This window comes from Peromyscus maniculatus, chromosome 7, assembly GCF_049852395.1.
Source record: "Peromyscus maniculatus bairdii isolate BWxNUB_F1_BW_parent chromosome 7, HU_Pman_BW_mat_3.1, whole genome shotgun sequence".
NCBI lineage: Eukaryota > Metazoa > Chordata > Mammalia > Rodentia > Cricetidae > Peromyscus > Peromyscus maniculatus.
Window position 1 is genome coordinate 88,760,751 of NC_134858.1, and position 128,400 is coordinate 88,889,150.

Here is a 128,400-nt window from a genome sequence, read left to right on the forward strand (position 1 = left end):
TACATCTGAGCAAATATTTAACAAATAGTACATTAGTCATGAACCACATGAAGTTATATTCTTACATATTTTTATGTGATCCTCCTTTTGTGAAGCCAACCATGTTTTATAACTTAAAAATAACAGAATAGAAAGCTGTAGCTCAAACTAAAATACAGACAAACTGTATTAAAGATCTACTTGCATGAGAGTTTCTTTTGCTGTGTTTCATCATAATTTCACCAATGTAGAATTCTTGATAAAGTTGGCAAATTCTCCAGGAACAAATATAGAAATATGCACACTAATATCATTCTACCAAACACTTATAAAACAACATTATTTTTTAATGTCACAGTACTAGCTTTTCAGAAAATATCACATAGCCAATAAAACAATTCCAAAGTAAGTTTAAACCTAGCATCATCCCAATTAGTTACTATTGAAATTGTAAGCTTTTACACTCTATTCAAACCTCATCAATCTATGATTCAACTATCCTAGCTCCAGACATATGGCTGTGAAAGACAGTGATATTTTTCCAAGCAGAAATTTCTTATCAACATCAAGATTTAAAAAAAAAATCAAACCTCCAACTATGTGCAACTAACATTAACAAAAAATCATACTAATATACTTAAGAGCATATTTAAGTCTCTTTTGAGAATACTCATCAAATCAGGTGTTTAAATTTTGAAGTTTAAAAATAACCTAGTCCTTTCCTCTTAAAGTTAATGCAGGTTCAGCACAATAAACTCTACTTTTACATGCCTGTAATTATAACCAAATATATCAGAAAGTCATAGCCTTAGTTTCAAGTAATTGCAGTTAGCTCAACTGTGTGGAAGAATTTCTGAAATTAACTCCCAACTGTAAAAAGCAAAATTTCAAATATTCCTTGTCTGCAATTTGCAGAGCTTGTAGTTAAAGTGGGAAAAGGACCCATAAATTCTCTGCTTTCTGGGTTTCCCAAGACATAGTGAACATTATAATGGTAAGTCAACACAGAATATTGTATTTTTCATGTTAACTGATTAAAGTCTGTTCAAAGGAAACTACAGCCATCAGCTTCACTTCTGTGTCACAGAATTTTAACATGTATGAGAAACGTGTTCAAGTAATCAGTAAAACTACATCCATGCACCAGTATATCTAATAGAACAAAAATGATATTCTCTTACTATGATGAGAAATAATTTAAGTAACTTTGGGCTTTATTTATGACAAACAAAACTGCTTACACAGTGGGGGGCATTACTTCTGCATTTTTGATATACACAAGTCATGGTCTGCGTTCAATTTCCAATTCAAAAAGAAAAGTTGCAGATTTAGTAGGCAGGTTTTTGTGTGAGCACACAATTCTAAAGTGAAAAATAATAAGCCTGTAGAGAACTTCTGCCTCTTAGTAGTGTAAAGAAAAAGATTGTAGGCCGAACTCCAAGCAAAATAAAACAAACCAATCATCCCAATAAACTATTAGCAAAACGTTTGCAATCGCTGCACTGTCCCACTAAGGCAGCAGGGATATAAAAGTGACACAGAAGAAAAATGCCACAAGAAATACATTAAAATTGCCCCTTTGCTTGGTATGGGAAAAACCTACATCCTCGGCAGACTCTCCCTTCCCACCTTTTTATCTACATGATAAAATGGCAATTATCCAAGTCATGAAAAGTAATTAACTATCTGGTGATGTTGCTGCCAAACTTAACAAAAACGAATCATGATTAAAAACAGGAATGTATTAGAAAACTTATTTTCAAAACGTTCTTTCAAATTTTAATAAATTAAATCAGAGAGGTTTACTTAACAAATAGTACTTAAATACTTTTGTACTTCATTTAGTCTCCTTAACTCACCTTGGGAAACACATTTTGTATAAAGTATAGATGTATAAAGAAATTCATTAAATAAGTAAAAATAGTTTGGCATTGCCATGCACTTTTACATGGAGACAAATGCATTTAACTCATTAAAAAAAACATCAGGATTTTATATATATATTTAAAGGGCAAATTTAAATATTCAGTTAATATCTGACATTATTTTTAAACAACTACTCAGCAGAAATATGTATCTGCTAAAATGTTCAGTCTTTCAATATAAATGAGCTTTGTAATTAATGCCCTGGAAATCATTCCAGGGATAAATTAAGAAAATTAATAGTTTTTATTTTAAACAAACAAACAAACAAACAAAAAAACACTTTTAACTTTAGTGCTTTTTAAGACACTCTTGTTAGCAACAGCAAAGGTGTCAAAAATAGAATTCATTTTAGCATAAATAAAAGGTGAGAGCACTACTGTTTAATCATATTCATAAAGAAATCTATTTTTCATTTGTTCTTTTTTTTTAACTTGCAGCAAATCTCAACCAGTGAAATTTTTTCTTCAACTTTACTTGGCTCTGTTTTTAATCATAGCTTTAAAACAACTGGACAATGAACCTGGGCATCCTAGTGAACTTTATTAGTCCTGCAAAGCCTAGTAAATACACAATAGCTCTGCTCCCCTTGACAGTGTGGAACAGAGGTGTTACTGTTACTATCTTAAATGTTTCTTCCTTTAGGCTGAAGTGGGGAATCTACTTGTGATTTAGACAGTTACCAAATTACCAAAACTAGCGCAGCAACTCTTAATGAGCAAAACCATTAATGATCTTCCAACTGGAGCCCCTGTTCAAATACCCCACCTTGTTAGCACAGAATGAGGTGTTCAATCAAGAGACTGGGAACTGGAAGTACCAGGGCACAGTTTTGAGTGGTGATTACAAGGGGAGAGGGTGAGTGCCAACGTAACAGTCTTCTACCCTGCAGGAAGCTGAGAAACCTTCAAGTCTACATTTGTAAATCAGGGCTGATGATTACAGCAGTCACCAGCAAAGAACATAGGAAACAATTATTTGCACCATTCTTCCACTGTTTTAATTTGCTCTTAAAATGAACAAGATGATCCCAAGAGTCATTGGCATTTTGTTCTTTAGAAATTTAGTGCCTACTCTAGGAGTTTTCTGGCATTGAAAGGCAAGCAAAAACCTCAGTGGATAATTTTAAGCGATCATTATTTTCTTTTCACAAATGACTTGATTATTCAGATTTACTGACTTAAAATATATAAACTGTTCTCTGGGAGTTTATTTGAAATATTTAAGTTGTGGAGTTTTAAAGCATAAAACATACTTGTTGGTTTTCAATATTTTGTGTTATTGTTTTTCATTTAAAATACTGTGACTTGGGAATTGAAGCGACACTAACTTTTAAGAAACAAGCTATTTTAATCTGCTCTTTGGCCACTGGAAGTTTACAAATAATTTTCTAAAATACTTTTGCTATGGCTACCCTGTTTAAGTTCCTTCAAAGAATAACAGTGGCATAGTATCAAACTTATGTTTAAGAGAATATATTTAAGCAAAAATTTTATTTTTTTAAATATGCATCATTCATACTAAAGGGAAAACTTGCACCAGAAATAGAAAACTAAACCTTTCAAAGCCAGTATTCTGGATTGGTTTTATTACTATTAAGCATGTATTTTAACTGAATAGATAGCTTAAATTAATTGAAAGTTATGAGTAATAAAGTATTTTTAGTTATAAAAATGAGACACAAATATATTTTAAATTTTTCATCTATGTTATAAAAGTCGACTATACTTTATAGATATGCTTATGTTTTTTCCTCTTGATTGTTTAAGGGTAATGTACAAATATGTTAAGGGGTAGTATGCAAATTAATAGCAAGCAGTAGCGTCAGCATGTAAAATGACTAATTATATTTTTATGTCTATATAATTTCTTAAACTGTTTTATTATTATTTAATCTGAGAATAGATTTTCAAAAACATAATGACCAGCTAATTTTATTTCAAGCAAATACATTAAGCACAGTATCTGTAAGTCTATATTTTCTTCACTAGATGCTGAAACTAGAAAGTAGCTTTTTTTTTTTTAAAGATTTTGATCTGTTCCTGAACTTGAAAACATTATAGGGTACTGTTTATCTAAGCCAGAAAGGATAATAATATAACTGTAGTTACTTGAAATGGACTTCTGAAAATCCACTTGGATAATATGGTTAAATTTACCTTGGAACAAACTTACTAGAGTACCTTGTTTTTTGTTTTTGTTTGTTTTGTTTTTGTTTTTTCTTGATTGTTGCTCCTATGAGTTTATTTTCTGAATGGTGTGCTATTGGCTTCCTGTGCTCAATTAACAGTTTAAAATACAGCAAATCCATATGAGAAATCATCTGCAATGTTATATATTACAATTGCATCCTTACCCTAAACCTACAGTGATCACTGCCAACTTCTTTCAAGCAGGAAAACCTGCTTCATCATAACCTATTCAAATGTAGAGGGCGCTGCTGTTCATGGATTTTTGAAAGTTTTTCAGAAGCAAACACATTCACCTATTAATTTAGTTTTTGTTTTTCAAAACCTGCCTGTAAATTCCAAAGGTATTATTAATGTGTAAAGTCTGGGTTTAAATGTAAAGTAACTGAAAAATACTTACGTAGTACAGTATTAAAGTTGTACATGTCACTGTCCAAATAAGTATTTTTAATTATCCTTGATTTCTAATTGCCTATAGATTATTTTAGATATTCCAATAATTAGACTTTATATATTTTAATTTTCTGACATTATAGTTATGCAAAAGAATAACATGGTGCACTGCGATGCAGATTAAAAATTTAAGAATGTCATTATTTTCACATGAGATGAAGGAAAGTATGAAGTAAATGTAAGGGTGATTAGTTCTGGGTAGAAATTGTGTATTTTCAGTACTCTGTTACAATGTTTTGGGTGTTTGAAATTTTACAAAGGAAAGATTGAGGAAAATGTTCCAACCATTGGTTGCTCGCCTGTGTTAGCTATTTTTCTAAGGAAGCATACATTTTTAAAAGTTATTTCACTAAACATGCTAGCTATTCTGCATAGTTTTTAATGCACTCCTAAAATATAGACGTTTTCTCTTATGTAATAAATATATCATTTTTCATTTGAGACTTGAAGCTAAACAGAAGAAAATAATTCTAATGATACACACACACACACACACACACACACACACACACACACATATATTTCTGCCTTAACAAATGTTATAAAATAATTTCCTTTATTTTCAAGAGTATCAAAATCATATGAATTTACTTTAAGTTTTTCTATGGTATGATTGATGTAAATAATTTTCAAGTAATAAAACCTGAAACAAATTACAGCCAATCTTATGAATACAAATTTTGATAAGATATTGGTAGAAAATCAAACTTGAAAATGCATTAGGTGGAGTGCTATACATCCAAACTGAATTTATGTTATGAAAACTAACCAGCACCTTGTCAGTAAAGGCCTAAAATAAGCAACATCTCCAGATTTGAAATGTATTTGCTGAGAAAGCAGATCAAACTAAAATTGATTGTGTCTTAATGTAGTTTTCACTGTTAGCTCTTAACACTTAATTTTATACACGCAAGCCATTTAATTTTTCTTTTCTTGCTACATGCACATTTGGTACAACTAAATAAGGATGTACTGGTGAAATACAGGCCAGAGTTTGCATGACAGTATCCTAACAGTTAAAGCCGCACAATCAGACGGATTTCTTACATGTTTTTAATTTCCATTCTTAAACACCATCGGACTAACTGCAGCCCTGCTCCTTCCCTGTCTGAGTGTGCATAAAGAGGCGACGACTGTGAGTGACTGGGGTCTGTAAATATGTATTCTATGCAGAGCCGTGAAACTAAGAACAAGAAAAACATAAATATCGCTTCAGGAAAAGTTTTGAATGTAGCTCGGGCATAACTTTTCAACTCTTCCAGTTATTTTAACATCAAAATAAGCGTGGCAGAAAACACAGGAGGAAGAACCGCAGAGTAAACGGCTCCTAATGTGCTCTTTTGAATAAGGGATCCCACAAACTGCCTGTTTAGGCTGCATCTAATCTCGAACAAGAAGGCATTGTCCGCTTTTTGTGCAATCCACCCACATTTAAGAAGTTTTCCACCTTAAAACAAGGAAAAAGAGTCGAGGAGGGAAAACAGCCAATCCACAACTGGTTAACAGCTAACTGCCTTTTATGATTGGCAAGTTCTTTGGGACCCAGATACCCCGCGGACTGACCAACTAGGACACAGGATGAAGCTTGGCCCTGTCTTTATGTCAGTTCACTGCCATCAAAACAAAGGCTCATATTACGTGAAAATCTTGTGCAAATGAGCCATAATAGAGTGAATGACAATCTCCTAAGACCATGCAGCAGGGCCCTTCTTTGATCTGAAACACTGTTAATCTTTCTCACACATAGCACACTAGCGCACTTGGGAAATCCTCCATGAGAACCGCCCTATAGCCAGAGCAAGATATGGTGAGACATCAGGCAAAGGTTTTATATTGACCATTGCTTCATTTGATTCATTTTCACTTTGTTTTAGGTGGATTTGATTGTTGTTTTTGCTTTTTGTTTTTTGTTTTTTGATGTCCACAAAAAATTTACACCTCATCTTTCTTTACTTCAAAATCTTAGCTTAAAAAATCCTTCTTCTGGTGTTAAAATTATGTTTTAAAAGGCTTCCAAAGGCTATAACAATTGGAGAATATTTGAAATGTCCTATTTATGTAGGTTTTTTCATTAGTCATTATGGACTCAGACAAACAATAGCGTCATATTATACTGCACCAAAACATGTAAGAAAGGAGAAAGGCATGAGGTGGGGGTGGGGGAGGATTATAGATGGGGGAGGAGGGAAAAAGGAAGGGTGAAGGAGAGGGAGAGAGAGATTTACTACTATAAGAAAACAATGATTTGGGTGTCTCCATTTCAAAGGTGGTTTAACCCATCAAAATACCTCACAAAAAAATTACAGGTCAATTTTAGATCACAGAAGGCCTTTTTGTATGCTTTTTAATATTAAAATAAACTTGTTGGAGAGCCAAATATGTAAGGCACATGCTTTAACGCAAGCTGAGTAAATCATGCCAACTCAAAGATGGTAGGAAATATGCCTCCTTAGCTGTGCTCTGCTTTTGAAGTGTTGCCTAAAAATCAGGCCCGGGCTTCAAAGAGAAGGGGATTACAGTCTCTATCCAGCAATTAATATGGTTGGGACTCAGGACATCAGCATCTAACCACAACCCTGGCTGGACAGAAGCATAGCAGGAATTCATTCTCTTTCAAGACTTGAAATAAATCATAAAAATGAATAAATAAGCCACAGTATCTTGCTAATGCTTAGCAGGAAAGAAAGAGGTAGACCTAACCTTCCACATCTAATAACCAGCCTGTTTTTGACATCCAGACAGACACTTCCAAAAAGTCCTGGACTTTTATCATATTCCCAGAACTTTAACAAGCTTTCTACATCTGGATTATTTTACTCTCCCACCAGCTTTTAAAAAAGCAAAGCTACTAGTGAGGAATCTCTTCCTTTTGCCTTCTAGAATAGAACAGATGATAATGTGGAGGTGGAAAGGTTCCTCTTTCTGTCAAGGTTCAAAGGTTCAAAAATGGTCGACATATAAAGGCAACCAAAAACTGCAGGATTTGCAGGTACAGCTAAGCACATTAGATTATGCAGAGCAGTCATTAGGTATGATGGAGTTGGGCTTCATTTTTCTTTCTCAATTTCATCATAAGAATCTTCTGACATGGAGTGAGTGCCAGGGGTGCTGCCGATTAGCATTACAGTCCTTACACAGAATCATTTGGCAAAAACCTGGAACAATGATTCTGTCCTGCTACTGGGTGATTGCAGAATTGAAGCCCATAAAACATAGCTCACTTCTACTCAGCACTTTGCAATGTTAGCTCTTGACTTTTTTTTTAATTTTAATTTTGTGTTTTATTGAGATTGTTCTCAGGTTTCTTAGGTTGGCCTCAAACTTGCCGTTTGCTATGTAATCAGGGCTAACATTGAACTTCTAGGCCGTCTGATCCCTCTGCCTCAGCCTCCCAAGGCTGAGATTACAGATAGGTAGAGTTTGAATATTAAAGAATATAATATCAAGGAACAAATTTTCAGAGCAAGGGCCTAGTTGTAATTGATATGTCTATATAATAAGTGTGTTTGGGCTTGAAGACAAAGATGTGTCTATTCTAGGAATGGGAACTCTCTCACTGTAAGAACTGATCTCCTCGGAATAGGTAGGGCATCTTTGCTCCCACACAACGAAACAGGCTACCCTCTTAAATCACGCACAGTTGCTGCTCTGCTTTGTTTTTCTACCATTCTTTTTTTTCTGTTTTGAAGGAAAGCACCATGTGTACAGTATTTACAGAAAAATATCAGGGCACCCTGACAGCCTAAGCGATGTATTTCATTAATAAACAATGTTTATTGCTCGGTGCAGTGTTATGGGGAAGATGCTTGAGGAGCAATCTCTGTAAACTCTAAATAGTTTTAAAAATTAATATGTAATAGCCTCTTTGCTATCAGATACATATTTACCCCTAGAAATTATGCATAAATATATAAGTGAGATCACAAAGATGCTTCATTTTCTATATTCTTCTTGCGTGTATTTTCTTTTCGTATTGCCTTGCTTTTGGTACCCATTGTCAAGATCCTGATATGTTTTAGCTACACAGAAAGCTGGATTGGAGGAAAAAAGAATAGTTGATGGGTTAAATATCTAAAAGTAGGCAAAGACATATTGGTAATGAGGTTTTGGGAAATGGGGGTGGAGTTTACACAAACTTAAGAAGAATTCATCATCCCTTTTCATTTTTTGTCATCGTTCTGCTGAAGCATCATGATTCCTAGACCCTTGTTCAAAAGCCAAGGAGGCTGCCAAGGCTATTTTGCCACTTAACAGCAGAGTCCTCAGTGTTAAAGGCATTTGTACAAGGAGGAATAAAGATTTCAAGAAGTAAAGAAACAAAATTTTTCAACCTTTAAGAAAAGAATAAAGAAGGAACACTTGCTTTTTAATATTGCATCTGATTTTTTAAAATAAAATTCTCTGATAGTACACTATCATTACCCACCAAGCATGGGGTTTGGCACTGTCTACTGAGGCACATCTACCATGGTCTACCCTCCTATGTATTTAGTTGTCAGCAGGCGTATTTGTTAGGTACAAATTATTCAAAACCGGTTTCAAAAGATCCATAACCTATTTAGAGTTTAATGTTACTAGATCCACCCACAACCACTAGCCTGTTCCCAACCCACTTATATAAATACATATATTTGTACTTACAGGGTCATTGAGGGGCACTAATGAATATGTTATTTATATAAAAGTACAGGTTCATTAAATAGAATCTATTTAACTGCACTTTTTTCAAAATGCGTTGTCAGGTAAAGCTTTTCTTTTTTTGTAGGAAATCAGCAATTTCTATAGCAGTATGTACTAAGAACACTATTTTTAAGGCGATAACAACAGAAATGCATGGTTACTGATTTTTGTAAATCTAAAATATCTGTAATGCTTTCAACACTTACTGGCCAATGTGCTGTTTTTATCTAGTAAATTTATTTATCAGTCTTTTCATCTGGTATTTTTAAATTTATTTTTAATGAATAATACATTTCCATAGCCTTACCAAACAAAACAAAGAATAAAATATAAATAAGTAAAACTGTTTCTATTTTTGCTCGCTGTTTAGTGTCCCGAGCTCTCCAAGTGAGTTAGCCTTTTTCATGTGGATGGATTCTTTCATTGTGTTTTTATGCAAAAAGAAGAAACACAATCGGCAACTACGGTCTCTTGTTTCTATCTGAAATGTTCTGTGATAGTGGTACTCAACCTTCCTAATGCTGTGACCTTTCAATATACTTCCTCAGGTGACCCCCCAACCATAAAATTATTTCATTGCTACTTCTTAAGTGTAATTATGCTACTTATATAAATCATAATGTAAATGTCTGATATACAGAATATCTGATACGCGACCTCCAAAGGGGTTGCAACCCACAGATTGAGAATATTTATTCTATGAAGACCATGTTGCTAAAGGTTTGGCTTTAGGGTCAAGAAGATGGAAAGCAAAATGGATTGAGTTTTAGTTTTAGTATTCCCAGAGGAGGTATGAAAAAGAAGTCTAATTTCCTCCTTACCTGGCTTGTAGCTATCTATAAGAAAGTCATATGACAAAACTAAACAATGTATAAATTTAACTGTAGGATAGGCTAAATACATTTTTTCCTGGTTGACTGAGGAATGGGGTAGAAGAAGACAAAGGCAGACCCCAGGTTGTCTTCAGACAGTCTTTTATTTTATTATTTCAATTCCAGCATAGAAAACTGGGTTCTGAAAAAGTCTGTATTTTGAAAGTAAAAATAATTGGATTTGTGCAATTAAGATCCCAAACCAGTCTCAGCCTGGCAACATACTTTATTTATTCAGTTAGTTACTTAGTTACTTATTTTTTTAAGGTTTATAGAAATATAAAACATTTTTTTATTTTTAAGTCTTTACTAGGGCTGGAGAGATGACTCAGTGGTTAAGCACAATGGTTGCTCTTCCATAGGACTCTGGTTCCATTCCCAGCACCCACAATGCAGCTCACAACCGTCTGTCTGTAACTCTAGTCCCAGGGTATCTGATGCCTTCTTCTGGATTTTGCAGGCACTGTGTGCACATGCTGTACAAACATACCTGAAGGCAAAACACCCATACACATAAAAATAAATACATAAATCTTTAAAAATTCTTATGAGTACTATATTTAAATCATTTCCCCTCCAGCATCTTCCATACTCATCCTCTCAAATTCACAGCTTTGTTTTCTATAACTATTAATATTAGGTGTCTCTCTCTCTCTCTCTCTCTCTCTCTCTCTCTCTCTCTCTCTCTCTCTCTCTGTGTGTGTGTGTGTGTGTGTGTGTGTGAATAAATACATAATACAATTTCCTGAATCCATTTAGAAGATTAGTCCATTTAGATGGATTGTGGGATCCAAACTCTGGTCTTCTGATAGAGCAATAATGGCCTGTAGCTGCTGAGTCATGCATGTCTCCTGCCCCTTGAATGACACCTTTTAATGATCACATTATATTTACAATTAAACTGGGCTGTCACATATGTGAGGCACACCTATACGCCTGGCAGTAAGTCTAATTTGGGTCACTCACTCTATTTTCAAAAACGGTGTATAAGTTGCTTCAAAATATAAATTAATCTAAAGGGTTTTAGAGTAAAATTTAAAATATTTAATATACACAAGGGTTTTTTTTTTATACGCTATCACATCTGGACTATCAACAGATAAAATGAGTTTTTTCCTTGAAAATTATATGATTTTTTTTTAAAGGGTAACTTTCAGGTGAAAAACTTTGCCATTTGGGCAATCCTGCTAATTAAGATTTACTACATATTTATTTCATTTGATTAAATAATAACTCTATCATAATATATGCTACATGTACTTGCATATTGGGGCAAGAGTTCATTTGTAGCCACTGCAAAGTCCCAAATTTGAAAGATGTACAAAATTTCTTTTTTTTAATCAAAAAATTTAACTTTGTTTCAGAAGTAAATTAATATATAAACGACTTTTGTTTGCTTGTTATCCTAATTGAGCAGGCTTCTTTATATGTTAAATGTATCTATATACTTCAAAAATATAGTCTTTTAGAACGGCTTTTATTGGATTAAAAGGAGTAGGAGCTGTGTTCTTGTTGGAGTAGGTGTGGCCTTATTGGAGGAAGTGAGTCACAGGAATGGGATTTGAAGTTTCAAAATCCCATGCCAGGCCCAGGCTTTCTTTCTCTGCTTACAGATCAGGATATAAAGGTCTCACCTACTTCTCCAGCACCACTCACGCCTGCTGCTGTGATTCCTGACATGATGATAATGGACTCAGCCTCTGAAACTGCAAGCAAGCCCTAGTTAATGATTCCTTCTATAAGAGTTTTAAAAAAATGTCTTTTCCTTTTTGACACAGGCCTCAAATTCAATCAGAAAGTCATTGGCTATCTCTCTAACAGCAATACTTCTATTGCACAAGTGTTCATCTCTGTCCTGGCAGGTAGGTCTTGTAATTAGTTTACAGAGGTCACAGCCAGGTATGACTATTGGCAAACAACATGTATGGCAGCTTCCAGGTTCATTTATTAACATTTTTTGTTAATGGAATTACATATAAGTCTTTTCCTATAAGATTCATTATGGGGCTAGGTTGGCATATACGGTGGTGAGCGACAAAAGTTCTTGCCTCAAACTATGTGTAAAGTTTGGACTAAGCACATGTGAGGTTGACACAAAACTTGCAGGTAAATAGATGTGCCTAGAAAAGATTATACTGAGGTAGCCCAGACCCAGAAAGAAAATTTTGCATATTCTCTTTCATGTGTGGTTCCTAGGTCCAAATCCTCAAATGTGAATGTACAACATGGAGTAACTGCAGAACCCAGGAAAGTAAAGAGGACCGTGGAAAAGGGAAGTGCTGGAGTGCTCAGGCTGTGAGTGATTTAAAGGGAGGAAAAATAGGGGGGGGGGGGTCTTTAACTGAAGAGGGAGGAGGGGGCTCAAAAAAGGATAGAGGGAGAAAAATAACAAAAATGATGCCTGAAAAGCCATAAAGAAGCAGGCTGAGCAAGCCATGAAGAGCAAGCCAACAGTCAACATCAAGTTAAATGGAGAGAAACTCAAAGCGATTCCACTAAAATCAGGAACGAGGCAAGGCTGTCCTCTCTCCCCATACTTATTCAATATAGTACTTGAAGTTCTATCCAGAGCAATAAGACAACATAAGGAGATTAATTCTGTCCTTTATGAACACATCTTTATTCTCTGCTTCTCTCATTTCATTTTAATTAAAGTAGATCAAAATTAAGTAATTTTATTTATTTATTTGTCTTTTTATTTATTTATTTACTGCCAGTATGGGGGCCTCAGGCATGCCACATTTCAAATGCTCTGCAGTCACATATACTAGTGGTTATCAAATTGAACTGCTCAACCATGAAGCCTTTCTCTCATTACACAAAGCTATTGACACCATTGTCTAGAGAAGAGAAAGATAATAAAATACTCTAAGTATGTTACTCTGCATATATCATGTGATCTTGTCAATTATTTTTCTACCATATTTCAGTTTCTGTATCTTTTACAGTGAGAAAAGTAATAGCATCAACTTCACAAGTTATTGACTATAAAGAGCATGTTTATATAAATTGACTTAAATGAATATAAATACAGGTAAGAAAAATAGGTCTAAGAATAGACACATAACAATAAGATTATAATCATTTTCTCCTTTTCATAATAATCATTGTAATCTATATTAATTAACATTTTTAAATTTTAGCTTGGCCAATTCTCATAGTGCCTATTTGCTCCCTGAGACTTCTTCAGTATTGATTCACATGTGTACTCCTGTTTCACCATAGACCTACTTTAAAACAAGATATTTGTAGCTAATGTTTATAAATGCAAAGACCACACCTTCAGACTTCAAGCACCCAGCAAAGGTCTTGGGCACAAAATAAATAATCCATCAAGTTGTCAAACCATATTAAATTTGGTTATAAACATTGATGATGTATGTTTTTGTGTGGGTGTGTGTACATATGTGTATAAGAGAATCCTCACACGCTTCAAGTTATATTTACATTTATAGCTTCAAGTATGTTTTACTCTCACCATCTGTTCTGGAGTTTGGAAACATAAGTTTCACTGTTACCTAAATGTTCAGATCATCTGAGCTGCTTAAACTCTCCTAGTTTAATGACTTTTCCTAAATAAACTACTTAAAGTCATAAGTTATAATTTCCTTTTTGCCAGAAACCAAGAAAATTATATTTTAAAAGTCACTGGATAGATAAAAGAGAGGAATGAGGGATACGTATGATCCAAACATTATCAATGAGTGAATAGGAAAATATTTTTAAAGTCATTGTGGACAGGATTCTGGCTACAAAATAAGCTCTGGGAAGATATCCAGCCTTGGAAAGAGAAATAAAATATTATGCAGTATACATCATATAAAAATAAAAATAGAAATAAAATGTGATGCAGTAACATGATGCAGTACACTTGTAATCCTAACATTTAGGCAGAATAATTGTAAATTTGAAACCAGCCATACATAGTGAGATACTGTATCAAAACAACAAAATTCTTTGGTTTTCCTTTTGACTCCACTATCCAAAACAAAGCAATTCAAAAGATAAGAGACAAAAAATAGTAATCATTATATTTTTGGTGGAATTGATGAAACCAGAACATACTATGCTGAGTGAGAGAACACATACCCAGAAAGACAAATGCTGAATGTTTTCTCTTATTTGTCCATTCTGATTCTGAATCTTTAGATTTAAGTACATAACCTGGAATAATCACAGAAAACCAGGTAAGTCAAAAGGGACCATGGTAGGAGGTGGATAAGAAGATACTCTAGAGAGGGGGATTGTAGGACACAGGCAGTATGAAGGGAAAATACGGGGATGCTCCATCTGGAGAGGGAGAGGGAATGAAACATGGAGAGGAGAGGGGAAGAGGAAGGATATAGAATGCCAAAGATGGCTGAAAATGCCATTGGAAAACTTATTATCTAATGTTTACTTAAAAACATATATAATAAATGTATAAGTGAATATATACACATATATAAATCATTTAAATAATTTCTATTTAGAGTGGCAATGTTCCATGAAGAATCATTGACCATCTAGCAAAAACCCAAACCTAGGCATGGAAAACCTCCCCTCAAGTTCTTAAGCAGGGAAATTCAAGAGACCCCCTAAAATTATACCAGATACTGCCATTGCTGTTGACTACCTCCTAAAATTTGGTATAAGACAGGACTTCTGAAGACACCACACAATTCAAACACAGAACTTGGAGGAATAAAATTGATCCAGAACCTCCTCCCTGAGGAATGGCCCTCATATAATCAGAAGGTGTAGTGGAAGCTGCCGAAGGAGATGAGCAATCAAGTCCTACCCAGCTGTAAATCCCATGAACCACAGCCATGACTAGACCAGCAATATACCCATAATGGTGTAATAGTGGCATTTTTGTCTTGGGGGTAACCAACATCTGTTAATTGGACTTAAGACCCTCTCAACAGGAAGGAATTCATGCCTGGTACTGTAAACCTAGCCAATATTCACAAGTAGGGAGATAAAAGATGCAGGAGGAGGATCTAGACCATTTTCCTCAATATATTTTCTAACTGTATTCTAAATACTTGTCGTTACATCCACAGATAATTGTAGCCCTCACCTCTCATCAAAGATTATTTTGGCAACAGTGGAAGACTATTGCAGACATCTACAATTGGTCAAAATACAGAAAATAAATGTCTGTAGCGTGCACAACCACAACTAATACATATGCAACACAACCCCTACACCCAAATCTCAGGGAACACCACAGAAGAAGGAACAGGATGGCCAGGGTACCTGCTGTGAGGTTTGTCTTCTATATATGACAGGATGCTGCATCCTTGAACTCTCCTACCTGCGGACTTCATGGTACCAGAAGGCACCATTCAGCCTTCCGGGGAAGAAAAGCAATCAACAGACCTATCCATTTTTGCCATCTATAAACCACAACATTTACCAGCATGCTCTTTAATTGGACTTAGAATCTGCTCAACAAGAAGGAAATCATGGCTGGTCCTACAATCACAGCCAACTACCTATGTATCTTGGAGCATCTACACCACTTTGCTAAGACAATATAATCTGCTGTGGAATAATACTTTTGTACACTGTGAAGATTTGTCATTCAGATTGTTTTAATAAAAAAAAAAAACGGATTGGCGGGTAGCAGCCAAACTAAGAGAATGATGGGAAGAAGGGTGGAGTCAGAGGAGTCACCAGCCAGATGGAGAATGAGTCAAACACACAAAATGGGGTAGAGATAGAAGCCACTAGTCTTATGGCAGCACATAGATGAATAGAAATCGGTTAAGTTGTTAGAGCTAGTTCGTAACAAGTCTGAGTTATTGGGCAAGCATCTATAATTTACATTGTCTGTGAGTCATTTATTTGGGAAGCAACTGTCAGTTATTTGGAAGCAGGTGTTGAGGACAGGAAAACTCCATCTCCAATAATCCCCAGCTTTATTCTAAGTATTTGTCCTTGTATCCACAGAAAAGTGCAGTCCTCACCCCTCATCAAGGAAATTTCTCTTTGCCACAGTCAGACATCACTACAGAAAACCACTACCAATCAAAATGTAGAGTTGTGGAGCCCAGTCCCAATGGACACATCTACAAAACAGCTCCCACACCTAAGGCTCAGGTAATGTTGCAGAAGAGGGGGTGGAAGAGTTGTAAGAACCAAAGGATCAGGGAGTTTGCTGGGGGATTGTATCTCCTAGGAATGTCAGAAGCTGCACCTATAAAGTTACACCTCACAACTGCCTAAACATGAGCTGAACAAGTTCAACAACAATAGACATACTAAAGTGGATGCTGGTGGAGCCCAGGAGACCTCAACCCCATACAAAGAACTACAGGGAACTAAGGAATGCTGAGCACAGGAAAAATACTTTCTCATAAAGAACACACTGGTTGTCCAGAATCAGATAATCGGCCTTGAAAACATAAATGCAAGTAACATTATAGAGACTGAGCAAGTTGTTTTTATACACTTAGAAATATATATGTACATACATATATGTAAATAATAGCAACTTGAAAAAAAAGGCCATGAATTGAAAGAGCAGAGAGGTGTACATGGGAGTATTTGAAAGAGGAAAGGTAAGTTGGAAATGTTGCAATTATAATCTCAAAAAAATTCTCAATTAAATGATAACATTTTTTAGCGTGCTGTACTTATTTTAATCGGCTTGTATTACTTTTAATAAGTATATAAGAGTCATTAAACTTTCCTCACCTGAAAATATTGAAGTATATAAATCTCACAATCTGCAGATTATTCCTGGGAGCCTTCGGCACACATGCCATTAGACGTAGGAATCTAAGCTGTGCCTGCTTCTTCGGGAGCACATTTTCTCCTGAAGTCTCCTGAAGAGAGAAAAGCCATTTGGTTCTGCATTCTCTTGAAGGAACATAAATCAGCCTGACATTTCCACAGAGAAACTTGGAAGTGCATCTGAAGAATTGTATTTCAGTGTTACCTTTAAAGGGTTTTTTTATAGATTGTTCGATAAAACCAATTATATTTCAAAAGGGAAACTGCTGTTCAATTATGAATACATTTTTGCAAAAACACCTTGTCATTTCCTCTTTCTCAAAGTAAGTCATAAATCCAGAATTCCATGTGCTATTTCTGGATTTTGAAATGTTGACAATTTTCAGAAATTTTAAAAACACTGTGTTGGCCAAAAAGTCCAAAGTTGCTCCTAGAATCAGGTTTGCAAGAAGGTGATTCATGAGCCTGTCCACAAGTACTTACACAACTGTGCACAAACAAATATGGATTTTAACTGTTTTTGACCTATGTCAAAGCCAAAGAATCAGGAATGATGAGTTAGCCTCATCGAATGTTAAAATAAAGAGTAATATTGGAGTTTAGTTTTAATTCCATTAACAATAAAGACCTATCTAAAATGTTTAGAAAATTTATACATAGAAATTATTTTGATATATGTTTTTTTTCTTTGCTATATCTTAAATTCTAAGACACAATTTCTAGCTAGGTGTCACATCTCCATAAATATTGTAGGTCATTGTTATTTTAGTTAAAACCATAATTTATCAAAAAAAGCTTCAGTTAAATAACTTTCACAAAATGAACCAAAGTCATTGAATGTGCCATGGAGAAAGTTTTATATAACTAAAGCACATAATAATAGTGTGATTATTCTGGATGAAATAATATTGCCTTTAGTGTTTATGAACTATTGGCAAGGCCCTTTGAGCACTCACTCTACTTTATTCATAGAACTACTAAAATGCAGTAATTATTTCAGGGTATATTTGTCCAAAGGATTTTCAGACTCCAACCATGGTTCTTGTGCCCAGATATTTTTAAGCTCTTTTGACTTCACACATTGAAATTTATGGCGCATTTTCCAGTACTCCCTGCTGTGTCCCTCATCAGGTCCTGGCTGCCAAGTCACTAGGAAACAAGAAATGAATGCTGGAAAACCCTGTGGCTGTTCTGAACTAAAGAACTGCAAACATGACCAGAGTTCTCCACAAACCCTCCTAGACTGTCAAAAGAAAAATGGCAACAAGCTGCAGCCACTCAATGAAACAATATTTTCCTTATTACTTGCTAAGTCTTTTATTTAGCCTCATCAGTATCATGTTTGAAACAATTTGAAGACTGGGGCAATACTTGGGGTAGCCATCTGTTCTCTAGGATTAGCAGTCAGATGAGTAGAATGTTTGTAGTCAATATTTTCACATTGATCTAAAATATCAACAAATTCAATATTAGTTCATGACATTAGTAGGAAATATTTTCATATTTTTACATCAAACAAAATGTTGAGGTTTTTTTTTCAATAACTTGTATCTCTGAAGTCACTGGTATATGCAAATAGATTCTAATTGAATAGAGAAGACAAAGGCGGCCAGTGTCAAATGAATTTAGTGTATCAGAGTTCCCTCTGTACTTCGACTTTTAAGAACACATCTTAAGTTGGGAGATTCCTGACCATCCACCATTACAAGTCCCTTCTGGGCAATGATCTATCAAGCTCTGACTGTCTCAAACTGTGTGCACCAGCATCTACATCAATCACACTCACACTTGCTGCACTTTTAACGAGAAAGCCAAGAAACAATAATTTTCAATTAAGAAACTAGAAGAGTTGGGGTTTGATTTATGATTCAAGACTAATTATCAAATAGCTGGCCTAATGAAAATTAAGCTGCTGGTTACTGAAAAGATTTAACTTCATTTTCTTGAAGAGACACTGATATGATCCAGAATGTAATTTATTGAAGTAGTATGATGTATTTTAAAAGTCATAGACATGTAAATGAGGTAATTATCATTTTAAATGACAGGGATAATTATTTATATTATGATGAATTTTATATTCTGAGTGCATATACACCTGAAATAAAAGCTTATCTTTGCTCCTGATAATGATTTTCACTTCCTTCTTCTGCTACTGGAAGATCTAAAAATATTTCACATAGTTTAAGAAGCAGATAATCCTTACATAAAAGAGAATTATTTAACAGCTTTAATTGTTGAGAATTATTTGATGTAATTCATTCAGAATAAATAAATGAAAACTTTAAAACCACCTAAAATATTATCAAGTGAACGTAACAGACCATATGTGTATGTTATATCAAGTATGTCATTTTCTGGAGTTGTTAAATATGGAGTTGTGAATTGCTAATGTCTAGGGTCATAAAAGTACAAGGATGCAGATTAATTTTACCTTTCTCTATAAAAAAATGATTTGCTGTTGTGGTGTGTGTGGCTCTTTCTGCCAATTTACACCTTAGATTGCTCTGCTCCAACTCTCTCATCCTCCAGCTACCCTGATCTACTCCTCAGTTCCCTAACACTGCATTATTCCTTGGTTATTTTTTTTTTTTTTGCTGCTCTACTCTGCTAACTTCCAGAAAACCACAGCCCAGAGTTCTACTCCATTTTCTTCTATTTCAACACTAGATGTTACATCCTCCAAAGGATCAGCAGAAACTTCCCTTTTTACTTTCACCACATTTGGAAAGGAAGACTGCTTTCTGAGGTCATGAGTTGTCTGCTCAATGCTTCTCAACCTTGCATATTACAATGAGGTTTATGATTTTCAATTGTTTAGTTTCATGAATACTTGTATTTTCAGTTCACATATACTGACATGTACCTTTCTAAATGCAATTATACTTTAAGAAAAAGTACTCAAAATTTCAATTTACTTCATAAAGTATATAAATCAGAAATACATAGGGATAGAACTTGGAACACTCACTAGAAATTTTGAATGGTCCCAAGCTGACTCTAACATTCAACTACTGTTCAGGAATACTGACTTGATGTCTTGAGAAGTTCTTCTTTTTTTGCAGAAAGACAATTACCATCTGAATAAAGTACATATGAACTGAGAAACCAAAAAAGCAGAGTTAATAGACATGTGAACACTTCCAAGAAGTGTTATGCCTGCCTCTTATAAGTGACATGCTTGTGATTTAGAATCATTGCCTGTTTGAGCTGACCACATATTCATAAGAATTCTACTTTCTAAGACATGATCATCCCTTTGGTGTGAGCATTGTTGTAGTATTTGTTTGATAATTCTGAGTGTAGCTTTATAAATGCAATTTTATTTTCTCCTGTGTGCTTCTTGAGGCCCCAAAGCTGGTTCAGTTTTTCAACATATGTTCATCAAAGCATGATTATGATGTTACTTGGTCAACTGAGGCTGCTGTTAAAAAGAATAGGAGAAAGAAAATTCAGAATAGGATAGCAATAATAATTCTGTGATACACCAGCAAAAAAATTGCAAAATCTGATGTTTTAATCATGACATATCAATAATCTAAAAACAGTTCTACAAACAACTTGCCTTTGGTAAAATTAACTTTCATCTGTCCTCTATGCTGCTTCCAAATTTGTTTGTACAGACACTAATTAACAAGTTCCCACTCGCACGAAACAGCTTACTTACACCTTTCAATTCTACTTGCACTCTACCCTCTGCCTGTCTGTCAGAAGTGCAAACCTGTTTGAATCCCTACCTTATTTTGGAATCTTTACCACATGCATACTTCCTAAATTATTTCTATTCAAATCAATGCTTGCAGATGTGCTTGTCAGCTTTCCATCACTATAATGAAACACCTGAGGGAATTAACTTATAAACACATATTTTTAAGTAGTAGGACACTCAGTCAATAAAAATTTTTCCTCATTTTTTTCCTTTTATTACACTAGTGAGGAGCATTACAAGACAAGTTTTATTGTTGTTATTTCAGTTTTAATAACATAGGAAACTTTTTGTAGGATAATATTTTTTAAAAATCCATATGAGTTAAAAAGAAAACAAGAATTAGGCTTTTGGTCCATCTATGCATCAAAATTTAGCTTGATGGAACTTGGGTCATGCTCTTGCACAACTATTTGAGTCCTATAAGAGAAGAGATAACAGGAGTGATACTTCAGTAGCAAGCTAGATAGGATCATTTACCAAAGCTATCCTACCAAAATCACAGAGGCATTCTAGAGCATCAAGTCCACCGAGGTAGACAAGAATTTCAACAACTATCCACTGCATCCATAATTTAATAAAAACTATTATACTGTGTTCCTTAGCTAGATTTCCAAATGGTTTGTAAAGAGTGTTGGTGTTGGTATTCATCCATTTGCCTTGTGTCCTAAGTCAATTTTTTTCTCTTTGTTAATCATTTACTTGAAATTGTTGATATGGATACTACTGAATAAAACACAAATTTGGGACACATGCACATCTGTTCGTGGTATGAGTGTATTTGTCTATGTTAATTAAGGTTCTCACTCTATAAATTGATTAGGAAAAAAAATCCATGCAATACTAGAACAGTGTTTGGAAACCCACTCACTATGGCTTTCTAGTGTAACAGCCACTTCTGGATTTGCACTCGTTTGTTTCCTAACTTGCTTATTGTCTGGGGTAGCTGTCCTTGGCCTACAATGGTAGCAATCTAGCCAGCTGCACAAACAATCTGTTAACTTCCTTCCTATATACACATCCTGTTCTTCATCAACTACAGCATCAATGTTACTTCTTATGATCCCTAAATTCTTTCATCTCTTTACCTAGCTTCCTTCTCTTCTCTTCATCAGAACTATAAAAAAATAGCCAATTGACCTACCCACAGCTAGAATAACTTGTAACAGAAAATATCATGATGCTACCCATGCTTAGACTACTTTAGTGGCTTTTTGTTGATCTCTGAATAAAATTCAAATCTAGAATACCAGAGAAATCAATTATCACCTACAGTTTTATCTTTTAGTGACTGTATTTTGACCAGGTTTGTGTCACATCTTCAAATGACACTGATTTTCCAAAAACCCTTAATACTCTCCCCAAATGAAAATGCTCTATCTAACCCTAATCTGACCTTTAAGTTTGCTGATATTAATTCATTCTTTCTTGCTCCCATATAACTTCAGGCCATCTAATTCTTCACAGTTGTAGAATAATACACAATTTCATTAGCACTTAGATGAGTATATTTATTATTATATTTATTCACATATACTGTTTGTCTTTTGTGTGTATCATAGAAAGTTAATTGACACACCATAGATACACAACAGAAATTGCTCAATCATTATCTCTTTGAAAGAATTACTGTGATATATATATATAATAATAAACAATATCATATTTATTACTCATGTGGTTAGATATTAGTATCTAACTTAACAAGAGACTGTAAGATCATACTATAAAGATCTGTTTCTCATTCACATTTTACATCATGAATCCAGTACAGATGTTTGATAATAATCCTCAGTAGATGATGAATTGGACTTAATAGAGGGTAGCCCTGACACTGACCATAGCAATTCTTGAGCTACTATGATGACATATGAATTTACATTTGCTATCAGTTTTATCAGATTCATGTAAATAATTAGTTTCTGCATCATGTTAATAGATTAATAATATTTACTTTTTAGTGTATTTGTTTCTTCTCTCTGATCCTTTCTTCATCTGTGTCTTCTTCCCTCTTCATGCTCCATTGAATCTTTCATTCCTACCCCTTACATTAACACTCAAGATATCTTTTAGAATCTGGAGAACCACAGTAATTCTCTCAAAGAGATAAAAATGATTTAGCAATTTCTGTTGTATATCTACCATGTGCCAATAATCTTTCTATGATACACACAAAAGACAAACAGTACACATGAAGCATAGCACTTACCAGTGAGGTGAGTTAGCAACACCCAGCCTGTTTGAACCTTTGTTTCCCTCCATTTCCTACTGATAACTTCAACTGGTGATTATCTCACTCAGAAAAAGAGTCAGTGAAACAGAAATTTCTTTAAAACCGTTTGTGACTCAGACCACAGTCTCGGCTCTGTCGGGACATTTACTTAGAAAAATGTTCAGAGAAGCAGCCTGGCGGTACTTTTCAGGCAAATGCTTAGTGTAATTCTCCGGAGGATTGCAGAATCTCATGCAGTGTGTTCCTACTTCACACAGAAGCTTGTATAAGATGAAAACAACTAATAAACTGAAAGAGAAGTCAAAGTAGGAAGACTACTGGATCTCAGTTCTTCAGTGGCTCGGCTGTGCCTTTGCTGTGCTTGGTCCACCCAAGCTGTAGCAGAGGCAGCAGTGAAATTTCAGAGAGGAGCCTCATTCTAGTACCAGAATTCCTCCAGTGATTGCTACAACTCTGAGTGGTAAATACTTGCCTCATTCATTATAGATGAAGAAAGTCTCCAAAGTCATCCATAAAATCTAAGAGAATTCAGACTTTGATCCTTGTCTTCAAATAAGGAGTTGTAGTTTCACAGTAAGAGACCATACTGGTTTTGTTTTGTTTTACTCTTTGGCTCTTTGGGGGCCTGCCACCCAGCTCCCAAATACACACACACACACACACACACACACACACACACACACACACACACGAAGACTTGTTATTACTTATGAATGTCAGACCTTAGCTTGGCTTATTTCTAGCCAGCTTTCCTTGACCTAAATTATCCTATCTAATTTTATGCCTCTGGGCTTTTACCTTTCTCTATTTCTGTATGTATTTTCACTCCATTGCTGGTTGTGTAGCTGGGTGGCTGGCCTCTGATATATTCCTCTCCTTCTTTTCTTGTCCCCCAATCTTTTCTTCCCAAATTTCTCTTTCTATTTATTCTCTCTGCCTGCCAGTCCCACCTATCCTTTCTCCTGCCTACCTGTTGGCCTTTCAGGTCTTTATCAATGAGCTGTTTTAGACAGACAAAGTAACAGCTTCACAGAGTTAAACAAATGCACATGAAAGAAAGCAATATATCTTTGCATCATTGAACAAATATTCCATATGATAAACATATGTAACACGTCTTAAATCAATATTCTACAACACAATACCACAGGGGATACAATTCACAGGTGCAGGATGTAGAATCTAGATAAGCCAGACTTCTAATACAATTGCTTGGAAAGGCAGCATGGATCACTGTGGGACAAGTGTTGTTAAGGAGAGATGCCAACATCAAAACAAAAACATAACAAATTGCACAGCTACGAAGAGCTGCTTGCTTTTGCAAGAGAAAGGTGCTGAGAAGTTATTCTGGAAATCCATATAATTCCAAAAGTAGAATCAGAGTTTACTTCATTATCAAAGGCTTTGTCTACTTAAGTTTGAATTGGATTTGTTTAATTAGTCCATATACACTAAACTTGGAATGTTTTGGTTATTCCTAACTCTCACAAACCTCCCCTATATTGAAAGGGAGTTAAAATGTCTATTCTATTTTAAAAGTTATAGTATAACATTGATTTGTAAGTAAGGATCTTAATTTTATTCAGCACTGGACAATTAATGTGAATTTGTGAAAATTATAGAGATAACTAGGAGAGTACTTGAGATTCCAACAAAATCTAAAGTATTTAAATGCAAACTTTAAAAAATATTTACTTTATTTCTAATGATATGTACGTGTATGAGTATGTGCATGTATGTATAGGAATGCACAGAGATCAGAGGCTTCAGATCTCCTAGATGTGGAGTTACAGGCAGTTATGAATTCCCTGGTATGGGTACTAGGTACTGAACTCAGATCCACTAGATGAGCCAAACTGCTCTTAACTGATGACCCATCTCTCTAGCCCCTAAATACAAATGTTTGATAAACCTGACATTTACAATAAAATAAAGGTTTCTTAGCTATTCTACACCTTTATTTTAGCCATATTTCACACCTAGACCCTCTGGCTCTGGTGTGCATGTCTTTTAACTAGCCCACTTGGTATTTGGCTCTTGCAGAGTTCTATTCATGCTAAATGATTTGTTGCTCACATTATAAAAAGTTCAAGAACAATGATCAGCAAAAAACTGTATTGAGTCTAGTTCTACAAACAAAACTGTGATCAGTTCAACAAATATTTATTGTGTACCTACTAATCTCACTGATCACATCTATGTAGCATTTCAGGACTAAGTTACATAACTAAATCTATTGAATATTATGCAACACTACAAAACAAAATGAATCAAATTACCAGTGCACAAACAAAAACTAAAAATGGAAATTCCACCCCAATATAATACAAAGAATATTTTTTTAATATCTTGGGAAAACACACTATTTTATGTGCACTTTAAAATACATGTATAAGAACTAGGCAAGAAGGGACTCCCAGAGTCCCCCCCCCATCAACCACTGGGTTCCTGGGACTGTGACAATTTGGAACCAGAACCTAAATCCTATTTAAGAGAACGTCCTCTGCCTACTCCCATACCAGCCGCACACTCACATTGCTGATTTGGGAGTGCTTGGAGTCTAAACACGGAGCTCCAACAAGAACATCAGACAGGGAATCCTAGAACCAGTTCCTTTACCCCATGCTGTACTTTCAGACACCCCATTAACCACTAGGCACCTACACCAAAACCATGTGGAGCTGGACACTGAAGCCTACTTAGACATTTCCACAATCCCCTGCTTCCCCCTGTTTAGTTAACAGCCACCCCCACAAGCCACTTTAATCTGATAATGTCTGGATTCTAAAGCCAGAATTCCAATGAGAACATCAGCTTGTATTCCAAACCCAGAGTCTAAACCTGAAACTCAGGAATGAAGTCCTAGAGTCAGCCCACTAGCTGACCTTATTTTCAGCCACTTCCCATTGCTAGTCCCTAAGGTGTAGTGAAGTCCAACCCAGAACCCTAGTTAGAGACATCCAAAACAAGTCCCCTCCCTCCCTCCCTCTCTGCTTGCCTATCACCAGCCTGCCTATTGTGACAATCTTTAAACAGCCAGAGAGTGAAGCTAAAATAATTATTTCTAACTGCATTCTAAATACTTATCTTTACATATTACAGATCAGTGTAGACCTCATCCCTCATCAAAAAGGTTTTTGCAACAGAGACTATTACAGAAAACAAAAATGTAGAGAATAAGTGACTTTGGGGTATCCAGCCCCTATTGATACATCTACCACACAGCGGCCATATCTAAACTTCAGGGAACATCACAGAAAAGAGGTCAGAAAGACTGTAAAAGCCAGAGAACCAAGATGTCTGCGTTGAGGTAGTTTCTTCTGTAACTGATAGGAAAAGCCTCCCATGAAATCTCACCAATATCATTACCAGAACAAGACCTGAAAATGACACCAGCTCACATACCAATGTGAACAGGGGAAATCTCAAAAGGCTTCACCCCCTAGTTAAAGAGCTACAAGCCATCATTGGCTCTGAGCGAGGAAGAAACAACCTGCTCCATGGAAGAGCACTTTGATAAGTTATTCGATTCCATGTTATCAGCCCTGGAAACATACAGATATGAGCAGCACCAGCTCTTTGTGGACACACATGTAGCAATAATTGAACAAGTGGTCGTCAATTTTAGGGAGTATGAAGAATGTGAGAAGATTTGGTAGGGCGGATATAAGGATGAAAATGATTAAAATACATTACTCATATATGAAATTCTCAAACATTTTAAAATTATTTTTAAAAGGTTGTATTGTGTTACAAAGAGATTGATCAATGGTTAAGAACATGTTCTCAGTTCATGTTCGGTTCTCAGAACTCACTTGTTGGTATACAACTATCTGTAATTTTAGTTCTAGGAGACCCAATACTCTCTGTGACTTCTGTGGGAACTGAAAGCATGTTGTGAATCAACATACATACAGGCAAAACACTCCTACACATAAAAATATATATTTAATCAGTATTATAGGGAATATCATTGATTGTGATGAGAAGTAGGATAATATGGTAGAAATTATCTCTTTCTACAGATTTATTTATAAAAAATGCCACTGCTAGCTGTAATTGCCCAATCCAGTTAGTTTATAATTTAGGACAGTGTTTGACAAGGCCACCATGTTCATTTAGAGAGATTACAGCGAAATAGATCAGAAACTTTTGCAATGGGGCTCAAGGTTTTGAAAGTTTAACAAGATCTCAGTATCTTTCATGCATCCTAGGTTTCACTCATCTTGATAGCACCAGAAAACATACCAGAGGTTTTAAAAATCCTAAGAAACACTGTAGTCATAGTAGGTTTCAATCAGCAGTCAGTAAGAGATATTTAACAGGCTAAATGCTCCCTGGTGTTTGTTTTAACAAATAAATTTTTATTCAAAACAGACATACAAAGCTTTGTTCTTTTTTTATTTTTTAATTAAGAATTTTTTATTCATTTTACATACCAATCACAGATCCCCCTCTTCCCTGCCCCTCCAGCCTCCCTTGCCCCAACATACCCCTCATTCCCTCCTACAAGAAGATAAGGCCTCCCATGGGGAGTCAGCAGAGCCTAGTGTATTCAGTAGAGGCAGGTCCAAGCCCCTCACCTTGCCTCAAGGCTGTGCAAGGGGTCCCACCATAGGTAGTGGGCTCCAAAAAGCCAGCTCATGCACCAGGGATGGATCCTGATCCTACTTCCAGAGGGCCCCTTAATCAGATCAAACTACACAACTGTCTCACTTATGCAGAGGACCTAGTCCAGGCCTTTGCGGGCTCCACAGGTGTTGGTCGAAATTTCATGAGTTACCACTAGCTTGGTTTGGTTGTCTCTGTAGGTTTCCCCATCATGATCTTGATGCCCCTTGCTCATAGAATCCCTCTTCTCTCTCTTCAACTCTTGGAACTCAGCCTAGTGTTTGGCTGTGGATCTCTGCATCTGCTTCTATCAGGTATTGGAGAAAGGCTCTATAATGACAGTTAGGGTATTCACTAATTTGATTACTAGAGTAGGCCAGTTCAGGCACTCTCTCCACTATTGCCAGTAGTCTAAGCTGGGGTCATCCTTGTGGATTCCTGGGAACTTCCCCAGCACACTGCTTCTCCCTTACCCCAAGAAGTCTCCCTCTATCATGGTATCTTTTTCATTGCTTTCCCACTCCATCCCTGTTCCAGCTCGTCCATCCTGTTCCTTTATGTTCTTATCCCCCATCCCCTATCCTCCAAGAAGAGGAGAATTCTTCCACAAAGCTGAATTCATCACATAGAACTACATGTGAAATACTTTGCAGTACCCACCCACATAACAAAGGCTGATGAAGACCAGATAGCAATATTTGTGTTTACAGAGGGCTTCCACATTAGCCTCAACTCATTTGCCTTTAACAGCTATTGATCACTTAGGAGTGGGTCCAACAGTAACAGGAACTTGAAAGCAAATCCAGATGTGGATATAGCAGTTAATTAAACTTGCAACACGCAGAATCAGTTTAGACATATTTATCAAATATTATCTCCCATCAAGTACAAAGGATTCCCATACACATCACATGCTATGATTTGCACATAGCTGGAGACTTTCTTGAAAGAAAGGTGGTGCTTTGGTAAGACTTCCTCCTGGCGTGATGATATTTTCCAACACAATTTCCATCAGACCTCAGATGAATATATCAGCAAGTCACTCATAGCTTTAAAAAGCACTGGTTCTCAAGGATGACTGGACTGCTACTCACATCACCAGTGAGGCTACTTGGAGAACAGGACCCCAAGAAAGACACGAGGATCGCCCAATAATGGAGAAATGGCTGAGATCTACATGAACAACCTGAACATGAGTGGGAGCAATGAAGGGCAAGGGTCGAGGGAAAGAGAGCCTGTGGGAGCAGGAGATCCCAGCTGGATCAAGAACAGAGAGGGAGAACAAGGAATAGGAGACCATGGTAAATGAAGACCACATGAGAAAAGGAAGAAACAAAGTGCTAAAGAGGCCCACAGAAATCCACAAAGACACCCCCACAAAAGACTGCTGGCAATGGCCATGGCCGAGAGACAGCCGGGACTGACCTACTCTGGTGATGGGATAGCCAAACACCCTAATAGTCGTGCCAGAAACCCCATCCAAGGACTGAGGAATCTGGACGCAGACATCCACAGCTAGGCCCCAGGTGGAGCGCCGGGAGTCTAATTAGCGAGAAAGAGGAGGGTTTATATGAGCGAGAATTGTTGAAACCAAGGTTGGATAAAGCACAGGGACAAATAGACAAACAAATGGAAACACATGAGCTATGAACCAAAGGCTGAGGGTCCCCCAACTGGATCAGGCCCTCTGAATAGGTGAGACAGTTGATTGGCTTGATCTGTTTGGGAGACATCTAGGCAGTGGTACCATGTCCTGGGCTCGTTGCATGAGTTAGCTGTTTGAAACCTGGGACTTATGCAGAGACGCTTGGCTCAATCTGGGAGGAGGGGACTGGACCTGCCTGGACTGAGTCTATCAGGTCGATCTCAGTCCTTGGGGGAGGCCTTGCTCTGGAGGAGATGGGAATGGGGGGTTGGCTGGGGGGAAGGGGAGGGGGGCAGGAAGGGGGAGAACAAGGGAATCTGTGGCTGTTATGTAGAACTGAATAGTATTGTAAAACAAAATAAAATATATAAAAAAAAGTACTGGTTGTCAACCTTACTAATGCTATAACATTTTAATACAGTTCCTTGTGCTGTGGTGACCCCCAACCATAAAATTATTTTATTGCTACTTCATAACTATAAATTTGCTACTGTTATGAGTTATAATTTAGATATCTAATCTGCATTGTAACCTATAGGTTGGGACCACTGCTTTAGAGTCATCACATGGTTCATAAGACCAAGAGGGCTGCTACGTGATTTCTCTTCATTTGCATGTATTTCTCATTCCTCACAGTCAATGAGCACATGTTATTGAAATGTTACTTTTCTTATAAAATAAATGAAACACAGGGAAAATTTTTATCAGTAAGTATAATCACCAAAATGCTGGACCTTTCTAATGTATTTCTCTCTATGAAATATTGTTTATTATTTAAAATACAGAGGTCTACTTTTGCACTTAATTTCAAACATATAAAAATGACATGCTGAGCAATGAAATCAAAGTTACTTTTAACTCTTGAAGGAGACCTAACAATTTCATTCAGGTCTTCCATGTTTTTAGCTTTAAAAAATAGAAATATGGAAGTATTTTGGTAAAAAAAAAAAACTCTATGGGAATCCAGAGGATAGAAAGGATAACTATATATACATCTTTCTGACATTCAATGAGTAACTCCTTGACTGCTCCTCATCCCCACTTATATCCAGTGAAATAGTAATAGGGAGGTTGATATGAAAATGATCTTCAGCCACAGCAATCTCTCAAGCTTGTTTTAGAATCATTAATCAAACTTCAGAGGTACTGAACATAAAATAAGTGGCTTTACTTTGGCTGCCATTGTGCTATCGGCAAATACCCTTGTGACCAGGGAGGTAACAAGAAGCAATCAGACTCATCAGTTGTTGACCACTAACTTGAACCTTAAAACTATAAACAGCATGGTCAGAAAGAATTTAAAATGCTGGCATTAGAAATTTAATTCACTACACAGTTGCTAAAGTTACCTTACGGGAATATTTTTCCCATTCTCCATCAAAAGAAATCCTTTGAAATTCAAATATGTAAATAAAACTTAAAATTGTACCATGATAGCTCCTTACATTGCAACTGTCTGTACTCTTCACCTAAAAAGAGTACAGACAAGAGCTCATTATTTACAACGCTACACTAAGCAGATGGATTGTCTTAGCTGGGTGAATCTTACTGTTACCACAAGACTCGCAGAGTCTATTGTTTGATTATGAAGTGTAATCTTTTGGTGAGTGCATATATAAGCAATGTAATCCTTATGCATTTAATCAATATACCTTTGCAAGGGCTTAAAGCATAACATTTATTGCCAACATTCTTAAATCTTCCCTCCACACAACTCAAGCATCTTCCCCAAGATTTCCAGTGTCTTTCTCCTCTCCCAGAGGCCTCTCAAGGTACCCAGTCTCCACCTCCCTTCCTGGAAGTCCCCTGCTTCTGACCTTTATTCTGTCCCTTTCATGTACTGTCCATCTCCATCCTCTACAATACCCCTTGAACCTTGTCTAAGTCAATGCTCTTAAATTTTCATTTACAAAGTATTAGCTTCTGTCTTCTACCACAAAACACTTAGCATTTGTGCACTATGCCTTTCAAGGGTATTTTCTTTTCGGTTTGATCAAGCTCATAGTCTACTAAGGGTGTAGTATTAGATGTCACTAAAGTATTGAGCAATACATGACTTTTGTAAGAAAACCTTCTTGGCATCTCACCTATGGTCACCTAGCTGGATTTAAAACTATACTTTTAAAAAACTCATTGCTATTCACATACCATTAAATTTATTTAGCTTAAGTGTATAGTTCCATGGTTTTACCCATTACTGGCCAAGGTACAGAGAACAAGAGACTGAGAAATGCTGATCCTTAAAAAGAACTGGTATACAGCATTCCAAGGTTCAAGTTGCATTGCAGAAGAGGAGACACTAAAAGTAAGAGCTAGAGATGTTGGATGAGTACGAGGAAACAATATCTTCTGGACAAAGAGGGAACTCACAGCAGTTAGGATAGCACGCACAAGACCTGTGTAAGGCCAAACCCTACCAAGACTCAGCACAGAGAAAAGGAATCTCACCCATAGCTCAGGAGCTTTTGGCAATCCACAGCTCCTGGGGAAGGGGCGGGGGTCAGTTTTCTTTTAGAGAGCAGTTCCCTAGTAGGTCAGTCACACTCCAGAGTGGAAGGCCACACATTCAAGAATATATGGGCAGCACAAATTGGACTTGATAAGTTTAAGAGAGAGAGAGAGAGAGAGAGAGAGAGAGAGAGAGAGAGAGAGAGAGAGAACAAGCTTGTGTGGGTAAGGAAGGTGGCATTGATATGGGGAAAGTTATGGAAGGACAGTGACTATGAACAAAACACATTGTATGAAAGTCTCAAAACCTAATAAAAATTATAAAAACTATACAACAAATAGAAAAATATATCAAATAAGTATAAATCAATCTCTTGATATGTATAAAATTAGCAATAATATACATAACAGTTCAGCTGACTAGCTGAGTACAATTTTTAACTTTTATTAACACGGTAATAAGGTTAAAAGGCATGTGCAATGTTCATTTTAATCACTGTATGACATAGGAATTAGACAGGAGAGCTATCACAAATTCTCAATGTTCTGGCCAATTCAAATGGTTTCCTTGGAATTTCAGTCTATGTGAGAAGAAAGAGAAAGCTTAGGTGTGCTTTTTTTTTTATCACTCTTTCAATTAGAAACTAAACACATAAATTACAGACAACAGAAAGTATTTAACAGAAACAAACTAAGAACACATACTATTAACTTCTTTGATTATTTCTATAATTAAATTTATTTACTTTACATCTAAACCAAAGTTTCCTCCCTCCTCTCTTCCAATTTCCTCCCCTCATCGCCCCCCCCCAATCCACTCTTCCTCTATTCTGTTCAAAAAGGGGCCGGCCTCCCAAGTATCAACAAAGCATAGCATATCAAGTTTGGGTAGAACTTAGCACCTGCTATTGTTTAAGGATGGGCAAGATAACCCAGTATGAGGGATAGGTTCCCCAAAGCAAACAAAGCATTAGGAACAGCCCTGCTCCCACTGTTAGGAGTCCCACAAGTAGACCACAAGCTACACAACTGTCACATATATGTCGAGGCCCTAGGTCAGTCCCATACAGGCTCCCTGGTTGTCAGTTCAGACTCTGTGAGCTCCTATGAGTCCAGGTTGTTTCTGTGGATTTTCTTGTGATGTCCTTGACCTCTCTGACTCCTACAATCTTTCCTCCTCTCTTCAGCAGGATTCCCCAAGCTTGGCCTAATGTTTGGCTGTAGGTCTCTGCATCTGTTTCCACCAGTTGCTAAATGAAGCATCTCTGATGACTACTGGACTAGGCAGTATAGTATATGAGTATAGTTGAATATTGTTAGGCATCATTATGTTGACATTTATTTTTCTCTAATTGTGTTTGGTTCTATTCTAAGCCATCCAGCCTTGGCACTCCAGACAGTGTCAGGGATGGACCAGATAAATTAATGGAATTGAATTGAATACCAAAATGTAAACCCACATATCTATGGATACCTGATTTTTGACAAAGAAGCCAAAGCTATACAATGGGGGAAAAAAGAAAGCATCTTCAACAAATAGTGCTGGCATAACTGAATATTGGCATGTAGATAAGTACATGGCATGTAGATAAGTGCAAATAGATTCATATCTGCCACCCTGCACAAAAATCAAGTCCAAATGGATCAAAGACCTCAACATAAACCTAGTTACACTAAACCTGATAGAAGAAAAAGTGGGAAATAGCCTTGAATGCACTGACACAGGAGTCAACTTCCTAAGTAGAACCCCAGTAACACAGACTAAGATTGATAATTCATAACTGGGACCTCATAAAACTGAAAAGCTTCTGTAAGGCAAAGGACACTGTCAGTAGTACTGTTAATTTCTTAAGCTAGGTTGTTTTTTCTTCAAGGTAGGGTTGAAGAGAATAGAGTCATGACAACTGAGCACTCTGTGATCCAGGGGCTTATAACCCAATGCCATTGAAAGAAACAAGTGGGATACTAGTACTACAATAGATAGGTTGTAAATCTGTTACTTTTACTGTTGTCCCCTGGAAGCCAAGTGACTAGCTGTCAATCATTGCTTATGTTGAATCTATGAAACTATAAATCCCTGTAAGCCAATACATAAAAATATAATTTGGCAATAAATAAATATATCTAGCATTTTTTCCAGGAAAAATATGCACATAAATCCAATATAACAAATTTTTTTATAACCACACAGACTTTAAAAATTGAATGTTTCAGCTAGGTAGTGGTGGTGGCGCATGCCTTTGATACCAGCACTCAGGAGGCAGAGGCAGGTGGATCTCTATGAGTTGGAAGCCAACATGGTCTACAGAGTTCCAGGACAGCCACAGCTACACACAGAGAAACTCTGTCTCGAAAAACAACAACAATTGGATGTTTTTTCAACCTTACAACAATTTTATGTTTATAAATAGACTAATTTTTGGCAATCGGACCAGGACTCATCCATAATACATGAACTGGCTCTTTTAGAGTCCACTCCCTATGGTGCCATGCATTACTTAGTCTTGATGCAGGGGGGAGGGGCTTAGGCCTGTCCCAACTTGGTATGCCAGCCTATGTTGAATACCCAAGAGAGGTCTTACCCCCTGTGTGGAGTGGGTGGGCATGGGATGGGGAGATGTGGAGGAAGTAGGAGAAGGGGAAGGAGGGGGAACAGTGGGCAGTATGTAAAATGAATAAAAAAGAACTTTCAATAAACTTTAAATAAACAAATAAATAAACCTTTAAAAAATAGATTTTTTCATAGAATATATTCTGATTACTATTTCCCTTCCCCCAATTTCTCCCACTTCCTTTCCTCTTCCCCTCTCATCTGGATCCACACACTTTCTCTTTCTTAGTAGAAAACAAACAGGCATCTAAGGAAAGGTAATAAAATAAAATAAAAACAAATCAGGATAGGACAAAACAAAACAAACAAACAAAAACAGAAAAAATCCAAAGAAAAAGAATAATAAACACCTATAGATGCAAAGATATATATTCACATACACAGAAATCCAATTAAAACACAAATCCAGAAACTATAATATACATGCAAAGAACATGCTTGGTTTAAAAAAAATGCCATGACATAGCATTATGAGACAATGAACCTCAAAAAATGCCATTGAGTTCTTTTTCTGTTGGCCATCTACTGCTGGGCATTAGGACTACCCATAAGAGTGGTTTGTTTCCCCAGTGAAGCTCCCTTGGAGACAACTACTTTTTCAATTACAATTGGTTATCAATTGGGGATTGCCTCTGAGCTAGGGACGGGGACATGTGCCCACTTCTTTCAGTGATGGGACCCCATTTGGTGCAGACCTGTGCAGGCCCTGTGTAGCCACTTCAGTCTCTGAGTTCATATGAGAATCAATCCTGTTGATTAAGAGGGGCTTGTTTCCCTGGTGTCATCAATTCCCTCAGGTTCTTGTCCTCTTTCCATCTCTTCTTCCACAGAGTTCCCTGAACTCTGAGGGGTTGGATTTGATGGAGACATCCCATTTAGAGTTGAGTTTTCCAAGATCTCTCACTCTCTGCACATTGTCTGACTGTGAGTCTCTGTATTTGTTCCTGTCTACTATAGGAGTAAGTGTCTCTGATGGTGGCTGATCTATGAGTATAGCAGAATATCATTAAAAGTCATTTTATTGCTGCATTCCTTTAGCAGATCAAGTACCCAAGCAGAGCAAGTACCCTTGCTCCCTGGTCTACCCCTAGTCTCAGGCTCTTGGAAACCCAATCAGCATCAGGTATGGATTTCCCTTCATGCTGTGGGTCTTAAATCAAATCTTATATTTGTTGGTTACTCCCACAAGCTTGGTGCCATTGTTACAGCAGCTTGACCTGCAGGCAAGTCACCATTGTAGATTGAAGGGTTTATAGCTCAGTTGGTGTGTAACTTCCTCCTTTCGTATTGTAAAGAGTACCTTCCAGTACCATGAACATTAATTAGTCTGTAAGGATAAGGATTGTATGTAGGCACCATCTCAACTTCTCTGTATTCTGTGAGTTGTATAGATGTTGTCTTCAGCAATGGAACCTTACTAGCAGTTTGTAGAGAGCAATCAATACCCTTGGCAATAGCCTGGGTTGACTGGGGCTTCCAATGGGACCCTTTTGTCCAACTACTCCATTAGATATAACCCATTCCCTGTACAAGAAACTTCATTTGGTGGTGAAGGTATCTAGCTGGGGCTCTGTTTCTATGGTTATTTGGCAACTTCATGTAGATCACCTTCATATATGAATATATTTTAGGAAGCTTCCACATCATTAGGTTTCTATATGACCCTTCAAATGGTCCTTACTCTTAGTTGATCCTTACTTTACTACCTGCATCACCCTTTCTTCTCTCCTCCCTCCCCATTTTGTCCTCCATTCTAGTCCTCCTCATCCATCCTAACTATCTCTTCTATTTCCCCTTCCTAGGAAGATTCATACCTCCTCCCCAATCCCTCATTCTATATCCAACCTCTATGATTTATGGATTTAGCTTGCTTATCAATGACTTAACAGCTAACATCCACATATAAGTGAGTACATCTCATATTTGTCTTTCTGGGTCTGGGTTACCTCATTCAGTATGTTTTTTTCTAATTCCATATATTTACCTGTGAATTTCATAATTTCACTTTTAACAGATATATAATATCCTATTGTACCACTTTATTTATCCCTTTATATGTTGACAGACTTCTAAGTTGTCTCCAATTTCTGTCTATTATGAATAGAGCAGGAATGACCATGGTTAGGCAAGGGTCTCTGTAGTATGAAGAAGCCTCCTTTGGCTATCTGCCCAGGATCAGATATTCCTATCTTCCTGAGAAACTACCACAATGATTACCATAGTGGCTGTTCATGTTTTAGGTCCCACTAGCAATAACTGAGTGCCCCCCTTACTTTACATGCTCACCAGCTTGAGCTGTCACTTATGTTGTTGATCTTGGCCATTCTGACTGGTGTAAGATGAAATCTCAAAGTAGTTTTGATTTACCTGATGTCTAATAGTATTGATCATTTCTTAAAGTGTTTCTCAGCCATTTGACTTTCCCTTTTTGAGAATTCTCTGTACATCATTGTTTTGCTTGCTGTCCAGTTTTTGAGTTCTTAAGTCTTATGGATCTAGCATGTTCAAGGAAAGATTAATTTTTAAACTGAGGCTGTTTTTGAAGTAGTACAAGGAAATTGTTATGTAGCAAAACTTCCAACGAACACTGATACTTCAAAAATTGCAGCAATTTCAGAAGCACAATATGGGGAAACATTTTCAGATTCTTACACCATTGATACAGCTTCAAAATGAAAAAAAGCATTGATAGTGTAAAACAATATTGCAATGTGGCTGTACAAGCAAGCTCCATTGATATCAATCAGCTTGATTTTGAGAGAGGTGAGTCCAGACCTCATAATGAGTATAATGTCTGATAATTCTACAATTTAAGAAAATACAATTTTGAAACATATCATTATCAAATAAGAAATTTTATCATCTTTTTCACTCATTTATATGTAATTAAAGAATTTTTAGTTTCTTGACATCAGAGTAAATTAAATTCTACTAAAACATTTAAACATTTAAATAAACAATAAGCATTTAAAACTTAATTTGTAATTTGGAAAAAGTGTTTTGATCAAGCAAGCATGACTGCTATAATAAAATTTTTTTCTCACCCTTCAAAACAATATATCAAACATTGAGTTGCCATCTAAACTTCACGATATCGTCAGACCACTTAAAACAGTCCATCACCCTTTCTTACCCCTTAGCATCCAGTTGGCAAAGTGATGTTTTATACAACCCGCAGAGAGCACGTGCATTGAAAACATAAATTTTCTGCAGGACATTTGGAATACTTTCCACTAAAAATAACTTTTAATAAGTAGTAAAGTGTTACCTCTCCACATAACAGGAATTTTTGGACTAGTACACACTGTGAACTAAAAGAATTAGTATAACATACAGATAGCATGCTTTCTATAAAACATTCTTTCTGTTCTTTGCATCCCTTGTGATGCTGAGATTGCTATAGTAACTGTGTATTTGTTCAGCAGGAAAATACTAATATACAGAATGCTTGCATTTATTCTCTAGATTTTCAGTGAGATTGATACCAAACAGAAGTGATAAACTTAATTTTTCAGTGAATAAACTATATCCCTTAATTTAAAACTACTATAAAGAAATTCTATCCAGAATATTTTCAGCCCACAATTTCATCATAAATCTCATCTTCTTATTAGTAAAAATGCCTGAGCTTAAAGAATTAACTTCTCATGATTTAGCCCTTTGTATGAAGTACAACATGTGAAAGAGAATAGTTACTTTAAAAAACAGTGAACAAATAACTGGAAATTATGCAAACATTTTAAAATTTGTTATAACAATTAATGGCCTGCTTTCTACCCTCCTCCATAACAAGTAGTACAAAACCTCCTCAGGGCTACATAAGCTGAACAAATGCCTCAACACATCCTATTTACCAACAAAGTTCTAAAAATCAACTTTGTAAATGCCACAATCCTTAATGCTATTGTGGGATAAATGGAGATCTTTCCTTGAGAGCATTTGGCCAAGATTGTGGGCATACTTTGTTTCCTCAAGAGAAGGAAAAAAGAGTAGTGAACCATTTTTTTGCACGATGTCATTCACCCACAAGAGTTTATGAAAGAAACATCTGTGACAAGGCTCTCTAGCTCTTCTCAAAGCCACAGCTGACAGTGAGAGAGCATTGCTGGAAGTGGCGAGTCACTCTCATCCCATCTGCCTCAGAATGAAGCACATAATTTGCTGTGTACCACATGCATTTTCCTCACATGTCCTGAGACACTGTGACATTGATGTGGCTTCCATCCAAACCTCAGCTGAATAAATACTTTGGCCATTCAGTGGGTAAACTGGCATCCTCTTAAAAGGTCTTCTGTCACAATAAAGTTAACTTGATCTTAAGGAAGCATTTTTCTTAGCTTGAGTTTGAAATTTGCCCACACAATCTGGAATCTCCAAACACTGGGAAATCTCCAGTCATCTACCACAGAGCACATTCTGCGCTTTTAAAACAAGTTTCCTTGATGTAATATAATTTTCATTAGACTTCCTGAGAATGTGTGCAAATCCAACTGATGAAAATTAACAATAGTGTGCAGGATCTCTAATCAAATTACTCAACTGCAGAATTCTTTTCCAGACAATCACAATACAAGCATAATGCAAATCGGAAACCTGTACCATTGATTTTTAAGCAAACATTTAATTGACTTATAAAAGATATAGCTATATCACCATCTGTTTTGAAAGAATAGTGTGATGAATTTTATAAATTGAATGAATATATTTTGATCAAATATTTGAATGTTATTGCATCACAAAAGTCTTGATTAGACCTCTCTGAACTTATGCAATGTGTGTGTGTGTATGCATACATAGATACAACCAGTTGAGTTCATTTAGTGTTGAATAAGTATATTTAAGTCATAATGATGACTACTTGGTATTATACAACCCAAGACCAATTGTTCCTGTCACCAATCATTAATTACCTGCAGCTCTTCCTGTGGGGGTAGAAACCATAATACTTTCTGCTTCCACATTAGAATATCTATTAATGTTGTACTTATCCATGTCTTGTTTAGGCAGCCATATTGTTGAAGTAACATGGGTGAAGCTTCTTTGTCATTTCTAGAAGACACAATTTCCCAGTAGGTTTTTGATTACTTTAACTCTTGTCATCTTTCCACCTCCTCTTCCATGATGTTCTCAAGACTTAGGTGTAGGGATTATGTTTTTAGATTTATCATTAGGGATTTAACATCTCCTGGTCAGTTGTTATCTGCATTTTAACCAATTAAAATTGGTTAAATTTCTCTACCTACTGCAAATTGAAAATATTTTAATGAGGGATAAGAGTTACACTTCCTTGGTTATAGGAATTTGGTAAATTTGCTTGAGAAAAAAAAACAGAAATAAAGCCAATAGGGTTTGTCATGATGGATGTAATAAGAAAGCAGTTCAGAGTGATGCTGTTTAGGGAGTTCAGATCATTTAATTGGGGCCTTGTTTACAGTTTTATGGGGTTATTCCTTAGTTATCATTGGTGAAAGCAGACAGGCATGGTGCTGGAGTACGGCCAACATCTTTATATCCTGATTTAAAAGCAGTAGGCAGAGACAGAGACACTGGGCTTGGCATGGGCTTTTGAAGCCTCAAAGTCCACCACCAATGATACATCTTTTCCAACAAGGCCACACCCTCTATAACAAAGAAACATTTCCTAATCTTCCCCAACAGTTTCCCTAACTGTGGACCAAGCATTCAAACATATGAACCTATGGAGGCCATGCTTATTCAAACCACCACAATGTGTATATATTCATATATTTTAATGATGGAGAAAACATCATCAAAATACTATATTTTCTTGAGAATTTTTCTCAAGGGAAAGGAAAATCTAACCATTTCCCATTCATTGTCACACTTATCTGTGAAATGACCTTTTCATAAGTTTTTTTCTTTCCTAAATTAAGTATGCAGTAGATGTTTAATAGGTGTATATGGTTAATATTGTATCAGCTCTCTACTCTTTTAGAGATGTATAAGGCAGAGTTGAGTTGTCCATCTTCTTTTTAAACAGAAACAAATATTCATGGAACAAGCCACAGATGCAAATGAATATTCCAAACAAGTAATTACATATGCATTCAGACAAATGGCATGTCCCCTTAATAATAGGAGAAATCTTAGTTTCTATTATTGGTTTTGAATATTTTATAGCTAAATATTACATTATCTTAACAATTCCCAAAATATGGATCCCCTGGGTCCTTCAGAGCCTTGCAAAGGTTCAATGAGTTTCGTCTTTTCAAGTGTGCATTGTAGTGGGTAGCCATTCCAGCTTGGATCTGGAAGTTCCAACTCCCATTGAGACTCTGGCAACTGTCACACCTACGAGGCCGGGCCAGGGGAGGTGCCTGGAGACCCAAGAGCGCTCTCGCAGTTCCGGGACCATGAATAGTGGAGGTGGACCAAGCAGAGCTCCAGAGAACACCACTGGACTGCAATACACCTTCCCCAGACCCTGCGACCTACCCTTTCCTTTTTGTAAGTTACCCATTAAATAAATCTTCCTTTTTAACTAAGTGGAGTGGCCTTAATAATTTCACCAATAGTGCATCAATGCAAGATCAGACTTCTTTTTTAGTGCTCAGTGTAATATACCCCAAAAGACTGAAGGCAGATATAAGTATGTGAGCTTAGCTCTTCAAAATGATATTAATAAATTGCAATGTTATCCTTCTCATTAGTGTTATCCTTCTCATTAATTTTGGAAAACATAGATAAAGATATTAACTTCAATATATAGTATGTTGCAGATGTTTTTTGAGTGAGTTAATATATAAATATACTTCAAACTTTTCATTTAAATACAGATATAAGACTAACATAAACAAAAGATCGTTGGATGTACCATTGATTTTTAAGCAAACATTTAATTGACTTATAAAAGATATAGCTATATTACCATCTGTTTTGAAAGAATAGTGTGATTAATTTTATAAACTGAATGAATATATTTTGATCAAATATTTGAATGTTATTGCATCACAAAAGAAAATAGTGGATTTTGGTGGTATACAAATGTATATATCATTTTTATTTTCTATATTTGTACAGCTTTATAATAATCACATTAGAAAAAAGTGAGCATTGGTAGACTAAGAAAAGCTGAAAGTGTTTTATTCATAGAGCTCGGACGATCTGGAAGGAGTTGGAAGGAGAGAAAAGTGTGGTCAAAATATATCATCATTTTATTTTTGTTCAATAAAAATATAACTTATGGGTTTAATTGAAGAAAGTAAGCTATTCAGTGCATGAATAAAAACATGAACTAAACCTTTTAAGTGTGAGAGATCTGATATGAAACACACACACACACACACACACACACACACACACACACAAGTTGTATTAGAAGAAGCAAAAATCAAAGCAGACCTCAATTGATGAGAGATTGTGATGGGGGTAGGGAGGATTGTATGGTTTCCCATTTATCTCTTTGAGGAAAACATTCTGTGTGGAAGGGCCATTGCTCTGCGTAGAATGCCAAATAATCAATCACATTTTAGAACATCTAATTTATCTTATTTTGCATAGTTCTTTGTCATATCCACTTATTCATCTCGGAAGAAATGAGACAGTGTCACAAAATTCAAATCAAATTAACAAATAATTTTTAAATACATTATTCTGCACTAGAAATCAAAGTTACTATAACCTCTTTCAAAACAATTTTATTAATTCTCTAAGACTTTCATAGAATGTATTTTGATTTGAGAATGTCATAGAATTAATGTTATACTCATCCCAACTCCTCCCTTTTTTCCTCCCAGATGCAGCCCGAATTCCCATCACCCTCCCCAACTTCTTGTCCTATTTTTAGTAACCCATAAACTCCAATTGTGTTGTCCATATACTTTTGGGCATATAGACAACTTACCAGGGTCACACCACTAAAGAAAACTGACTTTTCCTACCTCAGAAGCCATCAACTGTCTGTAGTTCCTCAATTAGGGAGGGGTGAGGGCTCATAAGCCTGTTTCCTTCTCCACGCTAAAATGAGGGTCGAGGGAAGGAGAGCGGGAGATCCTAGCTGGATCAAGAAAAGATAGGGAGAACAAGGAATAGGAGACCATGGTAAATGAAGACCACATGAGAAAAGGAAGAAACAAAGAGCTAAAGAGGCCCACAGAAATCCACAAAGATACCTCCACAAAAGACTGCTGGCAATGGTCGAGAGACAGCCGGGACTGACCTACTCTGGTGATGGGATGGCTAAACACCCTAATAATTGGGCCAGAAACCCCATCCAAGGACTGAGGAATCTGGATGCAGACATCCACGGCTAGGCCCCGGGTGGAGCGCTGGGAGTCTACTTAATGAGAAAGAGGAGGGTTTATATGAGCGAGAATTGTTGAAACCAAGGTTGGATAAAGCACAGGGACAAATAACCAAACGAATGGAAACACATGAACTATGAACCAAAGGCTGAGGGTCCCCCAACTGGATCAGGCCCTCTGAATAGGTGAGACAGTCGATTGGCTTGATCTGTTTGGGAGGCATCTAGGCAGTGGTACCAGGTCCTGGGCTCATTGCATGAGTTAGCTGTTTGAAACCTGGGACTTATGCAGGGACGCTTGGCTCAATCTGGGAGGAGGGGACTGGACCTGCCTGGACTGAGTCTATCAGGTCGATCCCAGTCCTCGGGGGAGACCTTGATCTGGAGGAGGTGGGAATGGGGGGTTGGCTGGGGGGAAGGGGAGGTGGGCAGGAAGGGAGAGAACAAGGGAATCTGTGGCTATTATGTAGAACTGAATAGTATTGTAAAATAAAAAAATAATATAAAATAAAATGTTGACTGGCTTGATTTGGGGCAGGTCTTATTGGGCAACTAAAGCTGCTGTGAATTCATGAATTTGATGGTCTTGTCATGTACAGAAGATACTGTTTTAGTCTGTTCCTCCCCAACCTCTGGAGGTTTTACGATCACACTACTTCCTCTTCCAAGATGGTGCTGGGGCCTTGGAGAGGAGTGTGATATAGATGTTGTATTTGTGATTGACTATCCCACAATCTCTTAATCTCTGATTTTGACCAGTTGTGAGTTTCTGCATTTACCACCTTCCACTCCAAAAACAAAAATCTTCTCTGGGCAGACCTGAGAGCTGCACTAGTCTATGGATAGTGATTAATAATACTTAATTTATTCTTAATGCTTATGATCTAGTCCTGGTCCACATTGTCTTCTTGTTTTCCAGTACAGCCTCTTTTATTCCAACCAGTACTTCTTCTCACCTCCTTAACATTTTCCTTTTAAACATGTGTAGTCTGTGGCCCTCTTTCAGAAGATTAACATCTAGTAAGAGAAATAACCAGCAGGAAACAATAATAATGAATGTCTTACAAAATATGCAAAGGAGTGCTGTGTTGGAGGCTGACAGCTACCCACACCTTGCCTGTGCTTCTTTTCTTCTTAATAACATCCGCCTGTTTTATTGGTTCAGTGTTCTCAACCAAACTTAGCATTAGAAATGGCTTTGCAGCTAGTATGCTTATGCGATGCTGTTGCTGATGAAACGGGAGTTAAAGCTGTTAGGATGAATTCTTAGGAAAGCTCATCTTCCCTTTTGTCCTTCCTCTTAACTTCTGGAACTTGAGCAAGATGGTCAGGATACACACTACTGTATCAGAAGATGAATCAATCAAAACTGAGTGCTTAAAAACACCAATAAAATAAAATAAGAAGCCTGATTGACTTAAGGCCATATTGTTTGAAAAAAAAAATAAACAGTGACATTGCATAACTAGATTATTAGCACAGGGTAACAAGGAGATGTGATTCTGTCATAGGACTCTGACCTGACCCTAAAGGATATGCTACTATTAAAATTCAGAGAGAAGAAATAAACACTTTTATAGGGTAATTTAGTAGCATCTGGGCTAAATCGAAAAGATTAAATAGTATTTTATAATAGGGCAAATGCTACAGAACTCCATGAGAAGATTTTAAAGATCAAGTTGTATTTGCAGTATATCAAATTTAATGGAAACTGCATAGCAGCTTCCTGCTGAGTTTGGCACACATAGCCTCCATTAAAAGGCCTTGAGCCCTCATGCATAAATCTTCCTATCAGAGACACAGGACAAAACCAGTATCTTCATTATGGCCTTGCCTACATTTGGTACACTTTAATAACTTTAGTAGCGTCAAATATCCAATCATTCACAGGCAATCCTACATCACGTGCTATTCAAAGATTTTGGTTTTAGATGTCTTATATCTCACTGTAGATGATAAACTTCCTGAGATCAGAGGCAATCTTTAAACCCCTAGAGATCTTTATGGCTTTTGACAGCATACAGGCTTACTCATGAAAATTTCTGAAGAAGATGGATAAACGTACTTACTTCTAAGTCTGAGGATATAAATTTGGTCCCTGGGACCCACATGGTGGAAGGACAGAATGGATTCCTGTAAGGTGTCCTCTGACCTCCATACACACACCATAGCAACACAGACACACACACACAAATGTAATAATTTTTGAAAAATAGATAATTTATTGTATTCCTCAAAAATGATTTTATAAAAAGGTCTAACCTAGCTTGCTTACTGGGTCAATATTAGAATAAAAAATAGATTAGTGAGTTGTTAGCAATTTTAAAGTGTCTATAAGTTTATAATAGGCTTCATATCCATGACCTTAAATACTTTTGAAATAACTTAATGTTTTTTATCACTGTGCTGTTTTTACTAAATCCAAGTCCCACTGAAGAAGTATACTAAGCATGCAAATAATGTTAATACAAGTGAGAACTGCTAGTGCAGGAGACAGATGAGGTTCCAGGAGCCCTAGTGACGCCAAAATATGGCCACATTTTACTGGGATATGTCTGCTGAAAGCACCAAAGAGGGAATGATAGTTGAGTAGAGTTGGAGAGGATGAAAGTTGCTGGAAGTCAGGAATAAAAGGCATTACAGACAGACCAAGCAGTATGTGTAAGGCATATAGAGCTGGTGTAGGTACGGGGCATGGGAAGTATGGAGCTGGGAAAACATGAAACTGGAGAATTTCCTAGAGGCCCAAAACAACATCTTCCTAGTAGCCCCAGCATTTCTATATGTTCTGTTCTGAGGGTGAAGAAAAGTTACTAAATGATTTTAAGCAAAGGATTTCCACATTCAGGTCTACAAATTGGAAATAATTTCAAGTGCAGTGTCACAAATTTTTCAGGGAAAAAAATAAGTTATAAGAGCAGAGTTGAACTGCTAACTGCAGAGGTCTATGATTCTGCAGTTTATTATTTCCCTTTTATTAAACATAGAATCTGAGTACAGTTTCCCCTCCCTCTATTCCTCCCAGGTCCTCCCCACTTCCTCTCCCATCAAGATCTACTCCTTATTGTCTCTCATTATAAAAAATAAAAAAAATAAAAAAAACAGGCTTCTAGGAGCAAAACATAACAAAATAATATATAATACAAAACAAAAGTACTTAGGTGTTTAGAGTGCAGTTAGGAATTACGCCAGTTGAGAAAGGTGGAAGTCGCAGGTTATCCTCTGGGTTCCATGACCTTACCCGGCATGGGTAGTTAAATTTACAATATCATGAGTGAATTCCTTCCTGTCTTAAGTCCAATTATGTGTCTGTTGGTCACCTCAAGGGTGTAAATGTCACCACTGCACCTGTCAGAAGAGCTTGGCCTACTAGCCATCATGGTGGCATTACAGCAACATAGAACTATTGACTGGTTTACTCCATTGGTGCTGTGCATGGTACCTCCCAAGACTATGAGAGCAAGTTGTCAGTGAGGAGGCTTCCAAGTCAAATCCAGATCAATTCTTCCAGATCCTGTGTCCAACATGTGTGGTATCCTCTTCCAAATGGTATTACATGGTTTTTCTGGATGTCACCAAGGGCAATAACAGTAGCCTATATTATTTAGGGGTTTCTTGGACTGCCCTCATCAAAAATTTGAAAGGAGGTTTTCCATGCCTGCACTGGGGTTTTTTGTTAGATCATTTATAGCTTGAGGAAGGGAGCATTGTCACTGTAAGTGCAATAACTTCAAGTGTGTGTGTGTGTGTGTGTGTGTGTGTGTGTGTGTGTGTGTGTGTGTGTAAGAGAGAGAGAGAGAGAGAGAGAGTTATTTATTCTTTCTCCTTCTCTGTCCATCTTTGCTGCCATCCCCCTTCCCTCCATAGGTAAGTCTCTCCAACCTGCGGTTCCATTTCAAATTTGTAGCAACCTTATGCTATTTATTATTTTTGCAAAATACTTTATCTATGTATGTCATAAAAGTAAAAGCAAACTGTCTAGAGGAGCATGAGAAGTATGAGAAATAGGAAAAGGAAAAGGGGGGTACTGGAGTATATAGAGAGAATATGCTCAATGGTGGGTGGGTGAGTTGCGTGTGTGTGTGAGTGTGTGTGTGTGTGTGTGTGTGTGTGTGTGTGTGTGTGTGTGTGTTGTATCTGATATACATAGGGGTAGACATGTCTGAATGTATACAATTAAAATTTTGCTTAGTTTTTAAAAATAACAAATGCAAAAACTGTGCGTTTAAACCTTTAGGGTGGAAATCTTTCCTGATGTTTTAGAAGTAAAACTAAGTACAGTAACAAAAAGAAACATTTTTAGGATTTTAAAACAATGTATCTCTTCCCCTCAGTGAAGAAAGAAGAAAAAAAACAAGGTTCACAAAATACCAATATCTGTTAAGAAAAACTAGGTTTTAATCTTCTTATTGGCTTAACTATTCTCATCCAGTAAAACAGAAAACTATAAAATTTTCAAATACAATTTTTAACTGTTCTTTTCTTCTTTGAAAAAAAATAAGTGGCATTTACACTTATTCTAAGGGCCATACAAAACCTCAATAATAATCAAATATAAAAGGCATTTTATGTTTTTTTAAACATAGTGGTATTTGAACATATATTATGACCTTTTCCCCATAAAAGCTTATTACACCATAATAGTATATTCATGACTGGAGGATATGAGTAAGACATCAAGGCAGGTTTGAGCTTTGCTGTTTCCTTTCCAACTGTCTCTGTGGTGTAGTGCTAATGTACTTTTTGGGAAAATGCCAATGATGATACTATGATGTTTTCCCTACGTTTCTTAAAAATACATTAGTAATATATCTTTTTCCCTTATAAAAGTAGGTATATATCATTCCTACAGTGAAATAATCAAGGCTTTGTGAAATCTGAGGAAACACTTCGGCTCTACTTTTAGCAGACTAAGACGATAGGTTGCTTAACCTTACAGCCTGTTTCTTTAAGAGCAAAATGATGGGGCTAGTAAATACCTGTGTTAATTTTATTAAACGATATATTATTCATTGAGTGCATAACAGTGCCTGGCACAGGCTAACTGTACACTGCATACAATGACTCCCTTTATAAATGCACGTGTTATCATAAAATCTTTTTCAAACGTGGTATCTCTGTTAGAGAGAGATATATATTTCCATAAAGCCCTTGTCAGTTCATCATTATAGCTTTTAAAGTTAATTTTTAGGGAAGTAATATGTCATGTACACTAAGAATTCTGCTATAGAGTGCTATGGAGGTTCCCAGGAATCCACAACGATGACCCCACCCTAGACTACCGGCAATGGTCGAGAGGGTGCCTGAGCTGACCTACTCTGGTGATCAAATGGCTGAATACCCTAACTGTCATCATAGAACCCTCATCCACTGACTGAAGGACGCAGATGCAGAAATCCACGGCCGGGTCCCAGGCAGAGCTCCAGGAGTTCAATCGATGAGAGAGAGGAAGAATTCTATGAGCAAGAGATATCGAGACCATAAGTGGAAAGAGTACAGAGACAACTAGCGAAACTAGCGGAAACACATGAACTGTGAACCAATAGCGGAGGAGCCCCTGTGGTACTGGCCTAGACCCTCTGGAAAAGTGAGACAGTTGTTCAGCTTGAACTGTTTAGGGGGCCCCAGACAGTGGAATCGGGACCTGTTCCTAGTGCATGAGCCGGCTTTTTGGTACCTAGTGCCTATGGTGAGACACTTTGCACAGCCTTAGTGCAGGGAGGAGGGGATTGGACCTGCCTCAACTGAATGTACCAGGCTCTGCTGACTCCCCATGGGAGACCTTGCCTTGGAAGAGGAGGGAAAGAGGCGTGGGTTGGGGGGAATGTTTGGGGGCAGGAGGAGGGAGGACGGGAATCTGTAGTTGGTATGTAAAAAGAATAGAAAATCTCTTAATAAAAAAGAAAAAAAAAAGAATTCTACTATTCCTAAACCTCTGCCGGATTTTTGTGCAGATTTGTAACTTTAAATTTTAAAACTTTTTTATTTATTGCCCAAAATTGTCTTGTTTATAGTCCAATGAGGTATAAACAGATTATTTCACTATGAAAGGTAACTGTACCCTAGGTTATATGACTTTTTAAGGGTAATAAGAATGTAAGATCACCAGATATGAAGTCAGAAACAGAAAAACATTTGTAATAACCTACAGAAAAGAAAGATGACCTCATATATTGGCATTGTCATGAAAAGATCACAAATGTTATATATATATATAAAACATGAAGAAATATGCAATAAACTCAAATGTTGCCTGTAGGATATGGGAAGCTAGTTTAAGTGACATAGGTTTTAAAAAATAGTCAAATACTGTTAAAAGAAATTGAAATTGTACAATTGTAGAACATAGTTTTTAATTACATTTAGAAAATTAATATATACTGTACCAAAAGCATTTGTCAACAAACCACAAAGGCTGGAATCACACAAGAAGCAGAAAAGGGCAGGAGGTTGCTCCTGGAGTTTTGCCATTGTTTTGTAGCTTTCTCTGGACAAGAAACATGAACACTGTGCAACATACTATTAAGGTAGATTATTTTGTTGTGTGAGTGTTCTGTGTGATTTATAGATGCTTTTTAATAGATACAAAGCAAACGAAGACAGTACTCTGACTAAGATACACTTACTAGGGTGACTACTCAGAAACTAAAACCTAGAAAATACTTTTATCCTCAGAAATTGAGAGAGAGCCCAAACTATTCACTGAAAGTGACTGGATAAGATAGGCATCCTCTTCATCGGACAAGAAAGCAACTCCAACAGTTTCATATTCCATTACTGCTACTTAATTAACCTTCTGCTAATTCAGCTCACTCAAATTATATGTCAATTAATCAACTGAATTTTTGCAAATATTTGACTCTTTCTTGCTACTTAGCTAACTACTGTCAATCAGTTACCCAGATCAGTGATGTAACTCAGGACAGACCACCTTCTCTGCAAAACTGAGCCCTAAGTTCAATTCTTATTACCACAGCAGGTGACAGGGAGAGGCAGGAGAATTACTGACACATAGAGTCAGAGCCCTTAAATATTTTTGTACCATTCCAACCATGTGACAATTAATTTCCTTTCAATTTAAAAACTGATTATAACATTTAGAAAGAAGTGTAAATGAAATAAGGAACGCCATCTACACCTCTACATATAGAGAATTTGGAAGAAAAAATTATCCATAAAAATATAAGAAATTTCCAAGAAACATTAAAATATAAATTACTGGATGACATCATTACCTCATAGAACAGTTTTTTGTTTGTTTGCTTGCTTTGTTTTGTTTTATTTTTATCTCAAATTGCTTCCTTTTTATTTGGGAGTCCATTTCTCTTTAAAGAGTTGCTATAAGAGAGATGAAATACAACCTGAAGAGTACTAAGGGTTTGTTTTTGTTTCTTTTTTCCTTTAAAATCAAACTGTTTGGTGAAGGTAGTGAAATGTTATGTGTATTCATGATGTTTTCATCATTTGCATGCAGACCTGACTTTCATTCATAGGAAGTAGCAGGTACTGCTTATTGAATGGTAGATTTTGTGTGTTAATTGTGTAAAATCACTAAGGCAAAAACCATTCTACTCTATTGGTTTTAGTAATTCCATGTTTTCTATGAAGATTGCTTAATTTTGAAGCCCAGAACATGACAGCCCTTCGAGCCTGAGTTCAAAAACAGGGAAACCCATCAAATCTTCTATTTGCTCATGTGCACTTCTCTTGAAATTTCCTAAGGTTTTGTTCTGTTTTTGTTTCTTTCCTGTTTAGGGGAGGGCGTGTCTGACTTCTTTTACTTGATTGCACCCAGAGGCTTGTGCCCCAGTGAGCTTTCATCACTCTTGGCTCCTCTCATGAAGTTTAAAATAAACATTGTGGTTAATGTTTTGCCCAGGCAATTATGAAATCTGGCTTTTAAAAGTCTACACAAATGATATCCAAATACAGCTGCCAGGAGCGCTCACATGTGAAACATGACAAGACCTTAGTTGCAATGGCTTGCCCTTGTACACTGTTTTGAATGAGTTACTTACAAATTAGCTTATTTCATTCACACTTCTTCACCGCTAACGTGACAGGCAATTTTTAAAGACAGGAAATGTGTGACTCTATTTTCAACTTTTTAAAGTATTTCACAATGGAAGGCATCATCCTCTGTGTTTCTGCAGCTGTTGTGACTACATTTTTCTTTAGAGTCTCTTATCTCTTGCCTATGACTTTCATGAATAGCATTGATAGCCAAGTTGGCATTTGCAGTGTCTCTGAGGACAGAGTGACATCTTTTATCCATCTTACAGACAAGTCAAGGAACATCAAGAAGAGACAGAGAGGGCCTTCACTCTGGGTGAGCCCCCCAGCTCTGGCCTTTCTGGCCTCTGGCTAGGCACCTGCAGATGCTTCTTATCCAGCTTCTCTCTTTGTACTCCCTCCTACAAGCTGAACTTACCAGAAGGAAACATTCATTGGAATCTAGTACTCATGGGAGTTTTTGTTTTGTTTTGTTTTGTTTTGTTTGTGTTTTTTTTTTGTTGTTGTTGTTGTTTTGTTTTTTTCTTTATACAATACCCAAGATTTTTAAACAGGTCAGCAACTGTTTACAGTTCAGTTTTGTACTATGACCTGTGCTTACTCTGCTCTTGACTTTATCTGATCCTACAACATCTGAGAACAGGAACCAGCATGGGATCCTGGCGAGAGCTCTGTGCAGGTTGTGGTCGGATGTTCCTCCTCCTACAGCAGACAGCAGCAATGAAACTGTCAGCTTTTCTTCCTGGTTTCCAAAAATACTCCCTGTGGAAAGCCCTGAGAAAATCAGAATTCACAAAGGAAAACCCCCATGTGTCTGCCATTGTTGATGATTACCTTCAGGCGCTAAAGCAGCTTCATCACTTCCTGAGGCTGCACTGTTGTGAGAACAAACCACCTTGAATGACTCACCCCCCTCTCTCCCACCTGCTTTAACTTTACACTTCACTCACCTTGACTAGGAAAAGGAGGTGCAAATACTCACCACAAAGTACGCCTCTGATTAGTTTGGTGAATGTTTCACACCTCTCATTAGTTTGGCAGGTAAAACACATTTTCTACTTCCCCTCATTTTTTTTGTGCTTCACTTATGTTAAGATAAATGTTAGTCTTTGTGTAATTTGCTTTATTCTCAAACTGAAACATTACAGAATAATTAAGGAATGTGCATCTTTTCCTTTTACTATGCTTTGTTTCATTATCAAGGGATAGAATTTTTATATTAAAAATACACTGAGTAATAAAATTCTGAGTAACTGCAACCTCTCAAATCATTAATAAACTTACAAAATGATTTACTTACCTGAAACTAACTTAAATATAAAGCCTCACTAACTTGTTTACATCAATGATTGTTTTCTAAGAACTGACTCACTTGGGAAGGAAGGGAAATGGGAGGGGCTTCGTTTATATGAAAAACCCTGATTTGTGAGTTCTGTCTTCTACAAACAGGAAGGTTCCTTTAAGGGGCATGTTTATTCATGGACTTGGTTTAATTGCTAATTCAGTGTTGGGTTTTTTTTTTTTTTTAGATACTTAAAATTCACTAATGATTTATGTAATGAAGTATTATATAGGTTAATTAATGAATATCTAATGGATATAAAGTTATTACAAATGCAGTTATTGTACGTGCCTGCTTGTTTTTGTCTCTGAATCCAGTGAACCTCATTCTGCATTCGCTACTTCATTTGGCTTATGGGAATGAGCCTCATTTTTTTCCCCCAGCTCCTTGATAACTTTGTATTTAACAAGAAAAAAACAAAACCAGACATCTAATTTAAATGATATCTCTGTCATTTTAGAGCACTCTGTTTCTGCCTCACACACTTGAAACTCAATACTATAAATTTAAAATGAAAATTCAAATTGCCTGAACCCTTGTTCACCAAGTGTCCTCTGTGCTCCAGTCTTTACTCTGACAGGAAAGTGCTGTGGTGGAACCAACCCGGTCCCCGCCTGGAGGGTACTAGTGGGAAGGACAAGCCCACAGTGCCATAATGAAGATGCATAGCAGTGACCGAGGAAGCTTAGCCAAGGGTCAACTTTTAAACCAAAATTAAAAATTGAGGTAGGTCCTGCTCATGCACCAAGGACAGGTCCAGGTCCCACTGCCTGGGGGGGGGCATATTGGGGTGGAGGGAAGGCTGGGGGGTGGGAGGAGAGAGGACAGGGGAATCCATGGCTGATATGTAAAATTTAATTATAAAATAAAAATATTTTTAAAAAATTAAAAATTGAGTTACAGAGGTAGATAAGAATTTCATAATAACTGAGACAGGTAAGAAATATTAGATGTCCATATTTAAAAGAGAAAACAGCCTTTTGCCACACGTCCATTCAGTGTCCTATAATGAAATGAAGAAGAACGATATCAGCTTAACTTTATAATCACCTTGATTTCAAGGCCCTGATACAAGAAATGAAAATACTAAAACAAGAATGTTTTTCACTACAATTTTTGGTGTCTTATCCTAAGAACTTTGCCTGAAGAAATAATGCAAGATCTTGGAACAGGGAAGAAAGTAGCTCCTGGAAACATTCCTTCACTGATTCTGAATTGGATTTTTGAGGAACATATAATGTGGGACTAAATATTGATTTCACAGAGGAATCAGACAGAACATAAACGAGTTCAAAAACTGAGAGGCTTTTGTTTCATGTTCTTGAAAACTGGACCCCAAACTTCAGTGAGTCAACAGGAAAACTATAGTTGGGCAAAAGTCAGTGGAGCCCTTTCATCAACAGGGCAATGAAGCTAAATGAGCTCTTGTGAAATAACCTTATAAAAAGTGTGTGGATATGCTGCTCAACTGGGTTTAAGAGGTACAGTATTCATCGACTCTCACCTGAATTATTGCTGAGGAGCAAACTGACACTGTCATAGAGCCATCTCACAACTGAAATGTTCAGCATAGACATAGGAAGGCATCTTCACACTTCCAAATCTCTTCCTAGAAAGAAAGAAACACTAATCTTACCAGAAAAGTGTATTATTATTATTAACCATTTATGAATACACAGTCATTTAAGTACCACTTGGTAGTTATCAATATGCTTTACTTTCTGACTTTTTAGTGGAAAAGGTTACTTACATGTGAGTTATTTAAGTGATTAAGAAGAGACTAGCATAACATATAACACATTAATTCTTCAAATAATTTCCTGCTGTGTGATGAGCATTCTTCTCTTGCCCTTACTGGTGATTTTCAAGGGTTGTTTTACTTACAAAAAGTTAAATGTATGTTATTATCTCAAGAGCAATTGCATCTTTTTAAATATTAAAATGAAAATCCAACTTAGACATAGCAGCACACATATAATCGTAGCGCTTGGATTGCTGAGGCAGGAAGATTATGCCTGTAAGGCTGCCTGGGCTATATTGTAAGGCCTTGTCTCAAAACAAAACTAAAAGACAGAGAAATAAAAGACCAAGCATGAGCATTTTTTTTATTATAATCTGCATGCAACTAAATATTTTTACATTAACCAAATTAAATATTTAATTAAAATTCAACTAAATAATTTAACGAAATTAAAATGAGTCCAAATTGTAAGAGTAAAGAACTCTTCAGTGGGTGTAGATTTAAAAACCTTGGCATTTTGAAAACAGTAGAACAGTAGAACAGTACAAATTGTCTATCAGAAGAACAATGTATTCTATTGTTGTTTGTTTATTTGTTTAAGACAGAATTTCCTTTGGAGACAGGCTGCATTTCAACTTACCTTCCCCCAAACTCTAGAGTGCTGGGTTTAACACTACCCACACCTGGCTAAAGGTTACATTTTAATATTGAATATTGGTGTAAAAGTTAGCCTTGAGTAATAAAAATAATTTGGTGTATCCCCATATATCTGAGATCTGAGCAGAATTATTTACAAACAACTTATTTTTGTTATGTATCAGTTCCTTTCTTGATCCTGATCTTATTTTACCAAACTTGATCAAAACAACTCCTAAACTGTCCAAAAATCCAATATACCCTCAAACTACAAGAGTTTTCCATTCGTCATTCATATAGTAAGTGGTTCAGAAAAGAAATTCAAAGCAAAATCTTTAAATTGTCTTCAATCAATTAGTAGCATCTACAAAGTGCTAGGCATTGTGTCAGTTGCTCTCCAAACAATAGCTACTTCCATATTTTCCTAATGCTATGGCTTGATCCTGTGACAAACTTCTACGATAACGGGTTCTTGTATTTATTGTACCTCTGTTCTTGAGTCAGGACAGTGTGGTGGTCTCCATCATCACATTCAAAGGTCTTTTTCATAGTAATTTTCAATAACTTAAAAAGCAAAACTTCAAATTAAGAATACACCCTTAAGACAAGACCCACCAATTCCAGTCCCAAGTATTTAACCAAGGAAAATAAAGAGGTATGACCTAAAACACTATTACAAGTTATTCATAGTAGTTTTATCCAAAATAACAAAAGCACATGTTCAATAAAAGAAGGGTATTAATAAATGTACATTCAAACAATGTGGATCACCAAAAGTATAAACTGAAAAAAAAAATGTGAACTGCTTCTAAATGGATTAGTAAGGCCGAGTTTCACATACATCATGAGGAGATAAAGAACCAGGATTCAGAAGAATGATACTCTATTGGTGAAATTATTAAGTGGAATGGCTACCCACTACAATACTCTGACTACATTTACATGAAGTTCTAGGAAAAAAACAGAAAGTAAGCCACTGTGAGGACTATCTGAGAAGCAGTTGCCTCCATGATGTAAGGAAGTTTAGGGAGGGAAATCTCTGCACTACCTAAATTGTTCTATATCCTAATAGGGTCAAGCAACTCAACCACACAACCTTTGACCCACAACCTGTCTGGCCTGCAAGATGGGCTGGGGCAATAGTGGCTCAGAGCTTGTGGATGCAGCCAACCAAAGACTGGTCTAACTTGAGGCCCTAGTCAGGAAACGGAGCCCATGCCTGACACTGCCTGAATGGCCAGGATCTGAAAGATGGCTGGCTCGGAGACCTAGGACAGGCCCAAACACGACTACCACCCCTCCCTCCAAAAAAAAAAAAATTAATGTAATGATTCCTAACGATATTCTGCAATACTCTTAGATTGGTGCCTAGCCCAGTTGTCATCAGAGAGGCTTTCTCCAGCAGCTGATGGGACAAATCCAGAAACCCACTGCCAAACATTAGGTAGAGCTCAGGAACCTGAAGAAGAGGGGAAGGAAGAATTAGGAGCCACAAGGTTTGAAGACACCAGGAGAACGTGGCCCACAGAACCAACTAAGCAGGGCTCATAGGGTCTCACAGAAACTGAAGTGGCAATCAAGGAGCCAGCACAGGTCTGTGGTTAGGTCCTCTGCATACATACTGTGGTTGTTTAGCTGGGCTGGTTTTTCCTTTCTTTCTTTTTTTTTTTTCTTGTGGTACTCCCAACAATAGGAGTGGGGGATATCTCTGACTCTCTTGCCTGCTTGTGGGACCCTTTTCCTCCTATTGGGTTGCTTCATCCAGCCTCAATATGAGAGTTCATGCCTGGTCTCATTGCATCTTGTTATGCTATGTTCAGTTGATATCGTGGGAGGCCTGCTCTTTTCTGAAGGGAAATAAAGGAGCAGTGGATCTGGGGGAGAGGCGAAGAGGGAGTAGGACTGGGAGGAGGGGAGGGAGGGAGGGGAGGTTGCTGTTGGGATGCTTTGTATGAGGTAAGAATAAAGAAAAAGACAAAAGGAGAGCGAGAGATTGTAAGAGCCACCTGAGATGGATGACTGCGATGGAACAGGCCGTCCTTTCTGGACACTACAGAACAATTGCAAAAACCCACAGTGGTTATGACAGCGTGCACAAGACCTGCGCCAGACAAAATTCCAGCATGGAGGTAAGAGCTAAGCATGAAATGCCACCCATAATTGGAGAACTATTGGTAATTAATACCTTTCAGGGAGGGAGAATGAATGTTCTTCAAGGTTGTGGACCCTGATGGGTCAACCATGTTCCAGTGGGTGGCCCCACATCCAAGAGTATATGTATGTTAGCAGCCCTAAATGGGCTTGTTGAGTTTGTGGAGAGGGGAATGAGAACACAAAATTGGGTGGGTATGGAATGGTAGTGAGCGAGTGTGGAAGGAGTTGGAGGATGTGTGAATATGATCAAAATACAATGTATAAAATTCTCAAAGAATACTTTTTTAAATACCACAATAGACCAAAAAGAGTTACTAGCATGTTTTTTGAAATCTGAAATCCAATAAAAGAGTTAAAAATAATAAGATAACTAGCAAAATTGGTCCAGAGAGAAATGGAATGTAGGGCTAGTGACAGGCAACTCCCATCTCTTATACTGAAAGACTGATGACATTTTCCCTGGTTGGTAAATCAGAAAATTAGGTAACTACGCAATATTTATCTGTGATAGAGCTGAACAGGAGAGAAACTTAGATGCACTTTAAAGGACTCCTTCTCAGGGAGGAGAGTGAAGACAGGGAAGGGGATTGCACGTGTGTGTGACTTTTCACTATTTAATTTCTTTACCTTGTTAGTGCTTGGATTATAAGTGTAAAATCCTTGGTGTTTCTCAAATGTTGTATTAAAGAGAATGCTTTTTTCTAAATTTAATATTACCCCTGAAACAGTTTCCAGGTATATTTGAAAATGACAAGTAAAAAATTTCCATCCATGTTTGCAGCTGCACTTGAGACGCAAACTGGATATCATTGTTAACCTGTGAGTGTTTCTGTGTTCTTGTGCTAGAGACCTTACCTTGGGACAATCATGCTGGGTAACCACTTCAAGAAGCACATTTTTCTGAGGAAAATATTTAGGCAAAGGCGTGAATGCTTGTGGAGCAACAGCCAAACCACTGTCCTGGTGGCAAAAGCCACTGTCCTGGTGGCAAGGAGGAGCAGACCTCCTCCTCCTCAGCTAAGGAGGATGAGTAAGGTGAATTTCTTTCTCCACCAAAACAAGCCAAGACCAGAAGAGACAGAAAAATGGGTTCCAGGTGAGAATTCTCTCCGGGAGTTTTATATGACACAAAAGAAGGCAAAACACATTCATTTTCCTTTCCTCCCAGCTGTTCTAATGGCGTGAAGTGCTGCTGTCCTGCTCATATGCATCTGCTTGCAGACTGGCATCTGCAGAGGATTGCCTCCAGGTGTCTGACGAAAGAAGCTCCTAAAAGTCAATGCAAGCTGGAAGCCTGGCTTCCGGGAACAGGTGCTAGCCTGTGGAAACCTGCAGATCTATGCAAGGATATTTTGAGAAATAAAGAAGAAATCAAGTTTCTAAAACAAAAAAAAGGGTGTAATTTAAAGGTGGGAAATATTTATAGGACATTTTATGTTTAGAACATGTTTAATAAAGCTTCTGTGTAGTTCAAGAATAAAACTATGTGTTCTATTTCTTCTCAAGAAAGAAATGATCTGTCATAAATGCCAGACATTTTTGTAGTTGCTATGACAACTAGACTAGATGCTGAGAACTTAGAGATCCCCAAGAGACAAATTCATTTAGGATGAAGCAACTATGGAACACTCCAAGACTGAATGATGCTAGGAATGACTAAGACATATTTTCCATATGGGACTTTTTCACCTTGTTTTTTTAATGTTATAAAATTGATGAAATAAAAAAAAAGTTACATTACAAATACCTGAGTGGCCTTATTTCTTGAAAAATAGTTCCCAAAGAACATTCCCAAAATGGAATGGATTTAGCTAGAGAGAATAAAACTTAGATAGCTGACTTTTCTGTTAAAGAGAAATGGACATCACTTCTATGTGTGACCTGGTTGTGCCACTGAAGGAGCTCTTACATTAACTCTCTATTCTATCACAAATTCTAGTAGAATTAATTAATCAAAAAACACAATAGCATTTAAATTCATACTTATTTATCTACTCATGGTTACTTAAATTGTTTTAAGAGTGAGATCAGACTATCACAAAAAGCAAGTATCTTTAGTTTTTTATCTATCTTACATAATAAATATTAGGTCTTTTGACAATACCAGATTTTTTCGTTTATATTACTATTCATGTATTGTATATTTTTTATATATTTCATATATTTAGTTTTCATATCTTTAATTTATTTATTTATTCTACTAGCTCAGAGCAGGACAAAATATTCAAAGCAAGACAGTCCATGGTCCTAACTTCAAAAATCCTAGGATATGAGTAGGGTGATAGAACATATATAAACCCATAATGTAAGTTGGCACACAAATAAGATGTGTTAAGGTGTGAGAACCTGGAAGAATTGTGTTAATATATGAGAATCTATAGGTTCATGAAGAAGATAGTGTTTAAGAGGAAATAGTGTTATAGAAAGTCTTAAATTATTAGTGTATGGTTCCTATTTTCTATAAAAGAGCTAAATAAAACAGGCAAATAACAACATCTATGCAATTAACCATTAGTAAAAAAGGAATGTGTTCTTACCAAAACTATAAAGCAGGAAGTAGGCCATGTTATAATTGTCACTATTCACCCATGAGATACTCTTTCATATCAACAAAAACTGAGAGAATCTATGGACAAATGAAGAATAAAAATTATATTTTATAGGAGTAAAAAAGTTGTATTGCTGCCGGCATCTGGAATGTGTTAAGTATTGTATTTTAGGTATGTATTATCTCAACTACTCACCACAGTTATCCCATTGAATAAATGCTATTATTCTTCCCAATTTAGAGTTAAGTAAATTGAGATATATCAACAAAGTGATAAAGTCAGAATTACAATGTAAGCACTTGGATCAAGAACTCAGAGTTCATTGAGCCACGACATTCTACAGTGGAATATATATAGTTTTAGGCTTATCCATTCATCTGAAAGAAAGAGCAAAAGGCCAAGAATGACAGATACAAAATGATTAAAATAAAGTGGCATTCGTCCACAAAAAAAGACATACATGGAGTAACAAAACAGAATTGAGAGCCTCAAAATAATCTGAGCATCACACACACACACACACACACACAAAAAAAAAAAAAAAAAAAAAAAAAACCACCTTAACATACAGCATTGCAATGCAATGAGTTAAGAAAATTGTACTCAAGGAAGCCAAGTATATATTTAAAACCCTGCCTATATGGTGGCTGAGGCAGAAAGATTCTAAGTTCAAGACCAGATGGGGAAACTTAGTAATATACTATCTCAAAAATATAGTGTGTATCAGATTTAAGATATGAAGCAAATACCAACTGTCAACATCTGCTACTTTCATGCTTTAATTGCATACATATTTGTCATGGTATCTCCATACTGTTCTGTAGCTTTAAGAAACTTTAACAGTTCTAGAAGTTCAGTGGTGGTTTTTCAATGCTACTATATTTTCATAGATTGATCATGTCATCTGAGGATTTAAATACACATACTTCCTACCTCAGGTCATTCACTCAGGGAATGCGAAGAATGGAATTTAATTCCTATACTCAGGAATTTACAATGTGATATGACAGCCCTAGGTACAAAAAAGGAATTCCTCCAAGTGAGTTCATCCAAGAAACTACTTCACGGTTAACATAATACAAGTTATTTATAGCATTACCTCTTCATCTTTAAATTTCTTGGAGAAACAATATCTAGCTATTAATTATCACTCCTCTCTTCCCAGATTCATAATTTTCAGCAATCTGTTTCTTTCAGTCATCTATGCTCTGAACACTAAATCCTTTTGAGGGCCTGATATCTTTGTACATTAAATAGGTCCACGTTATTTTTCACATTAACATTTTCTTGACTAGGCCAAACAAGACTCACTAGGAAAAACAATTTTCACATGGCATGTTATTTTTATGATACAAAAAATAAGCTTCCTTTTTATAATATAACTGTAGTCCCCATTCTCCAACAAGAATGATAAATTGTAGCCACTATACTTTGAAATGTGTGCAATTGTCATTCCCCTTTTGAGTAAGTTCAAAATTAAGATAAATATTTTTCAAACAACTTATCATGCATTTATAACAAACTAGATAAAAAGGGGTAAGAAGTTGTTGGAAAGAATTTTGAAAAAAACCAAAAATTCCAAGTATTGCAGGAGTTTTACAAGAATAAGACAGAGGTAGAAAGAAGAGAAAATGGATGACAGCATGTCTAACAGTACACAGGGGCCTGGGGATGTAATTCAGCAACAGAGTGCTTCTACAGCAAGTATGGAGCCCTGAAAAAATAACAATGTACAGGACAGAATTCTGCAAATAAATGTAAAAATCCATCATAAAAGTTTGAAATCCGAGCAAATGCAGTTCTTATCATTCAAAATTGCCTAGCAGAGAAAGAAATGTTATGTCTTAATGTGATTAAAGGATCCATGAAAAATGTTTTTGAGCGTGTATGCACATGTGTTTCTGTATGTACAAGTGTATGTTCGTGCATGTGCATAAGAGTGTCTGTGGAGGTGACAGATTGACAGTGGATGTCTTTCTCAATTATTGTCAACCTTAGTTTTTGAGAGATGGCCTCCCATTGAACATGGAGCTTGTGAGTTCAGTTAGATTTCTAGCCTTCAAGCACCAGGGAATCTTCCTGACTTGCCTCCCCAGCACAGGAATTATAGGTTCTTGCCTTCATGCCCAGCTTTAAAAGGGTACCAGGGATCAGAACTTGGGTCCATATGCTTCTTTGGCAAAGCAATCACTTTATCAACTGAGCCATCTCCCTACCCCTGAAAGGAGGTTTTGTTTTTGTTTTTGATATTGTCTTAAAGATCAAGAGCTATTTAGACTATGTTGAAATGTATTACTATTGCTAGTATTATTATTATCATCTTTATTTTGAAATTAAAACTATGTGTTTAAGAGTGGTTTCCAGTAAAAGAATATAATCATATTCTAGAGTGAATACAAACCTTGGAATTTAAAATTACTGCATAATGCAAATTACATACTTAGCATTCTAAACTACAAGTTCATGATTTTATTCTAAGAAAAAAATATGAAGATATTTCAAAATATGTGAACATCAAATTTTTACCTGGTTTTTGGCAACAAATTACTAGTAATAAAATTTCTGTTAGCATTTTACAGAGGTGTGAAAGATATTATAAAAATATTTTAGGGATAAAGTTAGATGTTGGTTTCAATATTTCTACTATTATAAAATTACATATTTTATTTTATGGTTATGAGTTTTTTACCTGAGTGTGTGTTTATACATAGCCATGTCTGCAGAGTCCAGAAGAGTGCATCAAATCCCCTGGAACAATTACAATTGTGAGATGTAATATGCTGGGAATAGAACCCAAGCCCTCTGGAAGAATAGCCAGAAACCTTAACTGCTGAGCTGTCTCTCCAGCCCCCATTTATGTCCACTTTTTAAATTAGAAAGGATCTTTAAATATTTCAAAGAAACACATAATCTACCAATGCTCACAAAAATGTGAATGTTTTGGGGGGCCCTTTCCTCACTCTGCTTCATGATGTACTAATGTTAACAAAGAAAAAATGGGACTTTTCTTTACCGAACAGACCTAAGTTATGCCAGGTCCCCTCCCAGGACCCTGGCATAAATAGAGGCAAAGGGCCAGTGGAGAGGATAGCTGGACATGAGAACCAACTGCATAAAAGCTTTATGCTGTGTCTAAAACCACACCCTGCAAACTCAGCCTCCCATGAGACCCGCAATCCTGCAGAGAAGTAAAATCCCAGAGGAAGAGCCTGAAATTTAAAGCTAGCAGAAATCCAGTCCAAATGAGTGGAATTTCTAATACACATTTGTAAGGCAGATGACACAAGAATACTTGTCTAAGTACTCAGCTCAGATCATGGGTAAGAGGAGGAGACAATGAAATATAGCATGAACATAAAATGTGGAAAACAGCCATGCGTCTAAACTGAGTGAAGTTAAGGAATGACTCAGTTTCTATTTTCTTTCTCACTGGTGAAAGCACATGGTTTCTTGGCTCTTCTGCTTGATTATTCTTCTTAGGTGTCAGCTTTCAAACAAGAAGAGATGCCACTTGACAGATTAATAAACTCTACATAATAAAAAGTGAGCTCACTGAAATATGTATGTAAAAGAGTAATACAACTTTAAGAAGGCAAAGTGTGCTAATATTTAACATTATGAAAGAAATGTGCATTTTCACAAAAAAGTGTGTGTGTGTGTGTGTGTGTGTGTGTGTGTGTGTACACATAATCTGGATTGGTGAACCAGTGGGATGTTTCAGTGCATAAAAGCACTTACCACACAAGCCTGATAGCCTGAATTTTATCACCAGAACCCATGTGGACAGAGAGAACCAACTCATGAAAGTTGTACTCTGAACTCCACATCTGTGCCATGACACAGGTGTACCAACAGGTGTACACATGCATGCATGCATGCACAATACACACACAAAAATTCCATACATTTTAACCAAAATATAATTCACTTTCTCCCTCACCTTTTCTCCCTCAAGCCCTCCCAAAACCCCTCCTCCCAACTCCTCCTCACCTCTCAGATTGATAGCTTCTTATTCCCAGATTATCATGTTCATATACATGTGCAAACATATACATATACACACACATATATATGTATATTATATATATATATGAGTCCCACCATATATACCTATATATGTGGTGGCACTCGTGACTGGGAGGTGCAACTTCTCCATCTCTAAGTAGTCACCAGTTGCCTGTAGTTCCTGTCCAGAGTTGTGACCCTGTGGGATTTTTCCCATTCCACATTAGCATGTCTATTTATAATGCCATTGTTCAGATCTTATTTATGAAGTCATCTCTGTGAAAGACTTTTCACAGCAGCCTTCCTGCTATTCCAGCTCTTATAATCTTTTCATCCCCTTTTCTGTGATGTTTCCTGAGCAGGGAACACTGGAGCTGTGATGTAGATGTATCCACTGATCCACAGCTACCCACAGTCTGTAGATCTGTACATTGTATCCAGTTATGGTTTCTGTGATGCTTTCCATTTGCTGTAAAGAGAAGCTTCTCTCATGAGGGGTTGTAGCTACACTTGTCTGTGGGTATAAGGATAAGATTTAGAATCTAGCCGGAGAGATGGGGGTATGCACCTTTAATCTCAGCACTCGGGAGGTAGACAGGTGGATCTTTGTGAGTTGGAGGCTAGTTTGATCTATAGAGCGAGCTTCAGAATAGCCAGGGCTGTTACACGGAGAAGCCCTGTCTCAAAAAAAAATCTAGTTAGGAATCATGCTGGTCTAACAAAATGGTGATAGTAGGTTCTCTTCTAAGATCCATGACCTCATTGGCCCTGGGAAGTTGGCTAGGTTTCTAGTGTCAGACATGGTTCCCCTCTTGTTGAATAGGCTTTAAATGTAATGAGACAACCAACATGTAACTGCCACTTCCTGCACCTTTATAAATATCTTGTCATTTGGGTCATTGTTGAGTTTCATAGGTGTCATACTTGGATAGAACTATCAATTGCATCGCTGCCTTAGCAGTTTGCATAGTACTTTCTGATAACATGGAAGCTAGACCATAAGAAATAAGCTTTTAGGTTAGACCCAGCTCAAATAATCTGAATCCTGTGTCTAAGTGTTTGATGCCTTCTGCAATAGGGAGCTTACCTTAAACCTCTGAGTGGCAACTAAAAGCAACATCCACTGTCTATATTGTTTTGGAAATTGCTTAGACTACCATGACCAACCATTCTAAAAGATATTTCTTGTGCTTGGCTGGTATGGGGCAGGGGGTTGTTAGTATAAGGTATGATTAGGTAAATATAAAATGTAAGATATAATTAGATAGAGCTTTCTGATGTTCGGCAAAGAGACAAAAGACATACACTGGAGAATAGACAGCATCTTCAACAAATAGTCCTAGGAGATTGGATTCCCACATGCATAAGAATGAAGTTAGGCCCATATTTATCATCCTACTAAAAATTATCTCCAAGTGGTTCAAAAACCTCAATTTAAAACCTGAAAAAGCAAGCCAGGCAGTTGTGTCACACGCTTATAACAGTCTGGAGACAGAGGCAAGTGAATCTTTGTGAGTTCAAGGCCAGCCTGATTAGAGGCCAGAGGGAGTTCCAGGCCAGGCATGGCAAAACATAATCTTGTCTCAAAAGAAAAAAAACCTATAATGCTAAAACTGCTAGATGAAAACATAGGTGGTATCATATAAGATTTAAATGTAGGGAAAGACTTCCTAAGTAGGACTCTATTGCCTGGGAATTAAAGTCAACAATTGACAAGTGAATCCTCATAAAACTAAAAAGCATCCATATAGCTAAAAAAAAGAATCAATTGAATGAAGAAAAATCCACAGAATGAGGAATCTTTGCCAGCTCTACATCTGATAGAGTTATTATCAAGAATATATAAAGAACTCAAAAAACCAAAAAGTGAAGGAAACAAATGACACAAATTAAAAATACATTAGAGATCTAAATAGGGTTCTGGGTACAAGAAATAAAAATGGATAAGAAATGGCTCAAAAAAAATGTTCATCTTCCTTATCTATCTACATATCCCTTCCAATTAGAGAAATGCAAATGAAAACAACTTTAAAATATATTGTTACTTCAGTCAGAATGACTAAGTTCAAGAAAACTAAAGTGACAACAAATGATGGTAAGTCTGTGTGTTGATGGGGTTGCAAAATGGAGCAGCCACTATAGAAAACCACATGGAGAAGCCTCAGAAAACTAAAAGTAAATCTACTATTTGACCCAACTATACCACTCTTTAGCATACGCACAAATGACTCAATATCCTACTCCAAATATATTTAATCAACCATGTTCATTCCTTCTCTATTCACAACAGCTAAAAAATGGAAGCAACCTACATGTTCTTCAACAAATGAATGGATAATGAAAATGTGGTACATGTGAACTATGGAATATTATTCAACTCTAAAGAAAACTAAAATCACAAAATCTGCAAATAAATGGATGAGACTGGAAACAATTATATTGAGAGAGGAAACTCTGACCTAGAAAAAGCAAACACCATATGTTCTCTCCAATCTGAGGTTCCTAGCTCTAAGTAGCAAAGTCTGAAAGATCATGGGGGGGAGGGCTTAGAAGAAGAATAGCAGGACAGGGGTGATATGAAGAGAGAAATGGGTAAAACAAGGGGTAGGCTCAGACTGGGAAGGTGGGAGGGCTGATACACAAGGGGAAGGATGGAGGAGAGATGAATAATACCAAAATGATATTTTTAAAGTTTGAATTTTTTTTTTTTGAGACAGGGTTTCTCTGTGTAGCTTTGCGCCTTTCCTGGAGCTCACTTGGTAGCCCAGGCTGGCCTCGAACTCACAGAGATCCGCCTGGCTCTGCCTCCCGAGTGCTGGGATTAAAGGCGTGCGCCACCACCGCCCGGCTAAAGTTTGAATTTTTACTAAGATCTTCAGTCACCATCAAAGATTTCTTGGATTTTTGTTTAACTGTGTTGTTGGGAAGTTCAATATAAAGTAGGCATTTCCATTCTGGCATATAATGGCTAGTATAATTCTTTGTTGTCATAAGATATCCCATTTCTAATGCTCTTTTTTTTTTGCAAAATACTTAAAAGTCTCAGAAGAAGGAAAAATAGATGGAAGAATTAGTGTTTAGTAAGTTCATGTAAGAGCGTGAACAAGGCAAGTAGACTGTACTTGGGGCTGTGACAGGCTGTTTGGTGTAGCACTTGGAGTTTTTGGAGCTTTTGAGACTTCTCCCTACTTCTTCCTCTGTAAGAATCAAGTATTTGCAAATACTGACAAATGTCCACAGAGACACATAAAATCACTGACTTGGTGCTTCCTTAAGCATAAAGAGCAATGAGTATTTGTTATATGCTTATGGCTCCCTAGTCATAAAAGTGTGAAAATCGTGTTCCAATTTTCAAAAGGGATGAAGTACTTAAAGATAGGATATTCATTTCCAATAACAGGTAAAAGGTATGTGTTAATACACATTTAAAACTACATGCAGCAGACTCTGCTTCTCTATGCTTGCAGGTTTCACAGTTCCAGTTATCCATGGCTAACCTAAGCCTGAAAACATTAAACGGGAAATTTCAGAAATAAGATTGTTATCTTATAGTTTTCAAATCGTTCTAGGGAACAAGACGTGGAGGATGGATCCACTCTCTGCTGTGCAACAGCACCATGGGGCAAGCAGAGAAAATCAAATCCGATAAAACACCTCGCAATCATCTATATTATCTACCTTCTCCTCTCTGGGAGAGATTAAAAACTGTGGAAACAGGAGCCACTTTAAGTAAAAAAAAATAATAAACATAACACGTAATTTCTAGAGAAGAACAGTTAAGTTTGAAGTAATAAAAGCACAGCTCTGAAATTCAGTGGCCTGGCTTCATGTTAGGAGATTAGTTTTAGAAGTAAGCATTTAAGGAAAACCACAGCACAGAGCAAATTACCTAGTAAATTGTGCCATAAATAATTTTTTACTACAACCTGTAGTTGATTTTAATATTCTGTTTTGCCACTGGCCTTCTTTATTATATGGTATTTTCATTACAACTAAAAAGATACTACAGAGAGATTTTTTATTCAAAAATATTTTAAAGTTGGCTTTGAAGTTTCCTCTTGTTCCTTCCCCAAACTCCAGGATTGATCCCAGTTACTCATCCTGTACATGGACCCATGTCTGATCAGTCTCATCTACACTACTCCCAACCCACAGATTTGGTCACGGTTGCACACGATACACTTTAGACACAGGACTTTGAGGGGATTCGTGTCTGATACTCTAAACCTAGATAACTACTGTTGACTGCTGAGGTCATGGACCCTAGAGGAAAACCCAGTACTGCCACATTCCTAAATGAGTTATAATCTCTAGCTGCATTCTTGGTGCTTATCCTTATACCCACAGATAACACCTGTCACCAAAGAAGCTCATTTTTTGCAGCATATAGAGACCATTACAAAAAACCAGAATTGGTTAAAATGCAGAGAAGAAATTATCATGGGATACCCAGCCTCAGTTGATACATCTGTAACAGAACCCCTACACCTCAAACTCAGGAAACACAGCTGAAGTGGTCATGGAGATATTGTAAGAACCAGAGGACCAGGATGCCTGCTGCAAGATAATGTCTTCTATATAAGACAGAGAAGCAGCACCCATGAAATCTCAGCAATGTAGTTGCTTAAACAAGCCTAAAAAAAAAAAAAAAAAAAAAAAAAGGTACCACTAGTTGACATGCCCACATGGGCTGGGGAAAACCTCATAAAGCCCCACCCCTACATGAATTACTACAAGAAATTAATGACTGCTGAGAAAGGGAGAATCACTCTTACCCAGGGATGATCTTCCTCACTGGCCATTCAATCCCAAGTAATCAGCCCTAGAAACATATGCACAGCAGCAACACTGAGTGGAACAAGCAGGTTTTATTTTTATTTCCGTGTGTGTGTGTGTGTGTGTGTGTGTGTGTGTGTGTGTGTGTGTGTAAGAAAAGTGGAAGATATTCTCTAAATATAGTACACACATATGACATTACTTAAACCAAATGTCACATAAATATTAAGCTGGCTTTGTTTTACTGAAATTTCTTTTTAAAGAAATTTTAAAAAGAATTTTTAAAGAAAAAATTCTAAAGCATTAGTAAGAAAGTCTTAAAGAAATAAGAAGCAAAAAATTAAGCAATAATATTGGCATGTTTGGCTAAAGTTGAGTCATTTATTTTCAAATAATGCAGTGTCCATGACAACCTACAAATATTTCCAGCCTCATATGCTCAATTTTTCAATTTTATTGTGTCTAAAACATTCTGAAGGAGGGGATAGTTCTTTCCTGGATAAGTGCAAAACTTCTACTAAAAAAACTTAGTAGTAAGCAGTAATTTGATCAATTTCCATAACAAATTATGGAAAAGACTGGAACATGCTGTTGTGTACTGTCTCAATCTTGTGAAAGTGGATTTATAGTTAAACATTTGTTCTGTATTTGAGCATATGCCTTCTAAAAAAACAGAGTAAAATAACTTCAAAGATTCTATGTATGTATATAACTTCAAAGATTATGTAGTCATACAGAAGGCCTACTAAGGTAAAAACATAATTTGTAACATGCTATATCATGAGGAATTGTAATGTATATATCTACATACATTTTTCAAGAGGTAAATAATTTGCCACCATTAACAAAGGAATATTTATTTCAAGATAAGTACTTATAATTGTATAGCTAAGTGCCTAATTATCTATTAAGAAATGTAATGATGGTTTTTGCTTTTGCTTGATTTATTTCAAATGAATAAAACAAATCATACACAAAGGCTGAGAACATTTTGAGTATTTGATATTAAAATTCATGGACCATCAATAATTATTTTCCAATTAGAACTAGAAAGCATCAATGATTGTGTTAGACATGTATAAAACGCTGTCTCACTGAGGCATCTTTACTCAACACCAACCTCCAGATGGGAACTATTTTTCATGGTTCATAAAGCCAAATCCAGCTGCTGCATTTGGACTTGAGTAAGGAATCCACAGCTTACTGCCTTCTCGATGCTCGAAAAACAATTGCTATTGTTTCTTTAGCCATGGAGCAACTCCCCCCACCCCCGTGCAAATGAGATATACAAAAAGAATCTCTAATGTCTTTATACTTGATTACCCAGAAGTCCTGTTTATAATAGGATCCCGATTTTACAACATTTTCTAGAATCTAAGCTACTTAAACAAAAACAGTCTTCAATGGTTACTAAAGGATGAGTGAATTATCAAAAGTGTTCATATAATTTCCTGCTAGAAGCCACAATGGTGGTTAAATAACTTCAGTACATAAAGTCTTATTAGGAGGCAGAAGTACACAGCTTCCTGTTTCTCCTCCCTCAGCTGATTTGACTCTTTGATGGGCGTGGTTTAGAATAACCGTGGGTTCCCACCACCACACAGTCTTCCCACAGCTACATTGAATTAAGCCTGTCAAGCATAAATAAATAAATAAATAAATAAATAAATAAATAAATAAATAAATAAATAAATAAATAAATAAAAACAAAGGGAAAAAGAGTGCATCTTTTTTTAGTAGAGAAATATATTGGAAACTTTGAGTGAAGAGCAGTTATATTACAATAAAATTTGCCCTAAGACATTTTCAAAAGGGGCACCAAAAAGAAAGAAAAAGATCAATTATGGAAAACAGGAATTACTCAGCTTACAAAAGTATCAGTAGCCACTTTTTCTTGCTATCTATAGATATCAGACATTTGCTATCTCCTCAATATTTTTTGCCCCAAACCCTAAGATCCTAAAAGAAAAATATTCATGAAAAAGTTAACACCTAGTTAATGTAAGAGTATGGCACAAAAAAAAAAAAAAAGAAAGAGAGAGAGAGAAGAAAAAAAGGCAAGTTGCCTTCAAGTTTGGAGGAAAAAAGACTATAGTAAACACTGGATAAACCAACTAAAAGGATGGCTCAGAGCCCTGATATAGCACTGACACTTTTCCCCATACAGAGACGGTGCTTATTTCAGGCAGAATTCATCTTCTAAAGCAGAATGCTGCTCTCTGGCAACCGCCAACTGCAATGGCTGTTTGTGTTTCCTGCTGTTTATATTTATTTCTTCCTCGTGCTACAACAGCTGCAAAAACAAATACTTGTTATGCAACGCTTTGTGTCAGTGCAGGTAAACAGTGTTGCTCCCTTCTTTACATGCCCATGACTTGTGCAAATAGGTTTTTAATATATCCTGAGATTAATCTGGTAATTACAAGTCAGTTTAGAAACACGTGTTAAACAACAGGTCATATAGTTGCCATTCCTATTCCAGAATAATTCTCAGTTTTTGACCTTTAAGAAAAGATGGGGAAATGTACAATCAAGAATTTCCCAGGAACTGGCCTCTTCCTTTGATTTATTGGGTCCCACTTGATGTTGTATTGGGGTTTTGCTGTAATCTTTTTTTTCATTTTGACAAAAGATTGTGAGTGACCTCATTTAAATTCTTGAAATAAATTTTTACATTATTTTTAATTGAACTACATAGAATATATGTAATTTCAAAGAGGCACTTTTATCTTAAATCTATTTACTCATGCTTAGAAAAGGTAGTATTACAGACATTGTACCTGCATAAATACATGTTTGTAGAAGCATTTGTAGTGTCTCCAGTATATGAATGTCACCTAAATCCCCCAATGAAATTTGAGAGAAGTAACAGTACCTTTCTATAAAAAGAAAGTAAACAAAGATTAACTTAAATGCAATCGTGTGTAAAATTTCTAAGTGGATATTAAGTTTTTTTATTATTCAAGGCTAATGTAAGCAATATAAAAATGAGTAGTAGAGAGAAATACTTAATATCATATTAAAATTTTTATTAAAATATTTGAAAAACAAAAATAATAATAATTCTGAAATTAAATTAAGATAGATTACCTTTAGGGTTTCATTTTCTGCCTATGTGTTCACTAATTATCTTGAACTTAAAAAGATGTTTTTAAATATTTTGTTTGTTTGTTTCTTGGTTTTTTTTGTTGTTGTTGATGATGTTCTTCTGGTTTTTCAAGACAGGGTTCCTCTGTGTAACTTTGGAGCCTGTCCTGAAACTTGCTTTGTAGACCAGGCTGGCCTTGAGCTCACAGAGATCTGCCTGTCTCTGCCTCCCGAGTGCTGGGATTAAAGACATGCGCCACCAATACCCAGCATGTTTAAATATTTTTAAAGTGAAGTATTTTGCCAACATTTTAAATCATTCCAGAAACACACATTGACTGTAAGTGGCAAGTGCTGAGACTTAAGGGGTTTCCCTGAGATGTGCCCTTTCCTTTTAGGTCTCTGTCTCTCTCCCTCTCCCTCTCCCCCTCCCCCTCCCCCTGACCCTTCCCCTCCACCTCCACCTCCACCTCTCCCTCCACCTACACCTCCCCCTCCCCCTCTCCCTCTCTCTGGAAGGAGTAGCTGGTTTCTCATCTCCAGTAAAAATTGGCATAAAATTTTAAATTCATCATTTTCATTTTCAAAACTAAATACTCAGTCCTGAAAACTCAAAACAGATATACTAATTAAGATATTATTCTAGCAAGCCTGATTTTTTTAAGTTTGAGGCTAATTTTCACAGATTCTTAGCTTTTCTAATTTTTCATGAAAGGAATTGAATTCTAGTCACAAATATGAAATATTCAAATTATTGAGAGAAAAAAATAGATATAACTTTGTAAGCCAAAATAATGTAAAATTACAAATAGTGCTGTATGCTTTCCCCCAACAAACTTGGCAATGACATTTCACTTAAGTGATCAATATTGTTAACTCAGGAACAATTAACCATTCAGAAAGATTTCAAATCAGCTTTAATATTTTACTTTTAAAATATTTTAAGATGGAGGCTAGAAAGATGTTCAGAGGCTAAAAGCACCAGCTGCTTTTCTAGAGGTCCTGAGTTCAGTTCCCAGCAACCACATGGCAGCTCACAACCATCTATAATGAGATATGGTGCCCTCTTCTGGTGTGCACGCAGAACACTGTATAATAAATAAATAAATAAATAAATAAATAAATAAATAAATAAATAAATAAACCTTTAAAAATATTTTAAGACACAAAACTAAAGTTATGCTAATATCCTTTTAAATGGAAATGGTAATTAGTTGAGACAGGATGATTAAATGTCAGCTGATAAAGCAGCAGAAAACCTATTCTTCACAAAGACAGAGAAATGATCAAATGAATTTATAGACTTACAGTCTTCCTGAAACTCTTTGCTGTTTTATTGTGCAATCCCATGAATAAATGTGTGTGTGTATTCATACATACATATGTATTAGTTTTTTGCACCTCTCTTTTAACACCATTGAGGAGACTTGTGGCAGCAGTATAGACTGAGTTATCTAACTGGGGGTGATTTCACCCCGAGACACATTTCCAATCTCTGGAGGTGGTGGTGAGTGAGGAGCCACTAGTGTCTGGGAAGTAAGGGTCAGCACTGATGCTAAGCACAGGACAGTACTCCACAAGTACAAATCATCTCTCAGTCCAAAATGTGTATTTTGTCAAGACTGGAAAACCGAAATAAAACAAACAAATAGAAGTATCATTCTTAACTGGGATCCTACTTTGATACCATAGTTCTCCCTCCTGCAGGATGATGGATAGAATCCCTGTAATGACAAGTGTTGCCGGTATCAGTACTTGTTATTGACTGTTGATGCATCTAATTATCCCTCTGAAGTAGCATTTCGAGGAACTGTTCTTGTGGACATTGGCTACCATTTGGTGGTGTCTCTTTTTCTTCATACTGTAAATCCACAGATAGTACATCATTCTAGTTCCTCAAATTTAGACACTGTTGGAGGGACCTGGAAGATTTCTGAGGTGGCTCATGATGTAATTCACACTGGAAGAAAGGAAGATGGCAAGAGGCACAACCTTTATCACTGGAGATTGCCCGGCAAACTGGGTTTAGCAGCATCTCCCCAATGAAATATATCCAAAAATACAAAATGTGATAGAATATTCTAAACTCATACACCATCCTGGAATTCCATTTCACTTTGATTCTTCTCTTGAAAATTAAAAGGGGGTTGGAAATCTTTTAATTCATTACTTTCCAAAATACAGTGCTAAGGACAGCTACTCCAGAAAAAAATTCAATGATAAAATACTAATCCATGTGGCAAACACAACACTACCCTCCTCTGAAATTTTCAATACACCCTAATAGACTGAAGATTCAAAGAAATGATGCAATAAATGTCTCCTCTTAGAGGTTTGAGCAACCTAGTGTTTCTCAAATTCTATCACTCATGTACTTTTATTGGGGTTCATTTTGTTATTCTCCTTGTACTTGCTAGCATCAGAGAAACACTAATCCAATTTCACTAATATAAGATAAAACACATTTCCTTTAATCTTACATTTAATGGTAATATGAGCTTGGATATTTTACCTGTATCATAAAACATAATATTTTACTTTGATAATGGATAATAGTCTTGATACAAATATTTTAATTAGCTAGTATTACTTTTTCTAAGTTTATATATATATGTGTGTGTTATATGTGTGTATATATGTATATAATATATATATTCTGTTCTATCAGTCCTCTAGAGAACTATGACTACTATAATGAATGTTCTCATTTTTATTGTGTTTTAAACCTAACCCTCATATGTTTGTCATTCTTAAAATGTACATTAAATATGTTCATTAGTAAGTATTAGTGAATTACTAGTAACAGAAAGTACTAAGATGTGTCAAAATTGCCTCACCCCGGGTCTCAGTGGTTAAGTGTCTGCTAAAAAAGTATGAAGACCTAGGTTTGGACTACCAGAACGAATGGGGAGAAAATTCAAGAATAGTGGCACATGCCTGTAACCCTAGCTGTAGCAAGACAGGAAGAGTTAAGAGACTTAGTGGCCAGCCAATCTAGCTGAAATGGAGAGTTCCACATTCAGAGATCCTGTCTCCATAAATAAGTCCATCTCTGGATTCCATATATATCAACACACACACACACACACACACACACACACACACACACACACACACACACAACACACACACAAGAATTGTCCCCAAGACCCCCAAATATTATAGGTAATTGCCAATGTTATTGGTTGCTCTCTAGAACTTGACAGTAAGATCCTACTGTTAACATCACACACTTGAGTTATAAAATATGAAGAAATTTAACTGGTACTAACCTGGAGCCTACATCTTTACTAGTTTCCATAATGCTAAAAGGTGCTGTATACACTACTGAAGGAGAAAAGTGATCATCGATCTTACTCAGTTGTGAACCCTGCAAGCTACCATAATAATTGGCCTAACAAGACAGGCCCACCGGTGCAAGCGTGGCATGAAAGTCATTAGAATAACCAACCACTTTCTGATGACATCTAAGGAATTATCCACAAATTGGAAAACATACAAGAACCTGTGGCCAGACAGGTCATAGGTCCTTTGGGGAGAACCTACTACCACTGCTCTACTAAAGGATCATAGTATTAAGTAAACTCCTAAGGACTTCTTGTTGTACCAATAGATTAGTGCATGTCTCAACCCACATCTCAGAAGCTCCTTCTTGTAGTATGCAGTGATTAACACAGAGGGCTATAGTTCATCGAGGTGCAGAGAATAAGAGATTGTGTAATTCTCATTCCTAAACAGCAAATCTAGATAACATCCCTCCTCCCAAAGATCGGTGGCCATCACAGAGAGTGAACAGAAAAATTTAAGGGCCAGAGAGAATGATGACTACAGTGGGACAGTGTCATCTCAACACACAAGGGAAGCTGTACATATCGCCTCACAACCATTGTGACAACTAATACGGACACGTATAAGCTTAAGCCAGGCAAAATCCCCCAGCAGGAAGAGGGGAAGTAGGTACTACATCTTATCCATAGCTGAAGATAGAACAGCAATTGATAGTTGCTGGGAGGGGGACAGTCAGGAATTTTTAAGGATGTGGCCCCAGTGGCTGGTCTATGCTCCAGAGGAAGTCCACAAATCCAAGAGCGTATGCATAGAACCAACTGCACTTGATGGCTTTAAAAGGTGGGGAGACAAAAACTTGGGTGGGTTAGGTAAAGGGGGCTCAATTTTAGGAGGAATGAAAAGTAGCAAATGAGATCAAAAGATATTGTACAAAATCCTCAACTAATAAAAAACTGTGGCAGGGGTGATTATCCCAACTGGTTTATATACAGCGTTTCTTTCCAAACAACCTTGAGAGAATAATAATGGGAAATAGAAATCTCATTTGAGAATCGGGATTCAGAGCAAAGTTATCCTTTTAACTACCATGGCAGCTCTACCTGAAATGGCATTTTATATTTAGCAAACATTTTACAAGCCTTGTCCCCCTTGCTTCCCACATCTCCACCAACAAAAACTTAGGAAGGTCCTTCTCTCATTCACAAGAGAGTAAAGAACTTCCTCTGGGCCAAGAAGCCAAAGGCATATTTATCCAGATATTCCAGATATTCCTCTGAGTGATGCTGCTGAGCCCCATCAGAGCTCCCTAGAAACTCCAGCCTTGCCCACTGCGCTTTTCATGATGGCTGAGAGCCATAGCTGCTCTCCAAGTCTCTTGTCCTTGTTTAAGCTTGGCCAAATCCAAGAAGAAACAATTAAGAATAATGATTATTTGAATGCCTGGGCTTCTCAGCAGGTAAAAGTGATGTATGTAAATAATGCATATAATACATTAATATAATATCTTCCTGCCTTTCTAGTGGGGATTTATTGAATAAATTAACACTCTTTAACTTTTGTTCAGTCTTCCTGGCATTTAGAAATTTGTCATTTCTGTGAATTGTCATTATAACAGTAATGAAAGTAAAATATAAGATGAAAATGTATTGTAGAAAATAATATTCAGTGCTTTTGTAAAAATTTATGTCAGATTTTATATTAACTCAAAATGATCACATCTAATTTTCTGCTTATTAGATATATGTTTGATACCGAGTTTCCTTTATCAAGCATAGAACGTAGTAAAGAAAACTATGAACTGAAAGAAGAAACAAACAGGATTTTCATTTGAATTTAGTATTTATATAAGAAGGATTACAGAATGCTAAAGTAACACTGAGAACATTTTTTCACCTAATTTAATTTTTACAAAAAGTTACTTTAGAAAATATAACTTGTAATGGTTCACTTAAGTAGTTGCTTTTTTCTTTGAGTATACATTGGTGCTCTTAAATATTAGATCTAAGTAAAATGAAAATGTTGTTCAATGTTGAAACAGAGCAAATTGACTTAAACACGAACATTTTTATTTCTTTAAAAGCAAAATGTGAGTATTTTTTATATAGAGCCCCATAGTCATTCAAATTGTGTGTCAATGCACTTAGCTTCCCATATTCATTATAACTACACTGTAAAACTTTGTATAGTCGATTTGAAAAAGAAAATCCAAGTATTTGCACAACTATGGATCAATTATCTACTAAAGCTTAGAATAGCAATATAAAAGTGATAGCAGCAACACCAATAACATTAAGTTAAGATTTACTCAGTGCTAGATTGTATGTTAATTAATCACCATGACTCCACTGGGAACTTACTTGTATATATATATTGCCACCGCTGTTATCGGTGTGACTAAAAATGAGAAAACTGGTACCTCTGGGGTTTTGTATAGAAACTCATGCAGCCAGCTAGAAATTTCATTCTCACAAGCTCAACCTGAAAGGAAAAACTCCAACCTTGACTTAAATTTCTTTGTTGGTGTGGGAGCCAGAGAAGTCAGAGACACCACAAGAAAATCCACAGAATCAACTAACCTGGGCTCACAGAGACTGAACTGCAACCAGAAAGCAATATTGTGTGGGACTGACCTAGGCCCTCTGCACATACGTTACAGTTGTGTAGCTTGGTCTTCTTGTGAAATTCCTAGCAGTGGGAGCAGGGACTATCTCTGACTCTGTGACATGCTTCAGGGACCTTTTCCTCCTACTGGGTTGCCTCATCCAGGTTCAATAAAAGAGGAGGTGCCTAGTCTTAATGCAACTTGATATGCCATGACTGGTTGATACACACGGGAGGCCTGCCCTTTTCTGAGGAGGAGGAGGAGGAGGAAGAGGAGAAGGGGGATGGGGGAGGAAGAAGGGAGGTTGTAGAGAGGGACTTGGAGGAGTGAGTGGAGAGAGAGAGGGAAAACTGTGATCAGGCTGGCAAAAGTTAATTAATTAATTAATTAATTAAAGAAATTTCTTTGTTGGTATTCCCTATTCTATCCAAGCACATCAATTTGCCAGGAAAGTTTTAGGATTCAGCAGATCTGAAATAATTTCAAAATAGAGTGCCTTGAGAGGATGTAGTATCAAAAAAGAGTGACTCTAAATTAAAGTCATATACTAGAGTTTCTCTGGAGCTGCCTTATAGTGGGACAACTTGCCGGGCACCTGGACATCTGTAACATGCTCCAGCAGTAATATTAAAGATAATATATGTGAAAAGGTCCTCTATCAAGTGAGAGGGGTGACTTTTTATAATGTAATTTTCATGATTTATGTGAGTGTGTTTTAATGCACTTACAAAAGCTTTGTGAATATGTTCCTACTACCAGCAAAGAATATCTACCTTAGAATCAAATGAGTGTGTGTTTATTAGTGTATGTCCTCAACAGTCTTTATCTTTTTTATATTTCATGCTCTCTAAAGATCTGATATTTGTACCTTAAGTTATATTTCAATAAAAATAGGAAAGCATATTATTTAACGAAATTCAATCTTAATTTTATGAAGTAAAAAGTAACACCATTAGAAAACCCTGCCTGATACATAGCAGAAATAAAAAATGTGATTAATACAGCACAAACACATCTTCTGTGTTGTATTTCACAGGCTATATTTAGCCTAAGTAGTATAATCTTGAACTTGTCTCTTAGGAAGAAGTAACCAAATAATAGTAAACTAAATGATTATGGTTATTATGAGGAATAAAGAATGATTTGCACACATGAGAGATTGAAACTATGACATCAAATAGTTCTGAATGAATCTCAGTTCAACTGAGAGGCCAAAAGAATCTGAGAAAGTGAAAGTTAAATACTCAAGTTAATCTACAATCACTATGATACCACCTAAAACCTACTACCACAGAACTAGTAGGCTAACAAAGAGTACATTACAATATATTATCTAATGTGAATGCTGGCAGTTTTAAAACAGGAAGCAGAAGGCTATGGTCCAATGATCATTGTGTCTAAGAAGACCTATGACAAAGAAAAAATCAAGATGGCTGAAGGTACCTTGGGAACCTTGATGCACATGGACTGATTTGGTTCCTAGTTATTTTAAACAAAGAAAAACCTGTGGTTGATATATTGTGCACCCCAATAAATTTATCTGGGTATCAGAGAACAGAATAGCCACAATATTAAACCTAGAGGTTAGGCAGTGGTAGCACACGCCTTTAATCCTAGCATTCCAGAGGCAGAGATTCATCTGAATCTCTGTAAATTCAAAGCCACACTGTAAACAGCAAGGCATGGTGACTCACACTTTTAATCCCAGGAAGTGATGGCAGAAAAGAAAGGTATATAAGGCATGAGGACCAGGAACTAGAGCTGGTTAAGCTTTCAGACTGTGAGTAGCAGTTCAGCTGAGATCCATTTGGATAAGGACTCAGTCTGAGGAAACAGGATCAGCTGAGGAATTGGTGAGGTGAGGTGGCTGTGGCTTGTTCTGCTTCTCTGATCTTTCAGATTCACCCCAATACCTGGCATCAGGTTTCATTTTGCATCTAAAACTGATGAGGGCTTGAAGGAGGAGGACATTTGCTCTAATAAAGGGAACAACAAACCAAGAAGACATTACAGTCCTAATAAACATGTATGCACAAAATCTGATGCACAAAATTAAATAACATGCACACCTAAAATTTTCGTTTTTTTTCATTTCAGTTGAATAGTGTTCTATAGAAACATGTATCAGATTTTCATTATCTATGCATCAATTGAAGGACAAGTTTGTTCCTATTTATTAACTTTCATGAATTGAGCAGCAATGAGCATGGCTGAGTAAGTATCTGGCAAGCAGGATATCAAGTCCTTTAGGATATGCCAAAGGGTGGTATAGCTGGGTCATATGGTAGATTTATTTTCACCTTTTTGATAATTCTCCACATCGGTTTCCAGAGTGGCTATACCAGTTTGCAATCCCACCAACATTGAGTAAGGGTTCCCATTTTCCCACATTCTTACCAGTGTTTATTGCCATTTGTTTTATTGATCTTAGCCATTTTAACTGGAATAAGATGGTTGTTTTAATTTACATTATGCTAATTGCTAAGAATGATGAACTAATTTTGAGGTATTTCTTAGCTGTGGTAATATTTTATTTGTGCTGAAATGTGGTGATATTTTATTTGTGCTTTAATAAATAAAGCTTGCCTGGAGATCAGAGGTTAAAAACAAGCCATTATAAGTAAACACAAAAGTCATGCAATGTTAGCACATGCCTTTAATCCTATCCCTTGGCAGGCAGGGATCTGTTTGGATCTCTGTGAGTTCAAGCCAGGTGGGGTGGCACATGCCTTAAATTCCATCACTAGTTAATCATGGAGGTCTGGAGGTCTGTACAGACAGACAGGAAGTAACAGAGCTTGGCAGGAAGAGGATGAGGAACAGCCATGAGCTAACCTCACCCCACCAACTCTCAGGCTTTAACCCCTATATTTGGCTCCATGTTTGTTTGTTTGTTTTTTTTTATTTAATAAGACCATTTAGCAATTCATCTACACTTAGCCATTTTTATTTTTTCTATGAGAACTCTTCATTTAGAGTCCTGGCCCATTTTTCAATTGGGCAATTTGTGTCCTTAAATCAGTTTTGTGAGTTCTTTGAATATTCTGGATATTAGTCATCTGTCAGATGTGTAGCTATCCTAGATTTCCTCCCACTCTGTGGGTTTCCTCTTCACTTGCTTTATTATTTCGTTTGCTGTGCAGAAGCTTTTTAGTTTTATGAGGCCCACTTACAAATTGTTGGCCTTAATTCCTGGGCAAATAGAGTCCTCTTCAGTCCTATTCAGAGCTCCCACATCTGTATCTTGTAGGTCATTGCCTATGTTTTCTTCTAGTAGTTTCAGCATCTCAGGTTTCACACTGAGGTCCTTGAATCATTTGGAGTCTGTGGTGATATTTTATTTGTACTGAAATGTTATTTTAATTTTATGTTAATAAATAAAGTTGCCCTGGGGTCAGAGCTATTAGAGCCATAGTAAGAGCGTGGTGGTTAGAAGAGCTAGGTAGATTTCTGTGTGTTCAGGGATACAGCCAGTATTGGAGACATACGCCTTTAAGACCTGGAGGGCGGTACTTACAGGCAGTGATGAGGCAGTCATGTGGTTGGGTTTACAACCAATGAGAAGGCAGAACAGAAAGATTATTTAAACAGGGACACAGGAAGTACCTCCCTCTCTCGGGGAAGCTAGGAGCACTGCAGGAGGTAAGATTTTATCTCTGAGCTCTGACCTCTCGGCTTTCTCTTTTACATTGGCTCTGTGTTTCTTATTTTAATAATACGATTGGTTACATCTACATCTGGCGCCCAACGTGACAAGAATCCATTAAAAACTGCTTGGGGCCGGCTCCCTAGCCCGAGCAGCCGGCTCCCTAGCCGGAGCAGCCAGCTCCCTAGCCCCGGCCCAGGTCTGCTTGGGCTCAGGCTGGACTGTGAGCTGCTTGCTTAAAGCCAGTGCTACAAACAGCTCAGGCCTGCCCTGCTAAACAGGGCCCCTGCCTGTAAAGCCAAGCCTTGACTAGGCTCAAGAGGGAACAAGTGGCTGGCTTTAAGCTTTAGCCGGCTACCCCTTCGCTTTCACTTTCACTTTCACTTTCGCTTTCGCTTTCTCTCTTGCTTTCTCTCTGTCTCTCTGTTTCTGTCTCTCTCTCTCTCTCTCTCTCTCTCTCTCTCTGGATTCACACCTAGGACACTAGGTGGCTCTTTTGAAATTCGCTCGGATTTCTACTGTTCTACGCAGATTTGGTAAGTCATAAAGGAAACTATTTAAACGACAAATTTTTTCCACATTTAAAAAAAAAATGGGTTTTCTGTGTACATTGGAAGAAAATTGGGTTTTTGAAATTTTAGGCAGTCTGACAATGGAACAACTATATGAGAAGATTAATGTTGATCGAATTATGCAGTTTATCACCATGCTTATTCTCATTTTACTATTTAAAAAGATAGTCGATTTAAGTGCCAGGATAACAGCTTTAGAAAAACCTGTTAATTTTAACAGTGAAGTTGGTTCAAGTTTGGATCATAAGGTTACAGAAAGAAAGCCTGTTTTCACACAGTCACCCTTAATTTATCCTGTAACCGTACAGCAGATGCCTGATCAAATGGCTACACAAAATATCTGGGCTCCAATTGAACTGATGGATTTTAAAAGGTTTAAGGAGGCAATAGTATCTTATGGCATGCATTCCCCATATGTAAAGCAAATGTTAAACTCTTGGTCAACATATAATAGGATTATACCACAGGACTGGCGGGACCTTGCACAAGCTGTTCTGGAACCCAGCCAGAGAATTCAATTTCTAACGTGGTTTAAGGACGAAGCTAGAAACGTAGAAACACAATGGAGGGATAAAGGAATACAAGTTTGTCAGGATCAGCTTATTGGAGAAGGCCAATATGCTTCAATACAAACACAATGTTTATATGATGTTCAAACTGTAATTTTATGTCGAATGGCAGCCTTGAATGCATGGGACAGAGTTGATGAACCAGGAAAAAAACCTGAGTCATTCACAAAGGTTATGCAAGGCCCAAAAGAATCTTTCACAGATTTTTTAGAAAGACTGGCTTCAGCAGTAAACAGAATGGTCTCAGGATCAGAAGCTAGTAAGGCAATAATTGAAGCTTTGGCATTTGAGAATGCGAATGCAGCATGCAAAAGAATAATCAGGCCGTTAAGGGCAAGATCTGCACCTTTGGAAGATTGGATTAGAGAAACAATTAATGTTGAGGCTGATGAACATGATGATACGTGGGTAGGAGAAGTAATTTCAAAAGGTTTGAGGAGTGTTAGATGTTTTGGGTGTGGAAAGCAAGGACATTTTAAAAGGGACTGTAAACAGGTCATTCCTAGAAGCAATGTTTCTTCAAGGAACAATGGCAACAGAATGCCCCTTCCTTCTGGAGTATGCAGAAGGTGTGGTAAGGGAAAACACTGGACCAACGAATGTAGATCAACAAAGGACAGACAGGGTAATCCTTTGCCTCAGTTTTCGGGAAACTCCCGGAGGGGCCTCATGCAGGCCCCCATAGCAAAACCAGTTCAAACCTTTCCTGCAGCTGTAGAGGAAATCCCTGCTCTGAGCGATTAAATAACCAAATGACTATTGGAATAAATCATGCTGGTCAGGATGATGAAAAAGAGAGAATAGAAAATTCAGGAGAAAACATAAAGAAAATTTTTTGGCAAACTTCTATTAATGAACAGAGACCAAAATTAACGATAAAAATAAATGGTGTTTTGTTGTCTGGTCTGGTAGACACAGGTGCGGACATTACCATAATTGCACCAGAATTTTGGCATCCAGCTTGGCCTCTTCAAGAGGTAAACGTTCAACTGTTAGGAATTGGGACATTATCTGGAGTGAAACAGAGTGCAAGATGGCTGGAATGTATAGGTCCAGAAGGACAGAGAGGAAAATTAAAACCATATGTCGCTAACATAGCTATGAACCTGTGGGGTCGAGACTTGTTGCAACAATGGAATACTCAGATTAAAATCCCTCCAATCTCAGAAACAAATCATAAACTAGCACATGTTTCTGAGAGAAATATTAGAAGGCATTATTTTGAGTGGTCACCAGCCATCCATATTATACAAGAACAGGGCACAACAACTGATAATCTTCCAAAAATACCAACAGCTCTACCTTTAAAATGGTTAACAGACAAGCCTGTATGGGTTCAGCAATGGCCTTTAACAACAGAGAAACTCCAGGCTTTAGAAGAGCTGGTAGAAGAACAGTTAAATGCTCAGCATATTGAACAGTCAACCAGCCCTTGGAATTCTCCTGTATTTGTTATTAAAAAGAAATCTGGTAAATGGAGAATGGTAACAGACCTTAGAGCAATTAACAAAGTAATTCAGCCGATGGGCTCTCTACAATCTGGAATTCCTTTGCCTACTCTGTTACCAAAAGGATGGCCTCTCATAGTTATTGATTTAAAAGACTGTTTCTTTTCAATACCCTTACAAGAAAAGGACAAAGAAAGATTTGCTTTCACAGTGCCTACTTATAATAATTCTCAACCGGTTAAAAGATTTCAATGGAGGGTCCTCCCACAGGGAATGTTAAATAGCCCAACTCTGTGCCAATATTTTGTACAACAGCCATTGGAAGTGATACGTAAAAAATTTCCTAAATCTATAATTTATCATTATATGGATGATATTTTACTAGCTGACTCAAATGCAGATACTTTAGAAAGAATGTTTGAAGAAGTAAAGAAAATTTTGCCTCGCTGGGGATTACAAATTGCTCCTGAAAAAATACAAAGAGGAGATTCTATTAATTATTTAGGATATAAAATAGAGCTACAAAAAATTAGACCCCAAAAGGTGCAAATTCGGAGAGATAGACTACAGACTCTTAATGACTTTCAAAGATTATTTGGAGATATTTCTCATCTACGAACTATTGTTGGGGTAAAAAATGATGAACTGACTAATTTATTCAAAACCTTAGAAGGTGAAAAGGACTTAAATAGTCCAAGAGAATTATCACCTGAAGCTGAGAAAGAATTGGCCTTGGTAGAAAAGAAAGTACATGAAGGGCACGTGGATCGTATTGATCCAAAGCTGGATTGCATTTTGGTTATTTTACCTTCTAGGCATTCCCCTACTGGAATATTAATGCAGAGGGAAGATATTATATTGGAATGGATATTTTTACCAAATAAACCAAATAAAAAATTAAAAACTTATGGGGAAAAAATCTCTGACTTGATTTGGAAAGGAAAATTGAGACTTCGTCAATTAGCAGGAATAGACCCAGCAGAAATTGTCGTACCTTTAACTAAGGAGGACATTGAAAAATTATGGACAGAAAGTGAACCTTGGCAAAGAGCTTGCAGTAATTTTTTGGGAGAAATTAACAGCAAATATCCCAAAAGCAACAGAATTGATTTTATAAAGAGAGCTGATTGGATCTTGCCTCGAATTGTACGGCAAAAACCCATATCTGGAGTTCGTACATTTTATACAGATGCCAATAAACAAGGAAAGGCAGGTTACAAATCAGAAAATTTAAGTAAAGTGGTACAAAGTCCTTATAATTCAGTGCAAAAATCAGAATTGTATGCTATTCTGTTGGTATTAATGGATTTTTCAGAACCTCTCAACATAGTAACTGACTCTCAGTATGCTGAAAGAGTGGTGTTACATATTGAGACTGCAGAATTTATCCCTGATGCTTCAGAATTAACTTCACTATTTATTCAATTACAAGATACAATCAGGAAAAGGAGTCATCCTTTATATATAACTCACATCCGATCTCATACTGGTTTGCCAGGCCCTTTAGCACAAGGCAATGATGAGATTGATAAATTATTGATAGGAAATGTGCTGGAGGCCTCAGAATTTCATAAAAAACATCATGTCAATAGTAAAGGTTTAAAAAAGGATTTTTCCATAACCTGGCAACAAGCCAAAGAAATAGTAAAGAAATGTCCTACTTGTTCCTTCTATAATCAAACGCCATTACCAGCAGGATGTAACCCAAAGGGTACTCAGAGAAATGAAATCTGGCAGATGGATGTGTTTCACTTTGCAGAATTTGGAAAACTGAAATATGTACACCACACTATCGATACTTATTCAGGATTTCAATGGGCAACTGCTTTGAGTTCTGAAAAAGCTGATTCTGTAATCACTCATTTGCTAGAAGTTATGGCCATCATGGGTATACCTGCACAAATCAAAACTGACAATGCTCCATCATATGTCTCTGTTAAAATGAAACAGTTTTTTGATTATTACAAAATAAAGCATATTACAGGTATACCACATAATCCTACAGGTCAAGCAGTTATAGAAAGATCAAACAGAACTCTAAAGGATATGCTAAATAAACAGAAAGGAGTAACAAAAACCCCCAGAAATAGACTGCATAATGCTCTATTAACTTTGAATTTTCTGAATGCCAATGAGAAAGGAACAACAGCTGCAGAGAGACATTGGGTAATAGAAAAAACTACAGAATTAAATCAGCCTATATACTTTAAGGATGTGCTGACCTCAGAATGGAAACCAGGGTATGTATTACGTTGGGGACGAGGTTTTGCTTTTGTTTCTACAGGAGAAGATAAGCTGTGGATACCATCAAAATTGATAAAGGTTCGATTTGAACAAGAAAAACCTCTTAATTAGAGGAGGTGATAGTTCATCAATCAGCATGAACATCCAATTTAAACTAACTTGTACCTGTAACACATGTCTTTTCATTTAATCAGATAATAACTTGCCAAAAAGGAACATCCCCAAAATTAGTCTTGGGGGAAGGTTTTTGTTTTTGTCTTTTAGGAGAATGAAGGTTAAGGAATCTGAAGGACACAAGACAAATGAGACAACTGAAGAAAAGGGACAAATCATCTATCCCAGGAAACAGAGTATATGGGAGTATATGGCATATGGGTATATATTATCTAAAAAATTTTATGTCTTCTTAAATGTTTGTTTCTGCTTTTCTCTAAAGATTTAACACTATTGGTTTTCTAATAGTCCCAGTTCAATTAAAATTTAAAGCTGACTTTGGAGTTGGAGAATGGCTCTCTCCTTCTTTAAACTCAAGCATGTTGTTAAAAGGAAAATGCAAACTCCCTGTATCATGCCAGAAAGAGCCATTTTCTGCTATGGGACAGGACAAAAGCCAAATTAATTAAGGGACTATTCTATTACTAATCTCAACTCTTTGATTCTATTCTGATTCTTTAAACTTTTCCTAAAGTATAAATTTTATATTAAAATTTACAAGATTAATAGATACATATACATTTTAAACTTTGTTAAGATAGGAATGGTCATATAGAGTACTAACTAATTCTAGAAAAAAGGCTTCAATTAGCTGCATATATATATGTCTTTGTGTTCGAGTCTCTTATCAGTTTTCTGCAGGAAATCATGGCCAGGCCTAACATCAACTGAAGTCTCCAGGAAGAAAATGGGGCCCCACAACAACAACAACAACAACAACAATTCCACGTGGACAATAATAATATCACTAAACTGACAAACATCATCTACAGATCAGCTTTGAACTACAAGGTGCTCAGAGCAATTTTGAGATGACTAGCTGAGATGATCCAGTCTCAAAGACTACTTGAATAAGGACTTGAGATAAACCCTGAACTTTGGCATTATACACAGACTGGATAATAATGAAGGATATAGTTACCTTTCCTAGAATTTGACAATTAACCTAAATTTTTCTTTCAGGATAAAGATAACTTCGCCCATACCCAGCAGGAAGCAATTTTAAGAATATGACACCCACATTGCCAAAGAAGTGGTGTGGGGCGGGTGGTTTTTTGGTTCTTTTAATGGGTTTTGGGTCTGGGATAATTTTCATTATTTAGGGGGGTAGGTTACAAGTTGTCAAAGGTTAGGAAAAAGGCTAAGCAAAGGAGATTAGATTTAAGGTTCTTGTTTTTAAAAAAAAAAAAGAGAGAAAAAGAAAGAAAGAAAAGAAAAGAAAAAGACAGTTACTAATTTTAAATACTTTACATTATTACCAACTATTAGGATATAAGGAAATGAAAGTTAGTAGTTAGACATTACAATAGAAATTGTAGTTATATTAGATATGTTTTAAAAAATTGAGCAGATATATTTTAGACAGGTCATCTTCAAACCCTTCAGAGATCTACAGAATATGGCATTTAAAATGTTTTAATAACTTAGAAATTTTTCTTTTTTGAGACATGTCGGCTCCTGGCAGTACCAATCTACTTCAGAGAAAATATGGGCATTGAAGAAACTGCATATGGAGTTAATTTTCATTGTGGCAAAAGTTAGCCACTGGACAACAAAGTATCCTCAAATCAACAGAAAAAATGGACAGACAGAACACGAAACAAAGGACTACCAATTCCTGCCAAAACAAGTGTGGTTATGGCTTTATCAAAAGGCATCTTCTGAGGCCAGGACAATATGGCACCATCCCTGAAGTCGCCTTCACAATCTGGAAAAGGTACAGTGTCCTTTTCTTTGAAGGCAGCTGAACAGGCAGTGGGCCGATGGCTTCTGTTGTGCAATGGAACAGCAACTGAAAGCTCACACCTCTCAATAGTAGACTGGCAATTAATAGAGGGATGTGGAGAAGGGGATGCTTAGATGAAGCCATATATACACAGCCAAGAAGAATGGACAGCTGAATTCAAAAACCATCAACAATTTCCAGAATTTAAAATCCTGAATCATGACATGACACTAGTGGAATTCAGGTGTTTCTGGTACATGGACTGCTCTCACCCAGTGTGAGGTTGAACTGTTGACCTTGTGTACAACCTACTTCACAAATGAGTCTGTCAGATACGCTAAGCCTATAGGCTGAAGATGATGCCCCAACACTGCAGAGAAACCTCAGGTGACTGTCCAGGCAGCTGGCTGTTTCTGTCGACTCACAAAATTTTTGGAAGTTGCTTTTGTGCACTTCCTGTTTTTATTTTTGTTAGCTAATATTATTTCCTTCTTGGGTCTCTGAGGGAGTTGAAGATTAGTTAGTTATAGTTGAAGATTAATTAGGATAGAAAGTGAATTAGATACATTTTGGACTTACTAAAATAGGATAGATAAGGGAATTATTTTCTCTGATTTGTCAAATACAAATGGACTAGACATCGTTTAGGTATTTGTTACTTGTATATATTGTATATAGTTATTGTACTTTTGTATATAGTTTTTCTTTTGTTAGTTATAACCTTTTGCCTTTTTTCTTTTTATTAAAATAGAAAAGGGGAAATGTGGTGATATTTTATTTGTACTGAAATGTTATTTTAATTTTATGTTAATAAATAAAGTTGCCCTGGGGTCAGAGCTATTAGAGCCATAGTAAGAGCGTGGTGGTTAGAAGAGCTAGGTAGATTTCTGTGTGTTCAGGGATACAGCCAGTATTGGAGACATACGCCTTTAAGACCTGGAGGGCGGTACTTACAGGCAGTGATGAGGCAGTCATGTGGTTGGGTTTACAACCAATGAGAAGGCAGAACAGAAAGATTATTTAAACAGGGACACAGGAAGTACCTCCCTCTCTCGGGGAAGCTAGGAGCACTGCAGGAGGTAAGATTTTATCTCTGAGCTCTGACCTCTCGGCTTTCTCTTTTACATTGGCTCTGTGTTTCTTATTTTAATAATACGATTGGTTACATCTACAGGAGTCAATTTTTATACAGGGTGTTATGCACTGGTCTAATTTCACTCTTCTCCATGGGGACATCCACTTGTTTTCCTAGAGACACTTCATTAACATGCTATCTTTTTCTCCAGTGTCAGATTTTGGTAACTTTGTCTAATATCAGATGGCTGTAGTTACATGTACTAATGTTTGGGTCTTCTGTTTTGTTCTATTGGTCTATGTTTTTGTTTTTCTGCCAGAATCATACTGTTTTTATTACTATAACTCTGTGATATATCCTGAAATTTGGAACGACAATCTGTCCAGAATTGTTCTTTTTGTTCAGGATTACTTCGTCTATCCAGGGTCTTTTGTGGTTCCATAAGAATTTTATGATTTGTTTTTACCTATTTCTGTGAAGAATGACATGGGAGTTTTAATTAGAATCCAATCAAATCTTTAAATTCATTTGGTAAACTGTACATTATCATAATATGTCTGCCAATCCATAAGCATGAGAGGTCTTTCCATGTTCTAGTGTCTCTCAATTTCTTTTGTCAGAGTTGTAAAGTTTTCTTTATGAAGGTCCTTCCACCTGCTTAGTTAGGCTTGTTTGGGGGATACATTACTTCCTTTTAAAAGAACCTATTTCTGGTCTTGACTCTGGTATTTTTAGCTAGTATTCTCACCGGAACAGGTATGTCTTACTTTAGATTTGGGAATTTTTTTTCTGTGATTTTGTTGAAAATATATTCTGTGCCTTTGATATGGGTTTCTTTTTTCCTGTATACCTATTATTCATAAATTTTTGTCTTTTTATAGTGTCCCATATTTCTTGTACATTTTGTTCCTGGGATTTTTTAGATCTAAGATTATGTTTGACTAAGTGATCTATTTCCTATGCCTTGTCTTTGAGTCCATATGTCCTTTCTTCTGGTTAATTCAACTTTTAGTGAGAATTTCCTCTGAGCTCTTTCTTGGATTTCCTAAGTGTTTTATTTCTGGTTTTATTTCATTTTTGCTTTTCTTCCGAAATTCCGTCTCTCTTTTGAATTCTATTTTTTTCATATCTTGGATAATTTTAATTTAATTGTTGTGTGTGTGTGTGTGTGTGTGTGTGTGTGTGTGTGTGTGTGTGTTCTAAGTCATCATTCAAGGATTTGTTCCTGTCCTCTTTGATTTCTTTGACCATGTTTATAATTGCTGTTTGGGAAAACAATGTCCTATGCATTAACTGAGTTGCTTTTCTGAGAGAGTAATGGAGATGTTAATTTCCTGACTACTACAGCCGGTAAGGGGAAGGGTCAGCTCACTAGCCTGCTGCAGGTGGTGAGGGGTAAAGAGGGGAAGGCACCTCACCCAAGCTACCACATGGCAGATGAGGAGGGCAGACCAGCTCCCCATTCTCATGTCCTCAGGACCAGCCCACGAATGCCCCTGTGAACAGGAGCAGCTCTATTGTGCTGGCCAGGCGAGGTGCAGGACTCATCTTCCTGAGTGCTGCAGTTGGTGAGGGACAAGGCCCGTGCTGCAGCCAGTGGAACTCTGTGCAGTCTAATCCTCACCTTAGGTGGTGACAGGAGCCAGAAGCCTAGCTCAGCACCATTAAAGCCTAGCAACCAGAGATGGACACATGCACAATCGCTCAGAACAGTTTGCTCTGGGCAGGAGGAAAAGAAGACAGGGGACCACCTGGTGCCTTGTAGAGCTGGGCAGTCTGGCACCATTATGTGAGCAAATATACAGTGGGGTATGGGAAGGAAAGAGAGGAAAAGAGAGGTCCGTGTCCTATAGAGAGAGATGGATCTGTAAAGGTGAAGGCTGTGAAAAACAGATTGATGTGGGAAGCCTGCTTGCCACCTGGGGACTTGGGCTGCTGCCAAGAGCCATGTCTGGATCCCTGGGCCTACTGCATCAGTGGTTATGTAGAGGTCTTTGACCCCTGTTACCACCGAGGGTCATGAAGAGTCCTGAGGTTGGGCTGCCGCACTTGGCCAAGTGGGTATTTAAGCACCACCACAGCAGGGTATATGCTGATCTGATTGGCTTAGGCTGTTGCCCATGGCCATGGAGTTGTTCAGGCTTGACCTGCAGCCAAGGGCCATGTATGGGTCTGTGGCTCTACTGCAGCCCGGGCCTGTGTTGATGTCCATGGAGCCTGTCACCTGACCAGAGGTCATGTGGACACCCAGGATCTGAGCCCCTACATGTTATGTCCTGGTGGCCACCCTGAAGCCCAGGTGATGGTGAGCTGGGTGGCCTGCACTGCCACTCAAGGCCACAGTTCTATCTATCCCAGGCTGCATCAGAGGACCATGGGTCTGTGGTCCTTATAGCAGCAGGGGTCTGTGATGATGTCTGTGATTGGAGTCACCACCAAGGGCTACAATGGTGCCTGGGTTCTGGGTCACCAACTGTGGCCATGGTGCTGACTAAAGCGTTTTGTGACTGGGGCCATAACAATCTGAGAGGCCTGAACTGTCACAGTGACCAGCCCTAACTGCTACCAGGGGCCATGCCTGGGTCCATTGCCCTACCACAGCCAGGAACCACATTGATGTCCACAGTACCTGTTACCATCTGGGGTCATGTGGATACCTGGTGTCAGAGCCCCCACCTGAATTTTTGTTGAGGCCTAAGGACCATCCTCCAGCCAGGGGGATGCTAACCTGAGTGGCCTACACTGTCACCTGGGGTCATGGTGTCATCTGGGCCAGGTCCACAGCTGAAGGCCATGTCGAGTCTGTGGCCCTACCTTGGCCAGGGTCTGTGGTGATGTCTGTGGCTCCTGATACCATCAAAGGCCATGCCAATGCCAGTGGTCTGAGCCACCACCTCTGGCTGTGTTGGTGTCCAACAGTCATGCTGCCACAGGGGCCATGCTAATCCCAGTGGCCTCTGCTATCACCTGGGGCCATAGTGACATCCGGCCCTGGGTTGCTGATGAAGACCATGTCTGGGTCCATGGTCCCAACACAGCCGGAGTCTGTGTTGATGTCTGTGGCCCATGGTGATACCAAAGGCTATACATAGCCCCAGAGTCTAGGCCACAGTCTGTGGCCATGTTTGTGCCATGCCACCATCAAGGCCATGGCAATCTGGGTTCCCTGCAGTGCCAGACACAGGGTAATGGTGTGTCTGGGCCTGGGCGGCTGCCTAGGGCCTTGTCTATGTGTATGGCCCAACAGCAGCCTGGGTCTGGGTTGATGCCATGGCTCCCATTGCCCCTAAGAGCTGTATGGATGCCCACGGTCTGGACAGCCACCTGAGACCATGCTGATGTCTGAGAGCCTTGCTGCCACTAGGTCCATACTGGTCTGGGTGACCTGTGCTGCCACTGGGACCATGGTGACATATGGGGCTGAACTGCTGCTGAGGGCCATGTCTGGGTCCATGTACTTGCTGCAACTGGAGTCTATGATGATGTCCATGGTCCATGTGGCCACAGGGGGTTATAGGAAACATGTATGATGAGCTCTCAGAGCCATGCTGAGCCAGCCCAGCTCCTCTCTATCCCTGGGATGGCAGGCCCTGCCCCTTGTTGGACACTGCATTGGGAGAGCTGGCCCAGGCCCCATGGGAGAGATGGCACCCTGCACTCAGATGGCCCCACCCCTCACCACTGGTATGGGAAACCTGGCTCCAATGGCATGGGCCTAGGAGAGCTAGCTCCACACCTCGCCTGAGGGGGGCAATCTCAGTGGCCAGGACCGACCAATTCAGATACCACCCAGACCCACATCATGGGCCTTGGATTGGCCCACCCTAACATCTACCACATCTGTGACCTGCTGGAGTGTGTGAAGAGACTGGTTCTGCTGAATGATAACTGCAGGATCTCCATGGGGCAACAGCAAGATGTCCAAGAGGAGTTTTGGTGAGGGTCCAGTAGTGATGGTGTGCCAGAGGCCTTGAACCAGACCAATAACTCATTGCAATGACCATTCTGTGGGTGGGGCTGATTGGACAAGAGGGTGTACTGCATGACACACCGCAGCACCTAATGTCACTAGGATTAATGAAGAGGTATTGGAATGATGAAGGAGCAAGGTGGGTTTTTTGTGTGTTTTGTTTTGTTCTTAATTGATTTTTGAAGAGGGTTCTTTTAGGGGGGATGCTGCAATGGTGAGGGGAGACTATGGAAGGACTAGTATATGCATGGGATTGGGGTGTATGATGTGAAATTCCCAAAGAATCAATAAAGAATTATGTTATTATGAAATAAAAAAGCAATAATGGGCATTTTTGTTGTTTTGCATTTTACGTATGCTATTTCTACAACTGATGGGAGTAAAAACACTGGGGGCTTTCATGCTATAGATTGCCTTACCTATGGAACTGTTCTGTTACATACCCAGTGTTTCTAGAAAGCCTCTAGCAAATACTTTCATTGTACTGCACAGTGAGCTGTGCTTTGGAAACAGAGGTCAACACTTTGTGGACCTGGAACCCTGAAGGACATTTCTAGAGATGAAGACATTTTGAGTACATCAATTCAAAATTAACAGTGACACATAACTAGACAAATACCTATCCAGGTGACAAATATGTACATAAACATGCCCCATCCCAAACATAGCAAAATGCAGATCCCTGCCTCATCACTCCCTCTCCTCATAAACATTCAATATAGTATGTCATTGTAATGAACACATATTACATATATGACATATATAAAGCAGCCATGTTATAATTCTGCAAATAAGTTTTATTGCATATATTCAAAGTACAGGAAATATTATAAATGCAAATACAACAACATGGTTATTGTGGTATAATAAATGAATATATCCTTCATATCTGCTCATTTAGAAAATATCCTGAATACAATGAAATATTACTGATGGTATTTCTGACAGTGCACATGCAATCTCTCAGCTTGCTTACCCTTCATGTTATATAGTTTGACGTACATCTACCCATTTCCTACCTCCTAATCCCTGGTAATCACTATTTTAGTCTGTATTTTTAGATCTGGTAGCTTTTTAGATTCTAAATATAAGCAAGAATATTTGTTTCTCAGTGAAAAGCAGAAAGATGATCTCATTTTTAAAGCTCAAAAGCATCCCACTGTGTGTGTGCACATATGCGTGCATGTGTGTGTGTGTGTCTGTCTGTGTATGTGTCCCCACAGTTTCTCTCTCCAGTCAGGGATGAAAACCTAGCTTGTTAGCACATTATTTTGGCTATTGGAAATTAGAGTTTCCCTGAGCATGGGGTGCAGCTGCCTGTCTGACATCATTTCATTTCCTTTAGCTATATACCCAGAACACTCATTGTTGACTTTTGGCACTTCTATTTTTAATTTCTTTAGTAATTTCTATATATTTCCCATAACTTCATTAACCACTGTTCCCACCAATAGTAAATAAGATTTCCTTTTTCCTGATCCAGACTGATTCTTTCTTTCTGTTTGTTTGTTGTAAATAGTTATCCTAACAGAAGTGAGGGGATATCTCATGCTGACTTAGATCTCCATTTCCCTATTGATTACTGATGTTGAACACATTTTCATGCTGATCATTTTTGTTGTCTTTGGAGTACATGTGTTGTTTTTATTATATGCCAGAGACTTCACAAGTAGAATGCACTATACCATTATAGTATAGTTCAATCTAAAGCAGACATGGTTACTGTCTCTAGGTGTCAAGTATTCATTCTAAGCTCATGCGCTAATTGCCAGCATTTGATAAAGCAATGCATGCGACGATAACCTGCCAACATTAGAAAAGGCTGACAAATGATAACTACTTCCAGCAACAGCAGCCTTCTAACCACACTCAGCTGTAAACTTTGCTGCCAACAGTAAGCACGGGTCAGCTAGCTGGAGTCCTGGAATTCAGAATCACTTCTGAGACTTTCAATACATATTTGCTCTCAGCACATCAGCATACAAGTGAAATTTTACAATGTTATTGCTTCTGAATGTTTAAACTAAAGAGCAGGAGAAACACTTCTGTTACACACCAGGCAGAACACTTTGATTTACTTCTAGACATGGTGTAAGACTGGAAATATAAAGAAAAAGATTGGTTAGGAAGCAAAATCAGAAGAAAAAACATTTGTATACTACTAATATCAAAGCAATATGAAATATACAGTAAAAATAAATATGCACATATTATTTTGAAGAAATACAATTATGAAAGGTTTTGTAAGAATTTATGTCCAAATATTCATAATTATTTTACAATGTTCATATTTTCCATTCTGAATATTTGGTTAATGATTGACATCAACCTATGTGTGAACTTGTAAATTCTGGTACTTTCCATCTTTAACCAATTGTAGCATTTCTGTTTGTTTGTATGTTTGTGTTTTATGCTAAGTAGTGGCATGGCATTCAGCATACAAAAGAACAAGAAAAAGCTCCATGGACATTGGTACCATAAATATATATATTGACACATAAATGGTCATGAGCACTTGCTTCAAGAATCCTTCCTAATAAGCCTAACTGCATCTAAACTAACCTGTATTATGTTCTTCCTAGACCTTAACACTGAAATAACATTCTTCCTTTGTTTCCTTTTCTGCTGATGCAGTGTTCCTGCCTAGTTAAAATGAAAACTTAAGAAACCAAAAAACTTCCCATGCTTTCCTGCTGTGTCCTCCGGGCTAGGAATCCTGCCTGACACCTATTTGGTGTCCGTGAAATTTGAATTAGGTGGCTAAGCATGAATGCACAGAAAAATGCTTGGGTCCCCTAACCTATAAACCTCAACCCTGCTTTTCTCACTTACTAAAGTTATTAATTTGTTGGATTTTCAGAAGCTTGTGAATTTTATTGCCAAGTATAAATAACTTAAAAAAGCATAACCAAGTGAGATACTGACAAACACAAGTAAACATTATATCCTCTGTATCATGATTCCTCCATGGCTTTTATCTACCTGCAAAAAATAGTCATGGCATTACATCCACAAAAAATACAGCAATAGTTATGAAATCAGCATAAAGATATGAGATTGTTTCTTAAAATGTACCTCACAACTAAACACATGAATCTATGTCATGTTTAGTAAGGAAAAAATCCACCTTAACTGAAATTATTCCCATATACTTACTCATATCTTAATTAAACTACAATAATATCAAAGCCTACAACTTCAGCAGAATTTTATCACATCTCTTGTTTAGCCACAGTTTTTTTTTCTTACTTGGCCCCCAGGAAAATATTCATGAGGTAAAACTAGTAATATAAAAATAATTATTTGAAAAACATTATATGAAGTGAGTTGTTGCTTCTCTACTGGATGCCAGTTTAAATTGAGCTAATTTGTTTTACCAGTAGCTTAAGAAAACCCCAGCACAGCAGCCCAACAATTATGTCCAGGTGCAAGAACTTAATTCAACAAATTCTAGGTGGATTCTCCCTGTCTGCACCATAGGCCCATTTCAGCTGTAGCTAAGTACAGATGCCTTGAAAACTCTATGTAAACATGATCCAGCCAGTCCTTGAACAAAGATATTGAAATGTTTCCAAAACTATCAATAATAAAAGTGGCATTACTGTGGACATAATTCCTTTCACTGAGGGAAATGGCTTGATCAGAAGTTTTCAAATATGTAAAAAAATAAAAATTAAAAAAAAAGTAGGGAAAAGAATCTATTCCTTTAGATTTTTTTTCTTACACAGAGATAACACATTTAACATTTTTACTTTGATTATATGTCTATAATTCTAATAATCTGGGGTTATATAGACATAGAGTGAGCCATTAATACTAACATCTGTAGACAGCAAATGCTTCCTGGAAGGACTTTAGTGATGCCCCAAATGGGAAAATACAGCACATAAGTAGAAGATAAAGAACTTCTGAATGAAAGATCTGCTTACAGAAGCTCACAAGGAAGCTTAGCAGGCAAATGAAGCTCTTACAGACCTCTCCACAACCTCCATTTGCCAAAGTTGTGATCTTAAAACTTAAGTATATTTGCTTATTTGTCTCCCAAGTAACTTTCTTTAAGTGGTTTTGAGAAAATAAACCAAACAATGAAAATCAACATTTCTACGGTTTCAGTGCTAGATACAACAATATTTTTCCATCATAACGCTAGATAATAATTTTCTTAGATTTTTGGGCTTTTAAAAATTATAGCTAATGGTGTTGTACCAAGGATGGACATCAATAAAATGTACTGATAACAGTAAGGCTGACTTAGCTGCGAGGTGCATGCACACCAGCTTCAGTTTGCCAACCCTCCCGAGTCAGATCAGAGTGGAGGGACTAGAAGGCCAGTTCATTTGAGATTCATAGCAGAAAGGAGAAAATGCCTATGTTCCACCACTTCTCCTTTTACCCAATGTATTTGCCATCAAGATCTATTCTGAAATATTTCTCTATAAAGTTTCTGGTAACTTATCTAGTAAACTCTATGAGAAAGCTTTGTACGATCAAGATGATCTGTAGAAACTGAAAATATTAATTAGAGGTACCATGGAAACTTGGGATAAATCACTGGGAAGTGCTTATTCAGACATGATATGAGTGGTCTGGACATTTTGGAAACCCTCCAAATCAGAAACAAACTAAAAAAAAAAAAAACTGTCAAAAATATGAATCAAGTTCATGGGCCTGGAAGACCAGTTCTTATGAACTAAAAGGACAGCTTAAAATCAGTCAGAAATCATAAAGGAATTCAAAGTGGACATAGCAACTTTTCCCATTTTTCATTAAGCTTTGGTTGATAAACTAAAACCTCTAGGCCTGAGATTTAGATATTAATAATCTAGCAATCTCACCTTATTACACTCAATTTCTATATGTGAAGAGTAATTTGAATATGCTATTCAACTCATGACAGAGAGACAATAATTCCATTGTGATATTCATATCCAGATAATAAACTTAACTCATAGAATCAAGCTTTAATTGCTTCCTTGTACTATGAAATTTGTTGGACGCAAGATATGTTATACTCAAAACACTACAAAACAACAGCAAAATGTGAAATGGCAAAAAACATATATTTTAACATTCACTCATCTTTTTTCAAAAAAGTTTTATTGAAGATTTATGAGTCAAGTTACAAAAATACATAAACACTGATTCTAATTTCTAGAACCTCAAATTCTTTTAAGAAGTTAAATGCCATTATGCAGTAACGTGATAATTACTGTTACCAAAGCAACATTTTGAAATATATTAAATATATTACATATATTGAAACTACTTATGTAGATTTGAGTGCCATTGTCACCTTTTCTATGCAAAGGAAAATAAATACATTATTCTATTCCATATCCTAGGTATTTAATAAGATATTATAATTATATATAAGAAATTTGACTATGAATTGTGCTACAAATAATTAAAATCATCTGAAAATCTCAGTAGGACACTTGTTCATAAGAGTTTAGCTACTTATAAGATCTTCTGTGTTCCCCATTTGAACATAATTAGAGCTCAAAGGCTGTGAGTAACCTCTTGCCTGCACATGCTTCTTCGATTCCTCAGTTCAGAAAGCCAAGTTTCAATGACGATAAAGCCAGTCAAGTAGCCCCACAGATTTATGCCCCAGAACTCCTGCATTCTAGTTCAGTAAATGCCAACAACCCATCATACTAGTTCCAAGATAAAGTTTATAATAATTATTTTCCATATGTAAAATATGTATGCATAAATAGTGTAAGGTGAGAAAGGCTTCAAGCCATTTGACAATACACTCAAACTGTATCACATGGATAGCCTGAGAATCTCAGCCTACTCACAACCTCCCCTCTGTGGTGATATTGTGTTCCCCAAAATATTGTGCACCCTAATAAACTTATCTGGGGTCAGAGAACAGAACAGCCACTAGACAGACATAGACGCCAGAAAATGGTGGCACTCACACCTTTAATCCTAGCATTCCAGAGACAGAAATCCATCTGGATCTCTGTGAGTTCAAGGCCACACTGGAAACAGCCAGGCATAGTGACACACGCCTTTAATCCCAGGAAGTGATGGCAGGGAACAAAAAGGTATATAAGGCGTGAGGACCAGGAACTAGAGCCTTGTTAAGCTTTTAGGCTTTTGAGCAGCAGTTCAGCTGAGGTCTATTTGGATGAGGACTCAGAGGCTTCCAGTCTGAGCAAACAGGATCAGCTGAGAACTGGTGAGGTGAGGAAGCTGTGGCTTGTTCTGTCTCTCTGTTCTTCCAGCATTCACCCCAATACCTGGCACCAGGTTTGATCTTATTAATAAGACCATTTAATATTCATGCTACATCCCTCTCCTGTTTTACTGGAAAGAGCACACTAGTTACTCACTATTCTGATACACCTAGGAGGTGAAATAGAGAACTAATGATCACAGTCATTGCCTAAGGTGTCTTTGACCTTCTCTGGAGTAGATCGGGGAGGAAAAACTCCTAAAAACCAAAAAGGGAAATTAACTTCCAACAGTCATAGAAAAACTAGGTTGTTGATATTGAGGTAAAAGAATCGTAAGTACGGGCTGGAGAGATGGCTCAGAGGTTAAGAGCACCGACTGCTCTTCCAGAGGTCCTGAGTTCAATTCCCAGCAACCACATGGCAGCTCACAACCATCTGTAATGAGATCTGGCTCCCTCTTCTATATAGATAATAAATAATTCTTTAAAAAAAAAAAAAAAAGAATCGTAAGTACATAAAATACATAAATGCAAATATAAAACATATTTTACTCTTAAACACACTTACTTTTGTTCCCCAGGGTGAAAATGTAAAACACTGAAAAGGCAAAAATTTCTGATAATTTATACAAAACTGATAGAAATGACAAAGTCAAAGAATATCATTTCTCAATTGAGTCATTAATATGATTGTTATCAGTTTAACAAAACAATTTAATTTGAGCTTCAAAGAACATTGTTTGTAATTTCATTTTTTTCTGCTTATACTTCACAATAGATAATTACAAATGTAATCATTATTGGTCATTGGCCATTAATTTGTCTCAGTGTATGTACCTCAGTGGGCAGTAATTACTGTACTGCCTTCAATAAGATATCATTAACAAAATGAGAAGACTAGAGAAAATATGTTAATTACCGTAAGTGCTCTCTGGAATAAACAGTCTAACAATTAAAATAACACTTACTTTTTGTCAGACTACATTATGCTGTGCAAAACAGGGGAAAGAGAGAGAAAAAATGCTACATAATTTGATAAAAAAGACATTTGAGAGAATTAATATTACTTTGCTTTAAATCCATTTCTGCAACTCTAATGGCCCTAAGGTAAAAATGTATTCTTATAACAAACAGCACTGTCTTAAAAGCTCATTGTTCACAATGAAGGGAAAGTTAGCTAAGTTCTGTACATTATAATTATGAGAAATATCTTAAAATTATGACAATGTTCTCATTGTTTGGGACTATTTGTAAGATGACTTAAACAGATTTCCTTTAGCCTATACATAACTAGACTAGGGAGTGTTTTAAGTGCACCCAAATCAACACACTGACTTGAGCAAGTGCAGAGATCCAAACATGTCTTTAAGTAGATTTACAGGACATTTCTACGATCAAAACTAACCGTGAAAACAATTCTCCCTAGCTTTTAATCTCCATTGTTCAGGATGATCACTCATAACATTCTAAACACATTAATTCTTCATAAACATTAGTGTCTTATCTCCAGAGATACATATACATGTTTCCTGTAGCTGTTCATTCAGGGCTCTTCGGCAACTGGATTTGGTACGCTCATCAGATCCAAGCTCTGCAGCTGTTCCTGCTTCTCTTTTATTGACTTGGGCAAGGCATACCTCGTTTTATCATCATTCTTATGCCATCAAGCCTTTGCAACTTCTTGCCACTCCTCTAGCAGAGCCTTTTACAACCCAGCGGCTGGTAGCCCCTTACGAAGATTCTCCTTTCTGGAGAAGGCTTGTTGACACGCATCTCTGATGACAAATTGCTTCCCCACTCTCAGATCATCTACTCCTTCACAACCTTCAAACCTCCCTGGATCTAAACCACCCAAGCTCAACTCTATTTGAATCTGGTGCTATAATCACTTACAGCATCATAAGATTAGATATAAACAATGAATACTTCTCACACAGTCCCATAATTACATTGTTCCACTTAAGTCCTTCTTAGGTTCTATGGTATGTGCACCTTAAGCATATTTGCAAATAGCATTGTCCAAAATGGTAACATCGGAAACATTGTCACAAATGGCACTCCTAAGTTTCTATATGCATTACACTCCAGTAGTTTTGTAATACTTAGAAATTTGAACAACTGCATGAATTCCTCTCCCCCTTTGAATTGTCAGAAGAACCTTTATCAATGGTGATACTTCACCCTGTAACTTCCAAAGCTAACAAATTATCAAGTGCTTCACAATGAAATTAGTATAGATGGAAGCATGAAGTAATTTGACATCTGATCTTTTCCTTCAATTCTTTGATTTCTAAATTGAACAACTACTCTTAAATTTAGAAGTTCCAATATCTATACGATAACACTCAGATCTCTATGTAACACATATCAATGACTCTTTGTGCATATCTATAACCCATAAATCTAAAACCAGACTAAATTTATTACCATTTTGTAAGAATAATTAATTCTTCTACAAACACGCATATCAGCGAGACTCTGAGGGGAAAAATCGTATTACAAAGCAAAATGTGTGGTACTTGCAAACATGTTTACTATGGCAAAGAATGCTAGATGCGCAACAAACACCTCTCTTCTACAGGCAGTACACATAGCTAAAATCGCGTTTCCCAATATCGTTGTAGACTGAAATATAACACAGCTTCCTACCTCCTCATTTTCTTTGGCTGGAGGTTGGATGTGTATGCCCTGATGAGTGATGCCAAGTGACACGTGGGGCAGAGCAGCAATGCATACCCACCAGCCACTAGAAGTCCTCTGCTGAATGACAAATAGGCATCTGCTTTTTAACCAATATTCTTCTTGGTGATTGTTTCAGCAGTTATCATATCATGACCAATATTATCTTTTAGAAAATCATTTAAAAAAATCTGTACATATTAAAATATCAACAGTAGCATCAATTTTTTTAATTTTATATTTTTCTTGCTTAAGTACATGTTAATTTTGTAGTAATAGCACTTTGGGAAAATGAAACCTTTGTTAGTATTTTAAAAAAAAGAACTCATTGACTTCTAAAGATATCATTTCCAGTACAGAAAAGTTAGTGCCTGTCTGTCATTGCTATTATACATTTGTGTAATGTGGGGGAAATACAGCATTTCACTGATGCTTTCTAAATTATGACATATTCTCATGTAAACAAATTCATTAGAAAATAACATAAGCACAATATTTAATTAATTGCTTTATAGAGACATTTTTGCCTTGGCTAATGTCATTTTAAACAGCCAGAAATCCTAATCTTAACTAATACAGAGCAAAAGTTCTGTGCTAAATCAATTTCCACCCTTCAGATCCTGAGGAAATTTAAATAACCTCCCGTACTATCTTCCCAATGTCTCCATACTTGACTGGATCATCTTGACAAACATGTCAGACCTTATGAACTCTTTAGCTCTTAGAGTGACATTAGCTTGGTTTTTAAGCCTTCTGACATACCAGTCACAACTCTGTTAATGTGATTTACAGTTAAATTAAACATAAAACCATCATTATGAAGATAAAAGGATAAAGCCTCAAGCTACAAATACAGAGAAGATAGGCAACGCTGGGCAGAGAGCTCACGGCAGTCTCCCTCAGCCATCTCTGCTGGGATTGGGTGTGCTGGAGACATCCCACCTAGAACTGGACACCCTGTTCAGCATTCCAGAGTGCTGGTAGGATAGAAAAGCATGCTGAAAAGTGGTCATGGTTTTTAAGGAAGGAAATAGTGTCTTGTCTATTCTTCCCTTTGTGTCTGCTTTAGGACTTTATATTTTATAGTTTCTTATTCCATTCTCACCTTACAGATGTGGAAACAAAGACTGAGTTCAAGCCAGCATCCTAAGGTTAAAAGAAATAGAGGTATAGCCCTTCCGCTAACACCACTGTAGTCCCGGTCAACGTAGTTTGCCACTGTGCTCCTCTTGTCCATCCATGGAGCTCTTTCTAGGGAAATGAACAACTCCCTTAGCTTGATGCCTCCCGAGAACTCCTGCCTTACCACCCTCCCATCCTTCTTCACCTCCAGGTCAGTTTCCAGACATGACTAATGTCATCTATTTCTCTCTGAATATTTTTCTTCATTTATTATGTTATGTTCTCCTTAGTCAAGTATTTTCATCCCTGGAAGACTGTCTTCATGCCATAAAATTATCTACCTTTGACCAGACCGTAATCCTCAGAGACAAAATATGGGCTATACCCACTCTTGTTTTCTTACAACTTTTCAAAAGTAAATATATGTTTGACTAAACAAATGACAGAAACTGTTCTACTTTAAAAATATATTAAATGAAATCAAATTCCCAATTTCTGAATGCCTCACTGAAGTAAGTGCAAGCTTCTGTTTCTGTTATATTTACTTCAATGTCTTCAATTTATTTACAGTATAATTTTTATTTTTTTCATTTTTATGTTATGCTTCTGGGTGTTTTGTCTGTGTGTGGGGGATGGTGTTATGTACCACTTGTGTGCCTTGTGTTCACAGAAGCCAGAAGAGGGTTTTGAATTCCCTGGAACTGGAGTTACAGACAGTTATAAACCACCATATGGGTGTTGGGAAGCAATTCCAGGTCCTTTGGAATAACAGCCAATGTTCTTAACCTCTGAGCCATTTATCCAGCTTCTACAATATCTTTCTGGAATAATTTTGCCTAACTCAATAGTCAAAAGTTTTCATCATAGTCTGCTGTGGGACGGTCTGTATGTCAAATTGCTCTGATTGGTCAATAAATAAAACACTGGTTGGCCAGTGGCCAGGCAGGAAGTAGGTGGGACAAGGAGAAAGGAGAATTCTGGGAAGTGGAAGGCTGATGCGGAGAGACACTGCAGCCGCCGCCATGACCAGCAGCATGTGAAGACGCCAGCAAGCCACCAGCCACGTGGCAAGGTACAGACTTATGGAAATGGTTAATTAAAGATAAAAGAAGAGTTAGCAAGAAGCCTGCCACGGCCATACAGTTTGTAAGTAATATAAGTCTCTGTGTTTACTTGGTTGGGTCTGAGCGGCTGTGGGACTGGCGGGTGACAAAGATTTGTCCTGACTGTGGGCAAGGCAGGAAAACTCTAGCTACAAATGGCGCCCAACGTGTTGGCAAGAGTTTCCACCTAAAACCTGAGAAAAGATTCTAAAACGGAGCTAAAAACAGTTCCTAATTGTCTCTCTCAAATGAGCGGCAGCCTGCCGGTTTGAGCTACTGGCGGGTTCCTAGCGTGCAAGCTTGGTCTGCAGTATGGCGGGAATGAGGCCTCTGCAAGTGGCACATTAAGCTGCGTGGTGGATTTAGCCTTTGCTAGTACAAAACAAAAAAAAAGAGGTTTCTGGGCTACACGCTGCTTTGATAAGAAGCATAGACCCACTATTTCCGAGAGTTGATGGCTCCCAGAGCTGGCGGAAAACGTACCACCGCCATGTTGGGAAGCTGAAGTGGGCGGAGCCAGCAGCCGCAGCGCCGTTTCAGGCTTAAAAGGCTGCAGTTTAAAGCAATAGGCTCAAGGTAATATAAAAAATAAGCCATGTAAAGATGGCTACCACACAGAGAATCTGGATTATGTTCTCTTTGATATTTGTAACTGAAGAAAAACATTTGATTGCAAAAGCTGTTGAGTTATGCAAAAATGTGTATTTTAAAGGTACCTTGACTTCAAAATTTGGATATAAGGATATGTTGCTTTGGAAAAGAGGCTCTGGTTTTGTTTCCACAGAAAGCCAGAGGCTACGGATTTGTTCCAGATTAAGATACATCAGGTTTGACCAGCCAAGACCACCTGAAAGGTCTCCAATGACACCATGGCTCAGATGATCCAACATCCAGAATCGTTTCAAGGCAACTGGCTCAGACGATACAGCCTCATGGACTACTCCATGATCCTAAAATTTTCTTTGTGTCCCCTTAAGATACAGCGCCCCCCTCCAGCAGGAAGTAGTAAGAGAAGCTACGCCCAAACTCCCTAATATACCAAGCTGACTTTGGAGATGTGTAAAAGTTAAAACCTTCCTTTTAAAAAAAAAGAAAGGGGAAGTGCTGTGGGACGGTCTGTATGTCAAATTGCTCTGATTGGTCAATAAATAAAACACTGGTTGGCCAGTGGCCAGGCAGGAAGTAGGTGGGACAAGGAGAAAGGAGAATTCTGGGAAGTGGAAGGCTGATGCGGAGAGACACTGCAGCCGCCGCCATGACCAGCAGCATGTGAAGACGCCAGCAAGCCACCAGCCACGTGGCAAGGTACAGACTTATGGAAATGGTTAATTAAAGATAAAAGAAGAGTTAGCAAGAAGCCTGCCACGGCCATACAGTTTGTAAGCAATATAAGTCTCTGTGTTTACTTGGTTGGGTCTGAGCGGCTGTGGGACTGGCGGGTGACAAAGATTTGTCCTGACTGTGGGCAAGGCAGGAAAACTCTAGCTACAATAGTCCATAACCATTACAGCACTGTGGCCCCCAATACTTTACTCTATAAAGTTTTTTTCTCCCTAGGAACACATGTAGAAATCTCCAGAGACAATCAGTCAAGGATTCTTCCAAAAATTATTTATTGAACATTGAATATGTACCAGGAAAAATGAGTTTCAATGTTGAAAATGCCAAGGAAGGCTTCCTAGAGCAGGAAAACTTTCATTTGAAAACTGATAATGAGCTTTATTAAATAGTAGAAAAATAAAGGGCAGAGGGCCCAAGTACAGAATGGTTGTATACAAAGTCACAGAGATAAAGAACATCAAGTGTAGATGGGAATATGCGGATGCCCTGCAGGAATGGAGCATAAAAAGATGAGAGACCCGAGACTCAAAGAGATGGTGCTGAGGAAGAGGAGGCGGCAGCAGGGTCTCCGCACGGTATGTTACTGCACCACCTTCAGCTCCCAAGAGTGATTATCAACAGGAAAACTTGTTCTGACCTAGAGGTTTGCCACTCAAGTCCATTTTTGTAATATACCAGGGGTTTCCTTGATTTATGCCTACCTGTAAAGAGAATAAGGGTCTGATCATTTCACTTTAGTAAAAACAAATTTATTTCATGGCTCCTTTCTGAAAATCATTGAATCTAACAAATTATTTATATTTTGGAATTCTGTTACCAACTTACTCTTTCCCTATCCTCACTCGGCTGTTTCAAATTTTCTTTCTTAATTTTTTTTTTTACTTTAGACATGATTTTCATGACTATTTTGGTTTCTCTGGAAATGATTTTTCTGATTCTGAATACAGCTCTCCACTAATCATTTCAGACATTAAGCCAGATCTTTATCACTTGCTATGTTGACAATTAATAAAACATATCTGGCATCCTCTCCTTCCATGAATTTTGAAAGAATAGTATAAGGAAACTTTTGGAATTCTCTATTAAAAAGTACCTATTCAAGCCAGGCGGTGGTGGTGCATGCCTTTAATCCCAGCACTAGGGTGGAAGAGGCAGGCAGATCTCTGTGAGTTCCAGGCCAGCCTGATCTACAGAGCGAGATCCAGGACAGGCACCAAAACTACATGGAGAAACCCTGTCTCAAAAACTTAAATAAATAAATAAATAAATAAATAAATAAATAAATAAATAAATAAATAAATTTTTTTAAAAGTACCTCTCCAAGTACCAGGAAGATGCTGCAATTGGTGAAGTGCTTGCTGTGGAAACACAAAGACCTGAGTTTGACCCTCAAAAGCAAAAGTTTGACCTTTTAATCCAGTGCTGTGGAGACAGACATGAGTATAACCATGGGGCTTGATGGCCACCTGCATAGCCTAACCAGTAAGAGATCCTATCTCAATAAATTAGAGAGAGAGAGAGAGAGAGAGAGAGAGAGAGAGAGAGAGAGAGAGAGAGAGAGAGCCCGGCAGTGGTGGTGCATGCCCTTAATTCCAGTACTCCAGAAGCTGAGCCAGGTGGATCTCTGAGTTCGAGGCCAGTCGGGCTGAGGACAGGCACCAAAACTACACAGAGAATCCCTGTCTTGAAACACCAGGGGGGCGGGGGGGGGGGGAATGAGTGGCACCTAAGGAACTACATTCTAGGATGTCTACACACACACACACACACACACACACACACACATACACACACACATACACACACACACACACACACACACACACACATACACACACACACACACATGAGTTTTGTTTTTATTGGTGAGAACAAATGCTGTGTTGAGCAAGTGCTCCACTCCTACAGTTCAGAATCTCCTGCCCAGGGAATGACGCTGCCCACAGTCAGTGAGCCTTCCCCCATAAGATAATTTAAGACAATCCCACATGAACATGCTCACAGATCAACCTAATTAAACAATCCCTCACTGAGACTTTCTTCTCAGGAGATTCTAGATTATATCAAATTGACAACTAAAACTAACCATCACAATGGTTTGACTGAATTCCTTCCAAGTTCAAATAGTTTAATGCAATATGCTTTATTTAAAAAAAAATCATTCAAACAGTTCTTTCCTTGATAATTCCTTTTGTGGCTTAAGTCTGAAACTTTTATTTTAAAATAAGCATCGATTTTATGATTTCTTCCCTCTTTTCATGATACCAAATTTTATAAAATATAAGAAGTCTCAGTTATTCTGAATATCTCTGAATAATGCCAATGATCTTTTTCAAGAAAAAAGTCAGTCTACACATTTAATCACTAGTTGTACAAAATAGAATCCGAATCCATGCTATCATTTCATATATAATTTTTAAAATATATGTGCATATGTCTGTTCCATACATGTATGAGAAAGCCAGAAGAGGGTGTCAGATCTCCAGGAGCTGGAGTTACAAGCATTTGTTAGGCGTTCTCTTCAAGACTAAACCTGAAGTTCAGTTCCCAATGGGTGACACCTAACATTTCTTATCTTCTTTTTTATTTAAAAAAAAAAAGTGTACTCAGGCAAGTAATTGATTATTTGAAAACATATTTAGAGGGTAGAAAGAGGATTCTGAGAACTCAAGTCTTCTGGAAGACCAGAAAGTGTTCATAACCACCGAGTCATCTGTCCAGTGCACAATTTCATATATCACATGAAATGGAATTCCGTGTTTGCCCAGAACATTGATTAGTATCATTGCCAATATCAAAGAGAAGATGATAGTTTGAAAGTTCTGTTAATTAAATTCTGTATGTTGACCTTTGTTTACTGAAAAGCAGTGAAATAACTGGAAAATTTGGCTGTACCTGTGGTGTTTGTATGTGGTATACATATGTTTACAAGTCTGGAAGGGCAAATGTATGTCAGTATATGCACGTGTGTGTGTGTGTGTGTGTGTGTGTATGTGTGTGTGTGTGTGTGTGTGGTGTAGGCCAAAGGTCAACATTGTATGTCTTCCTCAACCACTCTGCACCTTATTTTTTGAGATACAATCTCTTGTTTAATCTGGAGCTCACCAGTTCAGCTAGTCTGGCTGGTGAATGAGCACCAGCACCTTCCTGTCTTGGCACACACCTGCCTCCCAGGCCTAGTAGTGCAGTTTCAGATACACAACACATCTGGCTTCTTATGTGGTTCTGGCAAGCAGTTTGCTCAACAAACTCTCTTTCTAGTTTCTAAATGTGTTTTTCAAATCATAGCTATCAGTTACTTGATAGGTATACTGTTTATAAAAAAACAAACTCAAAGAAGATAAATTTACAAACAGAAAACATGTTAGGTGCTTTCTTAAGGACTAAACCTAAAGTTAGAATTTTTTTTATAAAAATAATGCTTTAAGCTGCTGAGATGGTATAGTAGATAAAGCATTTGAAGTCCTCAACTCAGTTGTAGTATTCCTTGACAAGTACTTATTATCTAACAGCCAAATTGAGGCCTTGCAGATATCATAACTCAAACTACATATTCTGTTGTGTGAATATGTACACATATACATAATAATAATTATTAAAGAAAAGATCAATTTTACTACATGGGTTCAAAATAAATAAGATGATAAGTTGGGTGAATAGAGAAAGGGAAATGGGTCTGGGAGAGGGTGAATATGACCAAAATACATTGTGCAAATTATGATAAAAAGTGAGAAAAGTCTCAAAATAAATATAAGTTGCAAATGGCATATATATGTGTAATTATAGTATATCCTACTAATAAGTGTATATACTATGTGTTAGTTGAATTTTGAAGGAACTCTCATGTAAATAAACATCATTATTGATCCTTCTAGCAGCCATTTACAGGAATAAAATGTACTTAAACACAGTGTTTGCAGGAGTTTCCTTGAATGATTCAAGCTTTCTGTAAGCTATATATTATGGTGATATTTTATTTGTGCAGAAATGTGATTTTATTTGTATGTTAATAAATAAAGTTTGCCTGGAGATCAGAGGTCATAGAGAGCCAGGAACAGCAGTCAGATGGTGGTAGCCCACGCCCTTAATCTGATCACAAGGCAGGCACTCTCTGTGTGGTCAAGGACACAGCCAAGCTTAGTGAGACGAGCCTTTGATCCCAGTACCAACCATAGAGAGCTGGAGGTCTGTATAGACAGGCAGTGATGAGGAAGTCATGTGGTTGGGTTTAGAGCCAATGAGAAGGCAGAACAGAAAGGCAATAAAAAACACAAGTCAGGTAGGAAGAAGCTGTCTCTGGGGAAGCAATGGCAGCAAGGTGGTAAGATAAGGCAGTTGTGACTCTCTGATCTCTGGCTATTTACCTCTGTATTTGGCTCTGTTTCTTATTTACTAAGACTTTTTAAAATTTCGTCTATATTATATGAGAAAATTTTCTGCACTGTGGCTACATTAAGAAGATTATATAATGTGATATAGAATTATCATTAGATAGATAGATATACATTATCAATAGTATTGTCTCTATGGACACTATCACTAATAAGTATAAGAAGAAATATCTCATTTGAAAGATTGCATATTGGTGAGCTAGAAAAACATCTCAGTGGTTAACTAATACATATTGCTATTCCAGAAGACCTGAGCTGGGTTGGTTCCCAGCACTCACCTAAGGTAGACTTTGTAAGCCTATAACTTCAGCTTCAGTGATGTGACACCTTGTTGTGGCCTCTGTGGGTAACTGCACCCAAGTGTGCATTCCCATACACATACACACACACACACACACACACACACACATATATATATATATATATATATATATATATATATATATATATATATAGAGAGAGAGAGAGAGAGAGAGAGAGAGAAAGGATCTGTGGTCAGCCTTGAAATCATATACATACAAGCAACACTATACAGACTTAGGAGGTTGGATTTCTATGTGTATGTGCATATATATATATATATATATATATATATATATATAATTTAAAAACAAAGTAAAGCCCCATCCACTATGTCAATCTGAAATCACTTGGGGTTCAAATCTGGAGTCTGAACCAGAACATAAGGTAGAAATGTCCAAATCCAGTTTAACAACTTTTCATACTGTCAGCAACCACAACCAGTGCTGGGCTCTAAGAACAGATGGAGTCCGACCAAAAAATAAAAAAATAAAAAACCACCAGAGACAGTCTTATCCCCATCCACCTACCTGCCTATAGACAGCCCACCCAATAAGTTGACCTAGGACTATATGGAATAAAAACCAAAACTCTAGGAAGAAACTCTCAGAACCACACTACCATCTTACCCAACTCATAACCACCCATCCTACTGATGGACCAGAAGACCACATGGGTCCTATTCTGGAACCCTGTTTAAAAACACTCAGAGACAATACACACCCTTGTCTGCTCAGCTATCAGAACTCTACCCACTATCCCTACATGGGACCACTTGGAGTCTAAAGCCAGAAGCCCAGAGAAGTCCTGTGGCTGAAAGCCAAGCATCCATCAGCTGGTTTGACAAGTTGAGTTCACAGCAAAAATTCTACTCAACAAATGTAAGACCAGATATTCATACTAAGAAGCACAAAAGTGTCCTAAATTTAGATACTTCATCACATCATGAAACAAAGAACAAACAAATAAACAACAATAGCAACAAAACATGAAAAAAAACTGACCATATATCTCCTCTAGAAACTAGCATCCCAGGAGCTGTGGGTTGTAGTCTAGTTATCATTTGCTTTACATCTAGTATCCACTTATGAGTGAGTACATACCATGTTTGTCTTTCAGAGTCTGGGTTACCTCATTCAGGATGGTATTTTCTAGTTCCATCTATTTGCCTGCAAATTTCATCATGTCATTGTTTTGTACTGATGAGTAGTACTCCATTGTGTAAATGTACCACATTTTCTTTATCCATTCTTTGGTTGAGGGGCATCTAGGTTGTTTCCAGGTTCTGGCTATTATGAATAATGCTGCTATGAACATAGCTGAGCAAATGTCTTTGTGGTATGATTGAGTATTCCTTGAGTGCTGTGGGATGTTCTGTATATTAAATGTGTTGCTCTGATTGGTTAACAAAACATTGATTGGCCAGTAGCCAGGCAGGAAGTATAGGTGGGACAAGGAGAGAGGAGAATTCTGGGAAGTGGAAGGCTGAGGCAGAGAGATGCTGCCAGCTGCCATGATGAGAAGCAGATGTTAAGATACCGGTAAACGATGAGCCATGTGGCAACTTATAGATTAATAGAAATGGGTTAATTTAAGATATAAGAACTAGATAGCAAGAAGCCTGCCACAGCCATACAGTTTATAAGTAATGTAAGTCTCTGTGTGTTTACTTGGTTGGGTCTGAGTGGCTGCAGGACTGGCAAGTGAGAGAGATTTGTCCTGACTGTGGGCCAGGCAGGACTGGAGAAAACTCCAGCTACACCTGAGTATATCCCCAAGAGTGATATAGCTGGGTCTTGACATAGATTGATTCCCAATTTTCTGAGAAATTGCCATACTGATTTCCAAAGTGGCTGTACAAGTTTGCATTCCCACCAACAATGAAGAAGTGTTCCCCTTGCTCTACATCCTCTCCAACATAAGCTGTCATCAGTGTTTTTGATCTTAGCCATTCTGACAGGTGTAAAATGGTATCTCAGAGTCATTTTGATTTACATTTCCCTGATGACTGAGGATGTTGAGCAATGTCTTTTGGCCTTTTGAGATTCTTCTGTTGAGAATTCTCTATTTAGCTCTGTAATCCATTTTTTAATTAGATTGTTTGATATTTTGCTGTCTAGTTTCTTGAGTTCTTTATATATTTTGGAGATTAGCCCTCTGTCAGATGTGGAGTTGGTGAAGATCTTTTCCCATTCTGTAGACTGTTGTTTTATCTTATTTACTTATTTACTTGCCTTACAGAAGTTTCTCAGTTTCAGGAGGTCCCATTTATTAATTGTTGCTCTCAGTGTCTGTGCTACTGGTCTTATATTTAAGAAGTGGTCTCCTGTGCCAATGTGTTCAAGGCTACTTCCTACTTTCTCTTCTATCAGGTTCAGTGTAACTGGATTTATGTTGAGGTCTTTGATCCACTTGGATTTGAGTTTTGTGCATGACAACAGATGTGGATCTATTTGCAATCTTCTACATGTTGACATGCAGTTATACCAACACTATTTGTTGAAGATGCTTTCTTCTTTCCATTGTATAGCTTTGGCTTCTTTGTCAAAAATCAGGTGTTCATGGGTGTGTGAATTAATGTCAGGGTCTTCAATTTGATTCCATTGGTCCATGTGTTAGTTTACATGCCAATACCAAGCTGTTTTTATTACTATATCCACAGCTCTAGAGAAGCTAGGTAACAAGGAGGACCCTAAGAAGGATACATGGATTTCCCTGGGAAGAGGAAATAGATAAGATCTCCTGAGTAAACTGGTGGTCAGAGGAGATCAATAGAGGGTAGGGAATAAGAATATATGGGAAAGGGAAGGTTGAGCTGCAACAGGTACAGAATAGGAGAGCAATGAAAGAAATATCTTGATAGAGGGAGACATCATGAGGATGAGAGGAAACTGGGTGCTAGGGAAGTTCCCAGGACTCCACAAGGATGATCCCAGCTTAGACTACTAACAATAGTGGAGAGGGTGCCTGAGCTGCTCTACCCCAGTAATCAGATTGGTGAATACCCTATCTGTCATCATAGAGTCTTCATCCAGTAACTGGTAGAAGCAAATGCAGAGATTCAGAGCCAAGCACCAGGGCAAGCTCCAGAAGTCCAGTAGAAGAGAGGAAAGAGGAATTCCATGAGCAAGAGGCATCAAGATCATGATGGGGAAACTTACAGATACAACTGAGCCAAGTTAGTGGGAATTCATGAACTTTAGACCAACAGGTATAGAGCCTTCATGAGACTGGAGTAGGCCCTCTCCATAAGTGAGACAGTTGTATAGCTCGGCCTATTTAAGGGGCCCCTGGCAGTTGAAATAGGATCTATTCCTGATACAGGAACTGGCTTTTTGGAGCCTAAGGTGGGACACCTTGCACAGCCTTGATGCAGGGGGAAGGGCTTGGACCTGCCTCAGCTGAATATACCAGGCTTTGCTGACTGCCATGGGAGGCCTTACCTTTTTAGAGGAGGGAATGGAGAGGGGGCTGGGGTGGAAAAGCTGGGGTGGGAACTGGAGGAGGGATGAGAGGGGATCTGTGATTGGTATGTAAAATGAATAAAAAAATTCTTAATAAAAAATAAAAGAAGAAACTAGCATCCTATCACAATACTCCATGAGATAAGAAAATTAGCTGATACACAAGACAAGAACTTCAAAATAGCAGTTATGAATATATTCAAAGAGGTAAAGGGAGATATGAATAAATGCATGAATGAAGACCATGAAAACACAGTTGAATGAAAAATGAAAACAATTAAAATATGAAAACAGAATTTAATTAAAAAAAAACTAAAGAAAAACCAAACAAATAAAACTCAATGTGAAAAACCCAGGAAATTAAACAAAGAGCTCAAAGGAATGGCTCACCAACAGGTTGGGTGAAATGGAAGAGAAAATAACAGGTCCCAAAGACAAGGTAGAAGAAATGAATCAATCAAAGAAAATGTTAAATCAAAAAAAAAAAAAAAACAAAAGGAACAAAGCATCTAGGAAACTTGGGACACAACGAAAAGATCAAACATAAGAATAATATCTGTGGAAGAAGAAGAAATCCAAGTGAAAGGCAATGAAAATATTTTCAATAAAATCACAGAAAAAAATTTCCAAATCTAAAGGAAGACATGCCTATGAAAGTACAAGAGGGATACATACGGGCCCAGAAAATACAATCCCCACATCACATAACAGTCAAAACACTAATGTAGAGAACAAAGGAAGGATACTGAAGTTGCAAGAGAAAAAGGCCAAGTCAAATAGAAAGGCAGGCCTATTAGAAAAACACCCAACTTTGTATTGGAGACTTGAAAGCCAGGAGAGCCTGGATTGATGTTCTACAAGTTCTGAAAGACCACAGATGCTGGCTCAGACTACTGTACCCAGGAAAACTATCAGTCATAATCAAAGGAAAATGGGAAAAAGTTTCATGATAAAAACAGATTTAAGGAATTTAATGGTCCTCTAAACCATCTCTACAGAGCAAACTTGAAAGAATGCTTCAAGCTGAAGGAAAGATTAAACCCAAGAGGGAACAAGAAATAAATAATCTCAGAACAAAAAGCTAGCCCATTCCCTAGGGTGAGATACTTTGCTCAGCCTTGATGCAGGGGGAAGGGGCTAGACCCTGCCTCAATTTGGTATGCCAGACTTTGTTGACTACCCAAGGGAGGCCTTACTCCCTCTGAGGAGTGGATGGGGGCGTGGGATGGGGGAGAGGTGGAAGGGGGAGGAAGAAGGGAAAGGAGGGGGAAATGGGGATAATATGTAAAATGAAAAAATAATAAAATAAATAAATAATCCTAGAACAGTTAGTCAAAAAAGGTCGAATAAAACAATGCCACCACCACCACAACAAAATAAATGGAATTAATAAACATTATTCAATAATAATTCTAATTATTAGTTGTCTTGATTCCATCCAAGAAAAAGGCACAATTGATGAAATTGTATAGAATCCACCTTTCTCTGCCTCCAAGAAACAAGTCACCATAAATGATATATACCACCTAAGTGTAAAAGGATAAGAAAAGATATTCTAACAGGTGGTAGTGGTATATACCTTTAATTTGAGCACTCAGGAGGCAGAGGCAGGAGGATATCTGAGTTCAGAGCCTGGTCTACAGAGTGAGTTCCAGGACAGCCAGGGATACACAGAGAAACCCTGTCTTGAAAAACAAAAACAAAAAGAAAAGAAAGAAGAAAGAAAAAAAGGTATTCTAAGCAAATGGAACAAAGAACCAAGCAAGTATAGGTATTTAAAATACCTTACAAAATAGATTTCAAACCAAAATAATCAAAAGACAGGCAGTGGAGGGAGAGACATTTTATACTCATTAAAGGAAAAATCCCCCAAGAGAATTTTTACAATTCTAAACATTTATGCTCCAACTATAGGGACAGCCAGTTTCATAAAACAAACAATACCACCACTACCACCACTACAACAAAATAAATGGAATTAATAAATAAACATTATCCAGTAATAATTCTAAATATTAATTGTCTTGATTCCCTCCAAGAATCTAAACCTAAGATTTACCTAAGATTGACCCTGACACAGTGATAGAGGGTGACTGCAATATTCCAGTTTCATCAATAGAAACATCATCCAGACAAAAACCAAATAGAAACCTGGGAGCTAAATAATGTCATAAATCAAATGGATCTAATAGATAACCTACAGAATATCCCACCCAAGCACTAAAAATATATTTTCTTTTCAGCAGCCCATGGAACTTTCTCCCAAATTGACCATATATCAGGACCCCCAAATCGACCATATATCAGGACACAAAACAAGCCTCAACAAATTTAGGAAAATAGAATATCTGCACGTTTTCTGATGACAAAAGAATAAAACTATATATAGACTGCAACAGAAATGGCAGAAAGTGTACCAAATCATGAAAGCTAAACAACACATTACTGAATAAAATATGTGTCAAGGGAAAAAGTAAGAAAGGAATTTAAAAATTCTGAGAACTGAATTAAAATGCAGACACAACATATTTATATAAGGGATGTGATGAAGGCAGTAGCAAGAGAGGACTTTATAACGTTAAGCACCTTCATCAAAAACAACAACACACAAAACTAGTACATGGAAGAGACAATAAAAGTCAATGCTGAAATTAATAAACTAGAAAGAAAAATACAATACAAAGAATCAATGAAAGCAAGAATTGGTTCTTTGAAAAGATTAACTAAATTTACACAGAAATTAATCAAAGGAAGGAGTTTCAAGTTTCAAATCAATAAAACAAGAGATGAAAAGAAACATTATAACAGATACTGAGTAAATTAAGAAAATCATACAGATACACTTTAAAAAATCTATGCTCCCCTAAAGTGAAAAACCTAAAAGAAATGGATCAATTACTTGATGTGTATGGCCTACCAGAGTAAAATCAAGATGAAATAAATAATTTAAACCAATCCATAACAACCAATGTGATAAAGGTAGTAATTTTTAAAATCTCTCAACTAAAAATAAGTCCAGGTCCAGATGAATTCAGCATAGATTCTTCCAGATCTTCAAAGAACTAACATCAATATTCCTCAAATCATCCAATAAAAAAGAAAAGGGAGGAACATTTCCAAACTTTTTTATGAAGCCAGGATTACCCTGATTCCAAAACCAAACATCCAACAACAACAAAAAGTTATCAGCCAAGTCTCTCCCATGACTAAATGTTATTATCTAATTCATAAATCATGGGATCACATTTCTTTCAGACTTGAGAAATGTAAAACAACTCAAATCATTTCATAAGTAGATATAAAATTATTTCAAACAATAATATTTCCTATCTGGGCATAGTGGTGCACAAATTTAATCCTAGCATTTGAAAGACAAAGGCAGACACATTTCTATCAGTTCCAGGACAACCTACATAGAGTTCCAGTGCTGTGTAGTAATCCTTCTGTACACTGTGAATATATATTACTCTCATTGGTTAACAAAGAACTGAGTGGCTGAGAGCCAGGAAGGAAGTATAGGCAGGACAACCAAACTAAGGATGCTGGGATGAAGAAGGATGGAGTCAGAGGCATCGCCAGCAGATGCAGGGAGAAGCAAAATGAGCATGCTGTACTGAGAAAAGGTACCAAGATACATGACAGAGTGTAGATAAGAAATACAGGTTAATTTAAATGTAAGAGATAGCTAGTAACAAGCCTGAGCTATTGACCAAGCATTTGTAATTAATATAAGCCTCAATGTGTTTATTTGGGAGCTTCTGGTGGGATGGAAATTTCCACCTACATTCCAGAGTGACAGAGTGCAACTTTGTTTCAAATAATATAAATAAATAAATGCTATTCACCTTTTTATTGTTTGAAATTTTAATATATTGCATATAGTGTGTTTTCACCAAATCCATCATTCAATCTTTTCCCTCCAATTCCTTCCCAATTACCACCATCTCCAATTTTCACTTCCAACTTCATGAGCTTTATTTTTAAACCCACTTAATCCACTTGATAGTGCCTACATGCACATGAGTATGAGGACATCAACTAGATCATGGATAGCTTCTCAGGAGCCACATTCCTAAAGAAAACTAACTCCCTCACCCAATGGCCACCAACGGCCAATAGCACCTCAGGAAAGATGGAGCTTCCTGAGACCCTTCTTCCTCATTCTGGCATTTTAGCTGGCTTGAGCTTACACAGGTTTTTCACACATAATTACAACCACTGTGCAACAGCCCTGTCATGTCCAGAAAACACTGTTTCACTATGTTCATTCGTCGTTAGCTCTAGCTCTTACAGTCTTTCTGCCCTGGCTTCTATTATGACCTCTCAGCCTTGAAGGAGGGAAGAAGCGATATAGACATCCCATTTGGAAATGAATATTCTCCAGTCTGTAAATCTCAGCATGTTGACCAGTGTGGGTCTCTGTGTTCATCACCGTCTACTGCAAAAAAGATGACATAATGAGGATTGAGTGCTGCACTAATCTATGGTTATAAAGATAAGTACTTATCAGGCAGTGTAATGCTGCTCCCATTTAACAGAATCTTAGCAGTAGGCTCCACTAGGGCCTATGACCTACCCAGCCATGAGTTCTTGGCCCAGTGTCTTAGTCAATGTTCTGTTGTTGTGAAGAGACACCATGACCACAACAACTCTCTTTTTTTTCAAGACAGAGTTTCTCTGTGTAATAGTTCTAGCTGTCCTGAAACACTCTTTGTGGACCAGGCTGGCCTCAAGCTCAGAGATCTGCCTAACTCTGCCTCTCAAGTGCTGGGATTAAAAGCATGCACCACCATTGCCTGGCAACTATAGCAACTATTACTAACGAAAACAAAAACAACAAAAAATAACATTTAATTGGGACTGGCTTAAAGTTTCAGAGGATTATAATCCATTATCGTCATGGTGGGAAGCATAGTAGCATGCAGGCAGACATGGTGCTGGAGAGGTAGTTTAGAGTTCTACATCTGGATCAGAAGGAAGCAGAAAGAGAGAGCAACTAGACTTGGCTTGGGCATTTGAAATCCCAAAGCCTACCAGTGACACACTTTCTCCAAAAAAGCCAAACCTATTCTATCAAGGCCACACCTCCTAATCCCTATCAAGTACTGCTACTCTCTAGTGCTCAAGCATTCAAATATGTGAGTCTATCGGGGCCCTTCCTACTCAAACCACCACATCCAGTTAATGGTACCAGGCATAAATAACTGCTGAAAACATCAATTGTGCTGTTTAGTTAGCATGCCTTGCCATAAATTGTTATCCTTCTCCCCTGAATTATATAATATTTCCCAAAATCTTGTTGTACCTCAGTGCACAAAGTCATTTGCCATGGGATTCCAGACAGATATTCTTTGCAAGAAATCAGTATTGTTAATGTAGACATCTGGACATCGCTATATAAAAATGGTTATCACAGTGACCTGAATGGGAACCTTTTGTTGGAGGTGTGGATGAAGGAACACAGAAACGAGTTCAGGCTATATCTAAATACCTTATACAAGCTATCAATGCAATGAAAACTGGTGATGTTCCTAAAGAGAGCTGGCGAACATTGTTCAGAAACATGCCCAATGAAATAGATTTTTCAGTGGTTCAAAGCTATGTGGACATGGAATCTATGAGCTTTTCCACACAGCCCTCAACACACCGTACACTTCCAGAAGTAAAGAAGTTGCTTGATGAAGTTGTGCCATGTGGTTACAATTGAGCCAGTGATTTATGAAGGTGGAGGGCAGGATAAAACTGGACAGAAGGTTGGACTCTGGGGACAAGAGACTGAAAGCTATCTGCTCAGTTTGAGCACACCCTGCTGGTCACGGATAGACCTCACCCAGAAGCTCAGCTGCTGGAGGCCTCATTCCATGTCCCAGTTTTCATTTCTCCCAAGGTGCCACATCTCAGTACCTTCTTGCTGTACTGTGCATTTTATTGAAAGTACACAAAGAAAGGGCTCTTTTAATCATTTGTTTTGTTTTGACTGCGGCTATGAAAAGACTACAGCATATGGTGTGTGTCTTCAAGAGGTTTTGTTTGTTTGTTTGTTTGTTTGTTTGTTTTGGGGTTTGGATTTGGGTTTGGGGAGGTTGTTTTTGGTTTTTTTTTTTTTTTTTTTGGTTCTAAAAAAGCTAAGAAAAATAAAAGCAATGTTACTCAATTCTTTTTCACCCCCAGACTCACACCCTCAGTTCTCTGTACCTGTGTTTTATTATTTGGTCCTTGAGCACTTTTAAATAAAACTGCTTCTGATTACTTTTTATCACTGCTACAAACCTTCGATCAAGGGCCATATGCCATCCAGAAGAATATTGAAGATGAAAAATCTTGAAACTTTAGCAACACGTGTTGATCCAGGCCTTTTGTTACATAGAAATATGTGTGAAAATGCATATGCATAGATTTTAAATTCTGCATATGTAATTACTGAACATTGTGTGACCTTTGGTTTGAGTTTATTCTGCTTTGACAGGTTGTCTGCTGTCATAAAGGGATCAGTAATTTGTGTGATATAATTCCCAGTTGGGAACTGGCCTCCTCCCACCCCCATGCTAATAATTTACCCTTGTATGTGTGTAGAGAAGTGCTCACTCTGAGAAACTTCTCTCCAGTGTGGACTGTGTATCGGTGAATGAATGCTAAGAATCCCTTTGGGAAGAGATTATCATACTGTTTAAGAACTGGTGTGTGGTAAAAATAGCTATGCTTCAGGTGGTGGCTAGCTGCTACCGAGAATAACTTCAGAATACAGGGCTATTTTAGATCTCTAGTTGGTCAGAAATATGAGGGACAAAGCCCCCTTTCCTTCCCTCTTTTATTCTATGGGTACCTTCCCAGAGTAAAGAGTTGCAGTTTCCTGTGACAGATGATGGGGAAAGAGTTCCGAAAGGTCTCCAGATGTGAGCACAGTCATGAGTGGCATGAAAGTTTATAACATTTAGTGCACTAACAGTGGTTAACAAGGAACTTGTTGAATCCTGTAAATGTGCAGTGAAGACACCGTGGTCCTTGGTGTAATGTAAATGCACCTTACCTCTATATAGCTGCGAGCATCATCAAAAAGTGGCCCTGGTGCCCAGATTATGTGCTCCTCAGCAGTTGTCCGAATAGGAGCATATGCAGTGGAGATCATAAAGCTGTCATGAGATAACTGGGTGTTTGATGACTTTCTTGTAATAGAATTGATACCATTGACACATACTTCCCTCAAACATTGCTTTAAAGGAATAGTGATAATGTTTATCTGACTTTTTCTAATGATTTAGTAAAGTGTCTAAATCTGGTGTAGACTTCTCGGTGACTATGTATAAAGTTTTTATAAAACTGTAGTGTGCCTGGCGGTGGTGGTGCACACCTTTAATCCCAGCACTCGGGAGGCAGAGGCAGGCAGATCTCTGTGAGTTCGAGGCCAGCCTGGTGTACAGAGTGAGTTCCAGGACAGCCAGGGCTAAATGGAGAAACCCTGTCTTGAAAAACTAAAAAGAAAATAAAATCTGTAGTGTTTCGGAATGGAATGCCTTGTAATATGAATGTTAATATGATGTGTAAAGGTCTATACTGTGTAAAGATTAAAGGTACGAATGATTTAAAATGTTTCACATACTGAGCTCTGAAGCCCCTCATTTCTGTATTGATGCAAAGACTTCTCCCACAAGCTCTCATTATCTTTCTTCATTCTACCATTTCCAGCCAAATCCAATATTTTGTTTCAGAAAACAATTCCATGCCACAAAAAAAAAAAAAAAAAAAAAAAAAAAAAAAAAAAAGCTAACAAAGAACAAGCAGGAGCACAATTTTATGTTTTAATTTTTTAACCCTTTATACAAATTTTCTTGTTCAGCTACCTATGCTGATTTTAACCTAAAATTAATATCACTTCAAACCCTCCCTCTCTCTAACACCTCCCAAAAGGAAACACTTAAGTGGAATAAACGGTCCAAATACCCCAAGGGAAATCTTTCCTGCTTTAATCCGTGTAAACGGCAAGCAGGAGTGTACATCATTTGCTAGATAGAGGCTCCACAGCCTGTGAACTATGTGTCAGAGCCTCGTCCTGTTGCTAGTGGCACAGATAATCATGTTTTGTGTTTATGTAACACCTTTGTTTTGTGGCACTTGCAGAATATTATGTGTCTTGCATCACTAATCTCCAAACATCCTCATGGTTGTGAGACGAAATTGAAATGAGGGGTTGTATTTTAACCTGAAAGGTGGAGTGGGAGAAAAAAAAAGAAAAGCAAAGATGCTGAACACTGCATATCTTGTTGAGAGCATATGGAAATGTTACGGGTCCAGACACTCATTCCCTGTCACATTAAATGCACCATTCTCCATAAGTGAATCTTCCTTTCAATCCAGGAGAGCCATGACTGAAAGCTGAAAGGAAGCTGCAGTGACTAAGCATCCGAGTGGAACCTCAGGGCCTCTGTATTTCCCTTTTAATCCTGTTCCTAATTTGTGATGTGACCCCAAGAAACCCTTTGCCCTCCTTAAGCTTCAATTATTTTACTTACAAAATAGTGTTATGTCAGCCATATTGCTCAGCACCCTTCCTCTGGCTCCCAATACCCAGTCTTTTGTAGTGTCTTTTAATTAATTTGTTCATCTAGTCAACAAATATATATTGAACATCTTCTGTGTTTAAGGCACTGGCCCAGACACTTGGACTTCTAAAAGAAATTAAGACATTTCCTTAAATTTTAAAAATAGAAGCAGGATCACTTACATAGTGATAAAATAAAATAAAAATAACGTCATTGTAAACCACTATATGGTAAATGTCACAGAATGTTGTAAACTAGATACTAAATGAATTCTGAGGATTCACTTCTGACATGTTGGATTGACAGAATATTTTCTATAAAGTGAAAGAAGTAACAATAGAATTTGTAAATTATAACAAAAGAAAAGTGATTATAGGGAAACATAACATTGCTTTAGTTTTTTAGTTGTAACTGAAGAGATAATAGAATGGTTCAAATCAATGGTGTCCAGGACAGTTTGTGGATGGTTGAGCTATTTTCATAGTTTAATAGCTAGAAAAATTTCAAAACAGGAAGAGGGGTGTAAACAAAAGCATTGAACAGAAACCATTAAGAAATATTAAGAGGTCAAAAGATTAAAAGCCATAATGAAAAGACAGCACATCTTCCATAAGATATGGGACAGGCAGCCTGAAGGAGTCCAAGACATTATAATTAGAAAAGTTGTTGACTTAAAATACTCACATGTGGTGGTTGATCTGCAGTTGAATTTAACTGAGGGTGAAACTTAACAAAGCTGAAATGATTCTAGAATCTGAGCCCATTATTTGTTGTGCCCAGCCAAAAGACGCTGGTGATAAGGGAGAGATAAGAATTCTGACCACCACCCAAAGTGGATAAAATGGTGAGACATAAAAGCCAACAGAGCAGGAATAAGGTAAAGGGGAGAATAAGCAGAAAGTTTCAATAACTTGAAATAATATAGAAGGCTGAAGATGTTCCAGATTTTAGAGTCTCATTACATTAATTCTTTACTTAGGAATCTCTTAACCTACTTTAGAAGGAAGTAGTTCTAGCGACCCAGAAGCCACAGCACATACCACTCTCCACAGCTCAGACTCCGACAGTTCTCTACTCCACATTCAGTAGACTCCTTTTTCTTAAAGCTGATGTTGAACTAGTGTATCCATGTTTCATGAACATAAAACAGCAGTTGGAAAATAAACTTATTTACTGATTCTGAGTGCAACTAGTGCAGAAAGAATTATCCTGCTTTTCCATTATGAAGTACGCCTTCCACTTGACTGAGAAATAAAAATTGTTATTCACTAATGTAGTTACTTTGAATTCTCCTTGTGGATCCATATTTATGAAAAAGTGGTATAACTCATAGCATTTTGCAATAATAAGATATTTTGAATATTTTTAAATAGTACATGATAAACTAACGAGCTAAAAATGAGAGATGCTTTCTTAATTTGTTCTTCATTTTGTTTTTCACCTTTGACCTAGTTTTTCTTTCTTCTTTTTTTTTCTTTCTTCTTTTGATAACTGGTTTGCCTTTGATCAAGAGGAGTGAATGATCAATGATCAGAATGCAAGTCTTACTTCAAAGATCACAACCATTTCATGATGACTAGTCTGATGAATTTTCCTATCTTACTATAGTCCACAGTTATGCACTGTGTAGAACTGTATGCAGTTGTATGTTCTATTAAAAAAAAAGATAGAAAAGAATCTACCTCAAATATACTATCTGTCTCTGTTAAAGTTTCTATAGGTTATGAAAACACAAGTGTGATGGTGACCAGTGTGATCTAAGGGCCACTTATAGTGACAAGACTTTGCATTTCAGGCTTTTATGTGAATGGATTTCTCAACTAAGGCAATGTATTTTTCTCAACATTCTAACACATAGTTTTGCATTCATAAATAATTCTTTATTACTTCTGAACCTTCTGGCTGAGATGAAGTGTAGTATAAGCATGGTTTATTTTTCTTAAATTTTTTACATTACGCTGCTGAAACTGTTACAATTTTCTCTTTATTTATATTAATTTTTAATGCTACATTTTCTTCTGCCAGATTCTGAGTATATCACAGAAAAAAATAGCTCTTATACAATCTACTGGTAATTTGTAAACATGTTCAATAAACAGCTCCCTTAAAACAATAGTATCTAATAGCATAACATGCCTCCTCTATAACAAGTAAATAATATAAGCCCTGATTCATAACACTGTTAGAACTTATTTTGTATATTTTATTTAATTTGACCTTCACAGCATCCTTGTAAAGTGGGTCACTAAATACTTTTATTATCTCTAGTCTCAGATGAGAAAAGAACTCAGTTAAATCAACTACTTGCTCACATTCATATTCATAATAAACATTTAAAACTAGACTTCTTGTATTTGGGACATATCATGTCATATGACTGCTTGATCAACAATGAACACTAATGAGAGAGTTTTAATAATGTTTCTCTCTGAAAAAAAAAGTATTTACATTCAATTCAACATAATATGAAAAACAAAGGAGGTGTAGGATGTCATTTACAGACAACATGATCATCTGCACCCAAAAGTCAAATGACTCTAGAGAAACCATCAGAAGAAATGGGTTGGGCCACCCCAAGGCCCAGCTATGGGCCTGGGTGGTAGCTGAGCTGGTTAGTCTGGGCCTCTGGGGCCACAATCCTGAGGCGAGGAGGCAGAGCCAACTCCCCTACACCCATGCCACCCTAACTTCTACCCTATCTAGGACCTGTTGGAGCTCATGAAGGGACTGGTCCTGTGGAATGATACCCTCAGGATCTCCATGACTCAAGGCGGCCACAGGATATCTGAGAGGATTTGTTGTTGGAGGGCTTCTCTCCAGGCTCCACCAAGCCCCGCAGTCCCACAATCCATGTATAAAATAATCACTCTGACACTTATATTACTGATAAACTGTATGGCCGTGGCAGGTTTCTTGCTAACTGTTCTTATATCTTAAATTAACCCATTTTTTATAAATCTATACCTTGCCATGTGGCTTACCCGCATCTTTACATGTTGCTTGTCCTGGCGGTGGCTGCAGTGTCTCTCCTCCTTCTTCCTGTTTCCCCAATTCCCCTCTCTCTTTGTCCTGCCTATGCTTCCTGCCTGGTTACTGGCCATCAGTGTTTTATTTATATAGAGTAATATCCACAGCAAGGATTTTCAGTGAGGATCCAGTGATGATGGTGTACCAGAAACCAGAGGTCTTGAACCATCCAATGACTCACTGCAATGAACATTTGCAAGTAAAGCTAATTGGACAAAAGGGTACACTGTGTGACTCACTGCTACCAATGCCACCAGGATGAATGACAAAGTCTTGGAAAGGTAGGAAAGATAGAGAAACAAAAACGATTTTTTTGGTTTTGTTTTGTTAATTTTTTTATTCGTGTTTTCATTTGTTTGCTTGCTTGCTTTGGTTTGGGTTTTTTTTTAATTTTCTTTTTGGGGTGCTACAGGAGTGAGGGGAGGATATGGGGAATTGAGAGATGAGTGGAATTGGGGTACATGATGTGAAATTCCTGAGAATCAATAAGGAAATTATGTTTTAAAAAGAAGGAAATAGAGTTATCAAAAGCTAAACATAAAATGAGACAGATTCACATATGCAGCCTGTAGTGATTTCCTGTCCTGCGACCCAGCTCCCAAATAATGACATGGAGAATTGTTATTATGAAAACTCAGCCTTTAGTTTAAGCTTGTCTCAGCTATTTTTTCTTTTCGGGACAGGGTTTTTCTGTGTAGTTTTGGTGCCTATCCTGAATCTTGCTCTGTAGACCTGGCTGGCCTCAAACTCACAGAGATCCACCTGGCTTTGCCTCCCACAGCAGTCAACCCACAGAATTAACCTAAAAGTTGGTCACTGGGTACACAGAGAAATTATTGTGAATATATACAATGTATATGCTTAGCAATAAAAAACAAATAGCCACGGGCCATTTATTTGTACACAACTTTGGATAAAGTGAAAATAATTGTCCTGAAAGATTGAAAATAATAAAATAATAAAACCAAGTATGGTGGCTGTAACCACAGTGCTCAGGAGGGAGTTTTAGGAGTTTTAGGCTAGCTTGGGAAACATAGCAAGACCCTGGCCCAAACAACAACACAAAACCTAAAATAGGGGTTGGGGATTTAGCTCAGTGGTAGAGGGCTTGCCTAGCAAGCACAAGGCCCTGGGTTTGGTCCTTAGCTCTGGGAAAAGAAAAAGAAAAAAAAAAGAAAAAAGAACAAAACCTAAAATAATAACACAAAGCATGTAAACTATGTGTTTATATGCTCAAATATAAATGGTATAAGTAGTAGACTATAGATCCATAATCACCTTGAGATAGGGGAAAGGACAAAGGGTAAGAAAAGGATGCAGCACCAATGGTGGCAGACATGTAGAAATGGGCTTAAGAAAATATAGCTAGCTAGGCAGTGGGGGTATGCAACTTTAATCCCAGCACTCGGGAGGCAGAAGCAGGTGATCTCTGTGAGTTCAAGGCCAGCCTGGGCTACAGAGTGAGTTCCAGGACAGCCAGGGTTAGTTTCACAGAGAAGCTTTGTCTCAAACACACACACACACACACACACACACACACACACACACACACACACACACACACGAAAATATATCTAATGCCAAACATATAGATAATAGATAGATAGATAGATAGATAGATAGATAGATAGATAGATAGATAGATAGATAGATAGATAGATAATAGATAGATATAGATGTAGATGTAGATGTAGATGTAGATGTAGATATAGATATAGATCTTCTTGCTGTGTGATACAGGCTGTCCTTAAATTAATGAGCTTCCTTCCTTAGCCTCCCAAATTCTGGAATTAAAGATGATACCAATGTTTTATTCTGGATCCGATTACCTATGGTCAGACACATTGCTCACCCTTGATGCTGCAGGGAGGGGCTTGGTCCTGCCTCAACTGAATGTAGCAGGTTTAGCTGTTCCCCCATGGGAGAACTTACCCTTTTGGAGGATGGGATGAGGGCCGGGGGAGGCAGAAGAGGGAGTGAGAGGAGGGATGAGAGGGGGATCTATGTTTGGTATGTAAAATGAATTTTAAAAGTTTTTTAAAAACAGATAATACCCAGTTGGAGTCAAATGCTTTTATGTGACATGAAAAGCTGAGTAATTCATTCAATGTGTATTTACAACATAAAAAAAAACTAGGTCTTATTTTATTGATAATTTACCTAAAAGAAAAACTTTCTATATAAAAAAATTAGTGTCATGCATTTATGTAAGAAAAAAACCTACAGGCTCAGTAGGTCACTGAGTTTCTCTAAAGTCTAGAGTCTAGTTTGCCTCATTATGGGCTTTTAATTGCACCCATCCTTTTGTGAAACTACCCAGATCTAGACACCATAATGTGTTATTATGCTTTGCACCTGCTAAAGCCATCCTCAGAGCGATCACTCCAGGAATTCACCAACTCTGTGGGGACTTGCTTATTTTCATCTCTGTAACTTTGTGAAAGTTCAGAAAAAGCAGCTTTTATACTTCATTTGCAATAATTTAAACTAAAGACTAAAAGAAAAAAGATTATCATATATGACTCTCCTACTTGGAAGTGACCTTTGTATCATTTCAATTTATTTGTTTTTCATTCTGTGAGTGTGCGTGGCATATGTGTGTGCTTGCTCATTGTGTGTGTGTGTGTGTGTGTGTGTGTGTGTGTGTGTGTGTGTGTTCATTGTGCACATACACATGTATGTTGACTCCAGAGGCTCATAGCCAGGTGTTTTCCCTCAGTGGCACTCCATCAATGTTTTTGAGACAAGGCTTCTCATTGGACCTGGTCTCACTGATTTGGTTAGACTGGCTGGCCAATGAGCTCCTTGTATCTGATGTCCTCTGAGTCTTAAAGTTAGATTCCTGCCATTCTGCCTGCTTCTACGTGGCCCTTACAGATCTGAACTCAGGTCCTTGTGTTTGCAGGACAAGCACTTTTTCAAACAAGCCTTATTTAATGTCCCCTTGATTAATTTGTTCTTTTATCAAAGATATTGATGGATGATGGAAGGCTTTAGAATTAAATGGAATTTGGTTCAAATTCAATTGTTGACAACCTGTGTGATTTTGAATAATTCACTTAAATCCCTAAGTGAATCCAAGTAAGTCCATTTCGACTGCACTTCTGTGCTGTGTGAAGAAAATTTATGTTTGTTAAGTACTGAGTGTGAAATGGATATAAAACAAAGGGTAGCTAATATTACAAAATATTATTAGCTAAATCAGTTCCAGTAAAAACTTCAGTATTTTCTCTGGTCTCTTCCATCCAATTGAGCCACGTATGAATGTACATACATATAGAGAAAAAATTCTTTCATTCTCTCTCATCCTCTCTTTATATGTAGAATATAGATAGCATATATATTGCATAAACTAATATATTTACATATTCATTATTTAGCATATATATTCATTTATTAACAAACACATAATAACCTATATAACTATAAAACAATCTATAAATTTACATCACATTTTGTGTGTTCAAATTCAAGGTAGTATTCAGACTTACAATTCCAGCCATTGAATTCTCATTTTACAATAATTACTATTTAATGAAATATTCTTCTATAATTACTTTTTTGAAATCTCAAAGCATTGTTTAAAGAATGGCAAATTAGAATATAATGAACACTGTTTTTTAATAAGTGTACTTGCCTTCAAAGAAAAAAGTAGCAAAATGTTGAATTTTTATTGAAATTCTTCCTTTACTATAATGCCAGTTTAAAAAAAAAAAAGCATGAAGAATAAGCTTAAGTAATGAATAAAATATTTACTGACTAAATTTGGCAGTGTCAACAAAAGCTACATTTAGAAGCATCACTTGGATTCTCACTGTGTTCATACCCCTGTCACAATACATGCAACAACTTTCATGAGGGAATCTGTCTTTCAATATGAAAGAAGACCATGACTGAAGGCTGAATAAAAGAAAGATCCTGTGACTGAACAAGAGACTGGAACCTCAGTGTTTGTGAATTTTCATTCTAATTCTGTCCCTAATTTGTGATGTGTCCTGACGAGTTTCTCAACCAGTTTTTGCCTTTTATTTGGCTGCAAAATGGTAGCATTCACAGTTATTCTTCTCTCAGACTGACTAGTCTCTGAGCAAGCATTGTGCATACACTTAACCCTCGTGAGTGTTTAATGCCAGTTAGTAGAAATCATATTCTACCATTTAGAGTTAGGCAGACAAGTGTGTAGTAACTATCAATGACTTACCCAGTTAGGTTCACTAATAGTTGACCAGTATCACATTTTCATTTGGTATTTACTGA

General features: G+C 37.3%; 1 pseudogene; it reads left to right on the forward strand.

Moving 5' to 3' along the window:
* The first annotated feature begins 56,092 nt into the window (after window positions 1-56,092).
* LOC102915395 (methionine aminopeptidase 1-like) lies at window positions 56,093-119,718 on the forward strand (annotated as a pseudogene).
* The last annotated feature ends 8,682 nt before the right edge of the window (window positions 119,719-128,400 follow it).